The sequence below is a fragment of the Rana temporaria genome, chromosome 9 (genome assembly GCF_905171775.1).
Source record: "Rana temporaria chromosome 9, aRanTem1.1, whole genome shotgun sequence".
In the NCBI taxonomy this organism is placed as follows: Eukaryota; Metazoa; Chordata; class Amphibia; order Anura; family Ranidae; genus Rana; species Rana temporaria.
Window position 1 is genome coordinate 143,234,209 of NC_053497.1, and position 144,179 is coordinate 143,378,387.

Here is a 144,179-nt window from a genome sequence, read left to right on the forward strand (position 1 = left end):
TGGATGCTCGTTTCTTTGATTGAATGATGCAAGCTGTTATGTACATTGCCTGACTTACTTTGCTCAAATGTAAGTGCACATTTTATATTATTCTGTCTTTTAATATTAAACCAAACGGTTTAATATTAGCTATGGGCCACTGTTTGTTTCTTTTCACACATGGGAGAGGATATCTAATGAGGATTGGATTGGATTTAACCCCTGCTGTGATTTAAGTTATAATACAACGCTTATTACCCAGCGTTGTCTGGTAAGAGTTTTACTTGCTCATTGCACGAGTGGTGGTGGTTTTAAGGATATCGCTGGACTGTCTCTAGTGGGGATTTCTAAGTCTTCTCACGGAACATCTTGTTTGGGACTATTCTTTTTACCATAGGCTTTTCAAATGAATTTTTTGGACTGTCATATAATGGCATTTAAATTCCATAAGGAGCGCTGCTGTATATATATATTGTTTTTATATGTTGTTTTCTATTTCATGTTTATCTGTTTATGTAACAGAGATTAAGTAGCAGCTCCAGCTATCATTAGCCTGAGTGCGAGGAAGGTGCATTATAGATCTGCATATTGACTCTCGCACAGTTTGGTTATATTTGTGTATTTTTTAATTGTTTACCTGTTTCTATAAGCGCCGAGAGCTTGGGGAAGGGCTGAGAGCTTTGGTTTGTGTATGTATATATATATATATATATATATATATATATATGTATATATATATATATATGTATATATGTATATGTATATATATATATATATGTATATATGTATATATATATATATATATATATATGTATATATGTGTATATATATATATATATATATGTATATATGTATATATATATATCAATTCCCGATAGTACAGGGATATACTTCTGAACTTTGAGATCTTACACATCCCATGTTATAAACAAACATATTTACCCCCTGTTTAGAATGATTTTATGTACACTTAAAGCGGGGGTTCACCCTTAGAGGGCACTTTTCCCCCTTCGCTTCCTGCTCGTTATTACTAGGGGAATCGGCAATTTATTTAAAAATATGTGCAGTACTTACCCGTTTACGAGACGCATCCTCTCCGTCGCTTCCGGGTATGGGCTTCGGGAATGGGCGGTCCTTCTTGATTGACAGGTTTCCGAGAGGCTTCCGACGGTCGCATCCATCGCGTCACGATTTTCCGAAAGAAGCCGAACGTCGGTGCGCAGGCGCAGTATAGAGCCGCACCGACGTTCGGCTTCTTTCGGCTACGAGTGACGCGATGGATGCGACCGTCGGAAGCCTCTCGGAAGGCTGTCACTCAAGAAGGAACGCCGGCTCCCGAAGACCCATACCCGGAAGCGACGGAAGAAGATGCAGCTCGAAAACGGGTAAGTACTGCACCTATTTTAATATAAATAGCCGATTCCCCTAGACCGAACGAGCAGGAAGCTAAGGGGAGATTTTTTTTTTTTTTTTAAATGGGTGAACTCCCGCTTTAAAAAAAACAAGAGATGAACAATGTCCTTTAACTTTGTTGTTAGTTTGTTAGCTTTGTCTTCATTGCTTTTTTTCGTTGCTTTTTCTTGGAAGAATTATGTCCTTATATTTTTCTTTGAAGAATAGTTTTCTTGTAGCTCTTGCTTTGTTCCATTGACTCATGTTCATGTAATGTTTAGGTAAACAAAATGTAAAGATGCGTGTGTAAAAATACAGGGAGTGCAGAATTATTAGGCAAGTTGTATTTTTGAGGATTAATTTTATTATTGAACAACAACCATGTTCTCAATGAACCCAAAAAACTCATTAATATCAAAGCTGAATATTTTTGGAAGTAGTTTTTAGTTTGTTTTTAGTTTTAGCTATTTTAGGGGGATATCTGTGTATGCAGGTGACTATTACTGTGCATAATTATTAGGCAACTTAACAAAAAAAATATATATACCCATTTCAATTATTTATTTTTACCAGTGAAACCAATACAACATCTCAACATTCACAAATATACATTTCTGACATTTAAAAACAAAACAAAAACAAATCAGTGACCAATATAGCCACCTTTCTTTGCAAGGACACTCAAAAGCCTGCCATGCATGGATTCTGTCAGTGTTTTGATCTGTTCACCATCAACATTGCGTGCAGCAGCAACCACAGCCTCCCAGACACTGTTCAGAGAGGTGTACTGTTTTCCCTCCTTGTAAATCTCACATTTGATGATGGACCACAGGTTCTCAATGGGGTTCAGATCAGGTGAACAAGGAGGCCATGTCATTAGTTTTTCTTCTTTTATACCCTTTCTTGCCAGCCACGCTGTGGAGTACTTGGACGCGTGTGATGGAGCATTGTCCTGCATGAAAATCATGTTTTTCTTGAAGGATGCAGACTTCTTCCTGTACCACTGCTTGAAGAAGGTGTCTTCCAGAAACTGGCAGTAGGACTGGGAGTTGAGCTTGACTCCATCCTCAACCCGAAAAGGCCCCACAAGCTCATCTTTGATGATACCAGCCCAAACCAGTACTCCACCTCCACCTTGCTGGCGTCTGAATCGGACTGGAGCTCTCTGCCCTTTACCAATCCAGCAACTGGCCCATCCATCTGGCCCATCAAGACTCACTCTCATTTCATCAGTACATAAAACCTTAGAAAAATCAGTCTTGAGATATTTCTTGGCCCAGTCTTGACGTTTCAGCTTGTGTGTCTCGTTCAGTGGTGGTCGTCTTTCAGCCTTTGTTACCTTGGCCATGTCTCTGAGTATTGCACACCTTGTGCTTTTGGGCACTCCAGTGATGTTGCAGCTCTGAAATATGGCCAAACTGGTGGCAAGTGGCATCTTGGCAGCTGCCCGCTTGACTTTTCTCAGTTCATGGGCAGTTATTTTGCGCCTTGGTTTTTCCACACGCTTCTTGCGACCCTGTTGACTATTTTGAATGAAACGCTTGATTGTTCGATGATCACGCTTCAGAAGCTTTGCAATTTTAAGAGTGCTGCATCCCTCTGCAAGATATCTCACTATTTTTGACTTTTCTGAGCCTGTCAAGTCCTTCTTTTGACCCATTTTGCCAAAGGAAAGGAAGTTGACTAATAATTATGCACACCTGATATAGGGTGTTGATGTCATTAGACCACACACCTTCTCATTACAGAGATGCACATCACCTAATATGCTTAATTGGTAGTAGGCTTTCGAGCCTATACAGCTTGGAGTAAGACAACATGCATAAAGAGGATGATGTGGTCAAAATACTCATTTGCCTAATAATTCTGCACTCCCTGTAATGTCTTTCTCCTTTTTGTGTATGCGAAAGGAATGTACAGTGGGTGACCGCGACATTGTGTCAATCTCGCTCCCTTTCTCGGCGAGATTGACCACCTACGAGCCCCATCGCGGGAGCCAGCGCCGAGCTGGCTTGCCGCGATGGAGACAAAGCCGTCATAGAAGCAACGGGAGATCCGACTTGGATTCCCGCCAATTCTACATGTGTGCGGCGTTTGTTATGAATCCTGAGGGGGAAGTCCCCGCCGGATTTTAAATAAAAATCCGGCATGGGTTCCCCCCTCAGGAGCATACCGGGCCCTTAGGTCTGGTATGGGTTGTAAGGAGACCCCCCCCCTACAATCCATACCAGACCCGTATCCAAAGCACGCTACCCGGCCGGCCAGGAAAGGAGTGGGGATGAGCGAGCGCCCCCCCCCCCCTCCTGAGCCGTACCAGGCTGCATGCCCTCAACATGGGGGGTTGGGTGCTCTGGGGCAGGGGGGCGCACTGCGGGCCCCCCCCACCCCAGAGCACCCTGTCCCAATGTTGATGAGGACAGGGCCCCTTCCCGACAACCCTGGCCGTTGGTTGTCGGGGTATGCGGGCGGGAGGCTTATCGGAATCTGGGAGCCCCCTTTAATAAGGGGGCCCCCAGATACCGGCCCCCCACCCTAAGTGAATGGATATGGGGTACATCGTACCCCTACCCATTCACCTGGAGGAAAAGTGGTAAAGTAAATAAACACGACACAATGGTTTTTAAAATAATTTATTAGTCTGCTCTAGGGGTGCAACGGATCGTCACCGATCCGTGATCCGAACGGGTCACCCCGTTCGGATCGGCACACCCCGCGATCCGCGGAGCGCTCCGGAGCCTCGGCCTAGGAAAGTCCCCGGCTTCGGCCTAGCTCCGGAGCGGCGGCCATCTTGCTCCACCCAGTGTTCTTGCCAGAGCCCAGTGCACAGCTCGACACGCCTCCCCGCCTCAGCTCGCTGACTTGTAGTCAGCGCGCTGAGGCGGGGAGGCGTGTCACTCTGTGCACTGGGCTCTGATCTGTTTTTGTATCCGTTGCACCCCTATCCAGGAGGCATCGGTATGGAATCTCTCCAGCTTGCTCTGTTACCTGCTCTGTTACCCAGAATGCACTCTGACTCATGCTTGTGATAATATTTTTGGTTACAGGCATAATGACCCTCTATGGCAGAAGTAGGAAAATGTACAGTACATCCTCTACGTCTTCGGCGGGGGGTGGTGTGCTTCTCAGGGGGGGGCTTCTTCCGCTATCCGGGGGGTCTTCTCCACTCTCCGGGGGTCTTCTTCTATGTTCGCCGATCTCCGCTGTTGACTCGGCGCACCCCGGTTCTTCCTCCCGCTGTCCGGTGCCTTCTCCTTCAGGGCTGAACGTCTTCCTCTGTGCTGTGACGTCTTCTTCTTCTTCTCTTCTCCCGATGTTGACACGTCGCCTCTTCTCGCTGCAATGACAGGTGCGCGGCTTGCATCTGACTTATATAGGCCTCACAGTCCCATCATGCTCCGTATCTGCCCATGTGATACCTACCCACGTGGGTAGGTACCGGAGCATGATGGGACTGTGAGGCCTATATAAGTAGGCCTTCATAAGCAGGATTCATAACAAACGCCGCACACGTGTAGAATTGGCAGGAATCCAAGTCGGATCTCCCGTCGCTTCTATGATGCGCTTGCTGGAATGTGCTTGTACTATTCCAGCGCGAGTGCGAGATGTCGGCACCCTGTCGCCGAGAATCAGCGCACTGTAGTGTATTCTTGGACCGTTCAAAACATCAAAATCCGACTTTCATATTAGCTCACCCAAAGAATACATCTGCCTGGTGCATCAATGGTGGCCTTTATAAATAACGTGAAGCCTTAGATACTATTTCAACACTTCTTCTGTGAGACATTCTCACCTTTTTTTTAGGAGCTTCTTGGCAGAATCTTCACGTAGGTAAACGTTTACGCTTTTCATCACAACCAGAAAGTCTTCGCTGGATTTTCCACGATATCTTGAAGCATTCTGTCCAGATGGCTGATCAATCAACTTCGTAAGCCTTGCTTTTTTTTTTCTTTTCTCTTCTGCTTGTAAGTCTACAAGCGATCTACAGGTGAGAAAACAGGAAGCGTAAAAACTCACTCTTGTGTTTTTGAGCCTTCTGTCGTCTGATGGAACACAAACGCCTCTTTGATCTAGGTTCTTTTGATCGGTTTTTCCCAAGACTTGAGCAATCATGAACGTTTTCATCTCGTCTCTTCATCTCCCGCTTTTTGTCAAGTATTTAGGCAAAAATTAACCAATATGGCTGGCTTCAGCAAATGAAGAATGTGGAAGGGGGGGGGGGGAGACATTTTTGACACATGTCATGTGTTATGTCAATAGTCTCTTCTTCCAGGCGTTTCATTCCCAATATTCAAGACTCAGACTTCCTTCAAAAGTACGAAGTTTATTCTTCAAGATAGACAAGCAAAAAGTCAATGCTTACATAATGACAGCTGGTAACACATGGCAAGATGGTAATTCAGAAGGTTTCAGAAAGAGGAATGATATGATGGTACATCATCTTTCTGCTGGGAGGGGTCCCTTCCAGCAGGGTCGGGTGACCCCGAGTTCCTAACTAGCTACTCAAACCACATGGATTCTTATACTGTTCTTAAAGCCAAGCTAAGCATGTTTTACTTTTAGAATAGCTCCAAGGAAGGAGGTGATGCTCCTGTCACAAACGTAACACCCTGTAAATAAATTAACTCCACCCATTGTCTTGACGTAGAACTTCAAGAATAGATGTAATGTGCTGCAACTGACCTTCCTACTTATCCTCAACAACCAGAAACGTTTATCACATAAAATAGTAATAAATTCAAAATCTAACAATCCTCAATATTACAGGCTGTTCCCACAGCGTAGGGTCCAGTTCCCAAGGTTTTACCGATGTTGCATTGATTCAGGTGCGCTGCTTCTATTGTTGTATTAGAAGATAGTGAATGAGTTGACTGAGGAATCCAAAGATTAAATAATGAGTTGGGGGCATGGTCTGGACATAGCCGATTAGAGGCGCTTGTCTTATGAGCTCCTGACCTTCTATCCACCCCAGTTTATTTTGCTTGACTTAATGGTATGCTCTTAGCAAAGAGGTGGAAAGCAAGGAGCAACATCAAGGCAACCCATGCAGCTAAAACCAGAGTGGAAATACAACGGTTCTTCCTGAGTTCGCAGATGCCCCCCCCTCCCAATCTCAAGATGGCTCATTACATGAGGCCTTGGACCCACAAGATCCTCCCGCGTCACCCGCTATCTCCTCAGTTTCAGAAGCCTACTCAGACACTCCCCCAGCTTTCCGCTCGGATCTGTAGGGCTCCTCTCAACCTCCTCCATCCCCTGACCCTGTGAACGGTTGATGAACTGCGATCACTCGTCCAAGCCCTCCCGACTAAGGCTGATATAGCTCTCATCGGCCGCTTAGAGGAAACTCATCGACAGGAGTTCCAGGAGGTCAAAAAAGATGTATAGTCCCTATCAGACCGGCTATAAGGATTGTCCTCGCTGATGACCCTGGAACTGCGGATGTCTGCCCTAGAGTCTGTAAAACTCCCATGTTGACGCTGCGGTGGATCTGCAATTACACATGGAAGATCTGGAGGACCAGAGTCGGCGAAAATAGCTTGCAACTGGAGCAGGAGACCTTTCGAAGACGGTGGTCGCGATCTTCCGAAGAATCACAGGCGACTCCCTTCCTACATGCCTAGAGTTTGACGGGATTCATAGGGCCCTGGGTCTTCGCTCCACAGACCCTAATAGGCCATGAGATGTCTTGGCTGCACCACTACACCCACAAAGACTATTCTACATAAAGCATGGGAGTCTGGAGATATCAACTTGAATGGAGCATCCATCAAGGTTCTTCCTGACCTCTCCAGAGCAACTTTATAACGCCAAGCCCTACTTCACCCTGTCTTGGATTTAGCCTGTCAATTGGGTCTTACCTACAGATAGGGTTTCCCCCTCTCAACCACATTCCGTAGGGTCCAACAGTCATTCACCCTCCACACACCTGGGGATCTTCCAGCTCTCTTTACTTTCATGGAGACTGAACCCATACATGTTCCGTACTGGTTGCAGTTTCTCTCCCATGGTCGGGTGGCTGTCTGAGGTCATCGGCACCCTGGAGGAATCCCCTACCTGGACCGCAGAGGACCCGACGCTGATCGAGTGTCATTCATTACATGAGTCTTGAAAGAAACATGCTGGCAGAAATCCCATTCTCTTTACTGCTTACATTTTCCTTGACCTACTCGCCTAAATGCCTTATCACCTCTTTGCAGCTATATGACCGTTATCCATCCTGGCTATCTGTGCATTTTCCTCATTTGCCTGACCAAATGACCCTGGAATTACTGCGCATTCTCAGACTTTTACTTAAGGGCTTTTTTCCTGAATGTATTTCTTTCCCCAGGAAGGTGCATGGAGGAGATAGTTACTACTGCCAATTCCCAGGCATCATTCACTTACTGCCTTTATACCACTCTCCTGCTTCCTCCCTACTAAGGACTGAAGTTTTTGGTGCCTTAACCACTTAACGCCCGCCGCACGCCTATTTACGTCCACAGAATGGCACGTACAGGCAGATGGGCGTATATATACGTCCCTGCCTTCTAGCGGGTCGGGGGTCCGATCGGGACCCCCTCCGCTGTGTGCGGCGGGCGGCTTACCTCGGGGAGCGATCTGGGACGACGACGCGGCTATAGCCGCCCCGGCGCGATCGCTCCCCGGAGCTGAAGAACAGGGAGAGCCGTATGTAAACATGGCTTCCCCGTGCTTCACTGTGGCGCGATCGCTCCCCGGAGCTGAAGAACGGGGAGAGCCGTATGTAAACATGGCTTCCCCGTGCTTGACTGTGGCGGCTGCATCGATCGAGTGATCCCTTTTATAGGGAGACTCGATCGATGACCTCATTCCTACAGCCACACCCCCCTACAGTTGTAAACACACACTAGGTGAACCCTAACTCCTACAGCGCCCCCTGTGGTTAACTCCCAAACTGCAACTGTCATTTTCACAATAAACAATGCAATTTAAATGCATTTTTTGCTGTGAAAATGACAATGGTCCCAAAAATGTGTTAAAATTGTCCGAAGTGTCCGCCATAATGTCGCAGTCACGAAGAAAATTGCTGATCGCCACCAATAGTAGTAAAAAAAAAAAAATTATAAAAATGCAATAAAACTATCCCCTATTTTGTAAACGCTATAAATTTTGCGCAAACTGATCGATAAACCCTTATTGCAATTTTTTTTTACCAAAAATAGGTAGAATACGTATCGGCCTAAACTGAGGGAAAAAAAAATGTTTATATATGTTTTTGGGGGATATTTATTATAGCAAAAAGTAAAAAATATTGCATTTTTTTCAAAATTGTCGCTCTATTTTTGTTTATAGCGCAAAAAATAAAAACCGCAGAGGTGATCAAATACCACCAAAAGAAAGCTCTATTTGTGGGGAAAAAAGGATGCCAATTTTGTTTGGGAGCCACGTCGCACGACCGCGCAATTGTCTGTTAAAGCGACGCAGTGCCGAAGCGCAAAACCTGGCCTGGGCATTTAGCAACAAAATGGTCCGGGGCTTAAGTGGTTAAAGTTTTAATTGTTGCTTCTCTGATGTACTTAAGTGCAGCTATGCCTACCATAATTTTGTTTATTATGTTCCAGGATAATGCATATATACCCCTATCATTTTCTGTTACCTGTGTACAGTTTGAAGCTACAGCATATACATGTCCACGAGATAGACATGCCTTATAAGGTTACTCTTGAGACCCTCATAATGGATGGGTTGCCTCCTCCTCCTCTTTTCTGGATATTGGGGGAGGAGGGGACCAACCAGGGCCAAAAAAAATTGCTCTAGATGCTAACCTCAGCTTGACAGTTGCATGCCCTCTTTATGCTGGAGGACTCAGCTCCCTGGGTCCTTTTTGCATGATGCTCTTATTGCCCTGAGCCTCTCCCTGCTTGCTGTTCTGATAACGGCACCCAATATACGTCTCGTTGGTGAAGGGAATGGTGTGTGAGAAGATCCTCCAGGATACTCTTGCAAATTGGTTTATGCTGACTTATAATTGTCATGTCTACTGTACTCGGTTATATACATTTATTTTATGCATATATGATTGTTTCAGTATAAAATGCCCCTAACAAAGACTCTTGTGCAAGATAACTTGTTGGGTTTATTCATTCGCTTTGAAACGGCATACACCACATGTCCTTCTTGCACTGCTAGGGGGTCCTCTCCCCTTACTCTCATGGTGGTGGGACATAGAGCTCACTAAATCTTGTTTGTAATATATTTCAATGCATACTGTTTATTCATGTTTTCCTTTTTAAATTTCAATATCATGGACATTGCTGGAGCGAGAAGGGGCTCAGGTAGGTAATTGGGGGTAGCTGGGGAGGCTCCTACACACAGGTTTTTTATCCTAATGCAAAGAATGCATTAAGATATAAAAAAAACGTTCTGCCTTTCCAACTCCTTTTTAAAAAGACGATTTTTATCCTCAGAATATTGTTCACATTTATGAATGATATGTCAAAGACAGGGGGGCTTTGGAATTTGTTTGTACTTTCTGAAGAAGGGCTCTATTCGATTATAAATTCTTTGATAGGCCTTATGGATCAACTACCTTTTGTTATTATGAACCATCACCATCTCAATACTTCTCTTCCTCTCCCTTTTTTATTTTATCTTCCTTTCTTGACCCATCTACTTTTTATTTACTCCTATTCTCAGGAAAAGGGAATTTGCATCCCTATTCCTTTCTCAGTAGGTAAACTCATACGTTTTGCGACAAGCAAAAAATAAAAATAAAGTAAATGTCTGACATACTCTCTACTGATACTTACCCGAGATTTATGTACCTCAGAAAATTGTTTATTTGTTGGACATGTAATAAGTTATGCGACTGGGAGTTATCAATGTTTGCACATTATTGATGTAATGACTTGGCTCTGCTCTTTCTGTGATTAAATCATTTTTATATTTGAAAAAAAAAAAAAGTTAGTTAGACTTACTGGTGACGGTATTTCTGAGAGCCTTTCATGACAACCTTGGAGAGAGCACAGCTCCGCCTCCAACAGGAAACACATGCAGCCTTTAAATCCCTCCTCTTCCATCATGGTCTCAGTTATTGTGTGGTCTCCGACAAACTGGAAAACAAAGCACAGAAGAACCACAACACCATGATAGACACTTAACCAATAATTCGAAGATATAGGGAGGGAAATAGCAGTTGTCCTGAAAGGCTCTTAAAAATACTGTCACCGGTAAGTCTAACAAAGTCTTTCTCAAATCGCCTTTCAGGACAACCTTGGAGAGGATAACTGAGTAACTTACCCTAGGGTGGGACTACTGCCTTCCTGCCGAAGGCCTGATCTGCAGCAAACAGCAAGTCCAACCTATAATGTCTGAGAAATGTTGAGTAGTTGGACCAAGTGGCAGCTTTGCAAATCTGATCAGGCGTTGCACCAGCCCTTTCAGCCTAGCAAACTGCCGTTGACCTTGTTGAGTGAGCAGCAATACCTGAGGGAGGTACTTCTCCTTTAGCTTGATAGGCTTATGTAATTGCTTGTCTAAGCCATCTGCCTAATGTAGTTTTAGAAGCTTTCTCCCCTTTGCGGGGGGGCCTGAAAATATTACAAAAATAACGTTCGACTTCTTGAACTCTTTGGTAATTGAGAGAAACTGTAGAAGGCATCTTCTCACATCCAGTGTATAGAAAGCTTTTTCTCCTGCATTGGTAGGAACTGAGGAGAACGTGGGTAGGGTTATTTCTTGTGACCGATGGAGGGTTGACACTTTCGGTAAGAAGGCTGGATCCGTCTGAAGGATCACTCGGTCTGAAAAGTCTCTAAGAAAAGGTTCTGTAATTGCCAGAGCCTGGAGCTCACCGACTCTTCTTGCCAATATAATGGCAACTAAAAAAATTGTTTCGATAACTACATTTTTTAAGGATGTATCTTGTAAGGGTTCAAATGGAGCTCCTGTGAGACCCTGCAAAACAATAGACAAGTCCCAATTAGAAAAAACTTTAAGGGCTATAGGCCTGTTCCGAGCAAGTGCCATAAAAAAATCTAGAAATTAAAGCTTCTCTGGACAAAGATTTTTCAAAATAAACTGATCGAGCCACCACCTGGGTTTTCAGGGTGCTGGCTGCCAGTCCCTTCCTTCATGGAGAAATTCCAATACTGATACAACACTCTTGACTTTAAGGCTTTTGGAAGTACACCAAGAGTTGAATTTCTTCCACACTTTTAGGTAAATGACCCGAGTTACCTCCTTTCTACTAGAGAGTAGAGTCTTTACTACTTTATTGGACAGTCCTTTAGCTTTTAGGAGGTCTTCCTCAAAAGCCAAGCAGTTAGGTGTAACCGGTCTGCTTCCAGATGGTTCACAGAGCCCCGTTAGTGGTAGTTTTCATGGAGGTTCTGCGGCCAAGTTTAGGAGTGTCGCGAACCAAGGCCTTTTTGTCCAATAGGGAGTGATCAGGATTATGTTGGTATTTTCTTCCCTGAATTTTCTTAAGACTAAGGGTATTAGTGGAAAGGGGGGAAAGACGTAACACAGTTGGTAATGCCATGGGTGTGCTAGAGCGTCTATGCCAACAGCCTGGTCCCCTCGTTGGAGAGAACATTTTTCGAACCTTTGAATTTTGCTGACTGGCAAACAGGTCTACTTGAGGTTGCCCCCCCACTCCTTGGAGACCATTAGGAAAATTTCCTGGTTCAGACTCTGCTCTGCTTCTACTACCCTTCTTCTGCTTAGAAGGTCTGCTAGCAGATTCTGAGATCCTTTTAGGTGGACTGCTAAGGAGGTAATGTTTAGCTCCGTCCAGGATAATAACTGACTGGCTAGTTCCATGAGACCTCTGCTCCTGGTTCCCCCTTGTTTGAGCACGTAAGCTACCGCTGTCGTGTAGTCTGACAGGATCTGTACATGATGTCCCTTCACTGCTTGTTGAAAAGCAAGGAGACCCAGGAAGATGGCTTTTAGTTCCCGGCAGTTTGATGATTTTCTTGCTTCCTCTTTGGACCAGGTCCCTTGTGCAGTTTGACCATCCAGATGGGCTCGCCAACCCCAGGAACTTGCGTCTGTTAGACGTTTGTCTAGAGGAAAGACCCTTTGTCGGATTGGTTGAGACCCTCCACCACCAGAGTGCTCGTTTTACGTTTGAGGTTAGTTTGAAGCATTTGTCCAGCAACTCCTGGTAACATGTTCGTCTGAAGGGGTCTGGAATGCAATCTCGCCCACTGCACAGCTGGGATAGAGGCAGTGAGAAGGCCCAACACTGCCATGGCTGACCGGACTGAAACCAAGGAGGTTTGTCTGAATTTGACTCACTGCAGAATATATTTTTTCCTGTGAAGAAACTTTTTGAAGTACTGAATTTATGGTGTAACCCAGAAACCTCATCTCCTGTGTTGGATCTAGGCAATTTTCCTGTGAAAGCAGCACCTTTGCCTGTGCCTTGTCGAGTACTAAGCCCAAGGCCAACTTCTGAAAATTCAGCACTCAGCTGAATTTCTCCAAGATATGTACCAGCTGCTGGGCATTTTATGTTGGAGTCTATTGCTTCCTGAGCAGCAGGTTCTCCAGGTGCCTGCAGTGGGACTGCCTAGAATACGCAACATCTTGGTAAACGCTCTTGGAATTGTGAATAGGCTGAAAGGCAAACAGACACAAAAACAGGCAATAATGATCTTTCACTGCAAATAGCACAAACTGGTCAGCAAGGCCAGAAAATCAAGATGTGTAGGTAAGTATCCCTGATAATTACTAAGGGAGGCTCCCTTGGTGAAACAAAGCTATCGCTGACAAGTAGGACTTCATCTTGAATTTCATTACTTTCAGGAATTGTTGACATCCAGAATAGGCCAAGCTTTTTTTTTTTTTTTTTTTACCACCTCAGCTTTTGCCAAATTCTAGAGACCAGCTCATGATTTGATGCTTCTTACGTCTCTGTTTGCAGTTTGCATCATATGTGGTGTTTTTTTTTTTTATGTATACATATGGAAAAAGTTAGTATGTGTCGCCTTCCCACTAGGGTACTAAGAACTTGTCCACACACCTTTATATTCTTCACCCAGCAAGGGTGGCTGAGACATGCTTTCCCGTAATACATTCAAACCCGACCCCCCCCCCCCCCCCACCCGCCCCGTGGCTCCCAGAAGTCTAATGCTTGTCCAAGGAAAGGAAAAAAAAAAAAGAAATTCACCAAAGTAAGTAAAATTTTGCAAATGACAGTCGGGAAATCAAACTTCGATCCGGGACAGCATATATGTACTGTGTTATCCGGAATATATAAATTAGGGACCTCTTAATCTCTCTGCATAGCTCCATGTTTTTTTGTATTCCTTCCACTTTTCCCATTTGACCTTAATGTCACTATTTGTCTCCAAGAGGCTATCCTTTAGCTCTTCTAACCTATAGGTTTCCTCCACTGCGTCAACCCAGTTCCACAAATGTGGACTTTCCATTTCGTGCCACCTTTTTGGGATCAGTCTCTTGGCTGCGTTCAGCAGATGAGGAATAAGGGATTGCTTGTATTTTTTTATACCCTCTTGACACCCATGAAAGAGCACTACCCAAGGGTCTTTCTTTAACTCCTTGCCTGTGATCTCCTTTATTTGCTTTAAGATTGTGTCCCAGAAAATTTGTATTTTAGGGCATGTCCACCATAAATGGGCCATAGTTCCCCTTTCAGGGCATCCACGCCAGCACTCCGCGGGCTGGGCGGCATTAATTTTGTTAGCTTTATCGGGTGTGATATACCACCCTGAAATGCACTTATAGTTTGCCTCGACAGTTTGTATGTCTATTGCTGAGGAATGTATTAGTTGCATAGTCCTCTGAAAAGTGTTAGTCCCTCTCGTGATTTTTAACTCCCTTTCCCATTTTTCCAGAAACGGTGCCTCCCCCCGTGACCCTATCTTGACCAGTATCCCATATAATTTCGTGATCGTGCCCTTAGAAATCTTAGATTTACATATCTTCTCCAGTTGTGTCAGCTCCGCCACCGTCCGCAGAGGGCAGGGGAGGCTCCGTGTAAAGTGAGACAGCTGAGAGTAATGCCACCTATCAAGATCCCAAAAATCTGTTCTAGACTTAAGATCTTCATAGGTCATTATCTCCCCGTCTTTTATAATATCCCCTAAGTGAACCGTGTCCTTCCTAATCCAGTTCCCTCCTATTTTTTTTTCCCCAGGTGCAAAGTAAGCGTTTTCTTTCAAGTTAATTAGTGGAGAATTGAATTCCCTTTCGAGTAGTGTCTGGGTCCGATCCCACATTCGTAAAGTGTCCCGTGTTATGTCGTATGCTTTGTGATCCAGTGCTCTGTATTGTGCAGGAATCCAGATAGAGTTGCTCAGCTGTGTGTTAGCTTGTGCGTTTTCAATTTGCACCCATCTTTTTTCTTTCCTATCACGCGCCCATTCCACCGCACGAGACAGAACCGCCGCCTTATGATAACTTTTAATATCTGGCAGTGCCAGCCCTCCCTGAAGCTTACCCTGTTTTAGGATGGATAGAGATATTCTGTGCTTTTTCTTATTCCATACATAGTTTAGTAAGAGGGAATTTAGAATTCTCAAATTGCTGAGGCAAGGCAATTGGGATTAATAGGAATTTATATAGTATTTTTGGGACTACAACCATCTTCAGCATATTAATGCGTCCGATCCATGATATAGGTTTATTTTCCGTTCTTTTTAATTCATTTTTAACCTCATTTAATAGTGGCACATAATTTATTTTATATATCTTCTGTACTGTGTTGGCGAGTTTAATACCAAGGTATTTTAATTCTTTTTTCCATGGGTAAATACAAATTTCTTTGACTCGAGCTTCTTCGCTTTTACTTAGGTTTATGTTTAAGATTTCAGATTTTGTAGCATTGACTTTAAAGTTGGAGATAGCGCCATATTGTTGTAGTATCTTAGAGAGCTTGGGGATGGATTTGACCGGGTTAGTTAAATAAAATAAAATATCGTCGGCAAAAGCCGAGAGCTTATGTTCCTCCTCTTTTATTCTAACGCCGTTAATTTCTGGGTCATTTCAAATGGTGGCTAGAAGAGGCTCCAAGGACAGGATAAACAAAAGGGGGGACAAAGGGCAGCCCTGTCTTGTCCCATTTTTCATCTCGAAGGAATCTGATAGCGTGCCGTTTATTTTAATTTTGGCAGAGGGATGGTAATATAGTGTGTTAATCCAGCGGGTCATCCTATTCCCTATTCCCATAGCTATAAGAGTCTCCATCATAAGCCCCCAGTCTACCCTATCGAATGCTTTTTCGGCATCCACTGATAGGAAAAGACCTGGGGGCGCATTCTGCCTTATGTTCTGGAGCAGGAGAATCGCTCTTATGCTGTTATCTTTGCCCTCTCTGTTGGGGATAAAACCTACCTGATCGGGGTGCACCAAGGAGTGCATCACCCCCTTCAGGCGTTCTGCAAGGATTTTGGCAAACAGCTTAGTGTCTGCATTGAGCAACGAGATTGGTCTATATCCCGAACAGAGAGAGCTATCTTTCCCCTCCTTCAGAATTATCGCCACCGTGGCCGCTATTGCTTCCCTACTAGCTTCGAATTTGGACCCTAGACCGTTGAAATATTTACACATCTTCGGTATTAAGATGTTGCTGAATCTCTTATAGTATAGGACCGAAAATCCGTCCGGACCGGGACTTTTCCCGCTCGTCGTGTTTTTCAGAGCAATTTTAATTTCTTCTTCAGTTATTGGAAAGTCCATATTTAAACTTTCTGCCCTCTCCAGTCTAGGAAGACCTGCTTTCTCCAGAAAATCGTGAATTTTAGCCTCTTTTTCACCTGTCTGCCACCCCGACTGTTTTATTGTATATAATTCCTCATAGTAGTTTTTAAAGGTATCTGCAATTTCTCTAGTTTTATGTACCAATTTCCCATCTTTCCTTTTAATTTTTTCAATGTAGTTTCTGGTTTTCTTTTTTTGGGCCATTTTGGCTAAATGCTTACTGGATTTGTTACCCCATAGATACCTCTCTCTGGCAATGCAGTTTAGTTTGTTCCTTGCTTCTTGTTCCATAATCTCCTTGAGCGCATCTCTTTTCACAATTAGATTATGGTAATTCTCTTTTTGCCCCTGTTCCTTGTGTTTACGTTCTAGTATCACTATCTCTTTGATCAGGGTGTCAGATTTGCGTTTTCTCTCTTTTTTTACCCTGGCACCCTCAGCGATTAGTATCCCTCTAATGTATGCTTTGTGTGTCTCCCAAAGAGTTGCACTTGAAATCCCGTCAGTATCATTAAAGAGGAAAAATTGTTTTAGTTCCGCCTCCACCCTACTTGCCCCTTCTTCATCGCGAATCAGACTATCATTTAGGTGCCACACTGACCGTTGGCTCTTTTGTATGGAGAGTTTAATTTTCATGGTCACTGGCGCATGGTCTGAGACAGTCATGATTCCAATGTCCGTCTCAGTAATCATGTCAAGCAGCCTGTGATCTACCAAAATGTAGTCTATTCTGGTGTACGTTCCGTGGGGAGGAGAAAAGAACGTGTAATCCTTTGTATTTGGATGGAATATCCTCCAAGCATCTACTAATTGACTGTCATGGATCTTGTGCTTAATTTTTTGTAACTGCACGTTCGTTGTCTCCTTCCCCCGGGACGTACTATCTTCTTTCGGGTTCATAGCAAAATTAAGATCCCCCATCATGATTGTGTACCCCTCTGCAAAATTTTTCAATTTGCCCAAGATTCTACTTAAATAATGGGTTGGATGCACATTCGGGGCATAGATATTTGCTAGGGTGTAGGCGGTGTCCCCAAATCTTCCTTTTAAAAATAAAAATCTCCCTTCCGGGTCTGTCAGCCTCGCCTCCAGAGTAAACGCGGTCTCTTTTGCGAAACCAATTGCTACGCCTCTTGAACGTTTAAAGATGGAATCCCCATAGAACCAGGAAGGGTACCTAGGTGAGTATAACTTTACGTTTGAATTTATCGACAGGTGAGATTCCTGGAGAAAGACTACATCCGCTCTGTATAGTTCAATCTCTGCTAGCACCTTCAATCTTTTAGTAGGCGAGTTCAATCCCTTCACATTGTAAGTTAAAAATTTTATTTCTGTCATTTCCTACCACTGAATCCTTTCCCTAAACTTTCCAAGAGATCTACTGGGAGCCACGTTCCCTGTCCCAACCCCTTTTTGAAAGGGGAGAGTGCCCTCTCTCCTTCCAAACCTCCCCTCCCCAACCCTCCCATCTCCCCTCCCCCCACCTGCCCAGCCCTAAGCATTGCCTCTGAACCGTAGGGGTTTTCACACCCCACTACCCGTCGGTTCTTCAGGAATGAGGTGAGGCCTCCCAACGCCCAACCCTCCCATTTACCCTCTAGGAATAATCCCTAGGGGTTGTTCTTATCTTGGTAGGGTTGCGGACCTGCTCTCCTAACCCTCCTATCTAGTCCCCCCCTCTAACCTCCCCCACTTCCCACAGATCCCGCCCCTCCTACCCCCCTCTGATGAGGACTGGAAGGAAGGGGAAAGAAAAAAAACAAAGAAAAATTGGAGAGAAAAAATAAAGAGCAAAAAGAGAATACTAAACAGAGGACGAAAATAGAGGGAGAAAAGCCAGAGCAATCCGAGGCTATTCCACCCATCCGGGTAATTCCAGAGCGGGCATATCAAATTTGCGGCAAAAAGATGGCAAGTCCTCTGGGAATATTAATTTTGCTGATACCCCATCTTTATAGCCAATCAGACATGCCGGGAACCCCCATTGATAGTTAATATTAAACTGGCACATCTGTTCAAGCAGGGGTTTCAGGTGTCTTCTTCTGGCTAAAGTTTCCCAGGCTAGATCAGGAAAAATCTGAATCTCAGCTCCATCATCGCTCAGGGGAGGCTTCCTTCTCAGTTTTGACCATACCTCAGCTTTGTCTTCAAAATATCTGAACCTTACTATAATATCCCTAGGCTATTTCCCTCCCCCCTCTCTAATTCTTCCTATGCGGTGGACCCGTTCAATTTTTAGGGGTTCCTCCGCACCGTTTTCCAACAGGGGGAGGAACAGATTGTTGAGAATTTTTCTCAGATCTTCACCTTTCTCCTCCTTGATAGATCGTATTCTTAAATTTTTCCTTCTATTTCGATTCTCTTGGTCTTCTAATCGATATTGTAGTTGCCTCTGATTTTGTTTCAGTGTATGGTATTGATTTTTTAATTCATTTAATTCTGAGTCCTGTTGTTCAATTTTTGCCTCAGTATTCTCCACTCGCTCCAACATATAAGTTATGTCCGTTCTTAATGCGCTAACTTCTTCTCGTATTACATTTTCCAGTCTCTTTAACATCCCCTCCAATTCTACCTTTGTGGGGATATGGGTGTCTGTACGGGGGTCCTCGATTTGGCTGATTTCCTGTTCACCCTCCGTTGACGTATCTACAATTGGAGGGATCCCCCCCCCCACGCCCTTTTTAATTCCACCCGTTTTTTCTGCCTTTTTTCCCAATGCTGGGCTTTTGGAGCTCCCATCCGGGGTCATGTAGTGTCTAATGGTGGAAGTAGGAGGGTTGTCTTTGGGAATTTTCGGGGCGTTTCCCCTTGTTGATTTATTCATATTGTATTTTTTTGTTACTCTGATACGTTTCCCCAGTTTGGACGGCGGGTATTACCCCTTTTGATTTTTAATGTCCGACCGTAACCTACCGTATTAAGTATACTGGGGCATAATTTATAAGCCTCCAGTGATTGTGATATATCATATAAAATGGTGGGTGTTTTGTGTGCAATTACCCTCCGCTAGTTTCTCTGCAGGGGCACCACCACCAAATCCCAAATTAACCTCCCTTACTGCGTTCTATTGCCGGGCTCTCCAGTCACCCAAAAACGGCAATCGTATTACAATGAGCTTGCCCAACAGTACCTGCCCAGACAAACCGCGTGCAATGGTCCAGGGTAGGTTAAGGGTAGGTATAGTATCTCAATTAAAGTCCAAAATTCCCCACGGTAGGCCGAGCCTCCCCCGACCAGCGCCCTCCGTGCGCACTGGACAATAACCCCCGGGCCGCGGAAAACCAACACCGCCAGAGAGCACAAAAAGGTACAGTCAGTTTTATGCCTTTGCATGGGGGTTTGTCATCTGTGTCAGTTTATTGGAGGAATACTCTGGTATTCTCTAACACTCTGGTATGTTTATTTTCCTATTTAATTTAAACTTGCAAAGTATCGCTGTGCTAGTTGCGGGGTTTGGATGCTTACCCTCTTTGCCATACACCCGAAATCCAGCCTCAAAACAAATTTCACAGCAGTAGACCACTTGCTGTGTGCTGTTCAGGGACTGGGGTGACCGGGGGGAGCGTTGCGATCTACAGGAATAGGCACAGTACAAAGATAGGGGGTCATAGAACAAGTCCTGCGATATGTTTCATCCATCAATTGCTCCCTTCTCCATATTAACCCGTCATCATTGTATCAGTGTATCACAATCCTGTTTCAAATACCCAGTCTGTGGTGTATTTCAATTGCAAAGTATTTAGGAGGAGCACTATACAGTAAGCGATGATTTATGTAACAGAAAAAGTTCTTACCGGTCCCATGTTGTTTACCTTGTTGGTCGTTCTGGATTTAAGCCTTCCCCGCAGCTGGAGCTAGTAGGGCAAGAATATTACCTGACTGTGGCCGTGCTTCCTAAAAACAGAGGGGGGTATCGGCATCCGCGGGAGGGGCGAGGGACAGGGCACCCTCTGACACGTCCGCACTGAGCGGCGCTTCCTTGCTGTGGCTTCCCAATCAGCTGGTGAGCGGGGGTAAGAGCGAGGGGGGGCCTCGGCTGGGCGGCAGGAGGAAGACAGGAGAGAGGGACGCATGGGGTGTACCGTCAGCGGTCTAGCGGCTCAGCAGTCTCACGCCCTGCTTCGTAGCCACCACCGCTGGGACACCCTTGGATCCTCCGGCGTCCTCCATCTCCAGTCAGCTAGCTAGGTCCGTGGCGTGGGCTGCTCCTCCCTCAGCGTGCGGACCTCACGTACGCCGCGTCGAGGCCAAGCTTTTGAACAGGATGGAATAGAAACTGAGAACAAACTTGGATTGTGAATGCATCACTGGTTTCTGACCTGTCACCTAAAGGTTTGCTTTTTTCCCCACCATCACCTGGACGAAGGCATCCAAGGATGATGCAAGCAAGCATGCAGCCTCTCCATTTGCCTCTGGCAGAGAAGTTCCTCCATCACTTGAACCATAGGATCCTAACCATGTGGACTGACAGTGTCTACCTGTGAAGGCTTTATTGTAAAGTCTTCTACTGAAGACTCAATGTCTTTCAGGAGCTACCAGATGGCAGAATTCTTAGATCTCCTCTGAAACAGAGCATATGCTTCAACCAGACTTTAAAGCCCGATTCAAACCTATGCAGGTTGTAGTTTGCATATTCCAGGTGCATTTTTCAATACACATTTTTGATCCATTGAAGTCTATGGAACCAGAAACAAATCACTGGCCCTTTCTATAAAATGCAAAAATGTGACCTACATCCAAAGGAAACCATGTTAGACTGTAGTGTGTTACTGAAAATGCATATAAAAATGCATAGATGTGAACCAGGTGTAAGAGCTTGGCAAACTCCCACAGTAGCCAACACAGGTTGAGTAGAGAAAAGAGGTCTACGGGAGGTTCTCCAACCTCTTATCCATGGTGTCTTAACTGCTTGCCTACCAGCCGCCGCAGTTATACGGCGGCAGGTCGGCACGGCTGCGCGAGATCATGTAGCTATACGTCATCTCGCGAATCAGCCAATAGGGTTGCGTGCGCGCTCGCCCCTGGTCCCGACGCGCGTGCCCGACAGGCGCGATCACCACCGGGCACCCACGATCGTTAACCCCTTCCCTGCCAGTGGCATTTTTATAGTAATCAATGCATTTTTATAGAACTGATCGCTATAAAAATGGTCCCAAAAATGTGTCAAGTGTCCGCCATAATGTCGCAGTACGGATAAAAATCTCTGATCGCCGCCATTACTAGTAAAAAAAAAAAAATATTAATAAAAATGCCATAAAACTATGCCCTATTTTGTAGACACTTTAACTTTTGCGCAAACCAATCAATAAACGCTTATTGCTTTTTTTTAATGAAAAATATGTAGAAGAATACGTATCGGCCTAAACTGAGGAAAAAAACGTTTTTTTATATATTTTATGGGGATATTTATATAGCAAAAAGTAAAAAATATTATTTTTTTTCAAAATTGTCGCTCTATTTTTGTTTATAGTGCAAAAAATAAAAACCACAGAGGTGATCAAAAACCACCAAAAGAAAGCTCTATTTGTGGGAAAAAAAAGGACGCCAATTTTGTTTGGAAACCACGTCGCATGACCGCGCAATTGTCAGTTAAAGCGACGCAGTGCCGAATCGCAAAAAGTGGCCCGGTCATTGACCAGCAATATGGTCCGGGGCTGAAGTGGTTAAAGAGAAGCCTATATTTTTTTTTGTAAAATTCTTCCTGCATGGGGTACTGATGAGCAAGTGGTTCGTGGTGGAAAGGACTTTTGGTAACTGCCATATCCCAAAATCAGTGACTTCGAATGAAGAGGAATCCCATAGTGGTAACTTAAAGTGGCTCTAAAGGCAGAAGATTTTTTTTTTTTTTTTTTTTAGTGCATTAATATAAAATAATAATAAACCCAGTGTGCAGCAACCCCTCTCATACATACCTGAGCTCCCCTCTCGATCCAGCGATGTTGCACGAGAGTCAGGAAGTCAAGGGACTCTCTCCCCATTGGATGAGACACAGCAGCAGGCACCATTGGCTCCAGCTGCTGTCAGTCAGTGAGCCAATGAGGAGAACGAGGGGGATCAGGGCCGAGCCTCCGCTCCTTGTCTGAATTAACAGGTGCCCCCATAGCAAGCTGCTTGCTGTGAGGGCACTCGGCAGGAGGGAGGCGTCAGGAGCTCAGGCGGAGGACCTGAGAAGGAGGAGGATCAGGTCTGCTCTGCGTAAAACCACAGAGCAGGTAAGTATGACGTTTTTATTTAAAAAAAAAAAAAGGCGGCTTTAGTATCACTTTTAAAGCAGACCTTCTCCCTCTTTTACACACTTTGCATATCCTCCTTCCCCCACCTCCTGTTACAAAACTATAAACTAAACCCCCCCTCCCCAAAATACCTCTTTAAGGGACTCAGGACACCTCATCTCACCCAGGCAAGAATGGCGTCCTCCCTCCATTTATCCCTAGAGGCTTCAGAAGAATCTCCAGCACACTCTGTACGCGGTGCTTGTGCAGCAGTGTATCAAGGGGCCATCCGTATAGAACGTAAAAGGGCAATGACAGAGGGAAAGGTTGCAGCAGACATAAAAAAAAAAAAAAAAAAAGGGAAGTGAAGCTTTTCTTTAAGGCTAATGCGTACATCTGCCAGGAAGCCCACCAATGTCTTCAGTGTCTGAGACAACCCTGGACACTGAATTTCCTCCAACACCTCATCCTCCTGCAAAAAGGAGATGAGGGGGAAGGAAAATGCTCACATTTGCATCCAAGACCAGAAAGAATCCTTGTGAGCTGATCATGCAGCCCAGATATGGCTGAAGAAAATTCCCCCTTTGGAACAAAGGAAGTGGAGGACTGTGCCCCTGAAACACTGAAATTCCCAGATAAGAAAAAGATTCAGACCTAAGCTGATCCTATGGGGAGCCATTGCAGGCCAACTGTGTAAGGGGGGTCCTCCTTAGCTTACTGAGAGATTTGGGAGCCCATCCCATCGTCCTTCCCTCTACCTCTCTGCCATGCTGGAGGTTGAATTAGGCCTTTGACCCCAAAACTTAAGCAGCCACCCAGCTGAGAGTCATGTCAGCCTAAGCCAAACACCTGTGTGTGTGTCAGTGTCACCTCCAGTAGCCTGACAAGTACTTGCAGTGCTTGTAACAACCAGCAGGGCTGGAGACCGAATGCTGCATCTGTCTGTCTCCCAGGAGCAGTGTGATCTCATCTCCCACAGAGAACAGGCTTAGGCAGCTAAAACAAGCACGTATTAAGCCTGTGACAAACCAAAAAATTGCACCCGCACATGAACAGACACACTTAATGGCATCACTGCACAACTGCTGCATGCCAGAATGTTCCCCTTCGTCTTGAGTTCTGCCACCCCTGCTGCAGTCCCATACAGCAAAAACTGTCCAGAAGTGCCAGTGCACCCAGAAACACAGGCATGGGGAATCGACATATGCTCCACTATACTCGGATGTACTTTGTCATTCTAGATTCAGGCAAGCAGGCCCAGTTTTCATCTATCATGGGAACGATTAAAAAAAATGAAGTTGTTGCCATTTTTAAGTTTTATATTAGTATGCCTTGAAGGTAACATGTTTTCACCTACATGGGCTCTGCTTTTTGTTTATAGGTGCAACACACTCCCCTATTTCAAACACCCATAGCACCCTGAAATGATTTTGCAAACACTGACTTTATAAAAGTCAGAGCACAGGCATACCTCTACTCTGCCACCAACAATGCAATAGTCTTGAAGAACCTATGGAAAGACCAGGGCATTGCCACATAGGTTGCAAAGGGCAGTCTGCTTACACAATGTTGGTATTTGCACAGGAATATCAGGGGGACTCCCAGTGTGGGCCTTAACTGCATTTTGAGAAACCAGCAGCACACGTTGATAACTGCTACAAGATTCATTTATTCATTTTAGAGTTTTAACAGTTTTACTTTAGAATAAATATTACAATAATTACTCAATCTGTGCTCACTAGAAATATACTTTAGTCAGTCTTTATTTCTTTGAAATGTTGTAGTTTTATTCAGTCTTCATTCTGCTTACAGCCTTTTTCTTCTAATAGCCATTTCAAAAATGGACCTCATCGTTTTGGTCCCAATGGCTATCGATTACAACATATTGTATGACTGGAAAGAAAAGGCAAATAATACAAGACTTATTCTGTGCTTCATACCTCCATTCCTACTTTTAGAAAAAGGAGAATAATTAAACCTGAACTCAATGCAGTCATTAAAAACATAATTTAAATACAACAGTGTATTCAATATAAAACATTAAGTGTATTTTTAAAAACAGTTGAAATAACTGAAGTAAACTGTGTTTTGACCTCTTATAATCAAGACCTTTGATTGGGAAAGAGGAAGGCCAGCACTAAGTCCCCATTCACATCTAGGCGGTTTGTCGCCTGTAGTGCGACGCCGCTGCCGCCAGAGGGATGAAAAGACATTGCCCTCTATGGAGATGGTTCACATCTCCACGCCTGCCGCCTGCTGCCTGAAAAAAGGTCCCGGACCTTTTTTTCAGGCGGCTTTCGGCGTTCGGGAACCATCTCCATAGAGGGGCACATCTAGGCGGACAATCGCAGCGTTTTGTCACCGCAAATCGCGGTACAAAACGCTGCTATTTGCCGCCGCAATTCGCGGGACAAAACGCCGCAAATTTGTCTGCCTAGATGTGAATGGAGCCTAATAGCCAATCAGATGTGCTGCTGTGCTCATGTTCTGACAACAAACATGTTGACAGGGTAAGTGAGAGATATAAAAGTTTAGCCTACTGCTACTCACTCAGTGTCCAATCACAGCCTCTGAGTGCAGGGGAAATTACCTAGCTAAATTGTAGTAGAGAAAACTGGTCACTAACCTGGCTGTACAGGCTGGATAATGGATGGACAGAAATATAAATCCTTTGGCAAGTAAAATACCTCCCATACATGCAACCCAGCTATGCATTTAGCTGTAATTATCTAAAAAGCTGTAGCTAGATTTGCAACCAAATTCATAGAAACTTAGGAGCTAATGCGCCTAAAATGGATACACAAGGACAATTGGACTGTGTTACGATATCAGCCCAGCTTCAAAATTAAACAGAAATGCTTGGACTGACGGATAATTCGTGGTTGTGTTATAAAGTGGGGAAGAAAAAAAAAAAAAAGAAAAGCAAGAGCAGTTAAAGTGATGGTAGTTTTTTTTTTTTTTTTGTACCTACAGGTAAGCCTATATTAAGGCTAATCTGTAGGTACAGTGAATATCTTATAAACTTGCCATGTTTAGGAGATACTGCATCACACGGGATGCAGTCGGTGACATCACCAGTGCATGTGCGCTGAAGGTCCAGCATGCCGTGCTGGACCTTCAGAACTCAGTGCCGCAGCCAAGAACTCCCGCGTGTATGCGTGAGATTGACGTCATCATGGCCCCGGCCACTCATACAGCCAGAGCCCACAAACCCAGAAGGAAGACAGGGGACAGATGGAAGCCCTGTCAGCGTGCTGCTGTAGGGCTTTGTTCCAAGGTAAGTATTTCATAATATGTTAGTATGCGATGTATACTAGCACATTATGCCATTACCTTACAGGGGTTATTTTTTTTTTTTTTTTTATTAATGCTGTGGTTTACTACCACTTTAACTTGGCGCCAGCTTATTTTGAGAAAAAAATAATGGTAATGAAAAGGTTTTCTAATCCAACTGCTATATGCCCTGAGCTTTATCAGCCGGCTGTTTCTGCTTGTATCCATATACTAAGTCTTTGTCCAGTCTATCCTAAATCTTCGAGATGGTCATCTTTTGCTGACAGACAGCAATAAAGTGCCCATAGACAGAGGAGGGCAGCCAGCCATACAGATATGAACTAACTTTTGGCACTTCTGACAGCTGGCTTTACCAAAAATGGCTCTGCTGGCCATTAACACATTAATAAGGAGAGGGGAAAGACAGAAAATGAGACAAGCATCACCGCCATTACATAAAGGGAACAATTGCCAACACAAAAGATTTCCAACTCTGTCTGATGAATATCCCCATCTCCACCAACAGCAGTTGGTTTGTGAGTTTCTACCTAACCCTTCACACAGGATATATTTACCTGATTCAGCAAAATGCAACCCATTTAACTATAGGCAGCTTTGTGGAGAAATATACAACTTAAATTTGTTGCCTTAGACAACAGTCCTATAACATTTTTTTTTATAGATTTCCTTCATTGCCCTGAATGCACGGTAATAACAGTTACTCTTGGGTAAAAATATTACACATATTTACATATAAATATTATATAGTTGATATGATCAAGCAAAAAGGACGGCTTATACATTTAGATACATTAGATAGAAGTGCAATGTCTTATTTAAAGGGCCAATAAACCTAACCCATATGAAGAAGTTACTCATAACAATCACAAATATCCATGTAAACGTTCCCCTAACAATGGAAATTAGATAATTGTCATTTATGAATGTTTTCTGTCGATCATTCTATATTACATACTATTTTGGTCTTAAAAAAAAGAAAAAAAAAAAAAAAAAAAAAAAAAGGACATATGTCTGTATTCATAGGTCTACAGAACAGGAAGTCAGCTGAGAGGATAAGGTGAAAAGCCGACAACTCCTCCTTCCAATAAAAGTACTTTGTTGATAAAGGGTAGTATGCAGGTTATAGCAGCTTACGTATTTAAAAAAATAAAATGGCTAGGAATAGTTTTTTTTTTACTGAAACGCATTGGCGGCTGTAACTTGCACACTTTTAGCGGGAGGACAAATTGCTGGCTCTTCACTTTATACTCTCATGCGGTTTTAAGTGTCAGGAAGACACAGTGAGCTTTGGAGCACAGTTGGTCTACCTCCAGGGGCAATTAACCAGACAGCGTATGTCTGTTTGAAGAAGCTATTAAAGTGGATCTCCTGGCAGTTGAATCCCAAAAAAAATGCATTCCCTCCATACAGCTAATAAAAGGATTTAATTTTAGTTTTGTCAAAGGATTGATCTAACAGTATAAAACTTTACTGCAAGGTCCCGTGGCAGCTGGAGCACTGTTACATCATCACATACAATGTAGGACCAGAGGTGAATGCTGGTTCTGCATTAAAACGCAAGTAGGTCAATGAAAGGGGTGGTGAAAAGACTGGTCAAAGAACAGCAAGACGAGAGACTTTGGGGGGCCAATTATCACAACCAGAACAGACATGCAGAACCATGGAAATTGTTTTTTTATTCTGTAATAAATCATCACCTTGACAAAACAAGCAACAAACCCTTCATTAACTGAGGGGTGGGGAGCACAATGTTTAGGACTTAACTGCCCAGATTTGAGCTTAAGGCCCCTTTCACACGTCCGTTTTGACGGCGGACCTGAACGGCTGCTCCATGCAGTCCTATGGAGCATCGGATGCCAGCGGAGACATGTCCACTGACATCAGACCCGCCAAAATCGGACGTATGGCGATACGTCCCCATCTGTCCATGGCGAATCGGACATGCTGTGCATTTTTCATCAGATCTCCCCATAGGATACAGCGGTGCTGCACAAGCCCCTCCCCGCTCAGTAAGCAGAGAGGGACTTGTCATCCGCCGGCTCAGCAGACAGATCTCCCGCTGAGCCGGCGGACTCCGTAGCGATGGAGTCCGTCTATGTGGAAGAGGCCTTAAATATGTATTCTTGATTAAAAATATCCATTGTCTGGAATGTTTACATATTTTTTCATGAATGTTGTTCAATTCTTTTCATTCAATAAAAAATGTAACTTATATTTAATGGCCCTTTAACATTATCTATTCAGTCCATTCACATTTAGGTGCATTAAAAAAAAAAAAAAAAAAGGATATACTGTGCACAAGACAAGCACATGTTAGTAAACAAAAATGATAAAAATCAAAAATGACAGTTATTTTTGCTTCCATTTCTTGTTTAAAACTGTTATAGAAATAGATTGTTTAAAATTCAGATATAAGATACCTATCAATGTCCAAAGTAGATGATTACTGATGTTGTGATCAAGGCTTGTAAAGTCGGAACGTGTGAGCCCCTGTATATTTTTACTCTTTTTTTATGCACCATTAAAGAAGCAACAAGGATGTTTGGAGTTGCTGGCTCTATTCTTTGTATTTATGTCTGTATTGGTGTGAGAGCGCATCAGAGCCAGAGAGCCCACTGTGGATTTTATCACAAGCCTGCAAAGGACCTACATGGATTCTGAGCATTGTATTATCTGCTTTTACCAGATGATTAATGATAGTGCAAGGAGTCGCATTAAAGAGACACTTTACCCAATCAAAAAATAAATAAAGTAAATTCCTAATTACTACCATTTCCACGAATCTCCCACGAGAACACATACATTCATACATCTCCATAGTCTCCACCCACCCAGGTAGAACAAGGATTGGGGGATTACCACTTTTTTTTTTTTTAGTGTTCCAAGGCTTGTAAATTTCCTCTGGCATCTTGATAAAGGCTTGGCACTAGATCCATCTCCTGGTTGGTCGTGTCACATATTTGCCAATGTAGTGCTCTGTGAATGGGCCTTACAAGGGGTCTCTATTTCCCAGATGTAAGCTGAATAGGAATTATGATGTGGCATTTTCATCCTGCCCAACCCAATGAAGCAGATGCCCGTTTTTCATAGCATGAAATAATGAAACTAAAAAGTGTGCTGGGAACTGGAAGCTGGGTTGCATATTCCTGAGTTACTGTGATTTTCCCGAGATGTCAGCAACTAGCCAAAGTGATGCAGGCTCCTGGTTTTCAGTAAAGTGTGCCTTAAAAATATAAGAGAAATAGAAATTGATGTCTACATTCTGGTAGCCAGTAGATTCTTTGACATCAGAGGTGAAGCTCTGATGGTCCGTTTGGTGCTGGCAGGTCTCCATTCATTGCCCGTAGATTGTCTACACCCAGATATCCCAGCAGGATCTCACTCCGTCTGCGGGAAAGGTGCAAGATGTCCTCTGCCAGTGACTGGATTGTAGTATACCTCACTTTATCCAAGTCAAACATGTCCTTTAAATACTGCACAATTTGATGCTGTTTTGTAAAACAAAGACAGATATGTTATTATTGCTGGCAAATGCAATCTATGTAAAAACAACAAGCAGGAAGAAAAGCCTCAATCCCAATCCTCCCCACTATTATAGGGAACCCCTTCTTTATGCAATATAAAGGCTGAACTTCTTCTGAAAATGTCTGGCTGGCATACAGATTCTCTGGTTCCAATATTTTAGAAGTCGCTGCAGAGAATTTATTGAGGCCATTTATCAAGGGATCAGGAGAGAGATAGACAAAATTAAGAGAAAGGTAAATAAAGCTGGCCATACATCAGCTACATTTCATTAATAAGCTCTAGTGGAGTACTGATAATTTTCATCATTGTCCTCCCCAGGCCTTAAAGTGGTTTTCTAAAGGCTGAAAGTTTGTTTTACTTAGCATTTAATGCATAAAGGAAAAAAACCTCTGTGAGCAGCCCTCATCCCCCAATCCTAACCCCCCCCCCCCCCCCCCAGCGTCCAGCGATGTTCACGACAGCCTCGGCTGTATAGGGCCTCGGCTCTGTGTCTTATAAAAAAATATCCCCATTTTTTTTATTTTATTTTCTCAGTTTAGGCCGATACGTATTCTTCTACATATTTTTGGTAATATAGTGATTGGTTTGCGCAAAAGTTATAGCAGCTACAAAATAGGGGATAGAATTCTGACTTTTTTATTATTTTACTTTTTTACTAGTAATGGTGGTTTTCAGCGATTTTTGTCAGGACTGATATTATAGCGGACACATCGGAGACTTGACACATTTTTGGGACCATTCACATTTATACAACGAACAGTGCTATTATAAATATGCACTGATTACTGTATAAATGTGTCTGGCAAAGAAGGGGTTAACACTAGGGGGCAAGGAAGGGGTTAAATGTGTTCCCTGGGAGTGATTCTTACTGTGGGGGGAGGTTACCCATCTATGTTCCTATGTACAAAGGACACAGCATCTGTCTCCTCTCCCTGACAGGACGTGGATCTCTGTGTCTACACACAGAGATCAACGTCCTTGGCTGTGTAACGGCCGATCGCGGGTACCTAGCGGGCATCGTGGCCGCTAGGCACGCGCATCGGCATCCCTGTGACGGGCCGGGCACGCATGCGCGCCCCCCAGTGGCGGGAGGAGCCGAGGCCATAAAAAGACTGCCTCCTGGGCCTGTAGAGCCACCTTGTAACTGTCTTTTTACAATGGCCTGGGTCTCAAGAAGTTAAAAACAAAAGCATTAATATCACTTTAAGCTAGCGATACATTCTGAAAAGTTCATCCAGTTCCCGATGGACTGTTCGAAATTCACTTTGTGGGTGATACCATCGGCCTCCTCCTACCCAGGCAGGACATTTTGGGCAAACAGCGGCTGCAGTCAATCAGATGCAGCCGCTGTTTGGGTATTCTAAGAGCGGCCAGAATACAATTCTGCAGACATGACTAGCCTTATGTTGACTTCACGCAATCTATGGAGGAACAATAGAGACATCCTTGGAGAGAGCAGCATTGTCAACCTGTGGAGAAGGTGGTGTTAGAGACGCTAACAAAATTTAGATGTACTTGTCCAACAAATTAAAGCTGAGCAGAAGGTGGGCATAAATTATGATATTTTGGCAAGAAAAGCCTGCCTACCTCCAGCTGCCATAAGCCCTGTACACACAATCAGAATATTGTACAAAAAAATAATCTGATTGTTGGTGCACAACTTTTGTCCGAAATTTTTCAAAGAGACAAAACACAAATTTTTTTTCTCGTACGATTTATTTTTCGTCCAAAAATGCAATACAAAAATACACTACATCCCTTCCGAATGTTTATTCTGCCGTATGAGAATTTTCATACTTTAGTAACCTCTTCATTTTCAAAAATGGAGACTAGCATGTTAAAAAAACCACACACATACACACACACACACACACTGACAGGACGTGGATCTCTGTGTTTACACACAGAGAGCCACGGTCCTGCTCAGTAACTAGGCAATTGCGGGTTGCAGGCGCCGGGCACGCACATCGGGTTCCCAGTAAAGCGGTGGGTGCGCGCCCCCTAGTGGCTCTGCAAGGCGAGGACATCATATGACGTCCTCTCAGAACAAGAGCACTATCGTGCCGCCGTCAATTGAAGGCGGCCGGTAGTAAAGTGGTTAAAGCATTTCTTAAAGCAATGTTTTTTTAAACTGAAATACCAAACATGTTATACTTATCTGCTCTGTGCAATGGTTTTGCTCAGAGTGGCTTTGAATCTTCTTTTCTGTTGTCCCCCTCCCAACACTCTCTGCTTCTCCTGTTGTGTGCCTGCCCCCATAGCAAACTGCTTGATATGTGGGCTCGATCCCGAGCAGGGATGTGTGCGTACATAGATGCACACAACGTGGCCCCGCCCCACCTCACAGCAGCCAATGGCTCCCGCTGTTGACTTAGTCCCTGTGAGGAGAGGGGAGAGAAGAGATGCAGCCAGGCACAGTGCTGGATCGATTGAGTACTCGAGTAAGTTTTTATGTGGGGGGAGCATAGCAAGTTGTAAAACATTTGTTACCTTAATGCAGGGAATGCATTAGGGTTAAAAACGTTTTAGCTTTAGAACTGCTATAATGTGCATCTGAAATCTATACACAATAAGGACAACATGGCAAATGAGGTTTAGAAAAATACAAAATAATGCATTTGGGTGGCAAAAATATACAAGCTATACACTAGAGGGAGAACCTCTGGGGGAATCCAAGATGGAAAAAGACCTGTGGGTCCCAGTAGATGATAGCAGCAGCTTGGCATTGCATGCCATTGCCGAGCCTAACAAAGCAAACATTGGCATGCATTAAAAAAAGAGATCAACTCCAGAAATAATGTGTCTGCACCTGGAGTATGCCATCCAGTTCTGGGCACCAGTCCTCAGAAAAGATGTACTGGAAATGGAGCGAGTAACAAAGAAGGGCAACAAAGCTAATAAAGGGTCTGGTGGATATTGGTTATGAGGAAAGGTTGCGAACACTGAACTTATTCTCTCTGGGGAAGAGGCGCTTGAGAGGGAATATGATTTCAATTACCGTACTGGTGACCCCACAATAGGGATAAAACTTTTTTTGCAGATGGGAGTTTAACAAGACACATGCACTCATTAAAATTAGAAAAAAAAGGAGGTTTAATAATAAACTACGTAGAGGGCAGTGGTCTCTGCGGGGGCATCGATCGTTTAAAAACAAAACAAAAAAAAAACACTATTAGATAAGCACCTGAATGACCACAACATACAGGGGTATACAAGGTAATACTGACATATAATCACACACATAGGTTGGACTTTATGGACGCGTGTCTTTTTCCGGCCTCAGCTACTATGTAACTAAGCTGTTTTGTTCTCTAAATACATTTTCGTTAGTATTCTCTAGAATACTGAATATGTACACATGTCCATGTATATCATAGAAGGTGGAAATACAGCTAATAAATTACCTTAAAGAAAGTACAAATTTCTGTTAAATTCTCTTTTGGACCAAGAAATCCATATGCCAATATGGGGCTGACATGCTCCGATACGGAGTAGAAGTGAGCTATAAAGCCATCTGGAACCTAACAAAAACAAAACAAAACATAAGAATCAACATGTTACATATACAAGCCATCTCAACATGCACACCAGAACAGTCTACTCCAGGGCCCTGGGGCTGAGAGAAGTCATCAGCACTATGGCTGCCTATAGTTTGAAGCAATGTGTTTTACATCTTCAAAGCACAGGTTAAGGGTTTGTAGTCTGACTGGCCTTCTGGGAATGCACAGGTAGCATCTATTTAACTGGGAGAGAGAGAGAGAGAGAGAGAGAGAGAGAGAGAGAGAGAGAGAGAGAGAGAGAGAGAGAGAGAGAGAGAGAGAGAGAGAGAGAGAGAGAGAGAGAGAGAGAGAGAGAGAGAGAGAGAGAGAGAGAGAGAGAGAGAGAGAGAGAGAGAGAGAGAGAGAGAGAGAGAGAGAGAGAGAGAGAGAGAGAGAGAGAGAGAGAGAGAGAGAGAGAGAGAGAGAGAGAGAGAGAGAGAGAGAGAGAGAGAGAGAGAGAGAGAGAGAGAGAGAGAGATGCCCCTGTACAAATTAGTAAGACCTCATCTGGAATATGCAGTTCAGTTTTGGGCACCAGTTCTCAAAAAGGATATCGGAGAACTGGAGAAAATGCAGAGAAGGGCAACCAAACTGATAAGAGGACATGGAGAAGCTCAGCTATGAGGAAAGATTAGAGGAACAGAATTTATTCTCTCGAGGAGATTAAAGTCGAGGTTCACCCAAAAAAATATATTTTTAACATTAGATTGAGGCTAATTTTACCAAGCAGAATCGGGTTTTTTTTTTTAAAATGAATGCAGTACTTACCGTTTTAGGGATCGATGTTCTCCCGCCGCTTCCGGGTATGATCTGCGGGACTGGGCGTTCCTATTTGATTGACAGCCTTCCGACGGTCGCATACAGCGCATCACGAGTTCCCGAAAGTAGCCGAACGTCGGTGTGCAGGCGCCGTATAGAGCCGCACCGACTTTCGGCCACTGGTGATGCGCTGTATGCGACCGTCAAAAGGCTGTTAATCAAATAGGAACGCTCAGTCCCGAAGATCATACCCGGAAGCCACGGAGAACATTAATCTCTAAAACGGTAAGTACTGCATTCATTTTAAAAAAAACACCCGATTCTGCTTAATAAAATTAGCCTCAATCTAATGTTAAAAAATTATTTTCGGGTGAACTCCCGCTTTAAGGGGGGATATGATCAACATGTACAAATACATAAGTGGTCCATATAGTGAACTTGGTGTAGAGTTATTCACTTTAAAAAGGTCATCACCGAGGACAAGGAGGCACTCTATGGCTGGAGGAAAAGATTTTATCTCCAACTATAGAAAGGCTTCAAGAAAGACTTGTTCGGTCCAGCTCAGTAGATTTTTTTTTTAAACGAAGGCCTGGGTTCTTTTCCAAGTGCACAAAATATAACTGGATATTAATATTATTACGATAGGTAAAGTTGATCCAGGGAATCCCCCTTGTGGGATCCGGAAGGATTTTTTTTCTCCCTCTGGAATGGATCAACTGTGGAGTACAGGATAGTGTATATAGAGGCCTTCTATATGTTTTCTGTTGGTTAAACTGCATAGACTTGTGTCTTTTTTCAACCAGATTAACCAACTATGTAATAATTAGAACCTTGTCTGTGTCCCTGTCTTTCTGTCCTGGTGTTTTCCCACACAAATAAGAATAAAACAACTATAAAGTACACATAACTAAAAACTCAATAAAACAGAACCAAAGTGAAATCCTGTATACAGTAAAAAAGGTAACTAAAAACAAGAAACAGACAAATGTACGTTTTCCCTTCATGTCAAAGTATTCCTGGGTTTTGCCTACTGTATATACTGCCCACCAACATACCTTCTGCATTACCATCCTGAAAATACGTCTCCCTATCATATTTTCTGTGCTAAATCCTTCAGATGTTGCCCATCACACTCTGTTCTCTTCTTCTCATGCACATACTACCTGCCATCATACCCTTGGCACTCCCCTCTACTGCCCACCATCATATCCTCTGCACTCCCCTCTTACACATACTGGCCACCATCATACCCCACAAACTCTTCTTCTGTACATATTGCATGCCAGCATACCAGGCACACTCCTCTCATGCACATACTGTCCATTATTATGCCCTCCACACCACCTCTCCTGAATATGCTGTCTGCCATCATATCTTCTGCGCTCACCTATGGCACATACTATCTACCATCATAAACTCTACAATTCTATCCTTCATATGCTGCCAGCTAAATCAGTTATTCAAGGTAGTCTGAAATATTCTTAACTTTGTCTGTTCTGAAACAGGTACACTTTTGCAAATCAACAGAATTTTGATTTTCAAAAGGAGGACAACACTTACCATGAGAAGTCTTCGTTTAGCTTTTAAAACTGACCAGCATGCAGTTGCCAGTGCCTGTAACATTGAAAAATGTTTTTGAATTAGGAACATAAAAACATTTAGACAAAACAAAAACGAGGCTTAATACACAATATAAAACCAGACTGCAAACTGGTATCCTAATACAGAGTTGAAATACATAAATATTACATTTTCTAGTTGTTAAATAGACCTGTAATGAGAAAAATATTGAGGTTGCCATTGCCGACCTCTGTAAATACTAGATGCCTGGCTTTCTCCAATAATCAAGTCACTAATTCAGGAACAGCATGCAAAACTGCAAAGAGATGTCAGAACTCCTGGCATGTATACATGTTTCTATTGATGATTCAGAAAGGACTAAAGCTGCTAGATCAGGGGTCTCAAACGCAAAATTACCTGAGGGCCACAAGACAAGTTTTCATATCCCAAGGGAGTCGCAAACTTTCAAACATCAAAAACAGAACTGGTGTCAGCGGACATATTATTGATCCCCAGCACTGGTGTCAGCAATAACCCCCAGCACTGCTGTCAGCGGACGCACTATTAACCCCCAGCACTGGTGTCAGCAATAACCCCCAGCACTGGTGTCAGCAATAACCCCCAGTACTGGTGTCAGCAATAACCCCCAGTACTGGTGTCAGCAATAACCCCCAGCACTGCTGTCAGCGGACGCACCATTAACCCCCAGCACTGGTGTCAGCGGACGCACCATTAACCCCCAGCACTGGTGTCAGCGGACGCACCATTAACCCCCAGCACTGCTGTCAGCGGACGCACCATTAACCCCCAGCACTGCTGTCAGCGGACGCACCATTAACCCCCAGCACTGGTGTCAGCGGACGCACCATTAACCCCCAGCACTGGTGTCAGCGGACGCACCATTAACCCCCAGCACTGGTGTCAGCGGACGCACCATTAACCCCCAGCACTGGTGTCAGCGGACGCACCATTAACCCCCAGCACTGGTGTCAGCGGACGCACCATTAACCCCCAGCACTGGTGTCAGCGGACGCACCATTAACCCCCAGCACTGGTGTCAGCGGACGCACCATTAACCCCCAGCACTGGTGTCAGCGGACGCACCATTAACCCCCAGCACTGGTGTCAGCGGACGCACCATTAACCCCCAGCACTGGTGTCAGCGGACGCACCATTAACCCCCAGCACTAGTGTCAGCGGACGCACCATTAACCCCCAGCACTGGTGTCAGCGGACGCACCATTAACCCCCAGCACTGGTGTCAGCGGACACACTATTCACCCCCAGCACAGGTGTCAGCGGACAGACTATTAACCCACCAGCACTGGTGTCAGCTCTGACCGGTAAGCAGATTTTTCTTTCTATGCATTTAAAAAACTCCTTAATATTAAGCCAAAGCTTTTTTTTTTTTGGATCGATAAGGGTAAGCCCAATTTATTTATTTTTTATTCCAGTGACAATAGTCACCAAGACAAATAGAGACTAAATCTCCCTAGAGGGGGATACGTGGACAGCAATAAATAGCAAAAGGTTCTAATCCAACAACCAAAAAAAATAAAATGGTGGCTGTACATGCGCTTTTATATCGGACACTGATAATCGTGAGGTGAAGGTTGCATGTTTTTCTAATACACAAACTCAGCTAAATTGTTCATCCAATGTTGACAACAGAGGTACATGCATATTTACTCACAGTTTCCTTGAAGCTATCAGACAGCCAGCGGTTCCGCAAGACCGCAATTACTGAGGTCGGTGGATTTTCCAAGTCCTCAAAGGCATCCATTAATATAAAATCAAGTGCTATGTCAAAGAAATTCATGCAGACCACCTAGAAGGAAAAAAATAATAATTTCCATACAGGTAGAAAGGAAACAAAGCAACATAACATAAAACCTGGAGGGACAGAGTATCTCAAATGAGAAGGGAGATCTTCTGCTGTACAGATTATCACCCCTCTAAATGGATTACATGGATTTATGCACTCATAAAACCTCAGCGATACGATTAGTTCTAATCCTATTTAACCACGAGCCTGTTTTTCAGACTCAGTGTTTAAAAGTTAAAAACAATTTTTTTTACTAGAAAATTACTTGGAAAAAGAAAAAAAAATGATTATATATATATATATATATATATATATATATATATATATACATATATATATATATATATATATATATATAATGTTTGGGGGTTCCAACACCCTAGAGAATAAAATGGCGGTCATTGCAATATTTTTTGTCAGCGGTCTTGCATGTGCACTTGTTTTGGACAAAATTAATTTTTTTCAATAAAAAAAATAAGGACAACAGTAAAGTTAGCCCAATTTTTTTTTATATTGTGAAAGATAATGCTACGCCGAGTAAATTGATACCCAACATGTCACGCTTCAAAATTGTGCCCACTTGTGAAATGGCGTCAAACTTTTACCCTTAAAAATCTCCATAGGCGACGTTTAAAAAAATTTCTACAGGTTTTGAGTTACAGAGGAGGTATAGGGCTAGAATTATTGCTCTCGCTCGAACGATCGCACCGATACTTCACATGTGTAGTTTGAACACAGTTTTCATATGTGGGCGCTGCTCACCTAGGCGTTCGCTTCTGTGCGCAAGCTCATTTTTTATTTTACTTGACTTTATCTATTTTTACACTGTTTAAAAAAAATAATAATAAAATGGGTCACTTTTATTCCCATTACAAGGAATGTAAACATCCCTCGTAATAGAAAAAAGCATGACAAGTGTTCTTAAATATGAGATCTGGGGTCAAAAAAGACCTCAGATCTCATATTTAGAGAATAAAAATAAAATAAAAATTTTCCTTTAAGAGCTATGGGCGGAAGTGATGTTTTGACGTCACTTCCTCTATGGTATGGAGACGGGTAGGGGCCATCTTGCCCTCACTCTTAGAACCCATCAAGAGCCCGATCACCTCCGCCGCTATGGCAGCTCCGGTAAGCAGCGGAGGGCGTGGGAGAGGCCCCTCTTCCGCTGCCGATGAAGGTGATCTCACAGCAAATCCGCCGCAGAGACCACCATTATCGTTAACCGGACCACCGCCTGAAGAGATGAATACCTTGGTTATGGTAGCAGCTGCTGCCATTACCGAGATATCCCTCTTCAAAGTGCCGACGTATATAGTCGTGCAGCAGTCGGTAAGTGGTTTAAGTCCGTCTCCAACATTGTGCCTAGATATTTAGCATGCTTGCAGCACTGGATTCTGGGTTCAGTTTCCAACTAAGACATAGGCAGCATGGAGTTTTTAAGTGTGGCTTTCCTCCCACAACCGAAAACATAGTGACAGCCTAGCCCTAGTAGCAGACTTCCATCCAGACTTTCCCCTTTTTGAGTTGTGGCAGATAGAATATGATTACTGTATCGGTTTGCCATCAGGGACTAGTGGGAACAGGAAGTGCATGCCGACCGCAAGACTTACGCTGATCAAACTCAGAATATCAGCTCTGCACGACTAGAATGCTGAACACTTGGAGCCCTTTCACACACAGCATGGCTACGTTAGCAGTAAGGCGCTAGTTTTCACTGCACTTTACTGTTATTTTAGTGGCTCTTTTTGGCTGCTAGCTTTTAAACCCTGCTAGCGGCCAAAGAAAGGGTTAAATGCGCCCCAAAAACACTTTGCAGGCGATTCGGCAGTGGTGCCCATTCATTTCAATGTGGAGGAGCGGTGTATACACTGCTCCTAAGATTCTGCTTGCAGGACTTTCTTAGTCACATCAACCCTCATCAGTTTCTGCTCAGTAGGGAAGACAGAATTTACCATATACGTGTGGCAGTTATCTGCAGATTAGACCTAACACAGCCTATTGTGTCATAAGACGTCAATACATGAACCCCTTGACAGCATATTTTCTCCTTACCCCGCGTCCTTCTAGTTCTCTCTCAGTAGTGGGCCATGTATCTTCCTTCAGTGCATACTGCACAATTTCTTCATAGTTCTCTATGAAACTCTTAGGATTCTGAAAAAATTATATATAATTATATAAAAATAGAAAAACACAACAAGTCAGTCAATACAAGAGTCTTTCAGGTAGGGGTGCAACGAATCAAAAAACTCTCGGATCAGAGTTATGGATCGGATCATTTTTCGGATCAGCAAAAAAGAAAAAAAAAACTAAACTTGTTACACCCACCAGAGTTTTAGATTTCAGTTATTTTCAACACAAAACGTATATGTATATCTGACGGACTGTTTACATGTTACATTTTAAAAGCCGCAGCAAACCTGCCGACCTTACATGGTTGCTAATGTGAACGAACACCTTTGATTTTCACATTTAACTAAATGTAAAAATCAGAGGTGTTCTGTCACATTAGCAAGCATGTAAGGTCAGCAGGTTTGCTGCTGCTTTTAAAATTTAACATGTAAACAGTTTGTTGGATTTCCAAATACTGTATTTAAGCACATAAGCTCAGTTTTGTGTTGAAAATAACTGTGAAATCTAAAACTCCGTTGGGTGTAACTAGATGTCCGCTTGCCCGCTAATGGCTATCATTACTGTGCAGGAGTGTGGGGTGGAGCAAGATGGCGGCGACGAAACGTCACTTCCTGACGAGACAGCCGCCCCTGGGTGTACCAAGATGGCCGACGCTCCGGAGCTAGGCCGAAGCCGGGGACTTTCCTATGGCCAAGACTGCGGAGCGCTCTGCGGATCGCGCAGTGTGCCAAACTGAACAGGGTGACCCGTTCGGATCATTGACGATTCGTTGCACCACTACTTTTAGGCGGCCCGTTATCCCATCTGACAGCGCTTATGCAGACAGGCTGTTGTAATCCCTTTATTGCTTCCTCTGTGCTTTCACAGCTCTCTAGCAATCTTTAGCAGCTGTGAAACTGTGTGAAAACGGACTCTCATAGCATAGCACAGTGAGCTGTCAGCCAAAAGGAAAATAAAGTATAATTTCACAATCTAGGAAAGGAGTAATAGACTTCTTAAAGCGGAACTACACCACATCTGAACACCAATTACGCCATCTACTGCATTTATAACATTTTAAGCGAATTTGCCAACCAATCCGTGTCTTTGTGCTTTAATTTGCTGAGAAATTAGTTTGAACCCCCCCAATAGCATTTCTGGGTGTGGTAATCTTGAGTAAGGGAAGATGATTCATGTAGCATTTACTGTCTAGAATCCATCTGCCCTTAGCACAGGCAGGAGGGTGTGCTTAGCTGAGAAAACCCCTCCTCCTCTACTGAAGACTTCTGGGATGTATGACATAATCTGCCTATAGAGATGTGACTGGAGAAAGGGTACAACATAAAGCTTGCAACAGCCTCTATGCACAGGAACTGTTAAGATCAACTACTGTTAGATGATCAAAAGATAAGGCAAGGGTCAAATCGCCAATGCATTAGGAATAACTGCTAAAACATTGCAGCTGGGGCACTTTCTAGAAACACTGAATCTTTATACAATACCTTTTCAGCTCGAACAATCAGTCCTGTCACCATTTGTTTCCCAACTTCACCAAAGAACAACCGGTTGCCTTCATCCTGAAGTAGTTGCTGCAATCAGAAAATACGTTTTTTTTTTGCCGCTAAAGCAGATTACAAAAAAGTATATGTAGGCAAAAAAAAAATCTGAATGCTCTTAAGCATCTGTCCCTGCACACACAGTCATTCCTTTACATTTAAAGCCAAACTCTGGGCTTGGCACTACCCTACCTTTCCTACAGGTCACCCAAGCTGTATGTAATACAATTTTGTGTATACTTATCTATTTTGAAGTCTTAAAGTGGATGTAAACCCGATTTTTTTGTATTTATTTTTTGGAGGTCACAATGTACACTATAAGATTTCCTATCATCTGTGCCCAGTCTTGCCACACAGAGTTAATCCAGCTCTGAGCAATCAGTGAAATAAAACGGACTTGCAGAGAAAAACCTTAGTCCATTCCGCCCCCTTGCTATGAATAACAGGTTATTTACATATCTCATGCATTAGCCTGGAGACAGGCATTATTTTTTAATTACCACCCCCACTCCTTTTCTGAAGTCATGTGGTTACCGTTCTGGATTTTGACTGCATGTTAGTGATCATAGCAGAATTTAGTGTAAGGAATACACAGAAAAAAATGCATGTTGACAAGGGGAGTGTAGAGGAGGGCGGGGGGGGGGGGGGTCCACTGACATCACGACTCCACCCACCAGGCTCCAGACAACAGATCCACCCACAGAATCTGCAGTTTTTCAGTTCTTATAACAGACAGAGGGGAGACATTTGACAGGTAAGGATACATGCAGGAGGCATGTATATCCTTATAGATCAGCACTATGACAGTAGTTTAGAAAGGATGAGAGTGGGTTTACATCCACTTTAAAGTACAACTAAATGCAAAACTTTTTGTTAGTTTTGGATAGAGTGGAGAGGGATTAGAAACACCCATTATGTTTTTTTTATTGCCGTCTGCGCCTCTGTTAGGGAGATGCACCTTCTCTATTTGTCCTGTTTACTGTTGTACTTTTATCATCAAAACTGAGAGCAAAAGAAAATCTAAAATTTTGGGTTCAATATACATCAGTATACAGCACTTATTACCTTGAATCCCATAAACTAAAATAAAGTGCTACAGTGCATCAATTGCAACACAATTCCAATAACCTACAAAATACATTCACCATACTGTGATAACGCCATCATATAAATCACATTACCTAAAACAAAGTGCTCCATTGTATAAATTACAATACATAATTAAATACACTACAAAATGCATTCTCCTTACTCCAATAACATTATTCAATCATAACAGTGCATCAATAAATGTCCAATCAACGTGAGAAAGAAAAGCGGATGTCCTGGATGTCATAACCCCTTGGGGGGAAAGCGCATTGAGAGGTCATAGCCATCTGGTGCATTGTCCAGTGTGGTGGCGATTCATGATGGCGAATTGTAGCATGGAAGGAATCATTTATTTTTGCACAAAAAGCACTGAGCTCTTTACAAAATAGAGTTCAAATAGCACTTTGATAAAGACTTTTTTTTGGTGATTTCATAGAATTTGATTATTTTAGGTGTAGCGCAGGTGTTATTGGTTTATCTCAAATTTTGTGTTGTCCCCAGAAAAGAGGGAGAAATAATCCGAAGGGGACATAAGTTCTGCTAACCAAGGGGGGCCCCAATAGATTGCCTTTATTTGCAGGGATATCCTGTCACTTCCTGCTTTGACTATGCAACAGGACTTGAAGGTGGGGGGACGTTTTGCCTATAGTTCTACTTTAAAGTGGTTGTCAACCTATTTTAAACAACTTTATGCTACAGGTAAGCCTGTAGCTGCACCGTTTAGGAAATATCCCCCTGTGTCTGCATGTGCCGAAGTGATGGCGCGTCGTGCTGTTGCTTCAGTTAGATGTGCTGTTACCAGGTTTACAACCACTTTAAGGTTGGTCATATGATACCACAATGTCCTCCTCTTCTCCTGGGTTGTCCTCAGTGCTGCACTATTACTCAGTGAATTCAGGGAGCACCATACACTTACAGAATTTGTCCTCGGTCTTCTTGGCACCATTCAACCAAAAGACAGAATACATCTTGTGACAAAAAGTACTGTGGAGGACCTCTGGTGAACTGCCTATCTACCTACTGTAACCCGTTTGCCTTATCTGTGCACCATCAATGCATTAATAAAGGAGATGCAAAATTAAAGTACTGTGGGGGACAGCTCCATATTGAAGGGGAGTATTGCAACCTTGTAACCTTTTTTGTTTTTTTATATACAGGTCGAGGCCCCAATTTAAAGTAAAATAGCTCAAAGTTGGGCTTTAAGCCTATGGAACGGGGCAGGAAAGGCAAGCTACAGACACTTGTACTGGCTTATTGGGAGGAAGAAGAAAAAAAACCCCCACATAGATTACTACTTTGCCACCCAAATCAGCAAAAATAAGATTTTTCGTCCATGGACGGACACAGCTCCTTAAATCTTGACAAGTGGGTTATGTTCCCCGTTTACAGGAGAGGACTAGGCAGAAACATGTTAAATGGTTAAATACAGTTGAACAGCCCCGCCCAGGGGGCGGTCCCTCCAGACATAACCCTCCTCACTGCAGCATGCAGCCTCAGTTCGTAACAAGCAGTACAAACCTAAAAAAGGAGGGGTGGGAGCTGTGTCAGTCCATGGACTCGGAGAAAAGTATTTTACGGTGAGTACAAAAAAAATCCTATTTTCTCTTATCGTCCATGGACGGACACAGCTCCTTAAATCTTGACAAGTGGGACGTCCCCAAGCAGTGTCAAAAATGAGGGGTGGGAAATACATCAGTAAAACCATTTTTTATCTCACCCCATAACAAGCAGAGCTCAACAGAGGAGGTGCAACTTTAAACAGCCGCCTGCAAAAACTAGCGGACGAAAGCAGCATCAGAAGATGCACTCACAGCAACCATGTAAATTCTAGAAAAAACGTGAACCGACGAGCAAGTCGCCGCCTCGCATACCTGTGAGACCAACGCATGATGTTGAAAAAAAAAAAAAAAACAGGAAGCATCAATTGCCCTGGTCGAAAGTGCCGTGACCGGAAAGGGAGCCCGCCAAATAAGAGCATAGGCCTGTATGACAGCCTACCTGATCCACCAAGAAATGGTGGTTGACGAGACAGCCAGGCCCTTTTGTGGACCAGACACCGACACAAAGAGTCAGAACTCCGAAACGGAGCCGTAGCAGGCTGGTACACCCGCGAAGCGCGTACCACGCTGAAAGTATGAAAGGCAACCTCTGTAGGATGCGCCGGCCGGAGGACAGAAGGATGGAAAAACAATGTCCTTATTCCTGCGAAAGGCCGAAACCACCTTCGGAAGAAGGGAAGGTTGCGGGTGCACCACCACCTAAACCTTCTGGAGGATCAAGCATGGCGGCTTGCAAGACAAGACCGCCAACTCAGAAACCCCTCTAACAGAGGTAAAGGCCACTAAAGGGGCCACCTTCTGAGATAGTGTCAAGAGAGAATCTCTCTGATGTTACCACAAGAAAGATTCCAGAAGAACCGAGAGCACCAGAGTCAAAACTCATGGGGGGAGAGATGGGCCAAGAGGGGAAAGTATATGACAAACCCCCCCTGCACACAAAAAGGGGACCCACCAGGGAAAGGGCCGCAAAAAGGCCACTGAAAGAACACAGCCAAGACTGAAATCTGCCCCCAAACGGAGCTTTAAGCAATCTTTAGATCCACTCCAAGCTGTAAAAACAGCAGGACCCTGGACACAGAGTATGTCCGTGGACGTCACTCCATCCCTTCGCACCAAGAGAAGTAGGCCTACCAGGTGTGATGGTAGATCCTCCGGAAGAAGACTACCGTGCCCTCAGCATTGTTGTGATGACCGAGTCTGACAGACCCCGGTCTCTTAAAGTCCAGCTTCCAATGGCCATGTTGAGCAAAGTCAGTGACTATACAACAGGATGAAAACATGGGACCTCGAGACAGAGGTACCTCCCGCCCTGGCAACTGCCAGGGTAGACGAACCAAGGACGCCGAGGCCAAGCTGGAGCAATTAAAAGCATCGGGATCTCCTAAGCCTCCCCACTGTGGCGCAGCCGAGGAAGCACTACAATGGCGGAACGGCAAAAAATTGCCGATATAGACCCCACGGGGCCCCCAGCGCGACTGACGCGTCTGCACCACATCACCAGACTTGGCCACTAGCTTTGACACCCTTGCGGTGGAGACGAGCGGTCAGGTGATCCATGCCCTGTGAGGGTCACCTGCAAGGGAGCCCAGCACAAAGACCAGACACCCTGGTCCAGCATCCAGTGGCCCGCCCGCTGGTATACCTGAAGGTAGACCGAAGTCACTGCCGTGGCGTTGTCCGGCTGAAACCAGATCGGACGACCTTGCAACCTCCTCGACCACGAGGAGAAACATAGCCTGATCGCCTAAAATAGAACAAAGACCGGTAGACAGGGTCCACAGCACCTGGTGGACCCAGGCGGTCACCCACCCAGGCCCGACCCTGGGTAACTACCGAGGCCAGACGAGAGCGGGCACATACAGGGAGGTGTGGCCCCAGATCCACACAAGTCCAGCGACTCAGACCCGATGGGACCCCCCAGGCCCACAACCCTTGAGGCTGGCATCCGTGGTAAATACCGACCACTGGAAGGGAAAAAAAAAAATCCCCGGACCGAGGAGTCAGGGATCCCCGTCACCAACTCAGAAAGACTTGACTAGGTGGCACAACGGAATCTGATTTCAGAGACAATCGATTTTTAACACCTGGACAGTATTTCCCCCGGAAAAAAACAAGTGTGGAACTGGGCATACAGTACCGCCTCGAAGGAGGCTACCCATGGGCCCTGGACCAGCAGGTGCCCGGAGAGAAGACCGATTGCGTGATGCCAATACCTTCACCGCAGACTGAAGAGTCTGCAATTTCTCCAGGGGAAGAAGGACCTTCGCCACTGAGGAGTCCAGATCAACCCTAGATACTCCAACGCTGAGTCGGAACCTAGCATGCCCAGGATTTGAACCCTGGGTCGCACACATGGAAGGCGGGCTTGCTGCCACTGAGCTACACCTTCTGGTGTTTAACACCCACCCGAATCTTCGGAGGGTCCGAATGGGAATAACACATCCACTAGGTAATGGGAATAACACATCCACTTGCTCTCAGAAAAAAGTCGTCCAAGTAGCCAACGAGGTAAAGCCTCGCTGTCCCAATAAGTTAGGATAAGTGCAAGCTCCTAGCTGGAAACCCATGGTGCTGACAGAGACCCTCTCTCACCATAAAGCACAGAAAGAACACCGACATGCGCAAAACGGGACATGCATGTATGCGTCCCTGATGTCAGAGGACGCCAGGCCGTCCCCCGGATGGAGCGCAGCAACCAAACAAAAGGATTCCATGTGGAACTACCCGACGTTCACAAAAGGTATTCAGGGCCTGAGGCCCCTAGAAAACCCCCAAACCTCTCGTCCTGCAGGAAAAGTAAAATTACCCCGCAGCTTAGCAAGTCCCACACTGCCCAAGGCAGACCGACGGGCCGGGAGAGGAAGACACGAGGAAAGAACTTTGTTCTGTGGATAGGAGGAAACCCTATCTAGTACTCCGAAGAGACCACCTCACAGACCCACTGGTCGGAGAGCAGGAAGACTTTACCGAATTGTGAACCTGCAAGCTGCCCCCCCACCTAGAGACAGGGAGGGAAGGCTACATACTTTGGCAGGATTTGGGTGCCGGCGTGATCGCTTACGCACCCAGGGACGGATTAGACCCCCAGCTGGGCCTTTGATGGTCTGGGAGGGTTTCCCATAAATAATACACACACATAGTGTGTATGAATATTATGTAGGAGTATGCAAACACCCTTGGAGGAAACCGGAGTACCCGGAGGAAACCCACACAGATACAGGAAGCGACAATGCAAGCTCCAGGCAGCTTGGTGTCAGTGTCCGATTCGCGCCAAGTAATGGAGTTAACCACTACACTACCGTGTAAATAACCTATATGAGACCCTGGACCAGCTGGTCCGCTAGCCCAATAACTTCGGGGGAGAGTCGCGCTCCTCCGCTGTCTGGTGCAAAATGCTCACTCCGTGAGTGACTGAGACCCCAGAGTAGCGGCCACAATAGGCCACCAGTCAGACCCCAGCATGGAAACATGGAAAGGGTCAATACTTCGGATCTGCCATCAGTCAGATCCATACAAGCGGGGGTCCCCGCAATAGGGAGAATGGTCACCTATACATGACACCCGGAGGGTCCACCACCTCTTGAAAGGGTTCTCCTCAAAGGGGCACAGGACTGCCCGGCGGTGAGGGACTACAAAAGCCCTCAGCGGCTTTTCTCATTCCACATCTAAGAAATTATTAAAGAAGGGCACAGAAGGAAAAAACCTACACTGAGCGGTCTGAATTGTGAACCAAAAAAGACAGAGCCCTCGGCGGAAATCCAGCTCCACTAACCAGCTGAAGAGAGTGCCGTACAGCAGTGAGAAGCGCACCCATAATGCCTTATCCTGCACCGACCCAGGTATCTAGTCCACGGCTCCATTACAGAGCATTCCCCAGGGGATAACCGGGGGAGGGGCACTCTTTTTAACCCCCGCCCATCCGCAGTCCGCCCCCACCCTGGCACAAAAGTGTCCAGGACCAATAATAAAGCCTCTGTGGGAATCCCAGGTGCTAAAAACCTGCTGCCATCACCAGCATGTTGGGGAAGGACCCAGATACTGACTCCGTAGCTTAAGAATATTTACATAAGCAAGATGGCCACTGAGCGCAGCATATGGAGCCTGGCGCGACCACATGCTGTATCTCCAGAAAAGCGGACCCCCAGCAATAAAATAAAAACATAGGCCAGGCGCACAGTCCCCTCAACCAGGTTCCCCCCCCCCCCCCCCGAACTTGTAAGACAGCAGAGGGAAAAAAAGGGAGGATACCCAAACCCCAGGAATGCTCAGCCGTACCACCCCCCCTAAGAGGGAGGGACTGACAAAAATAAAATCTTTTCCTCAGGGCGCTGGGCCCAAAGGGAGTCATACGTCGTCCTCCTTGCTAGGCAGAACGAAACTGAGGCTGCATGCTGCAGTGAGGAGGGTTATGTCTGGAGGGACCGCCCCCTGGGCAGGGCTGTTCAACTCTGTTAATGTAACATGTATTTAACCATTTAACATGTTTCTGTGTAGTCCTCTCCTGTAAACAGTGAACATAACCCACTTGTCAAGATTTAAGGTAGAGAGTTTATTTTTTTTCTTCGGGGGGTGCATGTGATCAACACAGGGCCTATCACCACTGTCCAGACAGAGGATTAGGGGGAAATGAAAACTCCTCCTACCATCTTTACTAGGAACTGATAGACTGCTAATGAAAAAAGGGTATTTATCAGTTTATATTTGCTAAAATAATTGCATTTCCATGTTCTGTGTACTGTGGGAGACCAGATATAGTGAATGTGGGTTTTGGGTTTAGTAACACTCCGAGTATACAGGTCTGTAAATGAAAAGAATCTCTAGATCCCTAAAAATGCTAAAGCTTCACAAGTGTCATACAGTATCTAAATGGCTTCATTCTGCACTACAACACTGATCTTGAAAGAATAAAAAACAAGAAAACATTTTGTTTCAGTTACCTGGAAAGCCTGACGGACACAGTGCAATTTTGCCAAAAAGTCCTGGTCATTATAACAACCCAGCAGCTCCGTTCTATAAAGAAAAAAAAAGAAAAAAACAAACACACCTACGTGAAGGGCCAAAAAATACCAAATACGGAAACAGTACCATTTTTAAATCAGGTTTAATATGTGGGAAAGGCAGCAAGAAGGGTGTTTCAGCATCACCAGCAAGTGTGTACCAACAACTCCAGATTAAAGCGGTGGTTCCCCCTAAAACTAATTTCTAACAATAGATTCGTAAGACCCGTTACACTGCGGGTAGGCTGGCTTTTTTTTTTTTTTTCGTACATACCGAGATCTCCCCGTCTCGTCCCTTGGCGGTGGGCGTTCCTAGTTGATTGACGTTCCTCGGACGGGCGCGTACGTGACGTCACGACTTTCCGAAAGAAGCCGAACGTCGCTGCGCATGCGCCGTATAGAGTCGGCTCTATACGGCGCATGCGCAGCGACGTTCGGCTTCTTTCGGAAAGTCGTGACGTCACGTACGCGCCCGTCCGAGGAACGTCAATCAACTAGGAACGCCCACCGACAAGGAACGAGACGGGGAGATCTCGGTATGTACTAAAAAAAAAAGCCAGCCTACCCGCAGTGTAACGGGTCTTACGAATCTATTGTTAGCAATGTGTTTTAGGGGGAACCACCCCTTTAATAACAAAAGAACGCTGCAATGACAAACTACAGGATAAAAAGCCAAAATGCTCTGCAGGTAGGTTCTGCTTTCTGTATGCAACTGAAGGTTTAGTTTTGACTATAATATCCCCCCCCCCCCCCAAACAAATAATCTAAAATACAAACATGGAACAGGAGATAAAACTTAAACATATTGCTTATACAGGGTGATCTATTGAAATCAATGGGTTAAGTAGCAGAATAAAGGTTAAATAAGGGCATTTCCTGGTTAAAGAGTTAAAGCGCAGTTCCACCCAAAAGTGGAAGCTCCGCTTATCCGCTTCCTCCCCCCTCCGGTGTTACACATTTGGCACCTTTCGGTCAAAAACAGGTATCCGCGGCGACCTACGTCATTTGTGGCCCCTCCTCCCCCCGCTGCCCTGTGGGAGATACAAACATGCCCCAGAAGACAGCGGGACCATTCAGAAAGCGCACCGTGACTCGTGCATGCGCAGTAGTTAACAGGCTGTGAAGCCGCAAGGCTTTACTTCTTGTTTCCCTTAGTGAAAATGCCAGCGCCTGCACCTGGAGCCAATGGACAGGTCAGCTTTGGGTGCAAACATTGTGGGCTCCCTGGACAGGTAAATGTCCATATATTAAAAAAGTCAGCAGCTACAGTATTTTTCCTCCCCCAGGCTGGAACTCCTCTTTAATTAATTCCCTGTGCACACTATAAACAAACTGTGTTAGCTGCAGCTCCCTTACTCACAGATTGCCATCTGTCAGGGAACTGAGATTAGTCAGCTAGTTTGTTACTTTTGTTATGTTTTACAAATGTTACACTGACTGCGATAGGCTGTCACAGTGATCATTCAATGAGGAAGGCTTCTGACAGGCTCTTAATTGTAGGATTGGGCGCTCATCTTTGAACAGACACCAGGTCTCATGGGCTGTGCACGGGAGGGAGCAGGGGAAAGGGTACAGGAGACGTCTTGTAGCTCTCTTGTTCTGGGAGGGCATCCAAGGACGTCCTCCCAGAACTACGCCCCCTGGGGCGTGCATCTGGTGCATTCTGTAATCATGGTAAAGGGCCAATCACACTGGCCTTTTACCATGTAATCAATTATGTCCAATCACAGCTGGTCACATGTAAACAAACTTGCCATTTATCGGCATTCCTTTCCTCACGCACTGTTACAGCGTGTGGAGAGGAGAGCCGGTAACCAGCAAGTGTGACAGGGGACATTTACACAGATAATCGGGGCACTAATCAGTGCAGCCTTATCAGCGCACTGAAGGAGAAAAGTTATACAAATACTGCAAATAAGTAACAAACTAAGGAAAAACTTTTTTTCTGTCTTTTTTTTTGTTTGTTTAGCTAGCTAAAGAAAAGTGGAAAATAAATACCACCAAAAAACATCCATTTGTGCGTTTTTTTCATATGGGTACAGTGTTGCATGACCACGTAATTGTCATTCAAAGTGCTACAGCACTGAAATCTAGAAATTGGCCTGGGCAGGAAGGGGGTGAATGTGCCCAGTATTGAAGTTGGGCAGCAAAAGTTTGAGGGTGAAGACAAACATTTAACATTGCCAGGGGTGTTTAACCACTTAAGACCCGGACCTTTAGGCAGCTAAAGGACCTGGCCAGGTTCTGCAATTCAGCACTGCGTCGCTTTAACAGACAATTGCGCGATCGTGCGACGTGGCTCCCAAAACATTATGGCGGACACATCGGACAATTTTGACACATTTTTGGGACCATTGTCATTTTCACAGCAAAAAATGCATTTAAAATGCATTGTTTACTGTGAAAATGACAATTGCAGTTTGGGAGTCAACCACAAGGGGGCGCTGAAGGGGTTATGTATGACCCAATATGCGTTTCTAACTGTAGGGGGTGTGGTTATAGGCGTGACGTCATCGATTCTGTATCCCTTTAAAAAGGGATCACACGATCGATGACGCCCCCACAGTGAAGAACGGGGAAGCCGTGTTTAGACACAGCTAACCCCGTTCTTCAGCTCCGGGAACCGATCGCGGGACTCCAGCGGCAATCGGGTCCGCGGGTCCCGCGGTCCCAGAGCTTCGCGACCCACGGCTGGGCACTAGCACAGGACGTACCTTTACGTGCATGTGCCCAGCCGTGCCATTCTGCCGACGTAAATGTGCAGGAGGCGGTCCTTATACTCTTTCAATGAATCCAAGCTCTGCAAGCTGAGATAACATGCACTGCATTGATACATTCACACAATTTCACAGTAACCATGAAATAAAACAAAGTTCAGGAATATTCCTTTATCCCATTGTTTTGCAAATATATGTACACTACAAACTGTATGACTGAATCGTTCCGATATCGCCGTTTTACTAACCTGACAGCTTATTACTTAAAATAGGAAACCTTAAAAAAGGTGTTGTAAAGGAAAAATAGGATTTTTGTACTCGCCGTAAAATCCATTTCTCTGAAGTTCATGGACGGACACAGCATCCTTTGACAGTAGGGTTATGCACCTTCCTTCCAGGAGAGTTTAGGCAGAATTTACAGCACTTAAAGCGTTAACAACCTTTCATTAGTTCAGCTCCTCCCAGGGGGCGTGGCTCCCCGGGCATAACTCACACCCTGCTCTAGCAGCCTCAGTTCGTAACAAGCAGTACAAACAAAGAAGGGGTGGTGCTGTGTCTGTCCATGAACTTCAGAAATGGATTTTACGGTGAGTACAAAAATCCTATTTTCTCTTTAGTTCATGGACGGACACAGCATCCTTTGACAGTATGGACGTCCCCAAGCAGTGTCAAAAAATTTAGAGGGGTGGGAAAAACAACACAGCAAACCAAGCTTCACCCCAAACAAAACCCCGGAGTTACTCAACGGAGGAACTCCAACCTTAAACTACCGCCTGTAACACCCTGCAGCCGAAGGAGGCATCAGAAGATACACTCACATCCACCTTGTAAAACTTTAAAAAAGTGTGGACCGACGACCAGGTGGCTGCCTTACACACCTATAACACAGAGGCTTGATGTCTGAAAGCCCAAGAGGCACCGATCGCCCTGTCGAATGCGCCGTGACCCGAAAAGGGGGCGCCCGCCCCTTCAGGGCATAGGCCTGAAGCACAACCTGTCGGATCCACCTGGATATGGTGGCCGACGAGACTGCCAGGCCCTTTCTGGGACCAGACACCGACACAAACAGTGAGTCCGACTTCCGGAACGGAGCCGTCGCCGATAAGTAAACTCGAAGGGCCCGAACCACATCCAGGGAATGTAAAATGACCTCCTTCGGGTTCTTCGGCTGAGGACATAAGAACAATGTCCTCATTAATGTGAAAGGCCGAAACGACCTTTGGAAGAAAAGAGGGCTGCGGATGCAGCACCGCCTTATCCTTGCAGGACAAGGCCTCCAATTCAGACAACCGTCTGATTGAGGTAATAGCTACAAGAAAAAACACCTTTTGTGACAGAGTCAACAAAGGGATCTTCCGAATTTCCTCAAAGGGAGCTCGCTGAAGCACCGAGAGGACCAAATTCAAGTCCCACGTGAGCAGTGGAGGGCGCACCGGTGGAGCCACATGACGGACCCCCTGCACAAACGTGCGTATCAAGGAGTGCACTGCCAAGGGACGCTGAAAGTAAACAGCCAGAGCAGAGATCTGGCTCTTGACCGTGCTCAAGGCGAGAGCCTGATCCACTCCCCGCTGTAAGAACAGCAGAATCCGGGACACCACGTATGTACGAGGGTGCCACTTCATCTCCTCACACAGAGATGTAGGCTTTCCACGTACGATGGTAAATCTTTCGTGAAGTAGACTTCCGTGCACGCAGCATGGTAGAGACCACCGAGCCCGACAGGCCCCGGTCCTTCAGTACCTGGCTCTCAACAGCCACGCCGTTAAAGCCAGCGACTGTAAAGCAGGGTGGAAGATCGGACCCTGCGACAGAAGATCTTCTCTCAGAGGTAGACGCCAGGGGGGGTGTCTGCCACCAGACGCACCAGGTCCGCGTACCAGGAGCGGCCAATCTGGGGCTAACAGTATTGTTGGAATCCCTTCGGCTTCCACTCTGCGCAGCAGGCGAGGAATAAGCCTCAGAGAAGGGAAGGCTTTAAATTAGGTGATAGTGACCCCAGGGAGCCACCAACGCGTCTGACCACGGGTCTCTTGACCTGACCACGCATCGTGGCACCTTTCGGTTGAAGCGAGACACTAGAAGGTCCACGTCTGGAGTGCCCCATTTTCGGCACAGACCCTGAAACACCTCCGGGTGAAGAGACCACTCCCCTTGATCCAGTGTTGTGCGACTTAGGAAGTCGGCTTGCCAATTCTGAACTCCTGGAATATACACGGCTGACAGAGCCGGAACGGACCTTTCGGCCCACCGAAGGATGTGCGCGACCTCCGTCGCTGCCGCTGAGCTCCATGTGCCAACTTGATGATTGACATACGCCACGGCTGTGGCGTTGTCGGACTGGATCCTGACCGGTCGGCCCTGCAGCTCCAGGGACCACCTTGCAAGGCACAGCTTGATTGCTCGGAGTTCCAGAATATTGATCGGCAGGCGGGACTCTTCCTGAGTCCAGCGCCCCTGGGCTGACTGAGTGCCCCAAACGCCCCCCCAGCCGGAGAGGCTGGCATCCATCGTGACCACTGTCCAACGGCATGGCAGAAAAGACATCCCGGTCCGAAGCACCGGAGACGTCAGCCACCACACCAGGGAAGACTTGACCAGTTGACTCAACTGAATCTGGTAATCCAGAGAAGATGGGAGCTTGTCCCAACGTGACAGAATCTCCTTCTGTAGTTCCCTGGTGTGGAATTGGGCATACGGGACCGCCTCGAAGGAGGCCACCATCAGACCCAGAACTCTCATGCAGAAGCGAAGAGACGACCACTTCTGGGTCGACAACTGCCTCACTGCAGATTCTTCAGTTTCTCCGATGGGAGGAACACTCTCGCCTCTGTGGAGTCCAGGACTAGTCCCAGGTATTCCAGCCTCTGGGACGGAATTAACACTGAATTCTGGAGATTCAGAAGCCAGCCGAACTCTTGGAGAGTCTGACACGTGATAGACACGTCCTCCTCTAACTCTGAGCCTGAGGAAGCTTGCAGGAGAAGGTCGTCTAGCTATCCCACGATAGCGATCCCTCGCTGCCTCAGCAGGGCTATTATCGGGGCAAGGCACCTTGGTGAAAACCCGCGGTGCCGAAGCCAAGCCGAACAGGAGGGCCACAAATTGAAAGTGATCCTCTCCGATCACAAAGCGCAGAAACCTCTGGTGCTTTGTGCATGTGGGAACATGCAGGTATGCGTCCATGATATCCAAGGACGCCATGAAGTCACCCTGATGGAGTGCCGCTATCACCGAGCGTATCGACTCCATCCTGAATTTTTGCACCTTGACAAAGCAATCGAGGGCCAGGATTGGACGGACCCCTTTCTTCTTGGGGACCACGAACAGATTGGAGTAAAACCCCTGAAACCGTTCCTGCGAGGGAACTGCCACGATCACCCCCCTGTCCAGTAGATCCTGGACAGCCCCTGACAGGGCCTGCCGGCAAACCGGAGGGAGTTGGAGGTTGGAAAGAAAAAATCTCTTTGGGGGACAAGAGAGAAACTATCTTGTACCCCGAGGCAACCACTTCGCAAACCCAACGATCGGACAGAAGAGACCTCCACCGATCCGAGAATTCGCGAAGTCGGCCCCCCACCCGAGACCCGGGCGGGGGCAGACCTTCATGCGGAAGCAGGTTTGTCCGCAGGCTTGTTGGGCTTGCGGAACCAGGTGCGCTTCTGCCCCGCAGCGGTGGCTTTAGCACCTTGCGGACCCTTTCCCGCCGCGCCGGGCGCACAAAAAAAACACTTTGGGGTAGAAAAGGAGGGTCCTTGCGGCGAGGCTCCTTACCCTTCCCAGACTGTAGAAGCAGCATGTTCTTACCACCCGTGGTATCCTTTATGATGTCATCCAGGGATGCCCCAAAAAGCCGTTCACCCTTAAAGGATCACTAAAGGATTTTTTTTTTTTAGCTAAATAGCTTCCTTTACCTTACTGCAGTACTGGTTTCATGTCCTCATTGTTCGTTTTTGCTTTGAAGTAGCTGTAATTCTGCTGTGATCTCCACACTTCCTGCTTGTCTGGCTCCTTATGAAAAATCTCATGGCAGTTTTTCACTGTGGTCCAAGCTGTGTGTCTAAAACTCCTCAGAACCAATCAGATTCATTTTAAAAACAAAACACTGCCCTGGACTTGTTTGTTTTTGTTCTGTGGGTCTCTTTACTTCACATAAACATGAAACCAGTTTAAAACCGAAAGTGAAACTAGAGGCACATTATATGATTGAATTTAATCTAGTTTTAATCATTTTTAAAAGGAATCAGTTAACTTTTATGTCTCTATACCCTGTAAACAGTCATTTCAGCAAAAAAAAAAAAAAATTCCTTTAGTGATCCTTTAAAGGGCAAATCCACCAAAGCCTTCCTAGAGGACTGGTCAGCCGACCAGCATTTCAGCCACACAAGGCGGCGCAATACCACCGCATAGACGGAAGCCCTGGAAAGCAAGGGGATCGTATCCATGGCCGCCTCACAGACAAATTTTAGACCTTGAACCAATTGTAAAGCCAGGTCCCTACAGGACTCGGAAGCGACCCGTTCCTCCAGCTCCTGCAGCATGAGCTTCGCCCTTTCAGTCCGAGTCTGACACCAGGGTCCCAGCCAGAACCGGCCTCACCGCCGAACCCACAACAGTGAATAGGGAGCAGGCCACAGCCTCCACTCTATCAGCAGGGTCCTTAAATGCAGGAGCCCCTTCCATAGGCAACGTGGTGGCCTTGCTCAGTCTGGACGCGGGAGGGTCCACTGACGGAGGAGAGACCCATTTTTTCAAAAAGTCCTCAAGGGGGTAACGGGTTGCAAAGTTTTTGGGAACACTTTAGCGGTGCGTGGCGGTTTGCAGAACCCAAAAGGGGCTGGCACAAGTTTCAGAGTATCACGCACCGCAGAAATAAGAGCTCCAACAATTTCCTTGTCAGCAACTGACCCTGAAGCAGAGTCATCCTCACTGTCCTCGTGGGTTAGGCCTGCATCCTCTGACACTACAGAACCAGAAGCAGCAATAGCATGTTCCGATTCTGCGTCAGAGACATCCCCAGAAGCAGGCTCAGGGAGGAGGAGATTTTAGCCCCCATTCGGGCACTAGCCGCTTTAAACCTGGCGAGAAAAGACTCCAGGACATCAACAGATGTGACAGGGGGAGGGGCGTCAAGGGTTAACTCAGGCATTGCTGGGAAAGAAGTCCCTGGTTCAGGCTCCATAATGTCCCAGCGCTGTGTCACCCTTACTGCAAGGCAGGAAAAAAAAAAAAAAAAAAAAAAAAAAAAACACTGGTCACCTCCTGGCTGCTAATACAGAGTATAGGGGCCCCCTGGGAACTCACCACCCCTCCCGGTGCAGCGCGGTCTGAGAGAAGCCCAAGGTGTGATGAGAAGCCGGCTGCACTGCGTCTGTCTCCCTCAGGCAGATTTGCGGTCTTTTTTGCAGCGCTAAAACGGTCACACGAGGCCAAACGAATTTCCAAGATGGCCGCCGAATGTGTAAAAAAACAGCACAGGACCACAAGAAAATGGCCGCCGAGCTATATAGAGCACGACTCCGGCAAAATGGCGGCCGTTGCGCATTTAAAAAGACAGTGACAGCAAAAACAGCACAGCACAAAATCACACCATAGCACACAAAAAAAGGCCCTGTAGTGAACACACACAGCCCCCTGCAGTGAACACACTCAGCCCCCGCTACGCACACAGGTCCAGGTGTACCAGAGACCCCAGAAAGCCCCCCCTGACAGCCGCCACCCCCATAGGAAAGGAGGGAGAGGAAATAAAAGAGAGAGGAAAGCAGGGCAAGCCCTCAGTTGACCTCCCAGGGGAAAATTCCAGCCATACCACCTTACCTGAGCAAGGGGCCACTACTTACCCGTCCTGCGACCACCGGCTGGAGGTATCCCAGACAGAACCAACGTCCGCTAAACGGCATGGCAGTCGGTCAGACACACTGTGACAAAGTCATAAAAGACCGGTCATATGTGTGCCCTAGAACAAGATGTTCCCCGGCCGCCCCTGGAGCAACGGGGCCTGTCGTGGACGTCCCAAAGCCGAGCTGAGGGCCGGCACACGCTCGATGGCCAAACATGGGGGGGGACTACAAGAGTCAAGACCCAGCCTGTCACCCAGTCGGCTGTTGATAGAAGAATCACAGGATTCAAAAATGCAGGAGCAAAATAAAAAGCGAGAAAAATCGCAAGAAAGAAATCTCCAGAGTACAGGACTCCAGAGTGCCTGACCTCTTCTGTCGTTAGGCAGAAAAAAACTGAGGCTGCTAGAGCAGGGGGTGGGTTATGCCCGGGGAGCCACGCCCCCTGGGAGGAGCTGCACTAAGGAAAGGTTGTTAACGCTTTAAAGTGGAGGTTCACCCAAAAAATAAATTTTTAACTTTAGATCGGGCCCAATTACGGGAAGCAGAATCGGGTGTTTTGTTTAAAATCAATGCAGTACTTACCGTTTTAGAGATAGATGTTCTCCGCCGCTTCCGGGTATGGGCTGCGGGACTGGGCATTTCTATTTGATTGACAGCCTTCCGACCGTCACATACAGCGCGTCACCAGTTTCCGAAAGTAGCCGAACGTCAGTGCGCAGGCGCCGTATAGAGCCGCACCAACGTTCGGCAACTCGTGACGCGCTGTATGCGACCATCGAAAGGCTGTCAAATAGGAACGCCCAGTCCCGAAGACCATACCCGGAAGCGGCGGAGAACATCTATCTCTAAAACGGTAAGTACTGCATTGATTTTAAACAAAACACCCGATTCTGCTTCCCGTAATTAGGCCCAATCTAATGTTAAAATTTTTTTTTCGGGTGGACCCGCTTTTAGTGCTGTAAATTCTGCCTAAACTCTCCTGGAAGGAAGGTGCATAACCCTACTGTCAAAGGATGCCGTGTCTGTCCATGAACGAAAGAGAAATGTTTTTTCACCTTAATGCATTAAGGTGAAAAAACTTCCAAACATAACGGCCCCCCCGTTATACTTACCTGACCCCTCGAAAGTCCCGCGCTCGGCCCCAACATCCTCTTCGCCGCTCAGCCTGGGCGCTGCTTGGCTAGAGCGCATGGATTGAAAGCAGCGCAGCCATTGGCTGGCGCTGCTGTCAATCACATCCAGTGGCCGATCGTTGTATCACGGGAGCGTGCCCGCAAGGACTACACACAATGCAAGCTCTCTCACATGAACGTGTGTAGTTTGTGCGGGGAGGACCAGAGACAGCCGCCGAGGGACCCCAGAAGATGTGGATCGGTGCCCACTCTGCATAACGAGCTGCACAGTGGAGGCAAGTTTAACATGTTTGTTATTTAAAAAAAATATATAATTTTGTTTGCAACTACCAGCAAGAATAAGTCCTTGCATTTAAAGATCACCTGTGATTTCAGATCCACCATGGCAGCGCCAGTTAGCAGGCATCATCTCACCAGCTGCTGCCATGTACCTCACCTCGTTGTGTCACTGCCACATCACCAGCCGTTCTATTAAAGTGAATGAGACTGTCGGTGAGTCAACAGCAGGTCAGAGGAAGAGCCACTGTGGGACAGAGATGACCGTTGCTCTTTAAAAATTATGATTTAAATTAAGGTTTTTACTAGCGATTTAAATCAAATCCACCCTGCTAGGAGGAAAGATTAGAGCAGGGGTGTCAAACTCAATTTCATCGCGGGCCGCATCAGCATTCTGATTGCCCTCAAAAGGGCCGGTTGTATCTGTAAGATTAGATGTCCAGCGCATCCCCTTCCATTAGATGTCAAGAGCCACCCCACCATCAGAAGTTGAGTCCCCCACTCTCCCTTACATCACAGCGCACCCCCCTTTCCTTATGCTGCTGCTGGGAAAGAAGCTGGATGCATTCCTAAAAGCAGAAAGTAAGGGTCTGGAGGAGGACCAAAGGAGGGCTGGAGGTGCGAGGGCCACATAAAATCGCCTGGAGGGCCGGATTCGGCCGGCGGGTCTTGTGTTTGACACCTATGGATTAGAGGAACTGAATTTATTCTCTCTTGAGAAGAGATTAAGAGGGATATGATCAACATATAGCGGTTATTTACTTTAAAAGGTCAAAGAGGACAAGGGGCACTCTTTATGTCTAGAGGAAGAGAGATTTAATCTCCAAACACAGAAAGGTTTCTTCACAGTAAGAGCTGTGAAAATGTGGAATAGCTTTAAAAAGGTCTGGATTCTTTCCCAAATGTACAGAATATAACTAACTAGGTACTGACATTTATAGGTAAAGTCAGGAGGGACTTTTTTTTCCCCTGCTGGAGCGAATTGGATCATGCTTTGCTGTTTTTTGTTTTCCTCTGGATCAAAAGTGTATATAGGATTGTAAAAAAAAAAAAAAAGTCCCCCCCCTTTTATTGGTTGAACTAGATGGACTTGTGTCTTTTTTCAATCAGACCAACATTAGTTAGAGCTCAGATTTAATGTGCTGGTCAAGTCCATCCAACTCTGTGTCTGACATTACCTTCTCCCCAGACTGACAATGATGTGGTCTCTGTTACTCCAATACAGGAGATGTGTTACTGACTGGACCACAATGTGAAAATAAAGGGGGGGGACCCCTAAAATAATAAAATGAATGCAGCCACCATATTTAGGGTTTTGCAAGCTGCAATATATAATAGGTCTGTTATTGGGTTTAATACCACGTTACAGCATGTTCCAGTTTGCTCATGTAAATCTAGATTAGACGTAACAGAACTGGCAGCTCTGTAACAACTATTATGGTCAATTAATATGCAGCTGGTAGAGAAATGTGCTTACCTTATTGTTCTGCAAGCCACTTCTTCTGCATGCACCAACTTCAAGGCCTCTTCATATGCTGCAGCAAGCTTTTGAGGAATAAAGGGGCCCTCTTTCAGTTGTAAATTGTCAAACAGCTGAAAGTCAAATCACATGCATGAATACCAGCTCAAGGAGCTAAAAGAGTTGCAAGGTTGAGGTTTGAGATTAAGATCGAGGACATGGATTTTTGACCAGCACATTGCATGTGGAAAACTATACAGGCATTTCAAAGGCAAGCGGGTTCAGGCAGCAGAGTATTCTTCATTGTCAATAAAACAGAACAATGTTTATACCTCAGCAGCGGAGAAAAAGGACTCATCAGATATGGTGCTGATCTCATCATCCATCTGCAACATCCTCTTGCCTTCCAGATGAGGAAACATCAATGCTCCTTCTACATAAAGAAATGGAAGGATGTAAAATAATGTAAAGCGCAACAGCTGACCAAAGGGGAATAATTACTCTTTAAGGCTTGCTTAACACCAATGTGATGCGATTTTGGCATGATTTTCAGGGCCATTATGTAGTGCAACATTCATGTGACTTGGTTATGTTTTTGCATATTCTATGGCAACAAGTCGCGCCAAAGCAACGCAGGAACCTTTTCTAAAATTGCATTGATGTAAACAGGCACAATTGATAATAATGTAATTCCCCCTGTCATGCGATTATGTATGACTCAAGTCACATCAGAAATCGAAAACAGTGTTCCATGTTCCTTCCTGAAAAGGAAGCTGTACCCAAAGACGTGCAGTGCAAGGATACCCTTGCTTTTGCTTCATTAATTCTGTGTAGATCTGTGCTTCCTCCACCTCATGTTTTTTGGATCATTATCCCATCACATCAACTATCATTAAGGGGGCAGCTCTAAATTAAAGGGAGCAAAGCCCTGCTTCTCTACCAAGTTGGCCACCCCTACACACAGTTCAGATCCTCATTTAATTATGTAATAATTCATGATTCACTACCAGAAAGTACAGGTGTCCAGTGGCGTAGCATGCAGTCGCCCTGGGCGCAACCTTTAGAGGGGTGCAGACAGGGCCGCAGCCGCCTAAGGGCGGCAGAATGGAGGGGGGTGGGGGCAGGGCGGCAAAATCCAAATCCTCAGCCACTTGTATACCTAAAATAGCTTAAATACCTGTGTCCCCAGCAGGCAAACTTAAACCTCCACGCTGCTCCCGGTAAGAGAGAGGGCGCAGCGTGAAAGTTTTCGTTTACCTGCCGCTACTGAAAAAGCAGGGAGAATAGATCCAAGCATACACAGGAGGGCAGAGCGGTGGGAAGATCCCGATTATGAGCGTGTACAGGCAGCAAGCGCCACGCAAGGGGGGTAGGTGATCAGGCTGGGGGTGCTGGCAGAGGAGGAGGTTCAGGGTAGAGGAGGCAGCAGCTGCCACTGTCCCCCAAAAATCCTGCTGCAGATATTCTCCTGCCTGTGTGGGACAAATCTAACCCTCCTGTCCCTGATGCTGGTGTGTGTGTGATGGGGGAGGGGGTATCTAAAGGCCCACAGGTTAGGGGGCGCAAATTACTTGTCTTGCCCCGGGCGCTGACAAACCCATGCTACACCACTGCAGGTGCCACAGCTACGTATTGACATTAACAGGTTTTTATAAAAAATAAATAATTTTTCTATATTGATAGCTGGTTAATTTTTTTTTGTTTGTTTCAGTCCTGAATGTAATATATTTGGATACGCCATACATTCCTGTTGGAGCCCTGTGAATTATCCAGAAAATCCAGGCAAGACCTTCTCTCCTTCCTCCCATGATGCAGTGCATGGGATCCAAGTGGCAAATATTCAGGCCCGACCATTGTCACCTGGGGGCAGGTTGAAGGCAATTAACCCTGCATAAGCGATGACACAGACCAGTACTGATATTACACACAGTAAAGCATCAGCAGGTTAAAGGGGCATAGCAGCAGAGTTTTAAATATTTAATTGCTGAGAAAACAAAACTGATGTTTTGAAGAGGGACATAACACATTCAGATCACTCATTAGTTACCCAGATCCATCAACAGGTTATCTTCGGGCATGCTGGTGCCAAACTCTTCCTGTAGATTATACGCACGGCTCAACAAGGCTTCCAACCTGCCTGACAACTCTTTGGTCTGCAAAAAAAACAAGAACATTAAAATATCCTTATAACAAAATTTTTGATGATCATGTCCAATTAAACAAATGTTGCTATCAGCTGTGAATCAGTGTTAATTTTGGTAGCAAATTTTGATTTAGTTTTTAGTCTTAGGACTAAAATGGCATTTTAGTTTTAGTCCTATTTTAGTCTTCTGCAATTGTTTTAGTCGACTAAAATGAATTTCTCTTATTGTTCATGGACGGACACAGCCTTCTCAAGTCTTGACAAGTAGGTTATGTTCCTGTTCACAGGAGAGGACTAGGCAGAACATGTTAGATAATTAAATACATGTACTTTAACAGTTGAGCAGCCCTGCCCAGGGGGCGGTCCCCCCGGACATAACCCTCCTCCTTGCAGCCCCAGTTTTTTTCTGCCTAGCAATGGAGGACGTATGGCTCCCTTTGGGCCCAGCGCCCTGAGGAATTTTTTCGTTTATTTTCATTTCTTTTTAATTTTATTTATTTGAGACTCTATCAACTGCCGGCTGAGTGACATGCTGGATATATAGATCCTTGTAGTCTCCTCAGTCCGGCCAGCGAGCGTGAGCACACCGTAGCTATGGGCTGGGTCTGCCACGACATACCCCATGACTCCTGGGGTGGCCGGTGGGCTTTTTGCTCCAGGGTCCACATATGACTGGGCTGTGGTGTTGTCTCACTCACAGTGGACCAGGCCGACAGCTACTCCAATGTGGTTGTATGCCTGTCAGGAATGCGTCAGCGGGTCCTCGCATGGACGGGTAAGTACAGTCCTTCCTGCCTCGGCGGGTCGGTTTGGCTGGGCATTCCTGGGGTTAGGGGGGGGTTCTCCTATCCTCCCTTTCCCTGCTCTGTCATGTTTCCCTCTGCTGCTCTACTGCTGCTACTGGGGTGGACAGGGGACATAGCCAGTGGACAATCCACAACGTGTGGCAGGTGATGTGGCCAAGTGACGTGGAAAATCTGCAGCTTGTGGCAGGTTATGTGGCAAGTGACACGCTAAATACAAGTACACAGCTGCTCTCTCAGCTGCTACTCACTCTGGTCTCACAAAATGGCTGAAATGGTTAAATAATACTGTTTTTTGAGCTTAGGGAGGGTCTTATGATGTTTCTTAACTAAACGCTTATAAAACGCAAACGCGTTAAAACACAGCAAAACTCGTGGCAAAACAGGTGTTTTTAAACACTGGTTTTGGCCTTTAAAAACGTGTGTTCAACAGAGTTTGCACCGGCGTCCCGTGTGCATGGGGCCTTAGTCTTTTGACTAAAATGGCATTTTAGTTTTAGACGTATTCTAGTCATCTCAATTGTTTTCGCTTTAGTCGTATTTTAGTAGACTAAAATAGTATTCTATTAGTCGAGAAAATTGACACTGCTGTGAATGCTGGAATCAGATTGTTTGTAACTAGAGCCAAAACTTTTGACAATAGGATACTACTAGTTCCTTGCAAGTTTTGTAGCGGTTTGTGAAATGAGCCTACAGTTTCAGCTTTGACGCTAGTTTCTGGTCCAATTAGTTTCTTTTTTTTTTTACTTGGAAACAACCAACTTTATTCATTTAAAGCATATAATACAAAACAGGTCAAACACATTTGTCAATAAAAATGGTAAGGCACAATCAGACACACGTTTCCCCATCCTCTAGCCATCTGTCCCAAACCTTGGAATACTTTTGTGTGGCGCCCCTGTGTGTGTAGATCAGCTTCTTGAATGGCAAGGTGTCATTAACAGCCTTTTTCCACATCGGTAGAGTGGGGGGCAGGTCCTGCATCCATCTCTGGGCAATTACTTTACAAGCCAAGAATAATGTTTCCAATATGAAAATTGTGTGATATTTATCCACCTCTACGTCAGGCAACAGCCCCAGAATACACAACTTAGGGTCAAGTACCACAGGGGACCCCATATTGTCGTGTAGAAAGCGGACAACCTGCGTCCAGTATGTCTGAATATTTGGACAACTCCAAATGAGATGGTAAAATGTGCCACTTGTGGACTGACACAGATGACAGTTTGGATTGGGTATGCGTTGGAATTTGGCCAGTCTCAGTGGTGTTGGGTAGGCTCTGTGAACAATGTAAAGTTGTGTCAGTCTGACAGTTTAGGTGATGCAGTCTTGGTCCCTCAAGTATTTCATCCCAGTCTGCGCCCTCTATTGGGCCTACGTCCTGTTCCCAGGCCGTCTTAGCTTTCTGGGTAACCGCTACTGTACCCCGATGTCTATTGGTGCGGTATAGGTGCGAAATAAGTTCGGAGGGATCACTCCCCATGACAATATCTAGTGTCCAATTAGTTTCTGGCCCAATGAGTTTCAGTCACAAAATTATGGGCAGAATTCTCAGTGTTACTTGCTCATTGTGGCATAGTTTGTTCACATCTGTTTATGTGTTACTTCTATGCTAAACTCTTTATACTGACCATACTCCTTATTTGCCACAATTCTTGGAGTATTCTAACAGTAATACATATTTTAACATACAATGTTCTTAGGTCACTGGCCCTATGACGTTTTTCTGGACTTGGAGTTAGCTCATGGTCGATAGTCAACATTTCTTAATTCCCATTTTGGTAATTCATATATCTGCATTGCCAAAGTTACCACCACCCTAACATGATTGCATATATCCCATAAGTACAGTTTTGTATACTCACACAGTAAGGTGGGCTAAAAGGAATTCTTACTAGCCAAGGAGACCTACTTCAGAGAAGCCATAGTTTCTCTACAATGTATGAATGCTGGCCAAAAACAGCTGTATGCATATATGGGATTGTATGATTTTTTTTTTTTTTATGGTTGAACTGGATGGACTTTTTTTCAACCTGACTAACTATGAAACTATGAATATATAGTTCTATAATAGTAGGCTGTATCTGTGCAGTGTGTATTAGTTCTAGTGTGCTTCAACCTATTCGATAAATCATGTTTAAATATCCCAACCACCATCACCCAAAAGGGGAAGCCCAAAAATACATTTGCTGGCAATAGCATCCTAGTGAATATGAATCTAGTGGTGGTATCTCTGACCAGCACCTTCATCTTCTCCTGTAACTGACTTTACATGTTCAGAACAGTTCTCTATGATGCTGGCCTAAATGAGGTGGAACAGTGTCCATTTTATGACACCCTGATATGGACCAGTGCAAAACAAAGTAATTTAAGCTACGTACAGGGAAAAACGTGGGGCTGCGGTTGCAGTCCCCTAAAAGACATCGACAGTACAATTTTTCAAAGAGTGTGAAACAAAGCTACCCCTCCCCCATTCACTTATGAACAGTTGTCAGGTTAGTAAAACTTTGAATCCCACAAAACAATTGGCCCACATATATCCAGCCTTAAACAAAAATGGCTACACTTTATGTGAATTCATTTGAGCAAAGTGTATTATGTTCTGGGAACTCACCTCCTGCAAGCTTTCCGACATGCTGCCTCCATAGAGTTCAGTGCATGGAGCTGTAAGGGTGCTGGAGCTGCATCGCTGGCCTATGTTCAGAGCCTGCTGCCACTTATGTAAAGCCTCTTCGAATAGCTCCATTCCTAGCCACCAACACAACAAACAGGAACATCCATTTACAAATACATGTATGTGTCACTATAAACCTCAGAATACTATACAAACAAAAGGATATTAAAAAGGGCAAGTATACTTTTACACACAAAAAAAAAAAACTTACACACCTGCCTAGGAGGTCGGAGCGGAAGTTGACTATGTTTACCTTCTGCCAGCCTAAATCTTCTTCCTGCTGTCCATATCTGTGCAGTCAATCCCATAGACCGTTAAAGACATTTTCTCAAAGCAGGAGACCCTTGGATAATGGAAATAAAATCCAGACCAGCAGAAGATAAAACTGCACTGGGCTACAGCTGCATATACCTGGAAAGTATTCAGCTCTGTGGGGGGAGAGCAGGCTGGAGGCTGTGGAGGGATTTGCGCCTCTTTCACCCAGCAGTTCCGATCAGGTCTGCCTGTCAGTTTTTCAGGCAAACCTGATTGGAAGGTCCATGCAGCCTTATGGACTTGTACCCTACCCGAGTTGCTCCAGGTTCAGCAAAAAAAAAAAAAAAACACCACACAGAAATGGACTACACCATCTTCTGTTCTTGCTCATATTGGAGGTAGCCTGATGTAAGCAGACAAAGTCTATTTATACTCACATGTGGCAAAATTGAACAGACATGCATGCGACACCCATCTTGTTTGGTTCAGTCAACTTTTATTTCGTGCAACCTAGTGTGTACCAGGCTTTAGGGTCTATGAAGATCTATCAACAAGCTCCTTGCAGAAGTAAAAGGAAATGGTCATGAGGAAGACATGGAGGCTATCATTGCTGGCCTTTCAATCTAAAAATGTCAATTCAGTAAAACCGAGTCCCCCAAAGTGGGCAATATTGACCACCAAGATTTGAGGAGACTAACCAGGCAGTTGATAAATGGCTGGGGATCAAAAGGGAGTCACCAAATGTCTAAGGGTTAATAGGCAGTCCAAAAATAATAGAAGGTTGAAGGCGGTCAATTAATCTTTTGGGGGCGCCGAGTTTCACGCCAGGCTTTAGTCCTGTAGATTAGGTGGCTAGTGACAAGACAGTGTTGCCAAGGATTAGATGGTTGGCCTCTTATACCAACAAGCTTTGTGTTGGGTGTTTGACCTTCTACTTTCTCCAGGGAAGGAATATGCACATGTGTAGAACTCCTACTCCCCCACCTCAAACTGAAGCACCAGTATATTTTCAACACCCATATTTTTTAAATATTGTCTATTTTTATGAAACCAATATTATAATTTGTGGTAATTAAAGTAGTATTTATTAAAATATGTTTATGTAGTAAATGTTTCGGGGGGTCGATGAATAATCTGAAACTTCCTAAAGGGGCCAAAGAGCTTGCTGTAAATCAGTCACCTAGAACCAGCATACAGAAAAGTATTTTTCTGATGTCCCTGATCTGACAACTCATTCTTGGTCTGTGACTAGGACCACTGATGCTAGTGGGTCATCATAACAGTCAAATAGTTTCAGAGGGTCTGCAAAGGCAGCACCCATTATGTTATCAAGACAAGTTCACATTAAAACGGCTGAAAGCTTTTAGCCATTTTGCCATGCACTGATTGGATGCAAGGGAGATATCCTACCATGCAAAATGTCACTACTGATTACCAGACAAAAACAAACATACACTGTTCTATCATATGGTTGTCCATGGGGAAGGAACCATTGTGCAACTCGCATCTGCATCTAGTACATCCATCACTATTCTATGGCTGAAGGAATATTTAGGGGAGTCAGAGCATATTCTCATCAACTGATTTAAAGGCAAAGTTCACCTTGCCTTAGAACGATCTATACAGATAAGGGGCGACTGTGGACAAAACAAACTGTGCAGCTTTGACTAAAGTTGAATAAAGCCCTTGTTATACATGCAGCACATTTACTTATCTTATGAAGCCTGACTGAAACTTCAGAGATGCCATCATCCTTTCTTGCCTTGTACCTAGGACATTGCCAAGATACTATTGGCTCTTATTGTTCACTTCCACCATCACAGGAGTAAACTCTTTTTCTGAACCCCCTCACACACGTGCTTTCCCTCCCCTTATAATATAAATCTTAGCAATGTCCCAGTAACAAGGTAGGATGGGGTTATATTATCTCAGAGTTTTTCAGTCAGGCTTCATGAGATATGTAAAATGTCCTACACCTACAGCAAAGGCATTATTCAACTTTGGTCAGATCTGCAGAGTTTGTTTTTATCTACAGATTATCCCTCATCTGCAAAGGCAGTTTTTTGGTATAGGGGAACTTTGCCTTTAAATACAAAATGGCTGCCAAAAATATGTTTCCAACAGTAATATAGTAAACAACCTATAGCTATTAAACAGTGCTTGCTAGATTAAGTGTGTGTGTGTGTGTGTGTGCGGGGGGGGGGGGGGAGATGTTTTTCACAATGTTCCCATGAACTGTACTGATACTTTCGGTCAAGAAAATTTACAAAATACACACCCAATGTTATCAGATAGTATCAAATGATGCTTTCAGGTACAGAAATGGTACAACAAAAGATGGTCTCATCAAATAAAACTTTCTTGAATGAACCACCAACTTGAACTTATCCATTTCTTAAAGCGGAGCGTCACCCAAAATGCAAAGTTCCACTTTTAGGTTCTCCTCCCTCTGCAACATTACATTTGTTAGGTAACATTTTTTCCAGGGGAGGGGTACCTAGTTTTGACAGGTACCTCCTTTCCCCCTCCCTCCCTGCAAGTCTTCTGGGACACTTCAAAGTCCCTAGAAGACTGCAGGACCATTCACAAAGCACAGCGTGGCTCGTGCACGTGCAGCTGGCTGTAAATCCGCAAGCAGAACAGCCGGTTTCCCACAGTTGAGATCGCTGGGAACCCGAAGGCTAGTGAATAACTAGCCCGGGGCGAGGACGGCGCTGGATCTCTGGACAGGTCGACGTTCTGTTATTAAAACTCCTGTAGCTGCTGACTTTAAATGTAAAAAAATTTCAGAGTGGAGAACCGCTTTAAGTTATTTAATATCTATACACTGACATCTTATCAGCTTCATCAGATGATAGCTTATAGGGTTGCAATGATAGTGTTTTTTTTTTTTAAATCAGTGAATAGGAGTACCGATACTTGTGATCAAGTACTTGCCAAAACCAATTATTGATACCTTTGCGGTGCGATTTGAGGCCATACAAAATAAATAGGCTCAAATAGCACTGCAAAGAATCGAATGCGATTTGAAAAGGAATGTGGTGCAATTCCTGTCTTAATCGCATGCCGTTTCACCTACAGCTCACTCCTGAATGAGCCCAGGATGAAGTCACTATGACAAGCCTGGGTTCACACAAGAGGGGTTGGGGGAAACAGCTTGCGATTCAGACAGGAATAGCACTGCATTACTGTTAAAATTGAATGCGATTCTTTATGACATAGGCCTATATTTCAACCTGGTCCTCCATGGCCTGGGTTATAATTGAACTTGGTGTCTATTATGTGTTCATGCGCTATTTCTTATATTTATTTTTTTTGTTGTGTGTTCTATGTCGCCCCTGCGTGGGCAAACCATGGCTTGTTATAATTTTTTTGAAAAATTCAATAAAATATTGAAAAAGAAAATTGAATGCGATTCATTGCACTGCACCGGTGTCAGGTACGAATACTCATGCAAATGCTTAATGTTGGCACCAATACCGGTACAACCCTAATAGCTTGTACTAAATGAAGGATTCCACACACACAGGGGGTTATTTACAAAAGGCAAATCCACTTTGCACTACAAGTGCAAACTACAAGTGCAAAGTGCACTTGAAATTGCACTTGGAAGTGCAGTCGCTGTAGATCATGCAAGGAAAATAAAAAAAACAGCATTTTAGCTTGTACATGATTGAATAATAAAATCAACAGAGCTTCCCCTCCTTTCAGATCTACCCCTCAGATTTACAGTGACTGTTGAAGCTCTGTTGATTTTATTATCCAATCATGTGCAAGCTAAAATGCTGTTTTTTGTTTTCCTTGCATGATCTACAGCAACTGCACTTCCAAGTGCAATTTCAAGTGCACTTTGCACTTGTAGTTTGCACTTGAAGTGTAAAGTGAATTTGCCTTTCGCAATTAGCCCCCACAGTGTAGCTTATGAGCAACACAGCCAATCTGGTCACAACAACAAACTGAACTGATAAATAAAGCATAAATACATAAGTGAGCCATAAAGTGAACCTGGTGTAGAGTTAATCACTTTAAAGTCATTACCGAGGACAAAAGGGGCACTCTTGACATCTGGAGTTAATGAGATTTAACATCCACATAGGGAAAGGCTTCTTTGCAGTAAGAGCTGTGAAACAGTAATAGACTTCAAGAACTAGTTCTGGCCAGCTCAGCAGATTTTTTTTTAAAACAAATGAGCTGAATGCATTCCCAAATGCACAAAAATAACTGTATAACAACATTTATAGGTAACTACACTAGGGGTAGTTGATCCAGGGAACATGCAATGGCCTCCTCTGGGATAAAAAATAAATAAAAAATACCCCCACCCAGATTGGACCACGCTTTATTTTTTGTCTTTCTCTGGATGAGCTGTGGGTAGAGGATTGTGTACTTGGTGATTTTATATTTGTTCATTATTTTGTTTCTACTGGTTGAGTTAGATGGACTTAATTTTTCAACCTATGTCATGGGCAACAGAATCACTGTATTTCCCTAACCTTACATTATATGGGAGTCATTTTAACTACCCCGATCTAACACAGCAGATAAAAACAAATACCTTGACTATACAGGTTTTCTGCATTGGAATCATCCGCGGCCAACTGTTCATCCATCTCTCGGGACCCCCATGGTTCCAAGGATGGGGCATTTGCATTGGAGGAGTTGACTGCTACTACCTGCCAGAGAAAACAAGAAAAACACAGCATATAAGATGAGCTCTAAGAAAGAAAAAAAAAAAAAAACTGTACACGATGAAATATATATTTGAGAACAGTTTTACCTGCCAAAGGTTTTTAGCCCTGTCCAACCAGTCCTGAGATTAACACAGCTCTGACAATGAACACAGCCAGTTATGAAAAGAGCCTGGTCACCTCACTGCCCCTGTCTGGTCAGTGAATGAACCGCAGCACAATGATAAGTTACTTTGCTTTGACCTCCTGTTAGATAGTTCCTTTTTATCACATGCAGTGCAGCACACGACTGGTCCCAGGTATTGCCCCTCCCTCTCCCAGCATGAGTTCTGTAGTATCTATGAGAAAACAGGCGGCTGATATCAAGATCAATTTAGGCACTTACACTGTTGTAAGTAAAAATAGGATTTTTGTACTCACTGTGATACATTTGCCTATATGTCTCAGTGTACTGCTCCCTGCTGGCCATATGGGTAGAGGTAGAAAGGAATTTCATGTGTGATTCATTCCTCTGACAGGTTATTGACGTGCTAATGTCCCCTCACTATTCTAAAGGTTAATTGATCTATTGTGTTGTGTAAAGAAGATCTGTGTTTACCCTTAAAAGATGTGTATTGTATCATCAGGCTAAATGATTAGAGAAGTAGTATGTTAATTAACTCCCCTGATGTCTTTATCTAAAGAAACGTGTCTGCATGGTCGGCCCCGACTTGTCTCCTATAATCTGTATGGGAAACCCCACTGTGTGAGGGGGGCGTTCCTAACAGGCTGTAACCACATATAAGCTGAGTTTTTGTGTCAATAAAGTGTCTTGGTTCCAGCATCCAGTCTTGACTCATGTGTGGGAAATCCTGTGATGTTCTTGTATGGAGAGGAGGGAATGCTTGACGGGGATATCATACCGATACCGTCACAAATTGGTTGGCAGCAGCGGGATCTTCCCTTCTACTCTCCTTCACACCCGGATTCCAAGCAGACACTGGAAGAACTACTGGAAGGATTGCTAGCAACAAAACCAAGCGGGTCATCATAGCGGAATCAATGGAGATAGACCAGGAGGACGGGATTGCAGCAACGCCAGCAGTACAAGAGATGGATACACCAGTGATTCAGGAGGAGGAATCGCCAGCCAACAAGCTAATGAGAGAGAAGCTAGCGTGGTTCGGCCCGAACCCAACGCCGGATGTGGTGCTGAAAGTGATGGACCTGTTAGCGGAGGAGGCTAAACAAATAAGAGACGCAGAACTACAGAAGGCTAAAGAAATAAGAGACGCAGAGCTACAGAAGGATAAACAAATAAGGGACGCAGAACTACAGAAGGCTAAACAAATAAGAGACGCAGAACTACAGAAGGCTAAACAAATAAGGGACGCAGAACTACAGAAGGATAAACAAATAAGGGACGCAGAACTACAGTTAAAACTGGCAGCAGTCCAACAAGCAGCCGCACCTTCTCCGAACAGTGAGTACAGCACAGCAGACGCAAGGAAGATTCCGTTTAGCGCTTTTAAAGCTTTTGATGAAAAGGACTGTGAAATTGATAACTACCTGGCGGATTTTGAGCGACAATGTAACCTGCACCGAATAGCTAGAGGAGAGTGGGTTGCAATATTGTCAGGCAAACTGTCAGGCAAAGCTTCTGATGCTTTCCGGACCGTGCCAGATCAGGATATCCATAGCTACGCCCGGGTTAAAGAAGTGCTCCTGGCTCGTTATGCAGTAACCCCAGAGTCCCACCGACAGAAGTTCAGGGACTCACGCAAAACCACGAAAGACTCTTACGCAGAATGGGCATGCCAGCTGTCCCTGTCGGCCTCTAACTGGGTTAACAGCAGCCAGGCCACCACCGCAGAGGACATTTTGCAACTAATGCTCCTGGAGCAATTTTACAATCACATCCAGACGGATGTCAAAGATTGGGTGAGAGATCGCAGGCCCATGACTCTACCAGAGGCCGCGAAGTTGGCGGATGAATATGCGGATACTCGCAAGACAAACCAGGTCACACCACGGGTACAACCTCCACGACCAACGGCGCCCTCACACCCACCAGCCGCTAGATACCAACCTCCTAACAGACCGGTGACATCTAGCCCTCGCTATCCACGCCAGGAGGACAACGAACAACGCTGCTTCCGGTGCAAACAGTTGGGTCACTTCAAGCAGAATTGCCCCATGAATGACAACACCAGGTCAAATTGGTCTCAACCTGGGTACCGCCCACCAGCAGCCGCCCATTGTGTAGACTCGGCTTGGGATCCCCAGGAGCGGGGTCGGGAAGAACCATTGGGCACCCCTTACGAAGCCCTCATGGTACAATCTGCTATTACGGACAACAGGGAACACCATTGTCAGCTGGTCATGGGCTCCAGCCCTGAGCCGGAGGGGCCCTGGAGGGAGCTGGGCAGAAAGAGGCACCGCCGGCCACCCTTCAAGAAGAAGAGGTCCTGGAAGTCATATAACCAGCGGACCTGGGAGGAGAAGAAGCGACTGGAGGAGAGGGAGTCGCAGCGGGCGTCCCAGATGCGGGCCGAGATGTTCGCCAAGGGCCCACCGGTGGCCCCTTACACCACCACCCAGTTCCTGATGATGAAGGACCACGTGGAGAGCCTGCAGGACATGAGCAAGCAGGAGCTGATCCGTGAGTACATAGAGCTGGAGGAGTGCATAAGCCGCATGGAGGAGGAGAACAACCACCTGAGGTCACAGCAGGCTGACCCTCCCAGGCTCCATGAACTGGAGATGGAGCTGGAGAAGCTCCAAGAGGAGAACCGGCGGCTGCGGAGGGAGCAGGGGGTGGCTGACCTTATGGGGCTCTGAGTCCCCTCTCCCCCCCCCCCCCGGACTCTGAGCACCAGTGCTACAACAAATATAACTTTTCCTTTTTATGAATCTCCTGCGATTGTCACTTCAGAGCCATAACCTGCCCCCTCCCATAGCGGGACACCTAGACGGCGGCGCACAGACCCATTCGCTGTCTTCACACTGACTTCTGGTGACTTTGCAGATCGCACAAAGACTTGGGGACTGACCAGCGTGTGATCTGACGACCCGGTGACATACCTGAGTCTGAAGCAGTTGTCAAGGGAGGTCAGTCATGCCAAACGGAGTTAACCTCGGACTAAAAGCTCTGAACCCGTCAACCCTACTGGACCAGGGAAGGTCCAACCGGATTTGCCGGAGCAGGGAGCAAAAGGGGGGCCATTGTGATACATTTGCCTATATGTCTCAGTGTACTGCTCCCTGCTGGCCATATGGGTAGAGGTAGAAAGGAATTTCATGTGTGATTCATTCCTCTGACAGGTTATTGACGTGCTAATGTCCCCTCACTATTCTAAAGGTTAATTGATCTATTGTGTTGTGTAAAGAAGATCTGTGTTTACCCTTAAAAGATGTGTATTGTATCATCAGGCTAAATGATTAGAGAAGTAGTATGTTAATTATTCTGATTGCTTCAGTGTATTAATTAACTCCCCTGATGTCTTTATCTAAAGAAACGTGTCTGCATGGTCGGCCCCGACTTGTCTCCTATAATCTGTATGGGAAACCCCACTGTGTGAGGGGGGCGTTCCTAACAGGCTGTAACCACATATAAGCTGAGTTTTTGTGTCAATAAAGTGTCTTGGTTCCAGCATCCAGTCTTGACTCATGTGTGGGGAATCCTGTGATGTTCTTGTATGGAGAGGAGGGAATGCTTGACGGGGATATCATACCGATACCGTCACACTCACCTTAAAATCCTTTTCTCTGAAGTTCACAGACTGACACAGCTCCTTTATTCTTGACCTTAGGGTTTATATGCCATCTATCAGGAGAGGACTAGGCAGACATGTTAAACAGTTAAAACATGTAACAGCAAAGCTGAACAGTACTGCCCAGGGGGCGGTCCCTCTGGCTCTAACCCCTCACCATGCATCTAGCAGCTCAGTTTGTCAAAAAGCAGTTCAAAACATAAAAAGGAAATGTGGGTGCTGTGTCCGTCCATGAACTTCAGAGAAAAGGATTTTACGGTGAGTACAAAAATCCTATTTTCTCTTTCGTTCATGGACGGACACAGCTCCTTTATTCTTGACCTTAGGGACATCCCCAAGCAGTGTCAAAAAAAGGAGGGGTGGGAACAGCAAGCAACCAAACTTCCACCCAAAACAACCAGATCTCCTCAACGGAAGAGTTGCAACCTTAAAGAGCCGCCTGCAAAACTGTACAGCCGAAGAAAGCATCCGCAGATGCATGCACATCAACCTTGTAAAACTTGGTGAAAGTGTGAACGGACAACCAGGTCGCCGCCTTACACACCTGTGAGACAGACGCTTGATGTCGGAAAGCCCAGGAGGCACCTATTGCCCTGGTCGAATGCGCAGTGACAGGAAAAGGAGGCGCCCGCCCCTTTTGGGCATAAGCCTGAATCACGATCTGTCTGATCCACCGAGAAATGGTGGCCTACGAGACCACCAGGTCTTTCTTTGGACCAGTCACCAACACAAACAGTGAGTCTGACCTCTGAAACTGAGCTGTACCAGTCAGATACACCCGCAGAGCTCAGACCACATCCAAGGAATGCAAGGCAACCTCTTTGAGGTGCGATGGCCGAAGACACAAGGATGGAAGCACAATGTCCTTTATTTAGATGAAAACGAAGGCTGCGGGCGTAGCACCGCTTTATCCTTGTGGAGGATCAATTAGGGGGACTTGCAAGACAAGGACCGGCTCACGTACATATACGTTGGCACTTTAAAGATGAATATCTTGGTAACGGCAGCAGCTGCTGTCACAACCGAGATATCCATATTTTCCGTGGCCAGTCCTGTAAACGATAATGGTGTTCGCCACGAGATCACCATTATCGGTGGTGGAAGAGGGCCTCCCGCACCCTCCGTCGCTTACAGGAGCCGTCGGTAGCGGCGGAGACGATCGAGTCCTTCTTGCCGCTTGCCATGGATACGAGTGAGGGCAAGACGGCCCCCACCCATCTCCATAGCAGGGCAGAAGCGACATCAAAACGTCACTTCCACCCAATGCGTCTTAAAAAGGCACATTTTTTTTGTTATTTTTTTTAAATGACAATTTTTTTTTATTGCATTTTAGTCTAAATATGAGATCTGAGGTCTTTTTGACCCCAGATTTCATATTTAAGGAGGACCTGTCATGCTTTTTTTTTTATTAGAAGGGATGTTTACATTCCTTGTAATAGGAATAAAAGTGACCCATTTGGGTATCATTTTACTTGGCGTAACATTATCTTTCACAATATAAAAAAAAAATTGGGCTAACTTAACTGTGGTCTTATTTTTTTATTAAAAAAAAGTGATTTTTTTCCCCAAAAAAAAAGTGCGTTTGCAAGACCGCTGCGCAAATACGGTGTGATAAAAAGTATTGCAATGACCGCCATTTTATTCTCTAGGGTGTTAGAAAAAATATATATATAATGCTTGGGGGTTCCAAGTAATTTTCTAGTAACAAAAACGGTTTTAAACTTGTAAACACCGAGTCTGAAAAACAGGCTCGGTCCTTAAGTTGTTAAGGCAAGTTTTTGATCCACTCCACGATGTAAAAAAAGCAGGATCCTGGAAAATGAATATGTCCGTGAAAGCCACTCCATCTCCCCACACATAGATGTAGGCCTTTCACGTGCGATGATAGATCTTCCAAGAAGATGACTTCTGTGCCCTCAGCATGGTGGAAATTACCGAATCTGACAGGCCTCGGTCCCTTAGTACCTGACTTTCAACAGCCATGCCGTTAAAGGAGTTGTAAAGGAAACATTTTTTTTGCTGAAATTACTGTTTATAGGGTATAGGAGACATAATAGTTAACCGATTCCTTTTAAAAATGATTAAAAATAGATAAAAATCAATCATATAATGTGCCTGCAGTTTCACTTTCGTTTTTCATCTAGTTTCATCCTTCTGTGAAGGACAGAGACACAGAGCCAATAGAGGGCAGTGTTTGTTTTCAAAATGAAAATGATTGGTTCTGAGGGGTTTAAGACACACAGTAATCACACCTTCTTGATTAGAGACCACAGAGAGAAGCTCCCAGTTCTTTTTTCATAAGGAAACAGACAACCAGGAAGTTTGCAGAACAGAGAAGTATTACAGAAAAAACGAACAATGAGGACATGAAACCAGGACTGTATTAGGGTAAAGGAAGCTATTAAGCTAAAAAAAAAAAAAATTCCTTTAGTGACCTTTTAAAGCCAGCGACTGTAAAGCAGGATAAAGTTTAAGACCCTGCGACAGAAGGTCCTCTCGCATTGGCAGTCGCCAAGGAACATCCGCCACCAGGCGTACTAGGTCGGAGTACCAGGGACACCGAGGCCAATCTGGAGCGATTAGAATCACCGGAATCCCCTTGGTCTCCACTCTGCGAAGCAGACGAGGAAGAAGTTTTAGCGGGGACTATAAACAGATTGGAGTAGAATCCCTGAAACCTTTCCGGTAGCGGCACAGGTACTATTACCCCGTGCATCAGCAGGTCCTGCACTGCCCCAAACAGGGTGTTCCGACGAGTCAGAAGGTGAAGGTTGGAGGGAAAAAATCTGTTTGGTGGACAAGAAAGAAATTCTATCTTGTACCCTGATGAAACTACTTTGCAAACCCACTGGTTGGAAAGCAGGGAGGCCCACCGAGCTGCAAACTCGCGAAGGCGACCCCCCCCCCACCCGAGAGTCGAGCGGGGGCAAACCTTCATGCTGTCGCAGGCTTGTTTGGCTTGCAAAACCAGGGGTGCTTTTGTCCCTCAGCTGGCCCCTTGTCTGCCTCGGAATGCTTTCCTGCGGGCCCGGGCTGATGGAAAAAAAAAAGCTACCGACCGAAAAAAAAAGAAGAAGAAGAGGGCCCTGGCCTACTGCGTGGCTCCTTACCTTTCCTGGATTGTGGGAGCAGCGTGCTCATACCCCGTGACATTTTTAATAATGTACAAGTCTCCCCCCACTTGGATATTTACGGTTGGACTGTCTAGTGCTCATAACTTTGGACTCTGGCCATTTATTTTATGTTGACTGCTTTATTTCATAGTGGTTAAGATACACAATTTTTGGTGTTGTTTGTTATTTCACTGCACTTCACTTCTTTATGCTGATTTCTCACATAATATAAAAGTATACTTTTTCTATTTTTGAGTATGTACACTGCTCATACCTGAACAGGGTCTAGTATTATATATTTTCCTGTGCACATTGGGAACAGCCATATTTTCTCATTTTCACCCACGTCATTTTGCATTGATGGTTTGCTCCATATTTTCTTATTTACAGCGCTACACTTCATACTTTATTTGCACTATCACAATTCTTGTCTGATTGTAGTGTTTAGCTGCTATTTCTTGTTTCTGGCGCAATATCTGATTTTTTATTTTTCTTCACACACACACACACACACACACACACACATCAGTCCCTGCCCTCAAAGAGCTTACAATCTAAAGGTTCCTAACTCACACTCCTACATACACTGTGGCCAATTTAGATACAGAAGCCAAAATAACCTCCCATCATGTCTAAGACTAGCAGCTCTACGGTGCTCTGAAGACAGGTGTCACTGAAAGTTGACAGATTATGTTTGCACAAAACCAAAGCCTAGGGGCACATTTGGCAAAAAAATTATATTATATATATCTTCCAATAGATATGGTCAGTACCAGAAGATTTCAGGACATAGTTGGACAAAGAAGATCCCTCAAGACAGCTCCATGTTGGCAAAACAGTTTTTTACATTTGGATAGAATGGAGAGGGATCAGAACCCCTATCAGGCTTTTATTGCTGTCTGTGCTTCTGTTAGGGAGGATCATAATTTATATTTGTCCTGTTTACCATTAATAAGAAGTGTTTACTGGTTTCCTGTTCTTGTTATTGACCCAGAAGTAAAAAAGTATGGCTGGGGAAGAAGCTAATGGAACACCATCTGCGTTGCATCAGCTTCACTGAAGGATAGGTGAGACATTAGGGTTTTTTTAGACCCCTGGGGCCTCAAAGAGAACTGGTTACCCAAAAATGAAGCACATAGGGGATTTTTGTCCTATTTCTAAATTCAAAAAATAAAAAAAGTGTAAAAAATGAAAGTTCCAAAGAACTTTAAATCCCCAAAAACATTGATTGTGCTACACCTTACATATTGTCACACATGCGATTGTGAGAGACATTGTTTATGGTTAATGCGCACCTGATAACCTGTAGGGGCTTTTAAAGGTTCGCCTATAGGAAATATAGGGTGTGTCGCAGTTTCACGAGTACATGTGAACAACAAGGCTTGACATGTTGGGTGTCCGATTCCTCGGCACAACCTCATGTTTTATACTTTACCAGAAAAATTTGGATGACCTAAAATTTAGTGCATCTGTGTTTCCTAAACCGCTGCACCAAATATCGGGTGACATAAAAAGAATACCGCTATATTACTATATCTAGAGTGTCTGCTTTAAAAAAAAAAAATTAGGTTTTCCAAGTTTAATGTAATCCTTAGGCCTAACAATTTTTTTTTTAAAATACATAAAACTTAACCAAAAACATAAAAATTGTATGTGTATATATAATATATATATTTTTCACACTATTTAAAAAAAAAAAAAAAAAAAAAAAAAAAAAATGGAGTACACCTCCCCACATTTTTGTAAATATTTATATACATCTCGAAATAGCTATTTTTTTAAGATCCTCAGATGGTTCTATGCCATGAGGTGCCATGTTGAACATCCAGTGACCAGTACGAGAGAGAGAGCGATGACACCAAATTTAACACACCGGCTCCCTATTCACACCCGAGACCTTAACACACCCGTAACACTAATGAGTCACATGACCCCGGGGAGGGAAAATGGCTAATTGTGCCCAATTTGGGGTGTACTCACTTTTGTTGCCAGCGGTTTAGACATTAATGGCTGTGTGTTGAGTTATTTTGAGGGGGCAGCAAATGTACACTGTTATACAAGCTGTACACTCACTACATAACATTGTAGCAAAGTGTCATTTCTTCAGGAGTTGTCACATGAAAAGAGATAATAAAATATATTTTCAAAAATGTGAGGGGTGTACTCACTTTTGTGAGATGCTGTATATCCTGCCAGGATACATCAAAAAAAACTTACCGAAGCCAGGCTGTGAGTGGAACTTGAATGCTTGCTTGGCTCTATAGAGGAAATACCACTGAGAGTGTCATTACTTTTGCTGCTCGGACTCTGCACTCTGCGGGAGTATCCTGAAAAGGTCAGAGAATAGACAGCAAGAGATATAAGAGCTGTAAATAAAAGACCCTCAGAATTTTACGACTGATGTCCAGATAAGTATTGGCATTTCAATCAAATCACAGTAAGTAAATACTTCTACAAATGATAAACAGAAATCTCCATTATCAGCTAGACATTGTCCGTCCAATCTAAAATGTTCTACCTGCCCCCTCACTAGGATAGTGCAGCAAGTCTCTGGCCTTAAAAAGAATCCAGGTTTTTGAAGAGAAGTGCTCATTGTAAATTTAAGCCATGAGGTGAGCAATGTATTTGTCTGGCTTGTGGTAACAGAGTTTCTCATGCCAAAGGGACACTCTGGGGGTTATTTACTAAAAGCAAATCCACTTTGCACTACAAGTGCACTTGGAAGTGCAGTCGCTGTAGATCTGAGGGAGGCATGCAAGGAAAATAAAAAAAAACAGCATTTTAGCTTGCACATGACTGAATGATAAAATCAGCAGAGCTTCCCCTCGTTTCAGATCTACAGCGATCTACAGTGACTGCACTTTCAAGTGCACTTGTAGTGCAAAGTGGATTTGCCTTTCGTAAATAACCCCCTCTGTAATTTTAATACTCAGCGTTTTTTATACATGTTTAAACACAGACACACTTCAGCAATACACAAACGGGACCATAATACTTCATTCTACATGCTTTGCGTAGAAACAAATTCTCTAAAATGCATGAAAAATGAAAAGCACTTATCGAGCAACAAAGATATTGATTAGTATGTCTGTCTGTGTGCAAGCAGTCTCCTTCCAACACCACTTCCCACCTCCAGAGACATTCTAGTCATCTAAACCTGAGCTCAGTCCAAAGTAGTGCTGGAGCTTGGCCAGGATTTGAAATAACAAACCATTGGGAAAACTGAAATCTACAGCATAAGCCAGTGATGGCGAACCTTGGCACCCCAGATGTTTTGGAACTACATTTCCCATGATGCTGATGCACTCTGCAGTGTAGTTGAGCATCATGGGAAATGTAGTTCCAAAACATCTGGGGTGCCAAGGTTCACCATCACTGGCATAAGCCAACACCATCAGTGGTACTGACATACCTTACTGTCCTAGAACATTTACAGAAACATATCTTAAAGTGATTCCAAAGGTAGAAGTTTTTATTTGATCTTAAAGCCTTTAATGCATTAAAATGATACTAAACACAAACTGGTAATTTACATTATCCCTTCTATCATTCGTTTTGTAAAAGCCTCCAAACGGTGGCAGTCAATCTAGGCACGACAGTCTCCAAATGGTGAAAGAAAGGACTTCTGGACCACTGATGGCTTGCATGTTTTGAAGGAATATCTTCTTCCTCAGAGCCTAAATCTAAAGAAGAGGGTATTCCTTCGAAAACATGCAAGCCATCAGTGGTCCAGAAACCCTCTTTCTCCATTAGGAGACTGTCGTACCTAGATTGACTGCCACCGTTTGGAGGCTTTTACAAAACGAATTATCTTCACGTGTTTGTGAGTAGTTTATAATCTGTTTTTACAAATACATTTACTAAAAGATATTGCACAAGGCTGGTTTGCCCCGTTTTCTCTATTCCCACTCTTGGCTGCAGTAATGCAACACAATATTGTGAATGAGCCCCTAGGCTGACCTTTCTGTGCCTAGAAAAATACCAGTTACACTTACGGTAGCTGTTTTTCTGTAAGTCTTACAGGACGGCACCTTGAGAGTAGACTGGCTCCACCTGACAGGAAACACAATCAGAAAGAGGTTTAAAAGCCCCGCCCCTCCCCGTGCACCTCAGTTAGTGATAAAGTAACCACCATAAGAGCACGGGAACCAGTATATAAAAATACAAACCATATAAATTCCTCAGGGTGGGAAATAGGCCTGCCGTCCTGTAAGACTTACAGAAAAACAGCTACCGTAAGTGTAACTGGTATTTTCTCAAGTCGTCTTCCAGGACGGCACCTTGAGAGATAAGCAAGTAACCCTCAGGCCTACCTTAGGGCGGGACAACTGCCTGCAGGATTCTTCTGCCAAACGTCAAGTCTTGGGGTGACAGAAGTTCCACTCGGTAGTGTTCGAGAAAGGTGTTCTGGCTTGACCACGTTGCTGATCTACAGATTTGTTCCACTGAAACTCCTGCTCTCTCTGCCCAGGAGGTTGCTATAGATCTCGTGGAATGTGCCTTGACTTTAGGTACCGTTTTGCCAGCCTTAATGTATGCTAATGAAATTGCCTGTCTTATCCACCTAGATATAGAGGCTCTAGATGCTTGGCAACCCTTTTTCTGTCCTGAAAAATTAATTAGCAAGTGAGATGAGCGTCTGAACTCGCTCACCCTTTCCAAATAACTTAACAAACAGCGTCTTACATCCAAACAGTGGAAGGTCTCTTCCCTTTCGTTCTGTGGATTTGCGCAAAATGAAGGAAGAATAATTTCTTGTGACCTATGAAATTTCGTTGCCACCTTAGGTAGGTACAGGGGATCCTGACTTAGGACTACCCTGTCTTCAAAAAGACGAAAATAAGGCTCTTTGATTGAGAGCGCCTGCATGTCTCCTATTCTTTTGGCCGTAGTAATAGCCAGAAGAAAGGAGAATTTAAATGTCAACAGCCTAACCGGAATGCTGTCTATCGGTTCAAACGGAGGTTTGGATAGATGGTCTAGAACCAAGGTGAGGTCCCAGGGGGGAACCCTGGAGATTTGAATAGGGGATAACCTATCCCTAGCCGACAGGAACCTCTTGATCAGCGGATCCAGGGCCAGCCTCTTGTCTAAAAAGTAGGACAAGGCGGCTACCTGTACTCTTAAGGTTCTTGTGGCTAGTCCTAGGTCAACTCCTTCCTGGAGAAATTCCAGGATGACAGATATTTCAGGTAGTGGGGCTTGCCTGGCTGCACACCAGCGTGAAAAAACCCCCCAGGTCTTAGCATAGATTTTCCTAGTGACCTCCTTATGACTAGCCAAAAGGGTATTTATTACCTTCTCCGAACAACCTCTCCGCTGCAGGTTCCACCTCTCAAGTACCAGGCCGTCAGACTGAAAAAGTCGGGCTCTGGGTGAAAGATCGGTCCCTGCCGCAGAAGGTCCACTCGGACCGGGAGAGGAAGGGGGGGAAGAACTGACCAACGTTCTAACATTGGGAACCAAGCTCTTTTGGGCCACTGGGGAGCGATCAGGATCAGCTTCCCTCGTGAGCGACTCAGTTTCTGTAGGACCCTTGGGATCAGACTCAGGGGAGGGAAAGCATAGGCCAGCTGAAATGTCCAGGCCTGGGCCAACGCATCCACACCCTCCGATCCCTGATCCCGGGAGAGGGAGAAGAACCTTTCTACCTTCCTGTTCGCGAAGAGGTCTATCTCTGGGTTGCCGAAACGATGTCGAACCCAGTCGAAGACTTCTTGATTTAATTCCCACTCCCCCTGGAGGATGGGTTGGCGGCTTAGAAAGTCCGCTTCTAAGTTTAGGACTCCCCTGATGTGGATTGCTGAAAGGGAGAGGACTCTCTGTTCTGCCCAACTCAGAATTTCTAAGGACAGCCTTAGGAGGGAACGGGACCTGGTGCCTCCCTTGTGATTTATGAACGCCACCGTGGTTGCGTTGTCGGAGAGAATCTGTATTTCTTGGTTTATGACTCTCTCCTCGAACGCCTTCAAGGCCTTCCCGACCGCTAATAATTCGCGGAAGTTGGAAGAGGACCTGCTCTGTTGTCGATCCCAGCACCCCTGGGCCTGGAGACCCGACATGTGGGCTCCCCACCCCCAGGAGCTGGCATCCGTGGTTATCCTGAGAGGATTTGTCTGGTTCCATGGGAGGCCTTCCTCCAAATTCTGAGGAATGAGCCACCACCCCAGTGTGCATTTTACTGACTCCGGGATGCTGACCCTGGAGTCTAGGGATGAGTCCTTTCCGTCCCAGGAGGAGAGCAGGAAGGCCTGCAGGGATCTGTAATGAAGCTGGGCCCATGGGACCGCTGGGATGCATGAGGTCATCAGTCCCAGTAACCTCATGATCTGTCTGAGGGAAATTTCTATTGACCCCATGACGGACCTGACCACTGACCCGAGTCTCTGGATCTTGTCCTCTGGAAGAACCAGCTTTTTCTCTATGGAATCCATCAGGAATCCCAGATACATTTTTCTCTGTTCTGGGAGGAGAGAAGATTTTTCTCTGTTTACAATCCATCCCAAAGATTCCAGAGTAGTCAGGACGGTGGCCAGATCCGAGAGAAGGAGTTCTCGGCTGGGGTTGAAAAGCAGTAGGTCGTCCAGGTAGGGGACAAGGGAGATCCCTTTCAGATGTAGAAAGGCGACCACCTCTGCCAGGACCTTCGTGAAAACCCTTGGGCTGGAGGCCAGACCAAAGGGGAGTGCGGTGAACTGCCAGTGCTGAATCCCCTGAGGGGAGGCAATGGCAAATCGGAGGAACCTTTGATGGTCCCTGAAGACTGGGACATGGAGGTAGGTGTCCCTCAAGTCTATGGTTACCATAAAGACTCCTTCTAACAACAGTCCCTTGAGACTGTAAATGTTTTCCATGCGGAATTTCTTGTAGAGGAGAAAGGTATTTAAAGGTTTTAAATTTATGATCAATCGGAATTTCCCCGAAGGTTTGGGCACCATAAAAATATGTGAGTACACCCCCTGACCCTGTTGTCCTGGCGGAACTGGGATTATGACTGCCTGCTGAGCTAGATCTGTGACACTTCCCAGAAGGGCAGCTGCCTTGAGGGGATCTTGGGGTAGATGAGTGAGGAGAAATATTGGGGGGGGAAGTTGGCGGAATTCCAATCTGTAACCCTCCCTCACTATTTGCAGAATGTGAGGACTCCGTGTTATACTCTCCCAGGCTGGAAAAAATTGGGAGAGTCTTCCCCCGACTCTTAAGTCACTTGGAGTCCTTACCTGCGGGTTTGGGATCGGGGAAAAGGATACCCCCTTTTGGCTTATCCTTTCCCGCGATCCAACGCTTATTAAAGGCCGATCTTCGGTCAGAAGGTCGGTTTTTATTCTGGGGGCCTCGAAAAAATCTTCTCCTGTTAGGTCTAGGTTTTGGGGGGAACCGTTTCCCCTTTTCTGAGGCCCTAGTCAGAGCTTGATCAAGTCCTGCCCCAAAGAGAAGAGTACCTTCAAAGGGCAGGGCACATAGACGGGTCTTGGAGGCAAGATCACCTTCCCACGTCTTGAGCCATACCGCCCTTCTGGCGGCGTTGACGAGAGCACCCGTCTTAGCAGAGGATCGGACTGTTTCAATCGATGCGTCTGCAAGATAGGCAACCGCACTGCCTATGACTGTAAGAGAATCTCTAATTTCTTTAAACTTGGAGGTCTGAGGTACATGCTCCAGAAGTCTGGTTAACCAGGTATCTGCATTCCTAGCGATGCAGGAAGAGGCTAAAGCGGGTCCAAGGGCAGCCGTATTAGCCTCCCAGGCCCTGCGAAGGGAGGTGTCTGCCCGCCTGTCTAAGGAATCCTTTAAGTTCCCTGCATCTTCAAACGAGAGGTCAGACTGCCTGGAGAGTTGGGCTAGAGATGCATCTAGTTTAGGAGTTTTAAACAAAGTATTTTCTAACTCCTCCTTAAAGGGACAGCGCCTCTTCCAGGTCTTGTACCTTAGTAGTTTCTTTTCAGGCTCAGCCCATTCCCTCAGAACTATATCTTTTTTTTTTAAATCAAAAATAAGTTTATTGTATCAAAACAAACATATATGTATACACAGGCAGATCAATAGAAAGTGCATCAGAATGGTAAAGGGAATATACCAAGTGTACTCCCACAGTGGCAAACATCCAAATCTTTAAGTAATGCCAAGACATATATTAAATGAACGAATCAATATCTACACTTCAGATGCATAAAAGGATGGGTATGATAGTATAACTTACTTCATCACACAAGGCATCACCACATTAGCTCAGTCTGACTGTGTATTTCAATAGTAACTCTTTAACTCCAGAGGTAGAAAAATTAAACCAAATAGGGACAGAAAGAGAAGAAAAAAAAAAAAAAAAAAAGGGGGGGGGGGGAAAGAAAGAAAGAAAAAGAAAAGAGGAAAAAGAGAGAGAAGATCTTTATCTCTCGGACTGTGGTCCTCAACATGTTTCCAATCTCCACCTAATGAGCAAAGGGTAGTGTTGCATTCTCACTCCTCATACCCCCCCATTAATACAGTTACACCATTCAATATTGATTTATCATCATTTGTTTTGAGGGATCATCCCTGTAACAATCTGTCCCTCACTAGCTGAAGAGGTCCCAATCCTGGGACATCTAACCAGGGCTGCCATAGTGAATAAAACTTTTTCGAAGCACCCCTGTGTTGGTATGTTAATTTTTCACGAATCAGTAAGTTATTGGCCTGTTTCACCCATATTGTGCCCGTTGGTACCCTAGGCGTAATCCACATCTTCGCAATCTCCTTGCGAGCTAGGTAGAGCAACCGTAGCACCGCCGTGTGACCGTTTGGTGACAGATCAGGTAACTCCAGCGCGCCAAGGAGGCAGACCACTGGGTCGGTAAGAACTGGTATCTGAAATACCTGGGCTATAGTATCAAGGACATATTAGAACTATATCTTTAAGTGACTGATGGACTGGGATAACCTTTGGCTGGGGTTTAGCTAAACCCTGGTACATTCTGTCCTGAGGTGACACTAGCTCTGCTGGCTGCTGGATCCCCTCAGAGGCATAGACAGCAGACAGCAGACCCCCCATGTCATCTGTAGAAAAAATATATTTGCCTGACCTGGCATCCTCATCCTCATCCTCAGAATGACTATCAATTACCCCATCTTCTGGAGCCTCTGAATCTTCGGTGTCAGATAGGAGAGACTCCCTAGCCCTGGAAACTCGTGGCACTGGGGTGGATGAGCTCTCTTGAGAAGAGGGGCCGGCTGCTATGGGCTCAGGATCCCTATTTTTTAAGGTATCCTTAAATTCCTTTAATGTGGAGAGCATTTGGGATTGGACAGCTAGGAATTCTTTCATAATCAGGGAAGTTTCCTTTGCTGTCAATTTTTGTATGCATTTGGCACAAAGAAGTTTGGAGTAATCTGCAGCCAGCTTAATGCTACAGTTACCACACCTCTTGGTTTTGGAAGTGTGTTTTAGGGAGAGAATAGCAGCTTCCCCCTGGGCAGAAACCTCCTCCCCTGTAAGGGGAGAGAAAAATATATCACAGTTCAAACATCAAGTGGGAGAGGAGAGGAGAGGGGGGGGGGGGGGGAGGGAGAGGACCCAGTCCAATATGCCCCCCTGACATTCTGAGGCAGACTCACCCTTGGTGGTGTCCTCGGCAGCGGCTGCTAGCGAACGATCCTCGCGCTCCATAGCGAAGTCGTGTAGGCGCCACTCTCCTCCTTGCTGCAGTGAGAACAGCGAGGAGCCGACGCCGCTGGCGGCCGCCATTTTGGTGAAGACCGGAAGCGGAACTTCGTCATCACCGCGCGCCGCCTGCTGGCTCCATTCGAAAATGTCCCCGGGAGGACAGTACACCGGAGCCACGCTGAGGAAGCCCTCACACCCGCCCAGCAGGTAAGGGGTCCTGGAGGAGAGGGAACATGGCCACATAGGAGTACTGGAATAGCCACTATCCCAGGGATTCCTACAGAAAGGAAAGAAGGGGGGGTATTGTTTGCAATCTTCCTCCCCCCCCCCTATCACACGGGGAAAACCCCCCGGGACAGGCATTGCACCTTTAGCTGAGGCAGGGACGGCCCCCAGGACCCACTGCTCAGTACCCGGAGGGGGACCACCAGCCCCAGGCCTTAGGTCTGATAAAAAATAACAAACTGTTTCGCTGGTGGGAAACACAATCAATAACTGAGGTGCACGGGGAGGGGCGGGGCTTTTAAACCTCTTTCTGATTGTGTTTCCTGTCAGGTGGAGCCAGTCTACTCTCAAGGTGCCGTCCTGGAAGACGACTTGAGAAACATCCCTTTTTTTAAATGCATTTTTATTTATTTTTTAACACATTTATTTAACTGATTACATCCACGTGTCAAGTATTTGAGAATAAGAGCCGGTCCTTATAAAAACTAGGTACCCACTTCCAAAAAACATTTAATTGGTCCAAATGTGGTTGGGGGGTGGGGGGACAAAGTGGGACTTCAACTTTAGACCACGGAGCAAGCAAAATTACAATTCTAATTTAACTGGCCCTTTGTCTTAGAAATAGCACAGAGTAGTAGCCCAGACAAACACAATCCATATATTCAATAAAAGGTGCTGGCCAGAGACTTGCCTTTCTTTACAGAAGAGGTGCGTCTGACAGGTAAGACAGCTGTAGGTACCCCGCCTGGTTTCAGGCCTCCGCTCTCTGCTGTTATTTGTTTCTTCTTATGTTTTCGTCTTTTCAGCTGGTGGGCTGCCAGAGCCAAAGCTACTGTGCCGAGAGCAGTTGCAAACAGGACTTTCCGGAGGCCGGGGGAAAGCTTTAACTGTGAGAATGTGGTCTGTAAAGGCAAAAAACATACCTAATATAAGCAATCACTGCAGTGTACACACACACACACACACACACACACACACACACACATCTATGCTTTTAAGCATTATTAGTGGCAATTGTGTTGCGCAGGGGGATGCAAGGTGAACAGTGTCTTGGGATGCACTGTAGAGATCCTGCACAATACTGGAATATCACTGCAATAGTGATTAAAATAAAAAGTATCTTTCTGCATATACAATAGGTGAAATGTTCCAACATGTCAGGATGATTTGCCAATTCTAAAACTGACCACATACATCTTAAAATAGCTTAAGGGTTCATTTACACTTGTGCAACTTTGGACATCAAAGTCGCATTACAAGTCATTCCCCATTATTTCCAATGATAACCATTTACATATGTGCAACTTGAAGGTTACAACAACTTTAACCACTTAAGGACCGGGCCTATTTTTCAGCTGAAGAAGTGGATACCGGGGTTTTCAGCTGAAGAAGTGGATACCGGGGTTATGGCAGCTAGCTGCTGCCATAACAAGATATTCCACTTCAATAGAGCCGCCGTATAATGATGGCAGGCAGTCCGGAAGTGGTTAAAGTAGTTCATGCACTACTTCGGTCTGACTTTCATGCAACTTGATGGCTATAGACTTAAAAAGGTAACCCTCAAAAGTTGCATGAAAGCCGTACCTAAATATTATACAATGCAACTTGTGTGCAACAGCTGTCCATTATCACTGGTTAAAGCCGTATCCAAGTTGCACCCATCCAAAGTTGCGTCAAAGTTGCACTCCAAATTCGACACAACTTTGGAGTCTTACAAGTGTGAATGGAGCCTTAAAGTGTAGTGTGAGGGAAAAAAGTTTTTGTTACCCTGCTGATTTTGTACGTTTGCCCATTGACAAATGATCAGCCTATAATTTTAATGGTAGGTTTGACTGCCGCTGACTTCAACTGGGGAGGAGAGGAGAACAAGAGCCGAGGAGTCACGTGATCGCAGGAAGCCAATGTGTTTGCGTTACAGATAAGAATATTTATTATCCAATACAGACGCAGGGGAGCTTAGAGCTTATTGCAATATTACAGAGGGGATAGGAGCATTTTATACTTAATATAAGTGTATTAAGAGCCAGGGGGGCGTTGCTGACACGAGCAGAGAAGGGAGGATGACACATGAGCAGAGAGGAGACAGAGCAGACTGCGGATGATGGAGGTGCGTAAACTGACCACGGTGTCAGGACTTAGCAGCCATTGAGAAAATTCTCCCTTGTAGTTCTGGGCCAATCCCTCACCGTTCTCATGATCACAAAAACTCCACGAGGTGAGATCGTGCATGGAGCCCCAAACAGAGGGAGGCCGACAGTTATTTTGTGTTTGTTCCATTTGCGAATAATCGCACCAACTGTTGTCACCCTCTCACCAATCTGCTTGGCAATGGTATTGTAGCGCATTCCAGTCCACAATGTTGTCCCTGACATCCTTGGACAGCTCTTTGGTCTTGGCCATGGTGGAAAGATTGGAATCCGATTGATTGCTTCTGTGGACAGGCGTCTTCTATACAGGTAACAAGCTGAAATTAGGAGCACTCCCTTTAAGCTAGTTCTCCTGATCTCAGCTCATTACCTCTATAGAAGAAACCTGAGAGCTAGAAATCTTGCTGATTGATCGGGGGTCAAATACTTTGTTCACTCATTAAAATGCAAATCACTTTATAACTTTTTTGAAATGTGTTTTTCTGGATATTTTTGTTGTTATTCTGTCTCTCACTGTTAAAATAAACCTACCATTAAAATTATGGACTGATCATTTCTTTGTCAGTGGGCAAACATAAAAAATCAAATACTTGCTCCTCCCCCCCCCTCCACTGCATGTTCAGGCCTCCCTTCCCCCTTTATAGTATGCCCCAGCAGCATTTTGTTCTTTCTACTCCCTGTGACATTATCAGGCCTAAAAATTATTTTGCTGGGGCGGCTACTTGGAGGTCAAGTTCTACTGATGAGGATATGCCCCCAGTACGCCATCTCCCCAAAGCCTATCCTTATACACAGTGTGTGGACAGGCTGTTCGAATAAATCATTACATAGTCAGGCTGAAAAAAAAAAAATAGTAATAATAATAATAATAATAATAATAATTAGGGTTGTCCCGATACCGATACTAGTATCGGTATCGGGACCGATTCCGAGTATTTGTGGGAGTACTCGTACTCCCGCAAATACCCCCGACACCGAAATAGAATACTTGCCGCCGCCGTTACGCCGCATCCCGCCGAATCTGCGCTGCCGCCGACTGTTTAACACGCGCAGGGAGTGTAATGATTGGCGCCGCGCAGCGTACAGACACTCCCCCTTGCTCGGGTGAACTGTCCAATCCCGAGCAAGGGGGAGTGTCTGTACGCAGCGCGGCACAAATCATTACAGCTGTAATGATTGGCACCGCGCCGCGTATAGACACTCCCCCTTGCTCGGGTGAACTGTCCAATCCCGAGCAAGGGGGAGTGTCTGTACGCAGCGCGGCACCAATCATTACACTACCCGCGCGTGTTAAACAGTCAGCGGCAGCAGCGGATACAGGTAAGGGGGATATGGGGGGAGACAATGTCTGCATATGGGAGACAATGGCTGGATAATGGGGGGAGACAGTGGCTGGATAATGGGGGGAGACAGTGGCTGGATAATGGGGGGAGACAGTGGCTGGATAATGGGGGGAGACAGTGGCTGGATAATGGGGGGAGACAGTGGCTGGATAATGGGGGGAGACAGTGGCTGGATAATGGGGGGAGACAGTGGCTGGATAATGGGGGGAGACAGTGGCTGGATAATGGGGGGAGACAGTGGCTGGATAATGGGGGGAGACAGTGGCTGGATAATGGGGGGAGACAGTGGCTGGATAATGGGGGGAGACAGTGGCTGGATAATGGGGGGAGACAGTGGCTGGATAATGGGGGGAGACAGTGGCTGGATAATGGGGGGAGACAGTGGCTGGATAATGGGGGGAGACAGTGGCTGGATAATGGGGGGAGACAGTGGCTGGATAATGGGGGGAGACAGTGGCTGGATATGGTGGGAGACATTGCTGCATGGGGGGAGACAGTGGCTGGATAATGGGGGGAGACAATGGTTGCATATGGGGGGAGACAATACCTGGATATGGGGGACATGGCTGCATATGGGGGGAGACAGTGGCTGGATAATGGGGGGAGACAGTGGCTGGATAATGGGGGGAGACAGTGGCTGGATAATGGGGGGAGACAGTGGCTGGATAATAGGGGGAGACAGTGGCTGGATAATGGGGGGAGACAGTGGCTGGATAATGGGGGGAGACAGTGGCTGCATCTGTGGGGGGACATGGCTGCATATGGAGACACATTTAAAAAAAAGTATCGGTATTCGGTATCGGCGACTACTAAAAAAAAAGTATCGGTACTCGTACTCAGTCCTAAAAAAGTGGTATCGGGACAACCCTAATAATAATAATAATAATAATAATAATAATAATAACAACAACAACAACATACGATCCCATATACCCAATCCTAAACCCACAGTTGATCCAGAGGAAGGCGAAAACCCCCAGCAAAGCATGGTCCAAATTTTCTACAGCAGGGGGAAAAAAAATCCTCCCTTCCTTGTCTCTCTCCACTTGTATTGAATGCTAGTAGAAAGAGACAAAGAGGGTTGGAGGCTAGGAGTTTTGTAGTTCAGCAGGAAAAATTGGCAACACTGGTTGAGGTTTTAGTGCAGCACAGGCACGGTGTTGTCAGCCCAAATAGGAAGATAGGAGCACACTGGATTTCTGACAGATCAAGAATTTTAGGTAATTTCTTTGTGCTTTTAGAGGGATAGAACAAAAGGAAATGTACACATATTACAGAGATGAACAGTTTTTGTTTTTGCTCTAACCTACACTTGTACCTTGGGCGGGAAGTGGTTAATCACATGACGTCACGGACTGTGAGTGGGGGTATCTGAACGATGCCTGCAGCTACAAGCATCATGCAGATTTCATCTTTTTTTGGCGGGCAATTCCCTGCACCATAACAATGAGCCGCTTGATCGTTCTTACAGGCACCCGAGTGCTTCTCCGGCTTGCCGATCGCACATGCAAATTGATAGAATGAAATCGGTTGCTGCCGGAAGTTGAGCATAGAGATTTATGGTGACCCAGTCATCTCTATGACCCTCGGAGGCCCGGGTGCGACGTTATGACATCACGGCCAGGCCGACGGAAGTAAACACTGCCAGGGACACAGCTGGAAAGGCCAAGACAGTTTATTTTATTTATCCGTCTTTCCAGCCTAAAGGAGAGATATGGGGTCTTATAGACCCCACTTCTCTCCATAAAGAGGACCTGTTACGCACTATTCCTATTAAAAGGGATGTTTACATTCCTTGTAATAGTAATAAAAGTGATAAAAAAAAAAGAAAAATGTAAAGAGAAAGTGTAAGTGCGCACGGAAGCAAAACGCATCCGTATGTCGCGCCCGCATATGTAAACGGCGTTCAAATTACACATGTGAGGTATTTCCGCGTGTGTTAGAGCGAGAACAACCATTATAGCCCAAGACCTTCTCTGTAACTCTAAACAGATAACCTATATAAAACATTTTATGTTTGGGGTTCTGTCTGAGTAAATTTTCTAGAAAGAAAAAAAAAAGAAGGACTGACTGACTATAGCCCAGCCATGTGCTCCATGCTGCACCTTAAGGGATCCACACTAGGAGCCGCTGCCGCCGCCGCCGCACTGGACGTCCTTCTGCTGCCAGAGAAGAGAGAGGAGGGGGGGGGGTCTGTATGGACTGAGTACGTAGGGGGGGGGGGGGGGGATTTCCACTAGACACACAACACTGCGCCGACCAATGACACTGCTAAGGGATCTGATGATTGGGACAGTTCAGGTCACAGGAGGGAACTGGTGACACCACTTTCCTACATGGGGCTGCGACTTTCACTTGGCTGCAAGTAGGGTTGTCCCGATACCACTTTTTTAGGACCGAGTACAAGTACCGATACTTTTTTTCGTGTACTCGCCGATACCGATACTTTTTTTTAAATGCAGCCACGTGTCCCCAAATGCAGCCACGTGTCCCCAAATGCAGCCTCGTGTCCCCAAATGCAGCCTCGTGTCCCTAAATTCAGCCTCGTGTCCCTAAATTCAGCCTCGTGTCCCTAAATTCAGCCTCGTGTCCCTAAATTCAGCCTCGTGTCCCTAAATCCAGCCTTGTGTCCCTAAATCCAGCCATGTCCCTAAATCCAGCCATGTCCCTAAATCCAGCCATGTCCCTAAATCCAGCCATGTCCCTAATGCAGCCTTGTGTCCCCTAAGACAAAGCCAAGTCAATCCCCCCCCTTCCCCCCGCTGCTGCCGACATCTAGTTACTATGCGCTGGGGTTACACGACAGCTGTCATTTGCATTTGAATAGCTGTGTTTTTCCCCGCCGCGCCGTCATGTATAGCCCCTCCCCCTTGCCCAGAAACTTTGATAGACAGGTCACCCGTCGTATCAGAGTGCCCGGGCAAGGGAGAGGGGCTATACATGACGGCGGGGAAACACACAGCTATTCAAATGCAAATGACAGCTGTTGTGTTCCCCCAGCGCAAAGTAACTAGATGTCGGCAGCGGCGGGGGGAGGGGGGGGGGGATTGACTTTGCTTTGTCTTAGGCGGCAGCAGCTCTCCTCTCCCCCAATACGAGGACTGCTCTGCTCCGCTCTCCGCCCCCTCTCCACCTGCACTCGGGGAAAAAAAAAAAAAAAAAGTATTCTATCTGGCATCGGGAGTATTTGCACGAGTACAAGTACTAGCGCAAATACTCGGTATCGGGACAACCCTAGCTGCAAGTATAAGTATTGCGGGATGCAGTTATTTCAACACAAAACTGAGCTTATATGCCTAAATACAGTATTTGTAAATCCGACGGACTGTTTAAATGTTAAATTAAAAAGTGAAAATATGAGGTGTTCCGTCACATTAGCAACCATGTAAGGTCAGCAGGTTTGCTGCGGTTTTTAAAATTGAACATTAAACAGTCCGTCAGATTTCCAAACACTGTATTTAAGCACATAAGCTCCGTTTTGTGTTGAAAATAAATGTGGAATCTAAAACTCTGGTGGGTGTAGCAAGATTTGTCTTTTTTTTTTTTTTTGCTGATCCGAAAATGATCCGATCCGTGACTCCTGATCCGAGGATCGATCCGATCTGTGAGTTTTTTGATCCGTTGCAACCCTAGGTTTCTATGAAATACATTTCATATATAGTTCAGGTTTAAGAACAGATAAAGAATTTCAAGAGAAATCTGGGTTATCTAAAAAGATGACACAGCAGAGCTCCTTGTTTGAGGCACAATTGTTCTGATTAAAACTTCAGCCTGAGACCTTAAAAAGGAGTAGGCACTGGTATGAATCATTAAGCCGTGAAAGCAGCTTAACCAAAGAAGCAAACTAAATAATTTTTCCCTGACAACAAAAATGCTACAGCTGAAATAAGGCCAGTTCGGATTTTTACAGTGCATTGCCATAAGTGTTAACACATTATTGTGCACATCAAGGTGTGTTGTGGTTTGGCAGCCCGTTCATTATAAAAAGGGGCTACCAACACATGGCAACTGACTGGAAAATGTTTATGTCCCTTTTTTCAAAGCACTGTACACTGGCATTGTAGTGCCCTGTAATGGGGGTGCATTGCACACTACTGTTTTAGTGCCTTTGGGTGCCATTTAAACTGAATGGCACCAGTAATGCACAGCCTCAAAGCCACACAATAAAAAGGTACGGGTCACCTTGATATAGATATTAACCACTTAAGCCCCGGACCTTTAGGCAGCTAAATGCCCAGGCCAGGTTTTGCGATTCGGCACTGCGTCGCCTTAACAGACAATTGCGCGGTCGTGCGACATGGCTCCCAAACAAAATTGGCGTCCTTTTTTCCCCCACAAATAGAGCTTTCTTTTGGTGGTATTTGATTACCTCTGCGGTTTTTATTTTTTGCGCTATAAACAAAAATAAAGCGACAATTTTGAAAAAAAAATCAATATTTTTTACTTTTTGTTATAATAAATATCCCCCAAAACATACATACATATATATATATATATATATATATACACATACACACATATATATATATATATATATATATATATATATATATATATATATATATAAAAAATTCCCTCAGTTTAGGCCGATCGCAATAAGCGTTTATCGATTGGTTTGCGCAAAATTTATAGCGTTTACAAAATAGGGGATAGTTTTATTGCATTTTTATAAATGTTCTTTTTTTTTTTTTACTACTAATGGCGGCGATCAGCGATTTTTTTCGTGACTGCGACATTATGGCGGACACTTCGGACAATTTTGACACATTTTTGGGACCATTGTCATTTTCACAGCAAAAAATGCATTTAAATTGCATTGTTTATTGTGAAAATGACAGTTGCAGTTTGGGAGTTAACCACAGGGGGCGCTGTAGGAGTTATGTTTCACCTAGTGTGTGTTTACAACTGTAGGGGGTGTGGCTGTAGGTCTGACGTCATCGATCGAGTCTCCCTTATATAAGGGATCACTCGATCGATACGCCGCCACAGTGAAGCACAGGGAAGCCGTGTTTACACACGGCTCTCCCCGTTCTTCAGCTCCTCAAATAGCCGCGCCGTCGTCCCGGATCGCTCCCCGAGGGAACCCGACCGCCGCATGTAGCAGGGGGGGGGGGGTCCCGATCGGACCCCCGACCCGCGGAAAGGCAAGGACGTACATGTACGCCCATTTGCCTGTACGTGCCATTCTGTGGACGTACATATACATGTGGTGGTCGGGAAGTGGTTAATAAAATGTGACCTTGATCCATTAAGGTCAGGAAACAAAGGTTATTACCATATAACAGAAAAACAGACAAGCAGCAGAAAGCTCCACCTACAAGCTAAAAAAAAAAAAAAAAAAACATAACACGATATTAAAGTTATTGTAAAGTCTTTTTTTTTTTTTCAAAAAGGGGGGGGGTAGAGACATGTTATACTTACCTTCTCTGTGTAGTGGTTTTACACAGAGCAGCCCAGATCCTCCTCTTCTCGGGTACCCCTTTGCTGCTCCTGGGCCCTCCCTCCTGTTGCGTGACCCCACAGTCTGCAGCTTGCTATGGGGCACCTGAGCCAAGCTGCAACTCTGTGTCCATTCAGACACGGAGCTACAGTTTGGCACTGCCCCTTATCTCTCCCGATTGGCTAACTGACTTTAAATTGAGAAGAAAGAAGAAGGTGGTTTAATACTATTATAAAATAAAATGTACAAAAATCAAGCACAAATAATTCTCTTAACAGCAAGCTTTAAGCAGGGGTACTTACATAAATATATTAAAAGTAGGCCATACTCATGTTTTGATATTTCAAGTCAGTTGTCATTGAATAACTAGTGATGTTATACGATTCCATGCACCATTCATCCATGAATTTTTCTATTTAAAGCTGTCCTCGTGTGCTAGATTATTCTAAGCTGTAATGATCTGATGAAACCCAGTGTTGTGAAAGAAATGTCTTTGTCATTGCACACCTTGCAGATCATAAGGATGGCAAGCTTCTGCTAATTAACGTGTTTATAACCGCAAGCGCAGACATATGCTAATGTTTATATTTACACATGGCAACTTGTTGGATCAGATGCATTAAAAGGGTTAGAGCAGGGGTCTCAAACTCAAATTACCTGAGGGCCACAAGACAAGATTTCATATGCCATGGGGGGCCGCATGCAAACTTTCAAACTTCAAAAACAACAGTACTGGTGTCAGTGAACACATTATTAACCCCCAGCACTGGTGTCAGCGAGTGCATTATTACCACCAGCACTGGTGTAAGTCAGAGTTTGACAAATTTTCTTGGAATCTAGGAGCCAGCTAAAAAAGTTAGGAGCCAGAAAACGCACCCCGTCCCGACGAGCTTGCGCACAGAAGCGAACACATACGTGAGCAGCGCCCGCATATGTAAACGGTGTTCAAACCACACATGTGAGGTATCGCCGCGATTGGTAGAGTGAGAGCAATAATTCTAGCTCCTCTGTAACTTAAAACATGCAACCTGTAGATTTTTTTAAATGTCGCCTATGAAGATTTTAAAGGGTAAAAAAGTTTGTCGGCATTCCACAAGCGGACACAATTTTGAAGCGTGACATGTTGGGTATGAATTTACTTGGCGTAACATTATCTTTCATAATATTAAAAAAAATGGGGATAACTTTATCGTTGTCTTATTTTTTTATTAAAAAAAGTGTAATTTTTTCCCAAAAAAGTGCGCTTGTAAGACCGCTGCGCAAATACGGCGTAACAGAAAGTATTGCAACGATCGCTATTTTATTCTCTAGGGTGTTAGGATAAAAAATATATATAATGTTTGGGGGTTCTAATTAGAGGGAAGAATATGGCAGTGAAAATAGTGTAAAATGACATTAGAATTGCTGTTTAACTTGTAATGCTTAACTTGTAATACCAACGGCTCACCACCAGATGGCGCCAGCTCAAAAAAAAAAAACTTTTTTTTTTTTTTTTTTTGCTCCCCTCACTTCCACCCTGCCTGCGGGCCATTTATAACTGGTCCACGGGCCGCAAATGGCCCGCGGGCCGGTACTTTGAGACCACTGGGTTAGAGGCATTGGAACTGTCCAGCTAACCAGATAATGTAGTCTTTTGAAATAAAAACAAAATTAATCACACACACACACACACACCTCTGTAACCCCCCCCCCCCCCCCCAAATATGCACACATGTCCCCCTTCTATGGAGCCGTTTGATGCTTCTATAGAAAGCTATAGGACGTTTCTGCACAGGAAAGCCCAGGCACAGAAGCCATGTAAACACACAGTTTAATAGCCAAGGGACACAGGCGAGTGAATATACATCTGGGAAAAGAGAGGGTGTGGTAGTGTAGCTCAGGAGAGGTGAGGTGCACTCATCTTTTCAAGCTCAAATCTTGCAGGTATTTGTGAAGGGGCTATTAAACCCAGAAACCAAAAATGCATTATATAGCAGCTTTATCATCTTTAGATGTGGTGGCTGCATTTTCTTTTTCCCCTTTTTTTTTCACCTGTTGATCCAGCCAACAAGACTGGTATTTTCCAGCTTCTTTTACCAGACCAAGCTGTCCAGCAAAAGTGGCAGCACAAACCATTTAAAGTGGTTGTAAAGGCTAAAAGGTTCTTTACCTTAATGCCAATGCCATTGGCTCTTGCTATCAAACCCAGGAACGAGGGAGCGAGGGGTGGGGCTGAACCACATTATGTGCGGTAATAAATGCCCAAAGTGCAGCTCGAGATTAAGCCCAAACAAGTGCCCCCATAACAAGCATACACCTGTGCAGGGGCCATGTTTGCCTACGCAGGATGCAGAGGTGTTCCATGCATACGCTTGCAGACAGTCTGATTCACATCTATTGGGATTAAGATGCTGCACAGACACAGCTGATGGTCCCAATGTGACATCTGTGCTAATTCAGGTGCGTGTTCTGGGAGCGTGTCCCTGAACCCACACCAAGTGCACAATGTGGGAGCAGCGGCTGTGACAGTGCAACTACTGTGTCCCAATGGATATGATTGGGAATGTCTGCACGCAGATGCACGGAACACTTGTGCATCCTGTGTGGGCAAACATGGCCCTCACACAGGTGTACACTTTAACCAGTTGCCGACCGTATCACGCAGATATACAACAGCACTGCTGGGCGAAATCATGTATGGGTACATCCTACCCGTTTTAGGCCAGAGGGCGTGCACGCTGCATGGCGGGGGACCCGATGCATGTGGCTGGCGGACAAGATCGGATGAGAGGAGCCATATCGTTTCTTCCTACAAAGTAGGAAAAATGATATGGCTTCTCTCCTAGTCACTCACATCCCCAACACATTTAACTCCTTGATCACCCCCTAGTGTTAAGCTCTTCCCTGCCAGTGACATTTACACAGTAATCGGTGAATTTTTAAAGCACTGATCGCTGCATAACTGCCAATGGTCCCAAAAAAGTGTCAAAAGCCTCCGATCTGTCCATCGCATTGTCGCAGTACCGCTAAGAAATCGCAGATCACTGCCATTACTAGTAAAAAAAAAAAAAAAAAAAAAAAAAATAATAAGTAAAAAAAAAAAAAGCCATAAATCTTTCCCATAGTTTGCAAACACTATAACTTTTGCGCAAACCAATCAATATACGCTTTTTGCGTTTTTTTTACCAAAAATATTTTTTACTTTTGGGGATATTTATTATTATTATTATTATTATTATAGCAAAAAGTTAATATTGTTTTTATTCTTTATTTTTTGTTTATAGCGCAAACAATAAAAACCGCAGAGGTGATCAAATACCACCAAAAGAAAGTTCCATTTGTGGGGGGAAAAAAAGGATGCAAATTTTGTTTGGGTACAATGTCAAACGACCGCGCAATTGTCAGTTAAAGCGACGCAGTGCCAATTTATAAAAAAAAGTGCTCTGGTCAGGAAGGGGGGGTAAAACCTTCCAGGGCTGATGTGGTTAATACTCCCATGTTAACAAGGCCTTCGGTTTCTTTCAGGGGGGTCATTCGTTTACACATCTTTTGCCAAGAAAATGAATACCACCAATTCATGTTACATTAGCGTGCACATCTGTATTAAAGCAGAGTTCCTCCCCCAAAAAAAAGAACTTCCGCTCATTTGTCTCCTCCCACGCTTGGTGCCACATTTGGTACCTTTCGGGGAGGGGGGAGGACACCTGTCTTTGACAGGTATCCTGTCCCCAGTTCCGAGAGTCCGGACCACGGCGCATTACATCAGTGGCTTGGCTCCCTCCTTCCCCTGCCGCCGGGCCAGTAGGAGAGCGCAGTGGTGCCTCGTGCATGCGCAGTAGGGACCCGGCGTGAAGCCGTAATGCTTCACTACCGGGTTCCCTTACCGGAAATGGTGGCTGTTGAACCCCCCACATCCGATGGAAACATCAGCTGCGGTGCCAAAAATCGCTGGACTCCAGGACAGGCAAGGGTCCTATTATTAAAAGTCAGCAGATGCAGTATGTGTAGCTGCTGGCTTTTGCAGGGGTGGGCGGACCTCCTCTTTAGGTTCAGTTCCGTTTACATCAGTTTGCATAGGTGACAAAAGTCCTGAGAAAAAAATAAGTAAAAATTGGTTGCTTGGGAGATCCCTTTCACACGCGGGACTCTGTTTAGATCAGCAGGGGTTTTCCGTTTAGACCCGCTGACCGATCCACCTACACGGAGGAGATTGGATCCTCTTTCATTTGTTTTTAGTGGACCTGATCGTCGGTCCATAGAGGTGAACGAACCGTCCAAACAGGTCCTCCTGAAAAACAGACCCGAGGACCTGATTTGAACAGTCGTATGAAAGGGGCCTAAAAACTGACAAACAGCATTCATTTACATTTGTTGAGAGCCTTCTAAACAGAAAAGGACACAGTCTTGTTCAGCATAAAAAATAAATGAATGTGGGTATAGGTAGATGTAAACGGATGATCATCCGCTAAACCTGAAAGCCTGTAGGAATGAATTACTGTCCATTTGTCATCTAAAAATAGATGGACAAAAACAGGCAAATGGAAGATCTGTGTGGAAGGACTCTTATACTGCTCTTGTACAGTGTGCCATACCAAGAATACATGGAGACATGTATGCCCTCCTAATACTAGCTTGAGCCCCATCTGGATCCAGCGATGTCCATGAGTGCCTTGGTCGTCCAAAACTCTCCATCCCGATTGGCTGAGACACAGCAGCGGTGCCAATGGTTCCCACTGCTGTCAAAGTCAGTTAGCCAATCAGAAAAGAGGGGATGGTGTCAAACCACAGTTGTGTCTGAATGGACACACGGAGCTGCAGCTCAGCTCGGGTGCCCCATAGCAAACCGCCTGCTGTAGGGGCACTCGGCAGGGGTGAGGGGCCAGAAACGTTGGCTGGTGACCCGAGAAGAGGAGGATCGAGGATGCTCTGTGCAAAACCCCTGCACAGAGCAGGCAAGTATAAAAGAATTAAAAATGTTCTTTGAAAATAACAAACAAGACTTAAATATCACTTTAATGTACCTACAGACACAATTAACATTACAAGGTAGGAAGGAAGGCTGAGGTTATACAAACATCACTTTATCTCTAAACAAAACAAACAGTAAAACTCAGTAGAAACAAAAGGCGTTTACCTGTCCAAAGGTTGTGTACAAGAACACAGGGATCTCTGCCACGGTCATAGCCAAAGCTTGGATAATGGACATGCCCTCTGCTCTCTGGAATGCCATATTGGTCAGTTAGGCAGTATGTGGACACAAGGATAATATTTAATTGCGTTCAGGCATTAATTCCCCTATTTCTTGATCAGGCAGTTGGCACGGATTAGGTGCATTTAAAGATCCCATTTTTCAAACAAACCCTAAAAAAGAAAGAAGAGAAGAATAAATGTAAACCCAAACTGAACAACAAGATTGCAAGCTCCGTGAGGTCAGGCACTGATGTGAATGTAAAATATGTAGAGTGCTGCTTAAATTGTTGCCGCTACATAACACGATTCTACTATGCAACTATAAATGACTGTAATAAATACATCAAAATGTATTTAGTTTGCCAAAGCAAAAAAAAAAACGACTTTATTTCTTCATATTTTGCTGCATCTCAGTACTGCTGATCCCCTGTAGACACATTGCAGTCAGCCCCAGTTCTCAGGGTGTGTTCCCTGATGGGGACAACAATGTACTTTGCTTGCCTAATATGTATTGCAACCGGCACTTGCAGTCTCCATCACAAGCCCAGTGATAACACATTGAGAGGCAGAGATAGAGTGCCGTCATCCTATAACAGAAAGTGCCTAACAAGGACATTCATGGCAGAATCCAAGGCATTATTTTTAATGAAAGCTGCAGATTTTAAAGATACTGAAAATTACTTTTGAAAATACAGTAACATGTCTAATATTCCAAACAATACATTGCAAGCTGGACTGTGTTGGCAGTTACCTTTTTAGTGTATACCAAGAGTGCTTTCACACTCACAGTGGCTGGGTGTCGGCTGTAAAGCGCCGCTATTTTTAGAGGTGCTTTGCCGTCGTTTTTTGCCGTGCTTTTCGGCCACTAGTGGGGTGCTTTTAAACCCCGCAAGCGGCCGAAAAAAGTGTTAATCGCCACTGGGTTCGGTGGCGCTGCCCATTCATTTCAATGGGCACGGGCACTTTAGGAGCGGTGTATTCACCGCTCCTAAAGCACTGCAAAGAAGCTGCTGGCAGGACTTTATTTTGATGCCCTGCCAGTAAAAGCACTTGGTCTTTTTACACTGGGATTGCGGTTAAGGCTTTATACAGGCGCTATTTTTTTCGCTAAAGCGCCTGAAAAACGCCTCCAGTGCGAAAGGGGTCCAATAAGGAGTAAATAATTTAATGGTGAACACAGGAGTCTTGTGCTTGTATAGATAACAAATGCGTAGGATCGGTAAAGCACAACATCAGTAGGGTTTTACATTTTGGTTGTAAATTAAATAGATATAAAATACATGTGAATAGGTAGCAGGGTGGATTAGATTTAAATCATTATTTTTAAAAGAGCAACTGTTATCTCTGTCCCGCAGCGGCTCCTTATCTGTCCCGCTGGTGACTCCACCGACAGTCCCATTCACTTTAATGGGACAGCTGGTGATACGGCAGTGACACAACAAGGTGAGGGAGGTGGCGACAGCAGGTGAGTGGATGCTCACTAACAGGCGCTGCCATTATGGATCTAAAATGACAGGTGCTCTTTAAATGTAAGAACTTATTCTTGCTGGTAGTTAAAATATTTAATATTTGCAAACAGAAAGAAGGTTTCCTATTTAGTATAATAAGTTGTCAGATTAGTAAAACAGCGATATCAGAACCAATTCAATCATACAGTTTTTAACCACTTGACCACCGCCCCATGTCAAAAAGACGTCCTCTTTTTAAAGTTGAATATCTCGATAACGGCAGCAGCTGCTGCCACAACCGAGATATTCATCTTTTCAGGGGGCGGTGGTGTACACGATAACGGCGGTCTCCGCGGCGGATTCGCCGCGAGATCGCCGTTATCGGTGGCGGGAGAGGGGCCCCCCCCTCCCGCCGCTCTCCCGCGCCCTCCGCCGCTTACCGGAGCCGTCGGTAGCGGCGGAGGGGATCGGATGTGTCCGGCAGCTGAGCGGGGACGGGACTGAAGGAGAAATCTCCTTCACCCGTCCTCATAGCTCTGCTGGGCGGAAGTGACGTCAAAACGTCAGTCCCGCCCAGCCTCTTAAAGAAACATTTTTTTTTTTGTCATTTGAAAAAAATGACATTTTTTTTTTTTTTTTTTTTTTTTTTTTTGCATTTAAGTCTAATTATGAGATCTGAGGTCTTTTTGACCCCAGATCTCATATTTAAGAGGACCTGTCATGCTTTTTTCTATTACAAGGGATGTTTACATTCCTTGTAATAGGAATAAAAGTGATCAATTTTTTTTTTGTATTTATTTCAGTGTAAACAATTATAAAACGAAATAAAAATAAATAAGAAAACCAAAAAAAATGTATTTAAAGCGCCCCATCCCGACGAGCTCGCGCGCAGAAGCAAACGCATACGCGAGTAGCGCCCGCATATGAAAACGGTATTCAAACCACACAAGTGAGGTATCGCCGCGATCGTTAGAGTGAGAGCAATAATTCTAGCCCTAGACCTACTCTGCAACTCAAAAAATGCAACCTGTAGAATTTTTTAAACGTCGCCTATCGAGATTTTTAAGGGTAAAAGTTTGACGCCATGCCACGAGCGGGCGCAATTTTTAAGCGTGACATGTTGGGTATCATTTTACTCGGCGTAACATTATCTTTCACAATATATAAAAAAATTGGGCAAAATGTATTGTTGTCTTATTTTTTAATTCAAAAAAGTGATTTTTATCCAAAAAAAGTGCGCTTGTAAGACCGCTGCGCAAATACGGTGTGACAAAAAGTATTGCAATGACTGCCATTTTATTCCCTAGGATGTCCGCTAAAAAAAAATATATAATGTTTGGGGGTTCTGATTAATTTTCTAGCAAAAAAATTGAGATTTTCACATGAAGGAGAGAAGTGCCAGAATTAACCCGGTGGGCAAGTGGTTAATGTACATAGACAATACAATGGGATAAAGGAATATTCCTGAACGTTGTTTTATCTCATGTTTACTGTGACATTGTGAGAATGCATCAATGCAGTGCATGTTATCTCAACTTGGATTTATTGACTGAGTTTACCAAAAAATTCAATATTGTAAAATATACAGCCTAATGCTACATAACTAAGCTCCATTTCATGCTGAGTAAACTAAATTATCAATGAATATTAAAGTGGATGTAAACCCAAAAAAAAATTTTTTTTTGATGTCACAATGTAGAGAATAAGATTTCCTATCATCTGTGCCCAGTCTTGCCACACAGAGTTAATCCAGCTCTGAGCAATCCTCTTATTATTCAGTGAAAATTAACAGACTTCCAGATAAAAACCTGTTTAAATAAAAAGTCCTTTCCGTCCCCTTGCTTAGAGTGACAGGGTTTTTACATATCTCGTGCACTAGCTTGGACACATGCACATTCCTGGATGTTTATCATAATATGGGGGGTGATCCACAGTTCATTGTGAGAGGTAATGTATGTCACTTGAAGCAAGGGGACGGAAAGGACTTTTTATTTAGACAGGTTTTTATCTGGAAGTCTGTTGATTTTCACTGAACAATAAAAGAGGATTGCTCAGAGCTGGATTAACTGTGTGGCAAGACTGGGCACAGATGATAGGAAATCTTATGCTCTACATTGTGACATCCACTTTACCCCCAAGGACCGCCTCCTGCACATTTACGTCGGCAGAATGGCATGGCTGGGCACATGCAGGTATAGGTACGTCCTGTGCTAGTACCCAGCCGTGGGTCGCGGCGCGTGCCCGCGACCCGAAGCACCGGGACCCGATCGCCGCTGGAGTCCCGCGATCGGTTCCCGGAGCTGAAGAACGGGGAGAGCTGTGTGTAAACACACCTTCCCCGTTCTTCACTGTGGCGGCGTCATCGATCGTGTCATCCCTTTTATAGGGATACACAATCGATGACATCACACCTACAGCCACACCCCCTACAGTTAGAAACACAGATGAGGTTACACATAACCCCTTCAGCGCCCCCTTGTGGTTAACTCCCAAACTGCAATTGTCCTTTTCACAGTAAACAATGCATTTTTTGCTGTGAAAATGACAATGGTCCCAAAAATGTGTCAAAATTGTCCGATGTGTCCGCCATAATGTCGCAGTCACAAAAAAAAAAAAAAAAAAAAAAGAAAATCGCTGATCGCTGCCATTAGTAGTAAAAAAAGAAAAAAAAATTATAAAAATGCAATAAACTATCCCCTTCTTTGTAAACGCTATCAATTTTGCGCAAACCAACCGATAAACGCTTATTGCGATTTTTTTTTTACCAAAAATATGTAGAAGAATACGTATCGGCATAAACTGAGGAAAAAAAATGTTTTTTTATATATTTTCGGGGGATATTTATTATAGCAAAAAGTAAAAAAATACTGAATTTTTTTCAAAATTGTCGCTCTATTTTTGTTTATAGCGCAAAAAATAAAAACCGCAGAGGTGATCAAATACCACCAAAAGAAAGCTCTATTTGTGGGGAAAAAAAGGACGCCAATTTTGTTTGGGAGCCACGTCGCACGACCGCGCAATTGTCAGTTAAAGTGACGCAGTGCCGAATCTCAAAACCTGGCCGGGTCCTTTAGCTGCCTAAAGGTCCGGGTCTTAAGTGGTTAAATTGATTTTTACTCCAAAAAAGCATTTTATTAAAATAAATATAAATGTGTGTCTTTTCGTTTTCACACTGGGGAAGTGCTCTTGTGGGACGTTACGAAATGTTCTGCAAGCGTAGCACGTTTGGGGCGCTGAAAAAATAGTGCTCCTAAAACGCCCTGCCTATTGCAATAAATGGGCAGCGCTTCCAAAGCATGCGGCCAAAAAGCACCGCAAAAACGAGCTGCACTTTAGCGCTATCGGACGAGCGCTGCCAGTGTGAAAGGGGGTCTAAGATGTTTCAGGTCCTCATTGCACACTTGCCTTCTCCAAGTACAATACAGTAAGAATAGCCCTGCATTGTATGTGATGACACTGAAGGATCACCCACAGCCCAGAGCGCAGGAGAGAAAAGGGCAGTGACTGGCTCCAGCCTGTGTCTTGGAATAAGGAGGGAGGCGAAGTCTCCAATAATCCACATGTAATATCTATAGGTGCACTGAAATTTCGGCTGCCGAAAATTATCGTCCAAAAACTTTTTTTTCTGCCAAATGGTAAAAAACACTAACAGCCGATACTGAAAGGGGGCGGGGTGAGGGTAGACTGAGGGCATGATGCAAGAGATTTGATCGACAGTAGCAGGAGCCAATGGCTGCGCTGCTATCAAATCGATCCAATCAAAGAAGCCGGGACTATGTGGAGAGAAGGACAACGGGCACACACCCATGGAAATTTGGGGCTCAGGTAAAACCGGGGGGGGGGGGGGAGGGGCGGGGCTGGACATTGCAAGGATATAGGATGCATTAAGGTGAAAAAACACAAGGGTGTACAACCCATTTAATTAAAAAGTTGAATACAATTATAAATAAAAATATAATTTATTTTTTTTAAAAACTCTTATTTTCGGTATCGGTTTTCGACCTAGTGCATTCGTCATTTTCGGCACCAAAATTTCCATTCGCTGCACTCCCAGTAATATCCTGAACCATTGTATTTAGCTGGTTAGTGATAATATAGGAGAAGAGAGGGAGGGAGTGAGTGGACCGTCATTTACCACAGTGTATACGTCTGAAAACTGAGCATGTGCAGAGCTGCCAACACTGCTCTGTAAAATCCCTAGCTGAATCTGGGACATGGACAGACAGGAGAGATAGAGAACAGCAGGATCAACCTGTTTTTTTTTTTGCAGAATACAGAAAATTAATCTTATAGTAAGAGAGTATAAAAAGCATGTAATACACCAGTTACTGCGGCACTTTAAAGCGGAGGTTCACCCAAAAATCCACTTTTTGACATTAGCTGTAGCATACTGCTAACATCTGCAGTATGCTGTTTTTTTATTTTTTTATTTGTACTTATCGTTATATGAGCCCTTGTTTTCCGGCTCCGAGCGGGGAATCCTGCGGGGAATGGGCGTTTCTAAGCGAAGAGGAGTTGATTGACGGCTGCTAAGGCGCGTCTTGGCCTCTGTTTAATCTTCAACTGCCATGATGCTGCACATGTGATCAGTTATGACACCAGCCATTGGATGGTTTGACAGTTTGGTTGAGAGCACAACCAATGTGACAGTTAGCATTCCCGGCACTGCTTTTTCAAACTGTTAAATTGATGGGTGAACCCCCGCTTTAAATACTATGGGATGCCACCAGCATATTTAGTAAACGCTGAGTGACAGTTAAAGCTCGTCAATTTAACCAATTTATAAAACAGTTATGTTTCTGACATGCCAGGAATGCTAACTGTCACATTTACTTTTGCCCCCCCCCAGACTAGAAAACACTGATCAGTGCCGACTGAATGCTGCTTTTCCAGCAAGACCTGTTAGACAGACAGTGGTACACACAGGACTGAACGTTGTCCGATTCCTGCTGAACCAGCTGACTTTTGGTTTGTGTATGGCGGGCTTTAGTTTGCCTGGTGTAATAGAAACAATTAGCACAGGAGAACAATTGGGAAAGAATTGTCCAGACACTCTCTGTTACAAGATGACAAGGACCTTCATGGCAGGATCACCAGGTGTTACCTTCAAGAAGGCGAATACAGAAAAATGACAATTACAAAGTGAATCCTATAGGAGAGTTCAGTGATTGGGTTTATATTAGGGAAGCAGTTCAAGTGGTATTAAACCCCCAAATTAAAGGAGTTGTAAATCCTCAAGCTCCAGCCACTGTTTCTCTCCTCATTGATTGATTGCAGCAGGAGCCATTGGCTCCCACTGCCGTCAATAACATTCAATGACAAGGGAGCCGAGCTGTCTGTGTCAATAGACGCAGCAGCTGGACTCGGGTGCCCCCAGGGAAAGCGGCTTTCCGTGGGGGCACCTGATGAAGAGAAGCCAGGATTGCCGGCAAAGGCACCCTAGAAGAATGAATATTGGGGCTGCTCTGTGCAAAACGATTGCACAGAGCAGGTAAGTATAGGCATGTTTACAATCCCTTTAATACATTGCAGCTTTTCAATCATTAGATGTAATGGCTGCATTCATTTTTTTTTTCACCTTGTGATCTGGCCAGTAACAAACCTCCTCTATTAGGGCTAGTTTACACTCGCCTGCAAAACAAGGCTTCGGACACGCTTTGGTATAGTGGTTGTAAACCCTATAAAACAACTTTATGCTACAGGTAAGCCTACATTAAAGTGGATGTAAACCCTCTCTCATCCTTTCTAAACTACTGCCATAGTGCTGATCTGTAAGGATATAGATGCCTCCTGCATGTATCCTTACCTGTCAAATGTCTCCCCTCTGTCTGTTATAAGACCTGAAAAACTGCAGATTCTGTGGGTGGATCTGTTGTCTGGAGCTCTGTGGGTGGAGTTGTGATGTCAGTAGACTCCCCACCCACCTCTACACTCCCCTTGTCAACATGCATTTTTCCCTGTGTATTCCTTACACTGAATTTTGCTATGATCACCAACATCCAGTCAAAATCCAGAGTGGGGTGGGAATTAAAAATAATGCCTGTCTCAGGCTAGTGCATGAGATATGTAAATAACCTGTCATTCACAGCAAGGGGGAAGAACGGACAAAAGTTTTCTCCTGTTTGTCCGTTTATCACACTGAAAAAAAGAAAAGAGGATTGCTCAGAGCTGGATTAACTCTTTGTGGCAAGACTGGGCACAGATGATAGGAAATCTTATACTAATAAAACATTTGGGGTTTACATCCACTTTAAGGCTTACCTGTAGCTACCTGCACGGTTTAGGAGATGTCCCCTGCATGTGTCGCTGTAATCGGCACATGCGCACTGGGGCAAACTGAAGCAATGGCACCTATGTGCCGTTGCTTCAGTCTGTATGCCGTTACCGGTGGCTCCCGCACGCATGACGTCATCGCGGCTCCCGCCAATCGCAGCGCGGAAGCCGCAATACCTGGAAGCAAGCCCTGGGCAACATGTCGGCGGCCGGAGGGGGAGACGTGGACCGCTGTGGGGGCTTCCATCTGAGGTAAGTAATACATAATGAGCTAGTATGCTTTGAAGCACCACTAAAGCGACATTGGGGTATAATTTTTGAAGCAAAAGCAAGGTGTAAACAGGACTGCAAACGAACCCAGGGTTCGACAAAATACGGGCGCCCGGTCGGCACTGCGACTAGAATTAGCGACCTGGCGCCTGGGGAAGGAAGCTTAGGCCTGCAGAAGGCCTCAATTAGCTGTGTCTCCATGTCTCATGCTGTGTCTCCGTGCGCCCCCACTGTGCGATCGCGGCGGGGCCGCTCTGTCCGGTAATTGAGGCCGCGGCTTTCTGCAGGCCTAAGCTTCCTTCTGTGATCTGGCGCCATCTTGTGGTGGCCGTTGGCATGACAAGTAAACCAGCAATTCTAATGGAGCTTCCCCAGCATTTTCACTGCCATCTCCTTCCCTCCAATTAGAACCCTCAAACATTATATTTTTTTTATTCTAACACCCTAGAATAAAATGGCAGTCGTTGCAATACTTTGTTACACCGTATTTGCGCAGCGGTCTTACAAGCGCACTTTTTGGGGGAAAAAAATACACTTTTTTAATACAAAAATAAGACAACAGTAAAGTTAGCCCAATTTTTTTTTTATATTGTGAAAGATAATGTTACGCCAAATAAATTGATACCCAACATGTCACGCTTCAAAATTGCGTCCGCTCGTGCAATGGTGACAAGCTTTTACCCCTTAAAATCTCCATAGGCGACGTTTAAAAAAAAAAAAATCTACAGGTTGCATGTTTTGAGTTACAGAGGAGGTCTAGGGCTAGAATTATTGCTCTCACTCTACCAATCGCGGTGATACCTCACATGTGTGGTTTGAACACCGTTTACATATACGGGCGCTACTCACTCGCGTTTTATGGCTCCTAACTTTTTTAGCTGGCTCCTAGATTCCTAGAAAAATTGTCAAACCCTGAGCTAACCATTGTATTTGGCGACAGGAGCTTTGACTAGCGTTCAGAGAGCTTTAACCACTTAAAGCGGATGTGCCATGGGGAAAAAATATTAAAAGCCAGCAGCTACAAATACTGCAGCTGCTGACTTTTAATATTAGGACACTTACCTGTCCTGGAGTCCAGCGCTGATCGCAGCAGAGCACGAGCGATCGCTCGTCTCTCTGCTGCTCCCCCTGCCATCCACGCTGAGGGAACCAGGAAGTGAAGCGCTGCGGCTTCACTGCCCGGTTCCCTACGGCGCATGCGCGAGTCGCGCTGCACCCGCCGATTGGCTCACACGCTGTGTGCTGGGAGCCGAGTGTTCCCAGCACACAACGGGCGACAGACGGGAAGTCAGAAAAACCTGTCTTTTGCCCGTAGCGTGTGGCCGGAAGTGGGTGCAAATACCTGTCTTTAGACAGGTATCTGCACCCCCCTCCCCCCTGAAAGGTGTCAAATGTGACACCGGAGGGGGGGAGGGTTCCGATCAGCGGGACTCCACTTTAGGGTGGAGAACCGCTTTAAGGACCGCCTAACGCCGATATATGTCGGCAGAATGGCACGGCTGGGCGCAATCACGTGCCTGTACGTGATTGTAAAATGTATAGCCGTGGGTCGCGACACGGTCCGAAGCTCCGCGACCTCGGCCACAGGACTCAATCGCCACTGGAGTCCCGCAATCGGTCCCCGGAGCTGAAGAACGGGGAGAGCTGTGTGTAAACACGGCTTCCCCGTTCTTCACTGTGGCACCCTCATTGATCGGGTCATCCCTTTTATAGGGAGACACAATCGATGACGTCAGACCTACAGCCACACCCCCCTACAGTTGTAAACACACTTCAGGGAACACATAACCCCATCAGCGCCCCCTGTGGTTAACTCCCAAACGGCAATTTTCATTTTCACAATAAACCATGCATTTTAAATGCATTTTTTGCTGTGAAAATGACAATGGTCCCAAAAATGTGTCAAAATTGTCCAAAGTGTCCGCCATAATGTCGCAGTCACGCAAAAAAAACGCTGATCGCCGACATTAGTAGTAAAAAAAAAAAATGTATACATTTTTTTTTATATAAAAATGTAATAAAACTATCCCCTATTTTGTAAACGCTATAAATTTTGCACAAACCAATCGATAAACACCTATTGCGATTTTTTTTTATCAAAAATAGGTAGAAGAATACGTATCGGCCTAAACTGAGGGGAAAAAAAATGTTATATCTTTTTGGGGGATAGTTATTATAGCAAAAAGTAAAGAAATATTGAATTTTTTTCAAAATTGTCACTCTATTTTTGTTTATAGCGCAAAAAATAAAAACCGCAGAGGTGATCAAATACCACCAAAAGAAATCTCTATTTGTGGGGAAAAAAGGATGCCAATTTTGTTTGGGAGCCACGTCGCACGACCGCGCAATTGTCTGTTAAAGCGACGCAGTGCCGAATTGCAAAACCTGGCCAGGTCCTTTACCTGCCTAAAGGTCCGGGTCTTAAGTGGTTAATAAAAGCTGATCACTGTAAGCACCCTTGTCAGTGGTAAATGGTTTGTCTCATCTCTGTAACTGATACATTCTGCTGGAGAGTTTGTGCTGTGAAAAAAATAAAAACCCACACGCAGACTTGCTGGCTGGATCACCAGATACAAATAGGAGGAATGCCTAAAAAAACGAATGCAGCCATGACATCTAAGAGCTGGTAGGCTGCAATATAATAAATAGGTTTGGTTTTGGGGTTTATTACTGATTTCAGGTACACAAAGAAAGCAGCAGATACAATGCAGAGCTGTGCTGATCACTATTATTATTATCCATATACTGTACTGTATGGGAATATAATGTACACAGGAAATTTACCCAGCATGCATACCGCTGGAAGTCTGCTCCTCCATCTCCTCCTCGGGACTGACAGCCGGAAGTTATGCTGCTCCTTATTCCGAGAATAACCATGACAGTCCGCCTTCCGCTCCGCACTCACCGCTTCTACCCTCCAGAAGGGCAGCGTCTCCTCCAGCCTAGCGCACCCGAACCCTGAGACCTGAACGACACCGGCCACCACCAATAGCTAGCGAGGATTTCACATTCCATTACCGCAACAGCCAATCCGCGCATCCGCTCGCGCCTCACGTGTGCGGTTGCATTGAAAGTGCCGTGGACGCTTCCTGGTCGGCGGGCGCCCTGATTGGTGGATAGGATGTAAGAGGACCAGGGGGGGCGTGGTATGTTTAAAGACACACAGCATGGAAGAAGATGGATGGTTGCTGAGGTGTGTGGTGGAGCTCTGAGGGGATGGTTTTCTGTGGGCGGGGTTTATGTTAATGATTATAGAATGGGGTCATAGTTTGGGATGTGAGTCTTTACTCATATTCCACTTACAGGGATAGTAAAGTCTCTGCATTTTATGCATTAGACCCCTTTCACACTGGGGCGGTTTACAGGTACTATTGCGCTAAAAATAGCGCCTGCAAACCAACCTGAAACAGTGGCTGCTGTTTCTCCAGAGTGTAAGCCCGAGGGCTTTCAACGGTAAAAAAAAGTCCTGCTAGCAGCATCTTTGAAGCGATGAAGGAGCGGTGTGTTTACCGCTCCTCCACCGCTCCTTCCCATTGAAAGCAATGGGAAACCACGGCTATACCGCCGGCAATGCCCCTCTGCAGAGACGCATTGCCGGTGGTATTAACCCTTTTTCGGCCACTAGCGGGGGTAAAACTGCACCGATAGCGGCCGAATACCGCAGCAATTCCGACGGTAAAGCGCCGCTAAAAATAGCGGCGCTTTACCACCACCACCACACCTCCCGCCCCAGTGTGAAAGGGGCCTTAAGGTGAAAAACCTGTGCTGCTGCAGCTGCCTCCCTTTTCTTACCTGAACCCAATTGTTCCAGCAACGAGTGAATCCAGCCGCTGTCTTAGGTCCTCATTGGATCGAGTAATAGCATTTGGCATTGGCCCCCCCTGCTGCTGTCAATCAGTCAAATCCAGTGATCCGATGGGCGGCGACTCTGAAGCGCACCCGCACATGTGCCCCCCTTGGAAAGCGGCTCTCCATGAGGGCACCCAATGTAGAGGAGGAGCCACCGGGCCACCCCACAAGAGGAGGATCGGGGCCATTCTGTGCAAAACCCTTCCACAGAGCAGGTAAGTATAACATGTTTGTTATTTAACCTTTTACGGACCGCTCGCCATCAATATACGTCGCTACTTTGAAGAGGAATACCTTTGTTATGGTAGCAGCTAGCTACCAGAACCCTGATATCTTCTCCAAGAGCTGGCAATCCGCTTTCAGATTCGCCACAAGATCACTATTATTGGTGGCGGGAGAGGGGCCCCCCCTCTTACCACTCTCCGGTGACGAGTGAGGGGAAGATGGCCCCCACCCGTCTCCATATCATTGCAGGGTGGAAGCGACGTCAAAACGTCACTTCCGCCAAGTGTTCTTAAAGGGACTTTAAAAAAAAATTACATAGGGAAAATTGCGTGAAAAGTCACGCGCATGTGCCGGCCGTGTGTCCTATCAACGGGTGTTTTGTGAATTGCGGGGGAAGATCTGCCATGCACCAGGGGGCCCTGCGGAGCGGTACCCCGCATTGCTCCTGCTCCACCTGAACCCAGAGTTTGGAGCTACCGTGGCGACACCAGTCCAGGAGCCGTACCAACCGTGCTGCTTGGTAATACGTCCGGACGTCTGGGAGCGCCAGCCCACCATGTATTTTCGGTAGGGAGAGTATTCTCCTCTGTATAAGTGGCCTTTTTCCCGCCCACAGGTAGTGAGTGAATGCCGAGTGTAGTTGTTTAAAGTAGCTCCCCGGGATGAAAATCGGGAGGGCCTGTAGCAGGTATAGGAATTTGGGCAGCACTGTCATTTTGAGAACATTGCAGCATCCCACCCAGGAGTGGAGGCCACTCGACCATTGTTGAAGTAGTGTTTGGACTTCTCTCAGAAGGGGGGGGGAGTTTAGCCTATACACCTGAGAGAGGGAGGGGGGTATAAACGTTCCCAGATATTTCAATGCAACTTCTGTCCAGACAAAGTGAAAGTTGTCTTTGAGGTGAGACAGTAATCTCTGTGGGATTCCTACCCCCATGGCTTCAGATTTGGTGAAATTTATCTTTAAATTGGACAGCTTACCAAAGATTTCAAATTCTCTCATTAGGACTTCGGCGGTGGAGCTCGCAGACCCCGTCGGGACGTATAGACTTGACTTCCTAAGAGCGAACCAACTGAGCCATTTTCTAAGTGGCCTCCCACCCCCCGGTGCGGAAACACAGGCCACTCAAACGACCTTAGAGGACCTTTGCACTGAAACTGGCCCGCTTCCACATGCACTATCCTTACTGTATTCCTTGCTAAACACCCCCCCTAACGGACACCAGATCCCAGCCCTTGCTAAGTGGGAAAGGGACTTAAACGTTCAATTCTCTCCCTCCAAAACACAAAACATACTTAGATTTACCCACAAATCCTCCATTTGCTCCAGAACGCAGGAGACGAATTATAAGATCCTGATGCGGTGGTATAAGACCCCGGATCTCCTGAACAAAATTTTCCCTACCTCCGACCCCAGTTGTTGGAGATGCAAACAAGATAGAGGCACGATCCTTCATGTTTTTTGGTCCTGTCCCCGGATCAGGGGGTTCTGGGAAGGGGTGCGCCGCATTGTCCAGAAATTTACAGAGAGTACGGTACCGGATGACCCAGCGTACTTCTTGCTCCATGCGACAGAAATGCCGGCCGGAGCCTATAAAAAATCGATAATCCGCCATCTCTTGGACGCGGCAAGGGGTGCGTGCCCCTTGACTGGAAATCCCCCCACCCGCCAACAACAGCACTCTGGCTTAAGAAGGTGGACAAGATCAGCTACATGGAGGATCTAGTCCTCTCTGGCCAACAAAGGCAGGAAGCATATACCAAAACCTGGCGGATCTGGAATATGTTTAAATATTCGGAAGAGGGACAGTCCCTAAGAGAGCAGGACTGACCTCTGCCTTGAGATATGAGAAACATTAATAATCTATCGACCCTCAGAAACCCACTATGTAACTAACGCCCGTGAAGGGCGCTTTGGGACACCCTTGCCTGCGGAGCACCCTTCCCCCCCCCCTCTCTCCTCCCTTCCCCTCCCTCTACTTCTCCCCTTCTCTACCCCTTTACCCCCACTGAGCCTTTACCCCCATTCCCTTGAAGAAAACTCGGAAAATGGAGGAGGAGGCTGGTTCTCCCGGGCCCTTAGTCTTGCTATACGTATGGATGGTTATGCCCACTAAAAGGGTAAAAAGTAAACAGAGATGACCTATCGGGACTGCCCAGAGTAGAATACGGGGGAATAGTTATGGCTCCCAGGCTCTTAGGCTCCTGTTGCCATCCTTGGAAGGCAGGGACCCTACAGAGACCAGCTAGTGATAAGAGCCGAGTGAGACACCTTACCGTTATGTTGTCTTACTGTCTCCCTATGCTCATGTATTGATATTGTTGACTCTGTTGGACTGTATGTATATGTTGTGGTCTGGCTCGGACCGGCCCCTCCACTTGTTTACAAATAAAAAAAAATTGAAAAAAAAAAAAAATTACATAAAATTATTATTGCTATTATTTTTTTACTGCATGTTAGTGTAAATATGAGATTTGAGGTCTTTTTGACCCCAGATCTCATATTTATGAGGTCCTGACATGCTTTTTTCTATTACAAGGGATGTTTCATTTTTTTTTTTTTTTACATTTGCATACAACTTTTTTTTCCCTTAAAACACTGTAAAAAAATTTTTTTTTAAAGTAAGATAAGTATAAAATAAGTAAAGTGCCCCGTCCCAACGAGTTAGTGCGCAGAAGTGAACGCGTACGTAAGCAGTGCCTGCATATTAAAATGGTGTTCAAACCACACATATGAAGTATTGCCACAATCATTAGAGCGAGAGCAATAATTCTAGCCCTAGATCTCCTCTGTAACTCAAAACATGCAACCTGTAGATTTTTTTAAATGTTGCCTATGGAGATTTTTAAGGGTAAAAGTTTGTCACCATTCCACGAGCGGGCACAACTTTGAAGCGTGACATGTTGGGTATCAATTTACTCGACGTAACATTACCTTTCACAATATAAAAAAAAAATTACTTAATTTAAAAAAGTAATTTTTTTCCAAAAAAAGTGCACTTGTAAGAGGCTCGGTCCTTAACCATTTCCAGATCGCTGATATACGTCGGGTGTTTGAAGAGAAATATCTTTGTTATGGCAACAGCTAGCTGCCATAACCCAGGTATCCTCTTCTTCAGCCGGCTGTCTGGTTTCCGATAATAGTGGTCTCTGCAGCGGATTCAAAATAGGGAATAGATGTATGGCATTTGTATTATTGTATTTTTTTAACTAGTAATGGCAGGGAAGGGGTTAACACTAGGGGGCGATCAAGGGCTTAAGTGTGTCCCCTAGGGAGTGTTTCTAACTGTGGAGGGGGTGGGACTGCCTGGAGGAGGAGACCGATCAATGTTGCTAAGTATTGGGAGCAACAGATCAGTCTCCTCACCCCTGACAGGACGGAGATCTCTCTGTTTACATTGACAGATCTCCGTTCGAAATCTGTCAGGAGCGATCGCGGGTGCCCTGCGGACATCGCGGCCGCTGGGCACTCGCAGTTGCTCCTACTTCAGGGGGTATCGCTCCCCCTTTACCCCTAAAAGGGCCCACCGTACAGTTATGGCAATTCGCGCAGGGGAGCCAACCTGCCACCGTCAAATGTCAGCGGCTGGTCGGCAAGTGGTTAAAAGTCATCAGCTACAAAAATTGTAGCTGCTGATTTTTAATAAAAAGCCACTCACCTGTCCCATCATCCAGCAGTGTACTCACTACAGCCGTGTTCTCTCAGTGTCCTCCCTCGGCGGCACCGGCATCTATACTATGGACACTGGGTCGCGATAGCTTGCGGCTTTTAATAGTAAAAATGTCAGGTCTGAGCATGTAGGCCCTTTACATAATAATCTGGAGTGGTGACTGGGAACAAAGAGAAGGCTAATTTATTAAATACTTTCTTCAGTTCTGTGTATACAAAGGAGCATGGGGGAGCTCATGTCCATAATGGGGGTGGTATTGACACAGCCCCAAATAATCCACAATGGCTCAAAAGTGATATAGTCCAGAAATATTTAGATAGAATAAAGGTGGATAAAGCACCTGGACCAGATGGCTTCCACCCACGGATCCTAAAAGAATCGAGCTCTGTCATTTTAAAGCCATTGGCCTGGATTCACGTAGCACTTACGCGGCGTATCTCGAGATACGCCACGTAAGTGTAACGATGCGCCGTCGTATCTGTGCGCTGTGCCCATAGAACTAGATACGCCTGAAAATAGGCTTCTTACAACCGACGTAACTTGCCTACGCCGGCGTATCTTGGGCCCATATTTACGCTGTTTACGTAAGTCGTACGTCCGGCATAATGTTAAGCCTCATAAAGCAGGGGTAAGTCATGTTAAGGTATGGACCAGGGAACAGCCGTCGTATTTAACGTTGTTTACGTAGTAGTACGTGAATAGGGCTGGGCGTAGGTTACGTCACGTCGTAGGCAGTGATTCGACGTATCTTATGGAGTATTTACGACGTGATTCTGACGCATGCGTACTGGGATGCGTCCACGGCTCGGCGCATGCGCCGTTCGTTCGGCCCATCATTTGCATGGGGTCACGCTTCATTTAAATGGATCACGCCCACCTTCCACCTACTTTGAATTAGGCGGGCTTACGCCGAGGAATTTACGTTACACCGGCGCAACGTTGGGAGCGAGTGCTTTGTGAATACTGTGCTCGCCGTTCTGCGCAGTGCCGGCGTAGCGTATATTCGATACGCTACGCCGGCATATCTATGCGCCGATCTATCTGAATCCAGCCCATTGTTTCTAATTTTTAGGGACTCATTAATAGGAAGAGTACCACTGGATTGTCATAGGGCCAATGTTATTGCCCATATATAAAAAGGGAACTATAGACTTGTTAGTTTAAAGGGGTTGTAAACCCTCATGTTTAATCACCTTAACTACTAGCTGACCAGCCACCGTCATTATACGGCGGCAGGTCGGCTCTCCTGGGCGAGAGCCCGTAGCTATACGTCCGCTTTTCGAGCGGCCACTAGGCCCCGACTCCCTGCGTGTGCCCGGCGGGCTCGATCGCCGCCGGGCACCCGCGTTTGCTCGTTCCTAAACTGAGGAAAATTTTTTTTTTTATATATTTTTGGGGGATATTTATTACAGCAAAAAGTAAAAAATATAAATTTTTTTCAAAATTGTCGCTCAAATCAAATACCACCAAAAGAAAGCTCTATTTGTGGGAAAAAAAGGATGTCAATTTTGTTTGGGAGCCACGTCGCACGACCGCGCAATTGTCAGTTAAAGCGGCGCAGTCCCAAACCGCAAAAAGTGCTCTGGTCTTTGGGCAGCAATATGGTCCGGGGGTTAAGTGGTTAATGCATCCTATACATTAAAGTTGACGTGGCAGAATTGGTTATATGCAGAGCACACCGCCATTCTGCCTGTGCTAGTAAGCACATACTTTATCTTAGTGAAATAATCCATCTTTAAGCTAAAAGGTTCACTCACCATGCATTCGGTCTATGTCCAAAGTATCAGAAAAAAATCCAGGTTTGAGGTCAGGTAATTTTAACTGATCCCAGCGCACAAATGGAACAACTAAATACATATAGCGTATAACTATATCTATTCAATCTAGTTATAATGTAGCAGTATAGCAGCTATTATAAAATCAAATCAATCTAAAATCAAGTATATCTCATTCTCCAATAATACCTTACTGGTGGAAATAAAATATTAACAGCGCTAATTTTGAGCAGAAGATACTCAAAAATAATAATAAACATATGTCACCATATTCTGTTGCGTAAAGACCTCTTTCATTACTAAAAATAGCTATGAAAGGAACAAAAAAAAAGGAGTAGAAACAATTCTAATTAGTCCTGCCATTCATTCAGTAACAAAACACCACCATCTTGTTCTCAGTTCGCCATCGCTGCCATCATCTGGCTGCCCAGCAAATCACGGCTCCTTTTATTCCCACAAACAGGAAGTGCTCACTGTAGCAGCTAATCACCTCCCCCATGGGAGTGGTCATCACAGGATGTCCCCTCAACAGAGCAAGCACCATATAAGGACATCCCTCTAACAGGATGTCCTATACAATACATGAATACAATACATACAATGAATACAATGCTGGCTAAAGTCTTATGGGCGTGTCTGGGCAGGGAATGCATGTATGCCTTGTAGCAAACAAAGCCGTATTGCTTTTAAAACATGGACGCCCTCCCCGACTCCAAAAACGCTCACAAGCTCTCATATTACCGCTGATAGGAATCCTTATTTTGCGCCATTCCATAGAATAACGCATATTCAGATTATACCATTATTGTAGGTGGAAGGGAGGCTATCTACAGGCGTGCGCTACAAATCCCGACCATGCTGATCAGACACAGCAGAGACAAGAGCGCACATCCGCCTATAACCACTAATGTCCTTGTGGAGTGAGCATATCCCCTCCTCAACGATCATCCGTGCTAATGCACAGAGGGCCCCTCGCTGGCGGACATATGCCCACGCCGCAAACATCACACTCCAACCTCAATACATTTTCTACTACCAGACGAGATTCAACCAGTCTCAGACTGCCCCAGTCAGCTCTTTAGAGCGGGTTGCGGAAGTACTAACACTGGCTGACACTATGACAATACATATTAAATACATCTTGAAATTTCCACAACAAGGTGAAAAAACATCTGACAGTTACCGGCCCCCCAGCCCTCCAGTTTTACTTTTCCTGAGCCCTGGAAAGTCCCGCGTCAAGAACGAGCTGGATCTTTGCCCTGGGTTCTCAGCTCTTCATTGGATAGATTGATAGCAGCGCAGCCAGGGCCGGCCTTAGCGTTGTGCGAGTCGTGCGCCCGCACAAGGCGCCATGAGCAACAGGGCGCCGTGCCTGTTGAGTCCTGTGGCCAGTAGCAGCCGGATTTCTCCACTCGCTATCGATGTCACGGTATGCGATGTGCTTTGAGCCAGTGGGTGCTCTGTGATTGGCAGAACAGTCCATGTGCGATGGGCGGGGCATGCCTGGAAGCAGACATGGGGGTCTGTGAATGGCCATGCTGAGCTGGTGCTGGTCATGTGTGGAGGCGGGGGCGGAGCTGCACTGTGGATTCGATGATCGTGCCTGCTTGCTTGCTCCCAGAGTCCTGCCTCCCGATGTGTGTCTCCTGAGGACTCATCTGCCAGGTCAGTTTCCCCCCCCCCCCCCTCCTCTGTGTCACCCCCACCCCCCCCAGGGAGTAGATATTGGTCTGGGGAGAGGGAGGGAGCAGCCAGAAAGTCAGTGTGTAACGTGTGATGCCTCCATAGTAAAATGCTGGGCCTTTTACTATAGGGGCTCTGGTGGACTACAAGGCCCAGCATTTTAATATAGGAGGCATTGGTGGACTACAAGGCCCAGCATTTTAATATAGGAGGCATTGGTGGACTACAAGGCCCAGCATTTTACTATAGGAGGCATTGGTGGGACTAAAATGCTGGTTATTGTAGTCCACCAGAGCCCCTATAGTAAAATGCTGGGCCTTGTAGTCCACCAGAGCCCCCTATAGTAAAATGCTGGGTCTTGTAGTCCACCAGTGCCTCTATAGTAAAATGCACCAATTACTATAGGGGGCATTGGTGGACTACAAGGCCCAGCATTTTACTATAGGGGGCTCTGGTGGACTACAAGGCCCAGCATTTTACTATAGGAGGCATTGGTGGGACTAAAATGATGGTCATTGTAGTCCACCAGAGCCCCCTATAGTAAACTGCTGGGCCTTGTAGTCCACCAGAGCCCCCTATAGTAAAATGCTGGGCCTTGTAGTCCACCAGAGCCCCCTATAGTAAAATGATGGTCATTGTAGTCCACCAGAGCCCCCTATAGTAAAATGCTGGGCCTTGTAGTCCACCAATGCCTCTATAGTAAAATGCACCAATGCTGTAGTGTCTGTGTGTATTGTGTAGTGGTCTGTGGGTAGTTTATTGTGTAGTGGTCTGTGGGTAGTTTGTGTAGCGGTCAGTGTGTGTGTATTGTGCAGCGGTCAGTGTGTGTATTGTGCAGCGGTCAGTGTGTGTATTGTGCAGCGGTCTGTGTGTGTATTGTGCAGCGGTCTGTGTGTGTATTGTGTAGCGGTCAGTGTGTGTATTGTGTAGCGGTCAGTGTGTGTATTGTGTAGTGGTCTGTGGGTAGTTTGTGTAGCGGTCAGTGTGTGTATTGTGCAGCGGTCAGTGTGTGTATTGTGCAGCGGTCTGTGTGTGTATTGTGCAGCGGTCAGTGTGTGTATTGTGTAGCGATCAGTGTGTGTATTGTGCAGCGGTCAGTGTGTGTATTGTGCAGCGGTCTGTGTGTGTATTGTGCAGCGGTCAGTGTGTGTATTGTGTAGCGGTCAGTGTGTGTATTGTGTAGCGGTCAGTGTGTGTATTGTGTAGCGGTCAGTGTGTGTATTGTGCAGCGGTCTGTGGGTAGTTTATTGTGTAGCGGTCAGTGTGTGTATTGTGCAGCGGTCAGTGTGTGTATTGTGCAGCGGTCTGTGGGTAGTTTATTGTGTAGCGGTCAGTGTGTGTATTGTGCAGCGGTCAGTGTGTGTATTGTGCAGCGGTCAGTGTGTGTATTGTGTAGCGGTCAGTGTGTGTATTGTGCAGCGGTCTGTGGGTAGTTTATTGTGTAGCGGTCAGTGTGTGTATTGTGTAGCGGTCAGTGTGTGTATTGTGCAGCGGTCAGTGTGTGTATTGTGCAGCGGTCTGTGGGTAGTTTATTGTGTAGCGGTCAGTGTGTGTATTGTGCAGCGGTCAGTGTGTGTATTGTGCAGCGGTCTGTGGGTAGTTTATTGTGTAGCGGTCAGTGTGTGTATTGTGCAGCGGTCAGTGTGTGTATTGTGCAGCGGTCTGTGGGTAGTTTATTGTGTAGCGGTCAGTGTGTGTATTGTGCAGCGGTCTGTGGGTAGTTTATTGTGTAGCGGTCAGTGTGTGTATTGTGTAGCGGTCAGTGTGTGTATTGTGCAGCGGTCTGTGTGTGTATTGTGCAGCGGTCTGTGGGTAGTTTATTGTGTAGCGGTCAGTGTGTGTATTGTGTAGCGGTCAGTGTGTGTATTGTGCAGCGGTCTGTGTGTGTATTGTGCAGCGGTCTGTGGGTAGTTTATTGTGTAGCGGTCAGTGTGTGTATTGTGTAGCGATCAGTGTGTGTATTGTGCAGCGGTCTGTGGGTAGTTTATTGTGTAGCGGTCAGTGTGTGTATTGTGTAGCGGTCAGTGTGTGTATTGTGCAGCGGTCAGTGTGTGTATTGTGCAGCGGTCAGTGTGTGTATTGTGTAGCGGTCAGTGTGTGTATTGTGCAGCGGTCTGCGGGTAGTTTATTGTGTAGCGGTCTGGGGGGGGGGCGCCACAGGATTAGCTCGCACAGGGCACCTGAACACCTAAGGCCGGCCCTGAGCGCAGCCATTGGCTCCCGCTGCTGTCAATCAAATCCAATGACGCGGGCACTGAAGGGCCACTTAAGGGCAACATATGTAGGACTCTGTGGACATTTGCGTGTGGTCAGGAGTCCTCTAGTCTTCCCAGCCCCCCAGAATCTCCTGACCTAAGGTCCCAAATATGTGATCCTGCTCCAGAGAAACTCCAGTTGAAGGCCTGGATATTGAAAAGCAAAGGTTGCTTGGCTTAGGCTACTGTTCTAAGAAGACTTTTAACAAAGTGTAGCAGCAATTTCAACTGTTTGTGGTGCTCTTAAGGCATTTCATCAATAAACCCTCAAGTGCACAATGTGCTAGAGTACCTTCCAAAAAGGCCTTGAGTCTGAAGTGAATAACAAAGTTACAAATCAGGCAGGACTTCAGCAATGCAGGTTTATTAACAGCTGGTAACATACAGGTTTATGTTAAAAGTATTACAAGATACAGGTCTAATTTATACAGTTTCTTACAATGCAAGCATATTAGATATAGGTATTCTTATCCTCTAAACCAAATTGAAACAATTGTGAATTGTTCTCACCTTGAACCAGAATGGGTCTTTTCTGCCAATTCTTGGGAACCCGTGACCTGATAGGGACCAGTTGGTCAACCAGCCTCCGTTAACAGACGGAGGACTTTGGAATAAGGAATCCCGTGTGTTCTGAGATTCCTTCGTATGGAAACGGTCACCTGTGGTCTGGTCCCTTCACAGGGTTTTGGGTTCCGGCTCGACCAAGTTTGTGAGGGAAATTCACCTGAGACCACACTCTGGAACAAGTTAAGAAGTTTTCTCTATTTGACTCGTACGAGGAGACAAGTTATGGACAGATATTTGCCCATTGGTTCTGACCTCTATTACCCGTGCAATAGGGCAGCATACATAGAGTTCAGCCTTATGGGCTCCTATCTGACTTGTCTGTCTAACAATTGTAAAACTTGCATTTACATACCTTTACAAGCCTTATCTTAGCCATCTCTCCTAGATATGATTGGTTGCCAAGATCTACGTCAATGTAACACCTGTCCTACAACCAGACAAACTTAATTACTCCCAGCATATGTTCATTAAAGTGATTTATAACTTTTGGGAGAATGAACTTTCAATAACCCCACCTTTTGTGTTATATCTAACAGTTTTAATGAGGGCACAAGCAGACCTTTGTCTGACCCTGTCAAACTTAATTAACCACTTTACGCCCAGGCAATTGACAAAAGACGGCCACAAGGTGGCTTTCAATTTCCGGGAGGACGTCCTCCGCTCCTCCGGCCACTGGGGGGTGCGCGCGCGGCGGCGCGCGCGCGCTCCCGCAGCATCACTGAAGTGCCGATGTGCCTGCCTGGCGGCCGCGATGTCCACCAGGCACGCGCGATCAGGGGAAACACAGACAAGGACGTGGATCTGTGTGTGTCACCTCCCCCAGTCAGCTCCCCCCCACACACAGTTAGAAACACTCCCAGTTTACACATTTAACCCCTTCTTCGGCCCCTAGTGTTAACCCCTTCACTGCCAGTCACATTTATACAGTAATCAATGCATTTGTATAGCAGTGTTCGCTGTATAAATGTGAATGGTCCCAAAAATGTGTCAAAAGTGTCTGATATGTCCGCTGTAATGTTGCAGTCCCAATAAAAATCGCAGATCGCCGCCATTACTAGTAAAAAAAAATAATAATAATTCTGTCCCCTATTTTGTAGGCGCTATAACTTTTGCGCAAACCAGTCGCTTATTGCGATTTTTAATAAAAATACGTAGAAGAATACGTATTGGCCTAAACTGAGAAAAAAAAAAGTTTTGTTTAAAAAAATTGGGGTATTTATTATAGCAAAAAGTAAAAAATATTGTGTTTTTTTTTTTCAAAATTGTCGCTCTTTTTTTGTTTATAGCGCAAAAAATTAAAACCGCAGAGGTGATCAAATACCACCAAAAGAAAGCTCTATTTGTGGGAAAAAAAGGACGTCAATTTTGTTTGGGAGCCACGTCGCACGACCGCGCAAATGTCAGTTAAAGCGACGCAGTGTCGGAAGCTGAAATTTGGCCTGGGCACGAAGGGGGTTTATGTGCCCAGTAAGCAAGTGGTTAATGTACTGTACATAACTTTCCCATGTTCCACATAATTATATAATTATCACTTGTCCTCAAAGACTTTCTTATCTTTTCAGGTTATATTTCAACTGTTGTCAAAATGTTCATTTTATAATTAGTGAACTTAAAATGAGCTATCCTTTTAATCTTTTAGGCTGCATTCACACCTAGGCGTTTTGTCGCCTGAAGCGCGACGCTACAATACGCTGGAGGGGAAAAATAACATTATTGTCTATGGAGATGGTTCACATCTCCACGCCGAACGCCTGAAGCTGAAACAAGTCCCGGACCCTTTTTTGTCTTGCGTATCGGGCGGCTTCAGCGCTCCATAGCCGACAATGACCTATACAAAACCGCGGTTAAAAACGACGCGTTTTGTCGCGGCAAATCGCGGTACAAAACGCTGCAATTTGTCGCGGCAAATCTAGGTACAAAACGCCGCAAATCGCCTACGCAAAGGTGTGAATGCAGCCTGATGAGATACACTACGCCGCCGTAACTTTTTATTTCGAATCCTGAACGAATTCGCGCCGTAAGTTACGGCGGCGTAGTGTATCTCTTGCGGTGTAAGGGCGCGGAATTCAAATGGATCTAATGGGGGGCGTGTTTTATGTTAATACGTTGTGACCCGACATAAACAACGTTTTTTTGGAACTGCGCATGCGCCGTCCCTGGGGGTATCCCAGTGCGCATGCTCGAAATTAAACCGGAAACCGCCAATGCTTACGACGGTGACGTCATTCTACGCAAATTCCTATTCGCGAACGACTTACGCAAACAACGTAAAAAATTCAAAATTATATGCGGGAAGGACGGCCATACTTAACATCGCGTATGCCTCAGTATAGCAGCTTTAACTATACGCCGGAAAAAGCCGAACGCAAGCGACGGAAAAAAAAGCGACGGGCCGACGTACGTTCGTGGATCGCCGTAAATAGCTCATTTGCATACGCAACGCGGATTTCGACGGAAACGCCACCTAGCGGCCGCCGAAAAATTGCATCTAAGATCCGAAGGCGTACGAAGACGTACGCCTGTCGGATCTAGCCGAGATGCCGTCGTACCTTGTTTTCAGGATTCAAAACAAAGATACGACGCGGGAATTTTGAAATTACGCCGGCGTATCAATGGATACGCCGGCGTAATTTCTTTGTGGATCTGCCCCATTATTTCCAGTCAAAACTTGTTTTCTCACTTAGAGTGGGAATGGCTTAGAACCTCTGTTGGGTTTTTACAAATATCTGGAGGTCCGTTAGAGAGATTTCCCCTCACTTCCTGTCCTGCTGACAACATTTGATCAGACAGGAAGTGAGGAGACAGAAAGTCAGAAAAAATCTGGATAGCGGTAATAAACAGACAGGAGTTCAAATTCTTCCCCACTCTATCCAAAACGCAAAAAATAAACTTTTGGCTTGACATGCACTTTAATTAAGAGGGCATAGTTTTGGACCACGGGGGAGGAAATAGATTTTACCTAAATGAGGCAGATCAGATTAGTTTGATACTTTTGTTGCTTTTGCTAAAAGGTATGTAACTTTTTTTCTTTTCACTTGGAAAATATGTAAATTGCCTGACCCAACCTAAAGTATAACAAATAATGAATTGGTTTGCTTTTTTTGTAGTGGCAACCCTAATATGTTCCCCTGATCCTCCAAGTCTGATAGACAGATGGGTAATATGTACCGTATTTATCGCGGTATAACGCGCTCCCGCGTATACCGCGCACCCCTAAAGTGGCCCCCAATCCTGTGGAAAAAAGTTTTTTTTGTTTTTTTTTACTTACAGTTTTGGTGTCTTGCGCAGCGTCCATCGGCGGCTTCGTCGGGTCCGGCGTCCTTCTGTGGCTTCGGGTGTCCTCTTCGGCGGGTCCGGCGTCCTTCTGCGGCTTCGGGTGTCCTTCTGCGGCTTCGGGTGTCCTTCTGCGGCGGGTCCGGTGTCCTCTTCGGCGGGTCCGGTGTCCTCTTCGGCGGGTCCGGCGTCCTCTTCGGCGTCCTCGCGTCCTCCCTGCTCGTTTCTCGCGCCGAGTTTGAATACTGCGCCGACATATACAGAGCGCAGTACACTCGTGTATTGTTGGCAATGCACGGCTACCCGCGCTGACGTCCTGTACGTCCAGGACGTGAGCGCGGAAGGAGCCGAGACTGGCCGACTATACCCGAGTGTACTGCGCTCGGTATATGTCGGCGCAGTATTCAAAACTCGCCGCGGGAAAGCGGGTATCGGCGTATACCGCGCACCCACGATTTTGCCCTGATTTTCAGGGCAAAAAGTGCGCGGTATACGCCGATAAATACGGTACTTACCTTATCAAACTGCAGTGTAATAATGAAATAGTTATTCCTCTTTGTTGCCACTAGATGTCACTAGCTTTCTAATTAGTATTCTGTGTCTTCTTTTTCAGTATAGTACATAGGACAGTCATAAAGAGCAGTACTGTAACCCATATTAGTCATTCAGAAATCATCATTAAATGAAATAAACATACCACATACAGTGTGTAGTAGTGTGGTACCCCAGGGGCGTGGTGACCCAGGGTTTTCAACTGGACTGGTTGAGGGGCTCCAGGGAGTTTGCAGTTTACAGAGGAAACTGGCATTCCAGTTTTCTCAATTGTTAATAAAATCCCCAGTCCTGGGTTCAGGCTTTAAAGCTGATCAGCACACTGATTGTGCAGGTGTGTGTGGGCCTGATAGGAGACTCAGGACCAGCATTCTGGGCTCCACCCTCCCGAGGAGTCCAGGCTTGGAAGGGAGAACTCAGAGTGCAGGTGTGCACTGAAGTAGCTAGAGAGTGCAGGTGTGCACTTTGAAACCCCAGAGACCTAAATCTGAGGTTGCTGACAGGCGTCAGGAGGGCTTCATGCTGAGCAGTGGTGCTACTGCAGAAAAGAGCCAGGTGGCTTGGCATTTCCTTTTGCATGTGTGAGCCAGGAGGCTGAAATCATTATTTTGTTTGGACTTTCATTTTTTGCCTTTTTTAATAAAAATGGGCTACCAGGCCCTTAAACGTAGTTCCTGGCTGGCGTGAATCACTTAAAACCACATATCCCACTTGAGCTAACAACCCCCAACGTTACAAGTGCAACAGTCAGGACTAATGTATACAGCATATACATAGCAAAGCTTCAAAGGTCAAGTCTATTTAATGTACAACATATCCTGTATACTGTAAGAGTCAAGTATGCATCGTGTCATTGGTCATTAGGGGAAAATGTCCCAGCACTAGTATAAATGCGATCAAACACAGACCTGTCCTTGAATGCAAACAATGGTTGGCTGTCGTTGGTGGAATAATGTCCTTGTGCCAGTGGAGAGCCCTAAGGTAGTCAGTAGGGTGCAAATCCTGCTCCAGAGCTGGTATCTTGTAAGAAAGAAGCCTCCCATCATAGGTAGTCAGTGCCTCCCCCAGCATAGGTGGTCATTGGGGTATAAATCCCACAAGTAGCCTGTGGTGTGCAAATGCCTTCTCCCACCCAAATATCGGTTGGTGCATTGGTGTTCATATCTCCACATCCTCCATCATTGGTTGAATATCTCTTCTCCTCCAGCATTTTTCATCAGTGGTTCTAAAATATTCCCTCCTCCCACAGCATTGCTGGTCAGTTGGTTTTACTTAAAGCGGTTGTAAACCTGCATCAAATTTTTTATTTATTTTTTCTCCTGTAAGGCAAAAGTCATAATGAGCTAATATGCACCGCATATTAGCTCATTATGAAATACTTACCTCGGAACGAGGTGTGTAGCACTTACCTGGTCCACGCCGAGCGAGATTTCATCTTGCCTCGGCGTGTCTTCCGGGTATCGCCGCTCCAGCGCTGTGACTGGCTGGAGCGGCGATGACGTCACTCCCACGCGTGCGCGCGGGAGATTTAAAACTCGGCAAGGTCCGGCGGCTGCCGGTCCTTTCGCCGTAGATCCCCCCTGCGCATGCGCCGCGGCGCATTGCGAGGGGAATATCTCCTAAACTGTGCAGGTTTAGGAGGTATTCTCCTTACCTACAGGTAAGCCTTGTTATAGGCTTACCTGTAGGTAAAAGTAAAAAAAGTGGGTTTACAACCACTTTAAATTAAGGCCTTATTCATACAGGCATACTTTCGAGTACCCCTGTGCAAAGGGCTGTCTTCTCCCGTATGGGATGCACATGTGTTCCATGCATTCCATGCAGGCAATCTCATTCATGTATATTGAGACACAATGTGCCCCAATTTAATAGCTGTGTGGGTGCAGGTTCCTAAGCACACACAGTCTGTGCACCCACATGGCAGTCAGATTGGGACCAGCAGTTGTGTCAGTGCAGTCACTGCGTCTCAGTAGATGCAAATGCACAGAACACCTGTGCATCCTTTCCAGGTGAAGGCCGCCCCTCACACAGGTGTATGCTTAGGTACGCATGTGGGAATGAGGCCTAAGAGCTTCACATCACATGGAGCATCATTTCACCACCTCCTTTAGACAGATCACTGCCAGAACTATACCTGCATTGTTGGGGCTGGTGACCATGCAGGTGACCAATACAGTCAGAGATCGGGTGCAGGAACCGGTGTCCCAGCACCCGGTGGTGGGATGTCATCTTTACTTGCCACAAAAATGTATTTAAAGTTTAGAGAATGGGACCAGCTGCATGGAGAGCACATAACAGTCCACTTCTTATCATTTATTTCATTTCTAATACAAAAAATAAATGGGAATTAAGCCTGCAGTATAACCGTTTCCACCTTATTTGGCACACATGGATCATTTACGGACTACATAGCTCTTCAACAGAACAAAGATTGTTGGCTGACGGATGAGGTAAGTATGAATACAAGTACGCTATGAGCCGAGGAGTTCCTTTATGTTTTGATGCCTGTTTGTTCCTGTAAGTACCATACAATAAATTGCGTGTTGTTTTACCTACGGGCTTCACTATTGTTGCTTTCCTCTCTGCATTGTTGGTCATACTCCTGTTGATGATTGCAATATACACCTTTGGGTCCTTGTGAGTTCTAGACGTTCCTTACCATTGATGCTTTTTTGTGGACATCCGTTTCCTCTATCCATCGAGTTGGAGAGGGGGACTGCCACTGACCTTATGCATTATTTGATTTCCATGCCCATATTGATGTCTTTCTGGTAAGCAGATTGATTGCACAGGTGGTGTGGTGCGTTTCCTTGTCTGCACACTGAAGCCTTGGTGGAGGTCCTTTTATTTCTACTTCATTGAAGATTATACTCACTCATTTGGACTATATTATTTTATATTATTATTAATTTTATTCACTGAAGCACTGCACTATTGGACTTTATTCAATATATAGAGACCAGTCTTTTTCTTCATATTTGTATGTTTTTGTCACAGACAGGTGACTTGGCACAGTGGTATATGAATATCATTCATGTTATATTGCACGCATATGCAGTGTGGCGCACTTTCTTGAGTCTTGAAGCCCACATGAGCGGGTTATTGAAATTCTTGGCAAGGCATGTCAATCCATACATAGATTGGTTTAACAACCCAGGCATTTTTAAATTAAAATATTAAAACAAGACTTAAATCTGCATTGAGTTCAGGGTCTAATGCTGTACACTGCTAGATATTTAATCCAAATCCTAAAGAATGTTAATCGGGGTATTACATCTTTAGCGCTGCACTCTTGAGGGTCGAAAGATAAATCAATACCCCTCTGGTTGCCATGACCCTGTGATTCCTCTGCCACCTCTGACACCCTGGGTTCAAACATTTTTCCTTGAAATAACAGCAGCAATAAGGAAAAATCAGGAATAGTTTACTAATGAGATGAATGGGAAAAGAATCAAAGAACAAACCTGAGTTTAACCCTAAAAAAGGTTGTCTTACAAAGGATATTATAGGTAGCAAAATAACTATCACCTTTATGATTCAAACATTCAACACTGTACACTATACAGGGAGTGCAGAATTATTAGGCAAGTTGTATTTTTGAGGATTAATTTTATTATTGAACAACAACCATGTTCTCAATGAACCCAAAAAACTCATTAATATCAAAGCTGAATATTTTTGGAAGTAGTTTTTAGTTTGTATTTAGTTTTAGCTATTTTAGGGGGATATCTGTGTGTGCAGGTGACTATTACTGTGCATAATTATTAGGCAACTTAACAAAAAACAAATAGATACCCATTTCAATTATTTATTTTTACCAGTGAAACCAATATAACATCTCAACATTCACAAATATACATTTCTGACATTCAAAAACAAAACAAAAACAAATCAGTGACCAATATAGCCACCTTTCTTTGCAAGGATACTCAAAAGCCTGCCATCCATGGATTCTGTCAGTGTTTTGATCTGTTTTGTTTTGATCTGTACACCATCAACATTGCGTGCAGCAGCAACCGCAGCCTCCCAGACACTGTTCAGAGAGGTGTACTGTTTTCCCTCCTTGTAAATCTCACATTTGATGATGGACCACAGGTTCTCAATGGGGTTCAGATCAGGTGAACAAGGAGGCCATGTCATTAGTTTTTCTTCTTTTATACCCTTTCTTGCCAGCCACGCTGTGGAGTACTTGGACGCGTGTGATGGAGCATTGTCCTGCATGAAAATCATGTTTTTCTTGAAGGACGCAGACTTCTTCCTGTACCACTGCTTGAAGAAGGTGTCTTCCAGAAACTGGCAGTAGGACTGGGAGTTGAGCTTGACTCCATCCTCAACCCGAAAAGGCTCCACAAGCTCATCTTTGATGATACCAGCCCAAACCAGTACTCCACCTCCACCTTGCTGGCGTCTGAGTCGGACTGGAGCTCTCTGCCCTTTACCAATCCAGCCACGGGCCCATCCATCTGGCCCATCAAGACTCACTCTCATTTCAGCAGTCCATAAAACCTTAGAAAAATCAGTCTTGAGATATTTCTTGGCCCAGTCTTGACGTTTCAGCTTGTGTGTCTTGTTCAGTGGTGGTCGTCTTTCAGCCTTTCTTACCTTGGCCATGTCTCTGAGTATTGCACACCTTGTGCTTTTGGGCACTCCAGTGATGTTGCAGCTCTGAAATATGGCCAAACTGGTGGCAAGTGGCATCTTGGCAGCTGCACGCTTGACTTTTCTCAGTTCATGGGCAGTTATTTTGCGCCTTGGTTTTTCCACACGCTTCTTGCGACCCTGTTGACTATTTTGAATGAAACGCTTGATTGTTCGATGATCACGCTTCAGAAGCTTTGCCATTTTAAGAGTGCTGCATCCCTCTGCAAGATATCTCACTATTTTTGACTTTTCTGAGCCTGTCAAGTCCTTCTTTTGACCCATTTTGCCAAAGGAAAGGAAGTTGCCTAATAATTATGCACACCTGATATAGGGTGTTGATGTCATTAGACCACACCCCTTCTCATTACAGAGATGCACATCACCTAATATGCTTAATTGGTAGTAGGCTTTGGAGCCTATACAGCTTGGAGTAAGACAACATGCATAAAGAGGATGATGTGGTCAAAATACTCATTTGCCTAATAATTCTGCACTCCCTGTATTTCCTATACTCAAATAAGTGCATATAATGTCTATGTAAGCGGGCTACAGGAGAGAAGAGGAATGACTCTTATGAGTGTCAGACCCCTCTCTACTGTTCCTCTACATATGAAAACAACAGATAAACAAGTACAACTTCAGCAAACAGTAACTGTAAAGCCTTGTACACACGATAGGATAGCCAGAGGACAACGGTCTGAAGGACCGTTGTCTTCTGTTAACCGATGAAGCTGACTGATGGTCCGTCGTGCGTACACACCATCAGTTAAAAAAACGAAAGTGTCAGAACGCGGTGACGTAAAACACAACGACGTGCTGAAAAAACGAAGTTCAATGCTTCCAAGCATGCGTCGACTTGATTCTGAGCATGCGCGGGTTTTTAACCGATGCTTTTGCATACTAACGATCGGTTTTGACCTATCGGTTACCAGATGATCTCTCAGAAATGTGGCTCAAGGAATAACCTCCGGCCTCTGCCACACCACACCACAGCTCACACAATCCGATATCCCTGCAAGGTGGATGGAACAGGAGCGGTCTCCAGGCTGCCGCCAGACAGTGAAGGGAAACTGCCTGTGTCCTTCCAGATATCCGCTGGGTAAATCTGCCAGAGCAGGCTGCAAAAGAACTGCAGCTCACCCTGCAACAGATTCCCTGCATGCAGATCCACCCCGGTCCCAAGAGAGTGCGCCAGGCCCCAAGTTCTCTTATAGTCCGTCCCAGCAGTCTGCTTTTCTTCATCAGCCAGCTGGTAGTTGTAGTTTCACATAATTCAGCCAGAGAGCAAATCTTATCCATATGGACTACATGTCCCAAGATAATTTGCTCTGTCATGTCTCTGATTTAGAAAGTACATCCCACACTGGAACACTAGAGGGAAACAGTTTCCTCTGAAACAATGCCACACAGCATCTTCTGATTACAGGAGTAAACAGATATCCAGCTCCTGGCTACACATCATTGACTCAAACAAATTTCTATGGCCTGAATTCACGTAGCACTTACGCATCTGGAGGAGGATCATCCCCAGGTCGGCCACTCCTGGCAGGTGATGGCTGCCTGCCCTCCAATGCCAGGGCAATGCGGGTGAGGACCGCATTTGTTTCCGCCTGCATCCGCAGCTGGCGGGTGGTGGTCTGACGCTGGTGGCGCCTCGTCTGCCTCCCCTCCGCCTCAATGGCAGCCGTATTGGCCTGTACCACCACTGCAAGGCTCTTGACCTCTGCCACCAGGCCTGATGTGGTGGCCTGCAGCTCCCCAATACAGGTGACAACCGCAGCGCAGTTCCCACTGACATCCTGCACGCTGTCACATATCTGGGCCGAGGAGGGCAGGCTGTCTGCCACACGCCGCAGCTCCTTGGCTATGGCACACATATTGCGGGTTTGGCGGCCCTGTTTTCTCGTCAGATTTTCCAGGAGGGATCCAGGAACATCCCTTGACTTCCTCGTAGCCTTCCTGGGGGCAGGAGAGGCTTGTGGGCCGACTGTAGGGGGAGGGATGGTGGTATCCTCCTGGAGGTAGACAACTTCCTGATGGTCCACTTGCTCCTCCTCAACTTCCTCAAGCGGAGAGGTGAGGGCACACTCCTCTGGGGATGGCATGGGTCGTCCAGCAGATGACGACGGGCCCGCTCCGTCCTGCACATCTGTGGATGACACAAAGCATTTACATGTTGGTATACCCACACACTTGTCACATGTTCCCTTGCACCCCCTCACATGCTACACACCGGATAGGGGATAAAAAGCACTTACCTGTCCTCGAGGCCTGATCAGTGGAGTCAAAGCCCTCCAGGCCCTCCAATTGATCCCTCTCCAGACACCTGGCGATCACCTCCTCCTCCGGGGTCAACCACAGATCAGATGGTGGTCCGCCCCCCGTGCCCCTCTGGTGCCTTCTGATGATGGCAACTTTATCCCGGACATGCCGACGCAAGTCGTTGATTTTTTTGTTAATGTCCTTACTGGTCCGGGACTCATGGCCAATGACATTAACCTCCAGGGTGATCTGCTCAAGGATCTGCTGTTTCCTTGCCCTGCTGGTGTGGGCACTCTTTGCGCCATGGAGGAATGCATCATACTTCTCTATTGCAGAGACGAGGACAGCCTTCTCCTCTGGAGTGAATTTTTTCTTCCTCCTGTCCCTCTGAGCCTCGACACCAGCCATCGCACAGCAAAAGTACCTTGCTTCAGGGGGGGAAACAAGCATGGATGTACTTTTGCGCCGGACGGGCGTATGGCTGGGCATATTTATGTGCTCGGCGTAAGCCGGTGGGTCGGCGTATTCCAGGAAGTTGCTCTGTTCATGATACGCCGGGCGTAAATCATTGCACCACGCTCGGACCATCATTTGCATAAGGTCACACCCACTTACAATTACGCTGGCCTACGCCGACCAATTTATGTTACGGCAGGAGCAAGTGCTTTGTGAATACTGTGCTTGCCTCTCTGAGTTACGTCGGCGTAGCGCATATGAGATTTGCTACGCTTGCATAAAGATGCGCCGATATACGTGAATCCGGGCCTATGAATACATTTGTTTGCCTGCCATGCCAATGTTTATAAAAAACATAAGGACTGCAAAGTAGATTTATACGTACAGTCTAAGTACATAAATCAAGGAGGTTATAGTGGATATACAGAGTACATTGAAATATACTAGATTATATTTATAATTTGGAACATACTCTATATTCCCGCGGGACACTGGCAGACATCGAGTCCTGCGGGCACGGTCACGGAGCTCGCAATCGGGTCACAGAGCTGAAGAACAGAGATGTCAGTGTATACACAACATCTCCCCATTCTTCCTACCGTGTTTCCCCGAAAATAAGACCTACCCCAAAAATAAGACCTAGCGTTATTTTACAGGAGGGCTGCAATATAAGCCCTACCCCGAAAATAAACCCTAGTTTAAAATGTTTGTAACATCCTATAATCCACTCTATTACAGTAGTATATAATGTACAATGTGTGTGTTTCTGTAATATAATTGCGGGGAAGAGAGCGGGTCACAGAAGCGCTGAACGAAGGTATTTGGCACAATTATATTACAGAAACACACACATTGTACATTATATACTACTGTAAAAGAATGGATTATAGGATTTTACAAACATTTTAACTCCATTTACACTGGGGATTCCTGTCAGGCAGGGAGAGAGAGGGGGAGAAAAGACAGCACATTACATGGCAAGACCTACCCCGAAAATAAGCCCTACAGTGTCTTATGTTGCCAAAATGAATATAAGACCCGGACTTATTTTCGGGGAAACACGGTAGTGACATGTCACTGATTGTCTGTTGCCTGTCATCGAACGCAGCCACTGTGCCCATCAAACGCAGCCACTGTGCCCATCAAACGCAGCCACTGTGCCATCAAATGTAGCCACTGTGCCCATCAAATGTCGCCACTGTGCCATGCCTTCAGTTGTCGCCACTGTGCCATGCCATCAGTTGTCGCCACTGTGCCATCAATTGTCACCACTGTGCCATGCCATCAATTGTCGCCACTGTGCCATGCCATCAAATGCAGCCACTTTGCCATGCCATCAAACGCAGCCACTGTGCCATCATTTATCGCCACTGTGCCCATCAATTGTCACCACTGTGCCATGCCATCAAACAAAGCCACTGTGCGATCAATTGTCCCCACTGTGCCCATAAATTGTCACCACTGTGCCATGCCATCAAACACAGCCACCGTGCCATCAATTGTCGCCACTGTGCCATGCCATCAAACGCAGCCACTGTGTCATGCCATCAAACGCAGCCACTGTGCCATCATTTTTCACCACTGTGCCCATCAATTGTCACCACTGTGCCATGCCATCAATTGTCACCACTGTGCCATGCCATCAATTGTCGCCACTGTGCCATCAATTGTTATCACTGTGCCATCAATTGTCGCCACTGTGCCATGCCATCAAACGCAGCCACTGTGCCATGCCGCACTTCCACTGCTCCCTAGGACACACTTAAAAAATGACAATGGTCCCAATATGGTGTCAAAAATGTCCGATGTGTCCGCCATAATGTCGCAGTCACGATAAAAATCGCTGATCGCCGCCATTACTAGTAAAAAAATATATATCAATAAAAATGCCATAAAACGATCTCCTATTTTGTAGACGCTAAAACTTTTGCGCAAACCGATCAATAAACGCTTATTGCCATTTTTTACCAAACATATGTAGAAGAATACGTATTGGCCTAAACTGTTTTTTTATATATTTTTTTGGGGGGAAAAGGACGGCGCAATGGTCAGTTTAAGCGACACAGTGCCGAATGGCAAAAAGTGGCCTGGTCTTTGGCCAGCCAAATGGTCCGGGACTTAAGTGGTTAAACACGTACAATTCTTCTTTCATTCCAGTGAATGACATGTAGGCCCGGATTCACAAAGCACTTACGCCGACGTATCTCGAGATACGCCGCATAAGTGTAAATATGCGCCGTCGTATCTATGCGCCGTGCCCACAAAACTAGATACGCCTGAAAATAGGCTTTATCCGACCGACGTAACTTTCCTACGCCAGCGTATCGTAGGCGCATATTTACGCTGGGCGCATTTTCCGCTCCCATTGATTTTCTATGCACATATGCAAATGAGGGAGATACGCCGATTCACAAAAGTACTTGCGCCCGGCGCATAATATACGCGGTTTGCGTAAGTCGTACGTCCGGCGTAAAGTTAAGCCCCATATATGAGGCGCAAGTCATGCTAAGGTATGGACCAGGGAACACAGCCGTTGTATTTTACGTCGTTTAGGTAGTACGTGAATATGACTAGGCGTAGGTTACGTTCACGTCATAGGCAGTGATCCGTCGTATCTTAGGGAGTAATTCCGACATGATTCTGAGCATGCACACTGGGATGCGTCCACGGGACGGCGCATGCGCCGTACGTTATTCGTATCTTTATGATGCTCAGTCCATCATTTACATGGGGTCATGCCTCATTAGCATGGCTCACGCCCACTTCCACCTACGCTGGCTTACGCCGAGGAAACCCAGCGTAGATTTGGGGGCGAGTGCTTTGTGATTCCATTGCTTGCCTCTGTGCGCTGCGCTACGCCGGCATAAATATGCGCCGATGTATGTGAATCCAGGCCTTACACTTTTATCTGTGTTTATGCCTGCAGATGCAGTGGTGTGTATGGGCTCATTGGATACTATTGTGTTGCATAACTATACGCTGTGTGCATCTAAATGCTCGTGTGAATTAGCTTTTAGAAAATGTAACAAATATTTTTTATTTTTATTTTTTTATGAAAATCTAACGTTGTATGTATTTGTCCACGTTTTGTTTTTCTATCCTAAACAGAATATTGACTCAAATGACTGCTTCTCCTTTAACAGGTTGAGCAGTCGATGCTGGATAAAGTGGATGGAGTAAACTGGATGATGTGTGGGATGGATTGAGCTTCCCTGGCCTGTAGCAGTGGGTGGGAAGATCTGGGAGTAGAGGCAGCTGATGCATAACACACAGGACATTGGCAAGCTGCAGCTGACACCATGGATTTCAATGTGAAGAAGCTAGCCTCTGATGCCGGGATATTCTTCACCAGGGCAGTGCAGGTAAGAGCCAGGCACAAGGATGTTGGGTTGGAGGGGGTGATGATGATTAGAAGTGGGTTCTGGGATCTGCACCCACACCCCTCCCTTCTGCAGCAGCATCCTCTGACAGCTGATGCTTCTTATCCCTCCATCTTTGCTGCACTGTGTGCTTCTCCCATTATACTGCCCACCACCTGCTGCCATGAGCCAGGATCTCCCCTGCCAGTCTGCCAACTGCTTCCATCTGTAGACATAGACAGGGCTGGCCACCGCACACGCCACTATTCTCATAGGGAGTAACAGGCAGCTGCTGCTGCAGAACATCTAGCTGCATCAGCAGGCTTATTCACCAGGGTAGTGATGATGTGTAAAGCACCCTAAGCCACAGAAACCAAACTGATATCAGTTTACTGTAATCTGATCCCTGAAAGAGGAATTCTAATGGACTGCTATGGGCCTCTGCCTATTGAATAAGCCCAATGGATTATTATGATAACTGGAGGAGGGAGATCAAAGTGACAGTTGTGTTTAAGCACATAGTGATTATGTACATAGTAGTTCTGCGATAGAGGCACTCCTTGTTATGTGTATCTATCGCCTGTTATCGCTGGTAGTAAGGATTTTTTTTATAGGCTAAACCAGACATGGGTGCGGGATGTTGTGTCTTTTATTTTTTATCTTTTTAAGTTTCCCCTACCACAATGTTTAATAAACAGTTTCAAACTGTTTAAGATAAACTACAAAGTATGTTAATCAATTTGTCTTTTAAACTGTTATTGTAACATTTAACTAAAAATATTTCATGATGGGGCTTTCATATGTTTATGCAATGTTCCATGTCCTGTTTACTGCATAGATATCAATATTTCCTTCCTTCTGAAAATGCTTGTATAGTGATACCCCCATAGGAGCTGCTGAGAATTGTGGTCCGTCTGTCACCCTGCCCAGCCAGGCACACACTTTTACACTCCTCAGAGGCAATAAAGCAGTCCTTGCATTTTGTTTATTTTATTGAGGGATATTAAACTTGGATGAGGACTTACGAGATGCCCAAGTGATCAGAACATCAATTTGCAATTTGGGACTATATATACATCACTCCATTTCTCCTCCTGTACATTGCTTCCTCTACTGAGTATCACTCCAAGCTCCTCCTGCACATCGCTTCCTCTCCAGACTAGCTAGTACTGATATTTGGTAGGCCTGACACTAGCTCAGTCAGGCCCAAAACAGGTGCCCTTTACAGGCAGGGACCGTGGGCCCCTATGATGTAGCAAAATAGAAAAGTCCCAGTGCTAGCTGTCCCTGTGGTTACTGCTCCTAGCACCACCTGGCTGCAGCTGCCCCTTTCCACTTACCGTGCCACCCAAATCCTCCAGACTGGCTCTGGACCCATCCCAGACTGATCTACAACAGTCCTCCAAGGCGTGCCTCCCCAGTCATCTCTGATTTGTGTGCACACCCAGTGGAACTCCTGGAGACTTACCCAGCAGTGTTCTCCCGCTGTCCTCTCTTGTTCCTCCTGTGCCACTGCCTCCTGTCCAGGATACCTCCACGCTTCCTTGGAGGGCTCCATCTGCACCTGAGCCCAGGTCACCCCCCCCCCCCCAGACTGGGGAGCTCCATCAAAGGCCCTGACAGCCTAACAATCCATCTCCATTTTTTCCACCCGATCACGTCCTCTCCAGCTGGGCTGACCCTGGTATTTGAGGAGGCCTGCCCCCTGCCAATCCAGGTTGGGGATTGGTCAGGGCTCCCCAGAACACCCCAAGTGGCTACACCTCCCCTCCAGCCTCTTTCTAGAAAACACTAGAAGATTCTAGAAAGAAGTAGGAGGTCCTAGTGATGCCACCTGTGAGTCACCCACCCTTACTCTGAGTCACTCCCAACCCAGATCACAAAACATAGGGTGACAGGCCAGACTGATCCTGAAAAAAGTCAGGGAGCAAAGAACACATATGTACTGCAACTCTCCAGCAGTCTATGTGACCACTTTCATGATGGCTGTTTCTCCAACAGTCCTCCTTATGCATAAAAGTCTGGGTCAGGCAGTCTCTTCCTACCTCCCCCCTACTCCCTGATGGAGACTGAGTGACTCTTCGTAGGCCATCCTGCTTTCACAATTATCACTCGGTCTTTGTGGATTGTTCTCCCGAGCCGCCATTCATGCCGAATGTCCTCAAAGCGGGCCCAGGTCTCCTCACACTCTGGCACCCATAAAGGCTTGGGGATGTGCAAGTACTCCCAGACCAAATCCCCCTCCCACTCTCCCCGGGAGTTCTCAATGACGTCCATGGTCTCGGGAGGGACATAGCGCTGACCCTCCCTCTGGAACCGGGAAAACCTGGGCAGTCCTTTGCGCTTTCCTTTTCCAGGGAGGACAAAAGCATCCGGGGATCTCTTGACCCACTGCCTGTATCTAGCTGCTCTGGTCTGAGTGGTGGAAGGTCTTTTGTAGAACAGTTTCCCCAGCAATGTCTTGCTCTTCTCCTCCCTTGGACTGGACCTCCAGGACCTGGGAACCTCCTGTCTCCCATTCCTCTTCCGAGCTGCTACCAGCAGATGACCCCTCTGCTAATCTCTCCAGAGAACCAAACTCCGCTAGCAGCCCGGGGGATCTGCAATCTATGGCCCTGCCCTTGCAGTCCCCTTCTGGCTCACCCGGGGGCCGCACTCCCGTCCAACACTGGCTCCTTTCAGATAGGGATAGCAAGGGGCATAGCAGCGATCGGCATTTCAGGGACATTAGCTGGCTCCTGCATGGCAGTACTCGCAGTAACCAAGTCCCCGACCAGGCCGCTGGCCACAGCAGACTCCTTTTCTCCTATGTCACTTGTTTTTGCAGGGGAGTCACCAGGCTCAAACTCTACCCCATTTTTCGGTGATGACTCCAATCCGCTCTGGCCTTCTGGGATGTCCGCAACTGCATGCTATACGGTTCTGAGTGTAGGTCCACATTGTAGTATTGTGGCTCCTGCTGGCTGGTTGCAAGCCAGGTGAGCGGTTTGCCACCATGACTGCACCGGATCCAGGCACTGACCACCGCTGTCGTTATCCGGCATTCTGGACACAGCAGGCACAGTTTCTCCATTCCATCGATCATCCCGAGGGCAAATACCCTGCAATGCTTCAACCAGTGTCCACCAATGTCCACTGCTGCAGATCAGGCAACCAGGTCGGCGTTGGGTATACGTAACCACCCTACGCCATCTTGCTCCTCTGCCTTGTGTTATCTGCTAGCAGGGAATGCTGGGTCTTCTCTAGGGCATGGCACCGCCCCCTCGTTTACAGACAGGCTGGCATGTGTGGAACTGATAGTCAGGCCCCTCCCCTGGCATGCCGCTGTAACCCCTTGTTGGACAAACTGAAGTTTACAGGCATGCTGAGACTAGCATGTCAAGCATGTCCACCAGCACTGACTGTGCCTGAGTAACTAGAAGCAGATGACAGTTGATTTTTCTTTTTTCCCCCGGTGGTTGCCGGCAGCAACAAAAAAAATTGTAGCCCATATCTCACTGAAGGGAACATTTTGTAGCACAGTCCAGCCCACAGGCTGACCCTGATCACCCCAGGCAACAGTAGACACTTTCAGGCACACTTTACTGTTCAAAGCAGGAGTTTGGAGCAAAAGTTCAGAATGTCCAGCATTAGCAGAACGCTGGACATATTTGCAATCCAAGTTAGGACATCCAGTAATAGCAGAATGCTGGACATATTTGTAATCCATGGGAGCGGTCTCCCTTTGTGGTTGCCAAGGGTGACAGCATATGGTAAAACAGTTCCTGAGTTGCAGGACCGGTTGGGGATATAGGTTACTGGTAGTACTATTCATACAGTAGCTTATATTATATCCCACAATGTAATCACCCTGAAAACATTGTGGCTATAGATTATTTTGTTGAGAACACAGTAATATATGTCACTTTCTCAGACTTGACACAGCAGTATATAGATTATATATTTTTCATTGTATATCAGTACAGTACCATTTTTGCTAATTTGTAGTAGCTACGCAATAGGGTTTATTTACTAAAACTGGAGAGTGCAAAATGTGGTGCAGCTGTGCATGGCAGCTAATTGGCTTCTAACTTCAGCTTGTTCACTAAGTACCCTTTCACACTGGGGTGGTTTTCAGGTGCTTTAGCGCTGGAAATGGCCTCTGCTAAGCGCCTGAAAATCGCCTTTCATTCATTCCAGTGTGACTCTCCGGACTTGGGCTCCCAAAACACCTTGCCTATTGGAATGAAAGTGCCGCAAAACTGGAGTTTTTAACCACTTCACATCCCGCCCATGGTCATATGACTTCCGCAGATGGGATCGCCCATTCTGGGCGGGTGTCATATGATGTCCTTAGCTTCTCGGCGATATAGGGAACGCGCCCGCCATGTCACTGAGGACATGGCGGGCGCGATGTCCTCTGGTCACCCGCGATCGCTCGTGACAAAGCCGGACCGTTCCTGCTCTAAACACACAGATCCACGTCCTGTCGGGAAAGGAGACAGATCATGTGTTCCTACTATATAGGAAAACCGATCGGTCTCCTCCCCCCAGTCAGTCTCAGTTAGAATCACTCCCTAGGTAACACATTTAACCCTTTGATCGCCCCCTAGTGTTTACTCCTTCCCTGCCAGTGACATTTACACAGTAATCAATGACAAATTTATAGCACTGATTGCTCTATAAATGTCATAAGTGTCCGATCTGTCCGCCGCAATGTCGCTGTTACAATAATAATCGCAGATCACCGCCATTACTAGTAAATAAAAAATGCCAAAAATCAATAACCTATTTTGTAGGCACTATAACTTTTGTGCAAACCAATCAATATACACTTATTGCGTTATTTTTGTTTAAAAAAAAATGTAGAAGAATACATATTGGCCTAAACAAAAAAAAATCGGGAATATTTATTATAGCAAAAAGTAAAAAATATTGTTTATAGCGCAAAAAATAAAAATGGCGAGGAGACCAAATGCCACCAAAAGAAAGCTCTATTTGTGGAAAAAAAAAGGACATTGATTTTATTTTGGTACAACGTAGCATGATCGCGCAATTGTCAGTTAAAGCGACGCAGTCCCATATCGAAAAATGGCCGGGCAGAAAGGGGGTAAATTCTTCCAGGCTGAAATGGTTAAACAGCGCTAAGCGTCATTAAGACGACCGCTTTAGCGCTAACAGCCATTGATTTAAGTGTGAAAGCCGTCTTAAGCTTTGGGGGGGGGGGGGGGGACTGATTGGCTATCATGCACAGCTGCACTTGGTTTTGCACTCTCCAGTTTTAGTAAATCAACCCCACTATTTCTCAGCCCTGATTAAGGGGTCCTCTAGAACCCCCCCCCCCAGAATGGTTTGACTACTGTATGGATTCTTCCATTTAACTATATCTGTGCTTCTCTCTTTTCTTCAAGTTGATGTTCCAAGAGCTCCTGGAGGCTCTGGTATATCAGAGAGAAGCCTGTTGTCAATCCCTTGAAATTAGAAGGCACGGCTTAACAGGACATCACATCCTTCCATGGAGCCCAGCACTCCGAATACACTCTTCATTACATTTTCATTAATCGCTTCCCGACCGCCGCACACCGATATGCACCGGCAGGCAAGGGGGCGTACCTGTATGTGTCTTTGAATTTGCCACATGCCTCGAGAGTGAATTCGATGTTCGTCGGCAGCCCACGATTGCAGTCAGGAGAGGTAGAAGGGGGAGATGCCTATGTAAATGAGGCATTTCCCTGTTCTTCCTAGTGACAGGACAGTGATCTACTGCTCCCTGTCATCGGGAGCAGTGATCACTCTCGTGTCACTGGTAGCCCATCCCCCCCCCCCCCCCCCCCTAGTTCGAACACATGCTTGGGACACACTTAACCCCTTCGTCGCCCCCTAGTGGTTAACCCCTTCCCTGCTAGTGTCATTTACACAGTAATCAGTGCATTTTTATAGCACTGATAGCTGTATAAATGACAATGGTCCCAAAAATTTGTCAAAAGTGTCCAATGGGTCTGCCATAATGTCGCAGTCACGATAAAAGTCGCAGATTGCCACCATTACTAGTAAAAAAAAAAAAAAGAGAGAAATTAATAAAGAAAATGCCATAAAACTATCCCCTATTTTGTAGACGCTATAACTTTTGCGCAAACCAATCAATATACGCTTATTGCAATTTTTACCAAAAATATGTAGAAGAATACATATCGGCCTAAACGGAGGAAAACATTATTTTTTTTAATATATTTTTTTGTGGATATTTATTATCGCAAAAAGTAAAAAATATTGCTTTTTTTTTTTTTTGGTGAGGTGATCAGATACCACCAAAAGAAAGCTCTATTTGTGGGGGGAAAAAAGGACGTAAATTTTGTTTGAGTGCAACGTCCCACAACCGCACAATTGTCAAAGCGATGCTGTGCCGAATCGCGAAAAGTGCTCTGGTCAGGAAGGGGGTAAATTCTTCCGGTCCTGAAGTGGTTAAAGAGGAAGTTTAGTATACATTTTCTTGTATTTGGACACACTGTGTGCAATGGTGTGTATCTCATTACATGCTGCTTCCTTGTACTAAAAAATCTCCCCCTCTGTGCCATCTCGCAGCCACCAGATATCGTCCTCAGAGACTCTCTTCCAGCACAGTAAAAGTTAAAGCACAACTCTGGGAAAGTATAAAATGATCCCTTGCAGTGGGGTTGCAGGCCTGCACTGAAAGTATTAATGGCTTGTTTTAAGCTCCGTACACATGATCAGAAAATACAG

The 144,179-nt window shown here is 45.5% G+C and overlaps 2 protein-coding genes across 11 annotated transcripts in view; one reads left to right on the top strand and one right to left on the bottom strand.

Moving 5' to 3' along the window:
* Positions 1–28,767: 28,767 nt before the first annotated feature.
* On the bottom strand, positions 28,768–111,955 carry MIGA2 (mitoguardin 2). Of its 3 annotated transcripts, none has more exons than XM_040324690.1 (16): positions 111,689–111,951; positions 100,845–101,071; positions 87,493–87,703; positions 79,154–79,263; positions 69,939–70,056; positions 65,069–65,202; positions 61,556–61,661; positions 59,841–59,941; positions 59,527–59,642; positions 48,024–48,096; positions 40,385–40,471; positions 38,826–38,924; positions 36,642–36,776; positions 34,949–35,002; positions 32,495–32,611; positions 28,768–29,053 (listed from the first exon to the last, which is right to left on the bottom strand). In XM_040324690.1, exons 2-16 carry the CDS (start codon positions 100,938–100,940, stop codon positions 28,853–28,855), a joined length of 1,758 nt encoding a protein of 585 aa, XP_040180624.1. In that variant the 5' UTR covers positions 100,941–101,071; positions 111,689–111,951; the 3' UTR covers positions 28,768–28,852. The 3 variants fall into 3 exon arrangements, with proteins under 3 accessions (XP_040180624.1, XP_040180623.1, XP_040180625.1); XM_040324689.1 differs by having other exon boundaries at positions 111,676–111,951; XM_040324691.1 differs by lacking the exon at positions 28,768–29,053 and adding an exon at positions 31,217–31,468 and having other exon boundaries at positions 111,676–111,955.
* Positions 111,956–137,297: 25,342 nt separating this feature from the next.
* SH3GLB2 (SH3 domain containing GRB2 like, endophilin B2) overlaps positions 137,298–144,179 on the top strand; it is a 149,217-nt gene continuing 142,335 nt past the window's right edge. For all 8 annotated transcript variants that reach the window (XM_040324692.1, XM_040324695.1, XM_040324698.1 and 5 more), the window contains exon 1: positions 137,298–137,462. In XM_040324692.1, coding sequence (XP_040180626.1) covers positions 137,400–137,462 — 63 coding nt within the window. In that variant the 5' untranslated portion in view covers positions 137,298–137,399. The remainder of the gene's footprint in view (positions 137,463–144,179) is intronic.

Coding starts and splice junctions, on each gene's coding strand:
- MIGA2 (XM_040324690.1), bottom strand. CDS start 100,940: ATGGCATTCCAGAGAGCAGAGGGCATGTCCATTATCCAAGCTTTGGCT. Junction 79,264..87,492: donor CACCTCTTCTGTAAAGAAAG/GCAAGTCTCTGG, acceptor TGACCTTTTCAG/GATACTCCCGCAGAGTGCAG. Junction 59,643..59,840: donor CCTTTTTCTCCGCTGCTGAG/GTATAAACATTG, acceptor TTTGACTTTCAG/CTGTTTGACAATTTACAACT.